This window comes from Thermobia domestica, chromosome 13 (assembly GCF_964235325.1).
Source record: "Thermobia domestica chromosome 13, izTheDome1.hap1.1, whole genome shotgun sequence".
Lineage (NCBI taxonomy): Eukaryota > Metazoa > Arthropoda > Insecta > Zygentoma > Lepismatidae > Thermobia > Thermobia domestica.
In genome coordinates this window covers 15534155-15669717 of record NC_137466.1, presented here as the reverse complement: position 1 = coordinate 15669717, position 135563 = coordinate 15534155, and the positions used below count along the sequence as shown (strand labels likewise).

The window sequence follows — 135563 nt, the reverse complement described above, 5'->3', positions numbered from 1 at the left end:
ATCTATAACTCTTTCTAAAAACTGCTGATCAGATGACAACTCACTTAGTAATTTCTTTTCAATAGCCAACGAACTAAGATTTGAGAGTCATATTATTCCTCAGGTATGATTTTATTCTTTTCAACGCACTCATGCTTCTTTCTGCACTTGCTGTAGTTACAGGAAAAGTTAACACTAAATGTAGAAGTTTTGTTACCTCACGGTAAATTGAGTCCAGACCATTCCCTACTAAAAATTTCAAAAGATTATGGGGATCTAAGTGCTTGTTTTCGTCTGCATAAATATTGTGAAGTTCATTTTCAAGTTGTTCTTTGTTAAAAAATGGGTAGATCTTTATTAACTGGTCTACATTATCTCAGGGAAATTTCTTGCTGTAGTCTGTAAATTGTTTCTGATGAACTAATTCCACGAACTGAAGTTGAGGAAAATCTTCGAATCTAAGCTTCATCTGGACAATCTGCGAATCTAAGATCTCGTATGTTAGCGCCCGTAAGTTGTTTCTTTGTGTGTTGCTATAGGTTAGGCTTGTGTTCAGCTGAGAACTTTTTTCAATGCAGTTATCAATAAAAGTACTTTCTCTTAAGTTCTCCAACATTCCGATTACAACATTTATTTCATGTTGACATGTTGTAATGCTTGCGGTTGAGGATTGCAAGAGTCTGAAGAGAGGGTCAATACGAACAAAACATGCCTCAAAAATATGCAGTAAGTACACAAATGTTGGGCATCCATGTGTCTCCTGATGCCTAATGCACAATTCACAGTTTCACTATCCCACTCCGAATCTTCATCCTTAATAATTTTATCAAAAACTTCATCCAGTTCGTTGAAATACCGTGTAATAGTTGATACCGCTCTCGAATGAAAATTCCATTTCGTGTTACTGGCTTGTGGCAACTTAAAGCCTTTTTCAGTGAGCAACGCTGTTCGTTTTGAAGACTTAGAAAAAAAACTATGAAATGCTGTTAGAGATGACACGAATAGACGAACTTGTTTTATTGACTTAGCACCGTGCAGAATCACCAAATTTAACCTGTGAGCATAACAATGAATAAAAAGAGCATATGGACAAAATTGTCTTACTAGTTTTTGCACGCCACCTTCTCGACCTGCCATTACAGATGCACCATCGTAAGTCTGGCACACCACTTTTTTTTCTACGCTCCACTCTTGCAGTACTTTATGTATTACTTCGGACAAACCAACAGCAGTTTTATTCCTTGACACGTCGAAAAAACCTATAAACCTCTCTTCTACTGTATCTTTTACGCAGTAACGAAATATTATGCTCAGTTGGCTTTTGCATAAAACGTCTAAAGTTTCATCTGCTTGAACCGATATAAAACAACAATCTTGAATTTCATGTTTAATATTTTCTTTCGATGTTTAATACTTCGATCAAATCATTTTGAACATCCGGAGACGTTCCTTTAAACACAGAGGAAGATTGCAAGTGTTCTCGCATGGAAGACTCGCTTTGAGCCAAGAGATCTAAGAGTTCTAAATAATTGCCCCTATTGCTAGAACCTTCGAATTCCCTGTGACCACGGAAAGCTAGTTCCTGTTTACTTAAGAAGACTATTGCTTGAATAAGTCTCTTTAAAATGTTCCTATTTGTACTAACTAGTTCATTATGCTTTATTGCTTGGAGACGGGCTGCTTCTGAAATCACATGTTCAATGCGTGTTCTCCCTAACAAGTGAAAAGATTCACTATGCAGCAAATGTTGTTTCGATGACTCGTGTTTTATAGCTTTCTTTATGAAATTACTCAAATCAGAAACACCGTTCAAACACCACTCAGACTCCTTAGCTCCAAACATAATGCAGACGAAACAGAACATTTTATTTCTTACAGAGCACCCAGAAAGCCAAGAAAACCTATCATACCACGAAGACTGAAATGTGCGTGAATGATTGCTTGCTGTCGTTTTTATGGACAGCTTTGGGGAAGGTCGTCTCCCTTTCAGAGAGCAGCGCTGCTCGTAGGTCAACCGAGATATGGGAATTGTTAACAAAAAGTCAATTAAATTTGCGTCTGGTACTGTTATCGCAGTCATCATTTGCTAAAAGTTTGTAATTTACTATACCTTGCTGCTGCCTAACACTTTCCACAACTTTGTCTATTACTTATAATTTTCTTCACACTACACTAAAACAATAAAACAACTATTCACTTCACAAATAGAAGTCACAACGCAAAAGAAACTGTATACCGCCAATTTTTTCTTGACCACACGACCACCCACGATCAGTGTTGCTAATTAAAAGCGTAAACCTAGTACACAATGCTACGGCGTAGCCAGGGAGAGTGAACCGAACCAAGCCCCCTTTATGGCAGTGATAGAATAAATTATTTCCCTTGCATGCTCTAGATTCCATTTATGATCCCGCTATTCCGACGTTTATCATTACTTTATCACAAAAAGTACTGTAAAGCCATTCATGAAATAATTTTCAGAAGCTTTATAGTTAGCCCGGCATAATTTGCACCCATCCCAAACGATTACAGAATACAAATAGTAAATTAATAACAAGCACTATATAGCTGAGTCTGTTCATGAAGGCCCGTGACCAGCCACTAAAGTTTGGGGGAGAGGCATAAATATGCTAGGGGGCCCAATCGTCACAATTCTAGATTTCTTTGTATCAATAACTACTCACAATATTTTTTTGGGGGGGACAAGCCTCCCTAATTGCGGACCTGGTGGGGTATACAGAAGCAAATGCATGGATTACGTTAGAAGCCAATAAGCAATTGTCTCAGCTCCTTGTGCCACTAGCAGGGCCGGATTTGGCATTTTGGCGCCCCTAGGCCCAATAATTTTTTCCGCCCCCTAGTCTGGTTAAAGTTACTTTCCTAAAAACCTTTATTAAGAAATTATATCAATCCTATATGTTAATTGCTTAAACACCACTCCACGATGCAATTTTATCATTGCAAGTTTTTTGAGGAATTTACTTGGTTGTGGGCTTAACAAAATACCGTTAAGGCGGTCTCTAACCCTTGGAGCGCGCTGAGATTCTCCCTATCTAAAAGCATGTAAAATTTGGTCATGATTATTTCAGGAACTACTGTACTTAGAACATTGTAATTTTGGATAAGTGTTTCAATGACCAATCTCAAGAAAATGACTGAGCAATTTTATAGATATCCCGTTTCATTTTGCAGTGGACTTTGATCATTTAAATTTGACAACCGCGCAATAAGACTGGCTGCTGCTCGCACGGAAAACAACAATCGACTTGTTTTTCTCTTTCCTCTTCCTCGCGTTGCCCTGTCTCCCTACACGAAATGCTTATAAGAAGTTTCATTTTCTTTACATCTTATTGGAGTACTATTATTATTGTCATTTTCTCCCTCGAATCTGAAAATAGGTTGAGGCACAGATAATGTAACTTTTCTTACAGCAGAAGCATAACAGTCAAGTGATTGGAAAAAGAACAAAACTGTCTCCGTACTAATTTTCGCATATCTTTTTAAAATGCAAAACGTAAAATATTTTTAAAATTCAGAATTATAGTGAATAAAAAAGTACTGAACCACACTCCTTTTCGAAACTTTAGAAGTGTGTGTAATAAACTTCAAGGTATTTGTTTTTTACAGTGCACTCCAGAAATCTTTTGTATAAGATGCTAATATGAAAAATTGTTTTTGTAATAAACTGTTGACATCGTTATGCTAAGAAAGTCATATTGATTATAGTTGGTTAAAATTTAATGTCCTTTTCAACATTGAGGCTATATAAGACGGGATTTGCTGTTTAAAGGATATCTGAATCTCTACTCGCATCTGTATTCAAGACAAGTACTTATATCTGGAATCATAGCCAGGACCATGCGAACAGAAACCCGCACGTTACCCACTCGACTAAGAAGGGACAAATTGACTGTTGCTTTCCTTGTTGAAGATAACCTATTGTCATGATAACTTATAAAGAAATTTTACGTACTGCATGCACTATTGTGTATGAGTTCAAAACGTTCTTCCATACACCTCCGCCTTTGAAGTAAAGGTATAGAGAAAAATCCTTATACCAATTCAGTCTACATGCATTATTATTATTATTATTATTATTATTATTATTATTATTATTATTATTATTATTATTATTATTATTATTTGCATTTACTGTAAATCTAGAAAATATACAGAAATAATTATAAAATTTACAAGTTACTGCTGAGAGAGCTGTCTTGTTCCGACTAAATTTCAATATCAGGGTTTTCAATCGTTCCTATTTTACTCATATCCCACTTATTCCGCTACTCAATTTGTGACCCGGGAAATCGATATTGATAACAAATATCTAATTCTGACACTAAACATACACAAATATTCCTGGAGTGTGGCGGTTTAGTGGTAGAGCTCTCACCTCTAGTGCTCCGGGTTCCTGGTTCGATCCCAGACCATGTGAATTTGTGGTGAGCAATATCGTATCCCTGAGCTTTCTTTAGGTTCTCCCACATTATCATTCCACTAATTCTTTCACAATCATTTTCTTTCATTAGTCATCCGTCTCCTTTAGTCTAAAGGGCATAATCGTGGAACATAAAGCTAAAAATTTGTCCAAACACTTCTGTACAACATTTAGACAATAAATTACCATTCGCAATCTTGTGAAACACTAAATCGCTTAAATTTTGATATTTTTTGCTGCCAGTTCCATGCGATAATGCTTTAATTAAGCAATTTGTTCAGTCATAAGAAATTTGAAAATGATAAACGCAACAAATTTCACATGGTTTCACTAGAAGCTCAACTAGTTTTGAAAACAAAGTTTCTGCTTACTTGTATAGAATTTTTAGGATGCACGAACAAGAAGGAACTGTTGGGTCAGTAAATAGTAAAGAGAAATATAATTTTCAAGGAGAAAAAGGAAAAAATGTAAAAGGAATTTTTCTACCGAATGGTTGTGTCGAATGGTATATTTTTTCTACCGAATGGTATATTTTAGGTGTTTTTCTCAGTCTTGAACCAAGAATGTCCTGACTTCCCACTTTCAAAAGTTGTCCTATATAATAAACAAGCTCTTATATATTTGCAGGTCACATCTACAAAGGTGCAATGACAAACAGAAGTGTAATTTTGTGTTAGAACACTAAATTTATTGCAAATATTCGATAAGTGCGATTAACATGTCCAACGTTACGTCTGGTGTCAACGTTACCCTTTATAATGAAACCAATAGATGGAACGAGGTCAGAAGTACATCACAAACTCCGTGCATGTTCAGAAAACGGGCTAGGGAGGCGAGTGAGTCAGAAGAGAAGACAACGTGATGTTGAATATGATCGTTTGAAAGTGCAACATAGAGAACACACAATTCCGAGTTATTTTCCTTTACGTGTTCATAATGGACCACTCTGCACATCTAACCTTTAAAGAAGTGCCGTTGGGTCAGACCTGGTGAATGAACTCGTATGCCGTTGATTTGTGAAATTTCGCTAATTCCAGTAGCGTAGTTAGAATATGAGGAGAAGCAGTGAGGCGACCACTGAAATTTTGAGGGGGCAGTTTATGTCACATCACCGTAATGCGTTCAGTTGCAAGGCCCTCGACCAGTAATCGAACTCGAAGCCTCGTGATTCTAAGATGCACATCGTAGAACAAGACTAGCAACGACATATATATATATATATATATATATATATATATATATATATATATATATATATATATATATATATATATATATATATATATATAATATACAAGCAGCCGCTGATTCACTGCTTGTCACTTCGTTGATTCAGCATTAGATATGTCTGGGTTTCAAACTCTTATATATGGCTTACACATATTATATTTTTCTTGTGGACGACTCAAAACTACTGATATTTTTCTAGTGGTACTTTAGGGTTATCAGAAGTTTGTATTGTATTTGAATGTTTGTTAGCAAAAAGTATTTACCCGATCTGTACAAGTTTTTCAATATTTTAGTAAGCAATAACATGGTCGCTACTGAGGAGGGAGGCCTGATCTCCCTACGTTTCCGCCAGGCAGGTAGCCAGCCCACAAATGTAGGGGGCCGGTAGAAATTAGGAGGGGCGATCCAACCATATTATAGTTCATCATCATATAGTTCATTTGCAAACATACCGTGAAAATTTTAGGAGGGTCAGAAAAATTTGGGGGGGACAGGTCCCCCAGACCCCACGTTTATACGGGCATGATTTCCGCCACTGCAGATATCAGACTTTTTCTTGATGGAATCTAATTGTTGGCAGAGAGAACGCAAAGTATGTGGATGCAACCGCAGACTAGTTTGAATAACTAATTAGTAATTATACTTTCTATTTGGTTTTATTGTCATTGAAAGTGACAATAGACATTTCAATCGAACCAATCCAATACTTGAAAGAAGCAGACATTCCTTTTGCTTACCTGTCCATTTCAGATTCTCGTCGATTTTCCCAGTACTTCTTCAGAAAATATACCTGACGGAATCGTTTTTTCGGAAGACGAGAGTAGCATCTCCTTCGTCTTCTTACTTTCGAATCTTCTGTATCGTTCATCTTGCCAAATATGGGTTAGTATTTATGTAAATATGCACAAAAGTCAATACTAGATACGTTGTTTTCTTTACTCCGAAACTCAGAGACTTTCAAAAGCAATATGGGTGTAACAATGAAAACTTGTCCACGCACTCTAAAAACAACCAGTACAATCGCTCAAAATTATACATAATAATAAAAAGAAAAAAAGAAGAAAATATCACAGCAGCACAAAAGGCGACAGAATGTCTCAAAGACCCAATGTTAGTATTTTAACTCATGCCTCCTCACAACACACAGATAAACTAAAGAAAATTCAGTTGACCTGTTTTATGAAAGAAAAACTTTTTTTTTTTTTTTTTTTTTTTTTGCAGTCGATTGTTTTAGGAACCGCATTTGTGAAACCAAAACCTACAGCTATAACTGGCTTGGGTGAATTCTACAGCATAAAAGCATGGAACAAAAGTGTTGAGAAGTATATATAGAAATAACACAAAACGAAAATGTGGCAACAATAGATCTGTTACCCTCATCAACTTTCCCTCGACCAGCCATAAATAGATCCTCATACTGAGTTTGTTGACATCCTCAACCACCTGTGGTGTGTCGGCATCGCACAGTAACTATACCAGGAAAGCGGACGTATATCGCCGAGCGTTTCTTGAGTTACAATGAACGTGACCAAAGAGAAAAAAAAGTATCTGCTCGGGCTAGCAGCGACGAGTCTCATTGCATGATTGTCAAATTTAATCGATGAAAATCAACTGCAAAACAAAACGAGATATCTATAAAATTGCTCAGTCATTTTCTTGAGATTGGTCATTAAAACACTTATCCAAAATTACAGTGTTCTAAGTACAGTAGTTCCTGAAATAATCATGACCAAATTTTACATGCTTTTAGATAGGGAGAATCTCAGCGCGCTCCAAGGGTTAGAGACCGCCTGGTGAACTTTACCAACAATTACTTGTTCCAATGAACTTCAAAATCAGAGTGCTTTATTAGCCTAATTTTTTTAAATCAATTCAAAAAATATGTTAAGTTATGGCTATTTATTTTTATTTCTAGATATTTTTTTAATTCTTTTTTCTCTCGGCCATGCGCCCCCTGGGAGCTTGCGCCCATAGGCCCGGGCCTATTGGGAAATCCGGCCCTGGCCACTAGCGTTGTACCGAGAAAACTCGGCTCCGCTGTTGTATGAACATTGTTTTCAATATAGTTTCTTTATTTCTTTCTCGTGGGCAGCTTTTCTCCACATACCATACTTCAATCTCGTTCCTTAAAACTACATATTTTCTATATATCGCTCCATGAAATTTGTCATCTTGGGGTCCGAACCTCAGACGCCCGTTCGTGAATATGGGCCTGAGTGCATACGTTATTTGAAGATGCAAACAGAAAGCACTTAAAACAACTCTGGGAACCCGTTTCTATGTGACTATTTCGTTGTCAGATAGACTATCCAGATACTGAAGGGCTTAAAGCAATCTTTGCGAGGAGCGGCAGTACTGATTTTCTTGGCCTAGCAGATCGGTGACCATGATTCTACAGAATGCTTTATATTTATGTTTGTGTGTGTGAGCCCCCTCAAAGAGTTTTTGGCTACACCTCTGGGACATACTATGTATTTATGATAAAGATTAATAATTTGCCTTTAGTTACGATTACAATTACGATGCATTTAATTACGATTTTTACATAAGTGAGACATGCTTCAAAAAGAAGTTGAACTAACAATTTCTGTTCTGTTCTATTTCCTTGCCGTTAGTGCTCGTACGTTCTGTACAGAAACTATAGTTTAGTTCAAAATAGATAGAGTTGGTAATACTTGAAAATATGCCAGCATATATCTAAACCAAATGAGGGGTTGCAAGGGGTGTGGAGGAGTAAAAAAAGTACGTAGTTGGGCATGCGCATTCGACAGAAAGCAGACGAAAACTCCGATGCTTGCAGTAGGCCTGGATGCCCAAGGAACTTGGCGTATAAGAGGAAAGACAGAATATGTGTATGTGAGTGACGCGTTTGCGTAGGTTCCGCTTGTCAAAACATTAGGCAAGAGATCGTATGCAGAAGATTGCAGTGAAAATAATTGTGATTACAAGCAAATAATTTGTATATATAATAAAATACGTACTCTTTCTTATTAACAGGGGATGCCGGGCGTACCGGCGTTCCCTTATGCTTCGCCGCTGGTAGTAACCCCTTTTAAATTTTCGTTCTTTTTTCTCATAATTAGAGCTTTATGATCATGAACTCTCTTTCACTGCTAATTTTTTTATAGTGTAAATAGATTTTCTCTGTGATTTTCTCTTTTATAGGCGAATATTTTTATACTTTTGTATGTATAATTATTGTACTGGTTTGTACTTGTTTTTGTGTTAGAGGTTCATTATTGTAGTATCGAGAACCTTTGATACTTTACGCCACTGACACTAGATGGACTCTTGCAACCGATTTGTTTCCGTGGTTATACACCGAAGATATCCGTCAATTTTCTGATTCTTTGGAAGATTACTGAGTAATCCATAATTTCAAAGATGTGAACAGTATCAGTGCTTTTTAAAAGGAGCAAAATGAGTGGATTTTAATTTCGCGTAGAACAACGATCTTATAAATTAGCTTTTGATGGTGTTATAAATTACACGTAATAATTGAAAGGATTAATGCTTTAGATCAGTGGTTCTCAACCTTTTTCGACTGATGACACACTTTTTTAAACGTCCAGGACGTCACGACACATTTGTTTGATATTTTTATTATAAATAATAATAATAACAATAATATCTATTATAATAGCGAAACCAATTAGTTTTTTTAAATAATGACTCTATATAGCACAGAGCACTATCGCAGCCGCTGGAGGTGTACATTGTTACAGTCTATCTTCACTTTAACTAATTATTATTAAATTCTTGATGATTTTTAAATTCTATAATTTGGGGGCACACGTTAGTGGCCTGTGTGACAACCAGTCTGTCGCAACACATTGGTTGAGAACCACTGCTTTAGGTGATACCTCAACCAGTCTTGGGAAGTAACGTAACGCAAGTAACGTTTCCTAGTAACGCGTTACGTTTTTTCCAAAGTTACTGTAACGGTAACACGTTACAAATTTTGAAGTAACGTACCAGTTTGCGTTACTTTTTTCGCGTTACATTTTGGATGAGTAACTACAATATATGTAATTTTATTTCTTCGGAAACAAATGTTTCTTTCCTGTAAGTGAATTTCTCAGAATGAAACAATCGAGCATAAACTACGTATGTCAGTGACCGACAGTCACCGACACACAGAGAAACAAATAAGATCATAGTGCCACTTGCTGTTTTTGGAAGGTGAGGACATATGAGGGTGTTTTTGCACCTGTACTGATTGCAAGAACCTGGAAGATTTTGTCGTAGATTTTGACAGCTCCAAATCAATACATTCAGTGAATGAACTAGGAGTGCAATGATACCGGTAGTCTATTTTACTTTGATTGGTGTTGTTTTTATAAACATGGAGAAAGAAAATATTTTACCGTTCGAACATTTGAAAGCATATATTTTTTTCTTAAGAACTGAAGATGGTGGTGGACGGAATATAAAAGTAAAGTGTCTGAAGTGCCCCGGCGGAAAATATTTATCAACAACTAGAGTGCCATAATTAGCGATATACAGTAAGGGGTTAATATGAATAAACTGTGTGCTGATGAGCAGGCCTTCTTTATTATTAGAAAATAGTTTGCTGATGGTATGTAATATTGTAGTTCTTTCAGATAATTTTGCTTATCCTAGAGTCCCGTTGGAGTTTGGAACAACTAGCTTTAAAAAGCAAGTATTGATTTTAGAGTTACTGGCAAGTTTTAATTAATCCCCAGTTCATGTGTTCTCGTTTTATTAGTTGTAGTGTAATGCTTCTCCATATTCTGTATTTTTAGCTTTACATAACAACATTGTTATTATTATATAATTAGTTTAGCAGAATAATAATTATAACAACATTGTAATTATTATATAATTAGTTTGGCAGAATAATAATAAGCAATCATTTTTTCTAACGCATAGGGATGAGCACGAACCAAGCTAAAACTTGACTAGACTCGAATTCAAGTCGAGTTTCGAGTCCAGCTGAGTTTAATAAATGGCTCTAAGCCATTACTGTAAGCTAAACAGTAATATGGAATACTTTTAGTGTTGCTCACGAGAGGGGACACTGCTCGCATCTCGTCTTGTCTCGATAGCGAGACCACAAGAGATTTTTTATAACAAGTTCGGCTCGGTTCGGCTCAACTGAGAAGATGGCTCGAGCCGGCTCGCTTGGAGTGAACCATCGGATCGGCTTGGTAGCGATGACCATCTGCTCGGTTCGGCTTAACTGAACCGAGGGCTCTAGTCGAGTCGGTTGGGTGAGCTGTTGGCTTGGGTCACTTGTCGGTTCGAGTAGATAATGAATGAGCTGTGAGCCGAGCTGCTCGAGTCCTTGACAATTCTAAACCCGGGCCGAGCAGTTTTGAAGATATTTGGCCAGTGCCCTATAACTTTTAACAGTGTTTGGCTCGAGCCCGAATACTCAACCTAGACCCTCAACCCAAATTCAGAAGCTCGCGAACAATGTCCTTGACTCCTAGACTTCACGACTACCGATGTTGGCAATCAACTGGCTTTTTAGTATTCAAATACAAACCGCCTATCTATCATGTTTATATACAGTGTTGTTATAATTAATAATATAAATAATAATAATAATAATAATAATAATAATAATAATAATAATAATAATAATAATAAATAATAATAATAATAATAATAATAATAATAATAATAATAATAATAATAAAATAAGTTGTAGTAGTAGTAGTGTCATTGATAATAATATTATCTATGTAATATAGTTGAAGAATGTACTCGAAACTACACACCGGATTTGGCTCGACTCGACTCGAAACTCGACCCCAATTTGAGACCAGTTGGAGGAAATTTTTCGAGCTGAGTTCTCGGGTCGAGCTCAAAGATGTCTGTTTCTAGTCGAATCGAGTTTCAAAGAACTCGCTCGTACCCATCCCTCTACGAGTAACTCAGAATGGCATTTTATCAATGTTAGATTATATGAAAATGTTCATATGTCAAGTAAAAATTTGTCCTTGCATTTACTTACAGCGATTCAGAACATGCAATATTATTATTATTATTATTATTATTATTATTATTATTATTATTACTATTATTATTATTAATAATAATAATAATAATAATAATAATAGCGGTAGTAATAGTAGTATCGGTACGGAAGATTGAAGTAATATTTTTTTTCAAATATTTAAAGTTTTGAACATAAAAGTAAGGCGTTAGTAACGCGCTACTTTCGCAGTAAAGTAACAGTTACTTTTTTGGGGCAAGTAACGCGTTACTAACGCGTTACATTTTAAGAGAAAGTAAAGTAACTTGTAACGCGTTACATTTTTACAAGTAACTTACCCAACACTGACAACCTCGCAAGACAGATGATGGATCTTGAATATTTCCAAGAGAAATCTGTATTTTTGTGCAGTTTTGACAATTTGGGTTTCAGTTTAAAACATGACAGTCGTACATCTGTCTTAAAGCAATTAGCTTAAATAGTAACAAGTTTGTATCTCTGTGTTTTCAACCAGAATACGATAAGAGGCTATGATTTATTCCTACCTTAGCAAAATCCTTCTAATAGAGAAAAAAATCATCTCGTACTTGCTTATAATGGAAACAAAAAGAAAAAAAAACATGCAAGAAGTAGATGTTGATAACACTCTTTCGTTGATTCAGCATGACAGAGTTCACTTGAACTTATAATCTGCTTCCTCTCCGTATAAGATGAGAGTTGACCATTCTTGATTCTGATATATTTAGCCACCTTGCAACTCTCAAACCTCAAATCGAGATAAGTGCCACAGATCGCAGTGCAAAGATCGCAGACAAATTTCACTTCTGGTAAATTACTTGGAAAGAACAACAAAATTCTACGGGTTAAAACATTGTCGAATAGTGTCACTCGTAATACGTTTACATTAATAATATTGTTTTGTTGATGGGTTAATTTAGTGGCGAAAGGTTTACTTATTCTCGAGTGTTTCAAAACAACGCCAACAACGTTTGGGAGGTGATTCCTGACACCAGGATAAGACAAAAAGTATAGACCAACATGGGTGCACAAATGCTTCCTTTCGGAGTTATGGGCTGTGGAAAACATGAACAAATGAACTTTAAAGGTCCATAACTATAATACTATGGGGAATACCCTAGTTGGGTCAAGACTTCACTGAGAAACTAATATGCCCTATCCAAACATCCAAGTTTCACAATCCCGCAGTACTTCCGCAACATTTTTTGTGGAGGTAGTTGGTGAGTACTTAAAATTATATGCCCATACCCGAACTCCCTCTATAAAAATTGTTTCGTGAGTACCTTAAGATTCTGAAACATGTATTTTTGGATAGCTCACATATTAGTTCCTAAGTGAAGTCTTGACCCTATTACGTAGGTTCCATAGGTTTGGAGCTGTGAACCTTTAAAGTTTATTTTTTCATGTTTTCGGCTGTCAATAACTCCGAAAGAAAGCATTTGTGCACCCAATATGGTCTATACTTGATGTCAGGAATCACCTCCCAAACGTTGTCGGTGTTTTGAAACCCCCTGTGTACATACATACATACACACAGATACACACACACAAACACACACACATAATATATATATATATATATATATATATATATATATATATATATATATATATATATATATATATATATATATATATATATATATATATATATACGCATATATATATACGCACAGGGTTATATTCAGCCAGGACATTTTCACAATAGAGAAAGCCAGTATCTCTCAGCTACGCAACTAGGCTAGCTGTTGCCTGGGAAAAGAATATAGCATCCTCTGTAACCAAATCAAAACGCCCCCCAACTACGCCTGATATTGGCATCACCCAGTACTTCTATGTTTTCTTCAAGTGGTAAAACTTGATTTCAAAATTGCAATCCATAATTTAATTTTTAGTACAAGATAAAACACCAGACTAAATAAAGCAGTATGTAACTGCGAAATAATCTGATAGTAGAATGCTTGACATATTCTTGTAGTTTTATCAAAATGACTGTAAATCTTAACATTGTTTGGAATTATATCGGGATGTGCGTATATGTACAATAAATCAACAGATGTTGCTTTAGAATAGAATGATTATAACAAAATTCAAATTATGACAAACAGTCAAGCTGTTGTTTCGAACATTAGGGCTATACTCTTACATCTTGTAAATCTCTTAAACAGATGTTAGCTAAATGAAAACCCAAAAAGCTGCAAGTACAATTTAAATTTGTTTGCTCTTTTGGCTGCAAAAGTCTGTACAATGTCCTCAAAAGATAGCTTTGAAGCTTACTTATGCTCTATGGATATGATCTTGAGGTTGGTGACTCGTTATCCTGTTAAGTTTGTAAGTTTTTTTTTTTTTTTTTTTTTTTAATGATTTTTAGTTTGCTAAAACTCCTCTCCCTGCCGTATAGTGAAAATATATATTAGCGCAGTTTACCGCCACCCAATCTGGCGCCCGAGGCAAAATTCCCGTTTCCCCCCTTTAGTTATGTCAAGTATCTATCAAAACGAAAACTTTTTACGTCTAGGTAGATCTGGGAAGCCCATTATTGAATTTACGTAAATGTAATTTTGTTGGTTTTATTTCGAACTAAGTTGCTACAATGGTTCAAGCAAAGTTTAAACTAGCTCTGTCAACATAACCGACACAGCTACTTTGATTTCGTTCAGGAAAACTAATGAATTAACGTGATCAGAGCCGGATTTAGGTTTGGCGGGACGGTAAGCTTCTGAGGGTAATGGGGCCCTTTGTGTGTCCAGATAAACGTAAGCATCCTATATACAGAAATGAAGGAACTATGATATTTTAGGAAGTAGGCTAGCTGAAGGCGACCCATTATTTACCTCATAGAAGACTACACAACAAGAAGCACTGTTACTATATACAGGGTGTCCCCTGACAGGGTAACTCAGTCATTATCAGAGTTACAATAAAATGTAAGAGGGGAAACCGTTTCCAAATATAATATTTTCAATCTAGAGTGAAGGATTTTTTTTAAAATCGGACGAGCCGTTTGGGCTGTACACTCTTTATGCACCCAATGTTAAATGAAAATGTGACGTTGCAATTTACCTTTGGCTGAGGGAGGGAAGGACGGGACAGGAGGTGGACAAGTTTTTTAATAATATGATGAATGGGGGCTGGCCATCGACCGTTAGCATAAGATACAGTAACTTCACTTATGTTGTGGTTCCAGGTAAATGGCAACGTTTCATTTTCATTTAACATTGGACGCATAAAGAGTGTATAGCCCAAACAGCTCGTCCGATTTAAAAATGTCCTTCACTTTAGATTGAGAACATCATATTTAGATACGGTTTTCCCTTTTGTATTTTGTTGTAGCTCTAATAATAAGAGTTACCTCATGTCAGGAGGACTTCTCAGACAACCTGTACAGATTTTGTTTTATTTTCCTTTAATTTTGGAGGGCCCTAAACTATAGTTTGTTTAGCTTATATGTAAATCCGGCACTGCACGTAATGTAAGAATGCACTTGTTCCTGACACTGAGATTAGGACAAAGGTTGAGATATCTACATCACATACTGCAGCATTGTCAATCAACACAGTTATTTCTATTCCCAACCGAGCGAAAAGAGACTATACTTACAAAAGAATGCCATGCCGGATCCGCAGATCTTAGGGACTACGTACACTTCCCGGATAGTTCAAATCTACACAAGCGTGTTGCTTAGGTAAACACAGTACACTAGTGTTATTTTCCAACATGCTTTGAAAAATTAGAGAAGATATAAAATCGCAAGTACAGACCAAAAGGAACATTTATACAGGGTTCTTACGATTTTCACTGACGTAAGACTACTAGTATCACCAACACCATTGTACGGTTTGCCACTATATTCATTACCACCACAAGTTGTGCATACCATACTGGATTAGCTCGTGTTGTATTACAAGTAATAAGTGTACCACAGACTGAGAAACCATGATGCATTTGAAGTATTTTTATTCTAAGTATAGCTCAATTATTTAAATTGTATTTCGTATTGATAGGATTTGTGTATTTAGAAACTGTGAAAGGGATTCCCTGGCTCAGTAATAAAGCGCTCACCTCTGGTGTGTGTGTGTTGGTTCGGTGCCAAGTGGGCTTTGTGGTGAACAACCATAGTATGCGTGAGTTTTTTCGGTGTTCTTCCACTTTCTTCATTGCACTCTTTCATATAATTTTACAGTATATGTCAACCTGAGTGCGTAAACGTATCATGTTAGTCAAAAAGAGAAAATGAACAAACTAAAGCATAATGTAAACTAACCCCTTCCTTCCCAAAAGCAAATCTTGTCCTCTATCTTATCGGTTTGGATACGGGTCTTCTAAACATATGAGTAATATTTTTTCTTAAGTATCAGTTTGTCCCATATCTAAATATGTATTGATATTTTCTTGGTGTCTGCCCGCTAAATGAGTATATGTTTATAATATGCCTGGAAACTGATTTGGCATGAAAGCGATTATTCTCTTGTCTAGGTTTGTATCTTTTACCTTTTTAATCATTCCGCGATATTCGTTAAGGCTAAGGGAGACGAGATAATGAGATGGATGATGTGGTAGAGTGAATAAAGTGAGATGAAACAGAAGAACAACGAGAAAACTCATACACACGGTGTTTGTCTATTACAAAGCCTAACAATGGGTTCACTTTCCGGCGGAGGCTCATGTCATCCAGATTCCACGTTAATCAATAGGTCCACTTCTCTGCAGCCTTACTGCTAGAAAGGATGTTGAACTAGGAGTCAAAGAAACAAGCAAAGCCCAATGACAGTTGAGATCGAACTAAGGACCCCACATACCAGAGGTGAGCGCTCTATTATTGAGTCACCGTGACCTTGTAGCATGAATTTGATCTTTAATTACAGATTAAAAGCCAGGCCACTCTACCTGTGAGAGTGATGGATGTACCCGTATCTTGATGTCAGCAGGTGGAGCCTATTGACTCACTAATAGGTACTGTCACCTTCCTTATGTTGTCTTGTGCAGGTTCTTCGTACAGATTTGTAATATGAATACAAATTAATGAGTTAAAAAATTATTATTTTCTCGATTAGGTTGCTAAAGGAAACAATAATATAGTCAATTGTTAATACATGGCATACATATTAGGAATACATATTAGTTCCTTCAACATTATTCCTGCTTTGTGAATTATCAGGGTTTTGTACAGAGTAGATATGCGGAAGTCACGAAATAATATTGTGAACACACGTTTTTACATTCAACTCCTATATGCTGGCACTTGACCAGGAACTGTGTACAGTTTTACATGCAAAAGTACATCCTATAATAGCACTATTCCAGTGTCTACTATTCATTCTTACTTGGTACGGCTGCACCTGCACTAGGGGATTTATTTCGTGAACCAGCAGACGTGATGGGGGAGGGGGAGCAGGCATAAGACTAACAAACAGAGTAAGCGAGTCTCATGATTTCACAAGTGTATGAAATAAAAGAAGGCATAATTTCGTATGTGCTATATCTTTAGAGAATAAAAATTATTCACGTTTTCACTAGTATTTCAACGTTGAAGAATACACTACCTTTGATTCATTTACAAAATGTAATGAAATGAAATCTTTAAGTTTTACGTCTCACTTTTATGCCTGATAGATTAAATGAGACGGTAGTGATGATATATGAATGAAATGGTAGAATGAAAAAAAAGTGGAAGGAAACGACAGAACTCCGAGAAAACCCACGTACCCAGTGTTAATCCACCACAAAGCCCACTTGGTGCGAGCTGGAATCGAACCACGAATCCCATGCACGAGAGGTGAACGCTCTACCACGGAGCCACCATGGCTCCTCATAACAAAATAATAATAATAATAATAATAATAATAATAATAATAATAATAATAATAATAATAATAATAATAATAATAATAATAATAGTTGTATTTAGTTTAAACAAAATAGTTTTGATATACAATTACTAAAATTAAAAAAATGTTATTTAAAAAGTAGTTCATAGGATACCAAAACAACACTATACGTAATCAAATGGAGTTTGCTTCTGTAGTCGCTGCCTTAACTTAGATTTTTGGGTGAAATATTATTCTGGCAAACTATAATTTCTATAGCTGTCAACACTGAAAATTCTTCACGTTCACATTTCCTGTTGTAGAATAACATTATCTGTGATTGTGGTAAGTTGCATTTCATTATCTCCTTTCACTTATGAAAAACAAGCCAAAGAAAAATGGTAAATTTTGTATTTTTAATATGGCAGGCTCCTAATTATGACAGATTGTAGATCCGGGTTCTCTCTCTACATTTTCAATATTTAGATTTTGAATATTAATTAAGTTTTTATGAAGAAAGAAATGTGTCATCCAGCTGTGAAAATCAGAGCTGGATAACATTTAAAAAAAAATAATAAAACCTAACCAATATTCAAAATAGGACCAAATACAAAAATTGTGGAGACAGAATCCTTCGATGTGCCTTAGCAGTTCTTAACTATTGCACTACCTAGATCATACCAAGATCAGCCACACACATTTTCAAGTCTTTTTTTAATCTACCAGCTTACGCCAAGTGGACATCGTTAGGACGGATGCTCACAAATACCGTGTACGTGTGTTTTCTCGAGTTCATCCCACATTCTTTATTTCACTATTTGTTTCCATTTGTCAGCACATAAGATTATCCTATGGAGATAATCATGAATAGTTACTTTTTTCCAAATCGATAGTAACATTTTTTTATGTATAATAGCTACCGTTCTTCATTTTGATTCAAGAAGAAAATGCAATCTAATTTAACGTCCCACGATTATGCTCTTTAGCAGGGCCTTCTCTATTATATGTGCAGCACGTGCATTTGCACGGGGCGGTAAGTTTCGAGGGGTGCCAAAATTTGTCATAACTATATTATTTAGAATAAGTATTTCTTGGAAACAGACTTCATGATTATGATAGTTAAATTTACTAAGCCGACCTATTTTAATACTAAATTCATAAACCATGTTTAGGTCACATGGACAGTGCTAAACCAAAGATCAATCAAATCCCAGCATGAATTCCTTGATTGTTCTCAAATACAAGATATCAATTTTCGAACAGTACTGAACATCTGTTCCATTTAGTTAGTTATCAAGTTTTGATATGAAAACTAGTCTTGTCTTTGTCACAAACAAGTTCATTATTATTGAAGGTGCAAAGAACTTTAATAAATAAATAAATAAATAAATCAAGAAACAAAGAGCTAGTTGCACTGGAATTGCAAACTGATATATTGCAATTGAAGCTCGATATTGAATTCTATAAAAAGGAATTAATCCTTCCTCTGCAGGTGTGTTTGTTATATCTTTCACTAACATAATAGGTTATTATTTAAAGAAAAAATCAGAAACAACGAGAATGTATTGGTAGTGTTTAGGCCTTTCTGAGTGCGAGCCCTTTCCCTACCCTTCGTTGTTCATGATGGAGTAGTATACTTAAAATCGTGGCTTTTAAGATTTATTCTTTCTGGAGACATGTGGTGGCGGTAAATGATGCCGTCGGATGGGGCGGCAAATTGCCTAGGACCGGTCCTGTTCTTTAGGCTAAAGTAGAAGCATGAGTAATGAAAGCGAATGGTTATGAAACAGTTGGTGGAATGAACATGTGGGCTGAAACACGAGAACTTTGTTCAGCACATTTTAATTTAGAGAATATAGTCCGGAAAAAAGTAAACGTTAATTTCAATGTTCAGAAGAGCGAAGAAGTGAGACTACAAAATAATAATTACAAATAGGCCTCAAGAATCGTTTCCTGCCAATCTTCATCTCATTATATATATTTAATATATTTGGTCTAGGAATTAATTCGTGCGGGTGGACAAGAGATGGCGCAACGAACGGAGCGTCCCACAGTTCCGTGTATCCACACATGTGTTGCAAACCCCTGTCATCGCGTATCGTTCGTAGTATAGGGCAGTGGATTAAAGCGTCAACAACACCAGTTTGTAGTTAAGTGAACATGGCGCAATTTGTGCCTGATAAAGTGTTTTTGCGGGGTGTCCTGCTGCATTACTTTAACATGCAGAAAAGTGCGACTGAAAGTCATCGTATTTTGGTGGAAGTGTATGGTGACCATGCTCGAGCTGAGCGAACGTGTCAGAAGTGGTTTGCACGGTTTAGAAGTGGTGATTTCGGCTTGGCAGACCAAGAGCGAGCTGGACAGCCAAAAAAATTTCAAGACGAAGAATTGAGAGCATTGCTCGAGCAGGATTCGTGTCAAACGCAGGAACAACTTGCAGCAGCATTAGGCGTTGATCAAACAACAGTCTCCAAACGCTTGAAAGCCATGGGAATGATTCAAAAGATGTCACATTGGGTTCCACATGAATTGAAAGACAGAGACGTTGAAAGACGAAAAACCATTTGCGAATTGCTGCTTCAACGACAGAGCAGAAAGGGGTTTCTGCATCGAATTATTACGGGTGATGAGAAGTGGATCCATTACGAGAACCCTAAACGAAAAAAGGCCTGGGTGAAACCAGGTGAACCAGGTCCATCACAACCAAAACGAGATATTCACTGTGCAAAGGTTATGCTGTGCATATGGTGGGATATGAAAGGTGTGGTGTACTATGAGCTGCTGCAACCGGGTGAAACTATGAATGGAGAACGTTATCGACGACAATTAATGCGTTTGAAGCAAGCTCTGGCCAGAACACGACCAGAATGGGAGAACAGACATGATAAACTTATTGTTCAACATGATAACGCTCGCCCACATGTCGCAAAACCGGTCAAAACCTATTTAGAAAATGTCGGATGGGAAGTTTTACCCCACCCGCCGTATTCACCAGACGTTGCTCCTTCGGACTACTACTTGTTCGATTGCATGAACAACGATTTGATTGGACAGCGGTTTACTTCTTCAGAAGATATCGAAACATGGGTCTCTGACTGGATCGCTTCCAAGGATGAGGACTTCTTTCGCCACGGAATCCGTACATTGCCTGACAGATGGGCGAAAGTGGTGGCTAGCGATGAACAATATTTTTCTTAAGGTATTTATGTATTTTGTGTTTGTACTACAGCTTCAATGTGTGCGTACCAACCGCACGAATTAATTCCTAGACCAAATATATATATATATATATATATATATATATATATATATATATATATATATATATATATATATATATATATATACATATACCTATCATCCCCCTCCCCTAGGTTCTACCGTCAAGGTGAAATTATATATAAAGCTTTCCAGTCCTAATCCTCATCTATTTTGAACATTTGATTGAGATTGGCCTTGTGGTTCAAGAGTTGTTAAGTCATAAACCTAGTCATTTTTATTTTTATTTATATGGATTTTTGTATATTTCCCCTACCTCCCTCTCCACTACGTTGTTCCGTCAAAGTTAAATGATAAAATCCACCCCAGTCCTGAACCTCATCTATGTTCTACCATCAAAGCGAATAGGTAAAAACACTTCCAGGCTAGAACCGCATCTACGTCAAAAATTTGATCGAGATTGGTGGGGCGGTTCAAGAGATTAAACCTCACAAACATAGTCACTTTTAATTTTAGAATATAGATTTTAACTGAACAATGAAATTTCAACATCGCATATCAACATCTCTGTTATCAATTCAATCATCGCGGAGTGGGGTATTTCGGTCGATAGCACTACTTAACAAATTTAAACTTTTTGTTTGTTACATGAGAAAAATCACCTGATCATAAAGGAACTTTTTGCGCTGAATTCGAATATGCACTCGGTTTCTCTCCATCACGTACAGTTTTTCCTAACAGAGGGATTTTCGGTAAATTCCCTCAAAAATTTCCCTTTTTCAGATATTTTATTCCCCTAGCTCCTGTCCCCTTACATATAGTAACATAGAAATTATACCTAAGTATACCTTGATTTATATTTAATAAACCCTAAAAGTTTCGTAAAAATCGCTTTGTTCTTTCTAGAGAAATAAATATATTTGTATGTATACTGTGTGCACTGTTTATTGCACCTGATAGTAATGCTTTCAGATCTCCTGAGTTGGGGTAAAAACGATTTGCTTTATTACTACAAAAACAGACATAAAAATGAATATTTACAATAATCAACAACACACTTGTATTGCTCTCTGTAAATTAGAAACGTGTATAAAAATAGAATGTACTTCCAACGTATATTTTTTTTAAACGTACAGTATATGTATATCTTAATACATATATATATACAATTCCCCAAGTTTTTTCGTTTTGTTCATGAAATGGTTATCAATATTTGTTATCAAATGTAACAGAATGCAAAAGAAAGAAAGAATGGAATACAGACTCATTGTTGACAACAATGAACTAATGCAGTCTGAATTTTCCACTACGGTATCGTTTCCCCACTTCCCCGCGCATTTCTTTCTTTCTTGTGTTCTTGACACCTGGTGAGGGAGTTTTGTACATTTTTATATTGACGTGTGGTTTAACACTACTTCACTTTCAAAGTTGTCTTTGCTGCTAAGAGTGCTTTCATGTTTGATCTTAACGGCATTATACCCAACTAAGACCAGAAGTTTAGTTTGTGATCAGTACAATGGCGTCAAGAGGACGGCGTTCGTGTGTTGACTCACCAAATAGTTTTTGTTATGTGTGTGGCCAGTTTGTAGTTAAAGGACAGTGTAGATCCATTACGCCATCGGTGAAACTAGCATATTATATATATTTCGGATGTCGTGTGGAAGATCAGGACAAAACTTGGGCACCCAACATAATTTGTGCGTCGTGCTACGTCACTTTACTTGCATGGGCCAAAGGGAAACGGAGGTTCATGAAATTTGCTGTACCAATGGTGTGGAGAGAACCCACCAACCATCTGGATGATTGTTATTTTTATCTCACAGTAGTTAAGGGACATTCTAAAAAAAGCAAATACACAATAAGTTATCCCAACGTTAAATCCGCAATTAGACCTATTCCTCACGGGGATGAACTTCCACTTCCCGAGCCCCCTACCAACTGGGAAGAGATATGGCCAAAAGACTCTGATGATGATCATGACCTTGATGAACCATCGACATCAACATGTACATCCAAGGATCCAACGTTCATCCCTGACTGTGTTCGCGAGCCACATTTCATCCAGCAATGTGAACTTAATGACCTAGTCCGTGATTTGCACCTGAAAAAACAAGAGGCGGAACTTCTGGGATCAAGGCTCCAGCAGTGGAATTTATTGGATGCAGAAACGAACATATCAGTGTACAGGAAAAGGCATGTTCAATTTTCAAGCTATTTCTCAATGCAAGATAATGTGTGCGTATGTACGGATATAAATGGGTTGATGGCGGAGCTAGGAATTCCTTACGTTCCAGAAGAATGGAGGTTATTTATCGACGCGTCAAAGGTCAGCCTTAAAGCTGTCCTTTTACATAATGGAAATAAAAAACCTTCTATACCACTTGCGCACTCAGTGAAGATTAAGGAATCCTATGACACCATGTCAACTTTGCTAAATCTTATAAATTACAAGGACCATTGTTGGCAAATATGTTGTGATCTCAAGGTAGTTGGTATTTTATTAGGACTGCAGTGCGGTTACACGAAGTACCAATGTTTTTTATGTTTATGGGATAGCCGAGCTGATGACAAACATTATGAAGTGAAGGAATGGGAACCTAGAGTGAATTACGTACCTGGAGAATGCAACGTCAAATACGCTCCTTTGGTAGATCCTAATAAGATATTACTACCGCCACTTCATATCAAGTTAGGACTTATGAAAAACTTTGTCAAAGCCATGGACACATCTGGTGAAGGTTTCAAGTATTTGCGAGATAAGTTCCCTAACCTGAGTGATGCTAAGATTTCAGCGGGAGCGTTTATTGGTCCCCAAATTAGGAAATTAATGCTTGATGATAGCTTTGACAGCAAGTTAAACAGTGCTGAGCTAGCTGCCTGGACAGCATTTAAGTGTGTTGTGCGCAACTTTCTGGGCAATAACAAAGCTGAGAGTTACACAGAAATCGTACAGGACATGATACAGAAATACAAAGAGTTGGGTTGTAGGATGTCTTTAAAAATCCACTTTTTGCACTCCCACCTCAGCTTCTTTCCTGCTAACCTAGGTGCTCTCAGCGACGAACAGGGGGAAAGATTCCACCAAGATATAATGGCAATGGAGAAAAGGTACCAGGGACGATGGGATCCTTCAATGATGGGGGACTATTGTTGGGGTCTTGTTAGAGAATGCAACATTTCTTACAAAAGAAGGAAGTAGTGTACGTTTTTGTAACCCAATGGAAGTTTCATATATTGTGATAGTTTTCATTGTCTTTTCATGACCTTTTGGTACATTTGTATTATTGTTTATTGTAAATTGTCACACTTGTAAATTATATTGTATTATATTTTATATATGTGTTTGTGGTAATAAAGCAAAACGTTTTACCTCAACTTTAGAGATCTGAAAGCATTACTATAAGGTGCAATAAACAGTACACACAGTATACATACAAACATATTTATTTCTCTAGAAAGAATAAAGCGATTATTACGAAACTTTTAGGGTTTGTTAAATATGAATCAAAGTATACTTAGGTATAATTTCTATGTTAGATATGCAAGGGGACAAGATCTTGGGGTGCAAAATAAACGAAAAGGGAAATTTTTGAGGGATTTTCCCGAAAATCCCTCTGTTACGGGAAAACTGTACGTGATGGAGAAAAACCGAGTGCATATTCGAATTCAGCGCAAAAAGTTCCTTTAAGAACAGGTATTTCCTTTTATGTAACAAAACCTTTGTTAACTAGTGTAATTTGCAATATTCGAAACGAAAAAGCCTGACAATAAATTAAACATTATTTTTTAGTTCAATACCCATCCCGAGTATCACATGAGAGTTATCCTTTCAACTCATGTTAGAAGTAAAGCTTTATTACTACATATTATTCTGTCATCACGTACGACAGTGGTGGCTTCGTGGTGAAGTCACACCAATAAAAATTTAAATTTTATGCTACAAACTAAGAGAAGAAAGCTGATGAAACATTTTTTTTTTTTTACGGTTTTCTAAAGTTCCTCTTTATTCGTTTGGTTGGCACAATAAAACTTAAATTTTTACCGGTTTGACTTCCCTCTAGAGCCCTTAGTAGTCTACACTAAGTTCTTACTATAAATATAGCCTCCACGTTAACAAAAGTTGAAAGGGATGACTCTCACGTGATATTACGGTTGTTGAACTAAAAGCTAACAAGATTCAATCTACAGTTATAGGCCTTAATATATTGATTCGAATTCCGAGCCTACTTTCAACTGAAAAACCCTACTGTGCGAGGTTGAGTACTGGTTGCATAAAAGTGCATAGTGTTGATATTTCGTTGGATATTTGATTTTTTCTTTTTAGCAGAAGGAAATTTACTACCTGGTGGCTTTACAGCTCAACAAGCAGGTTGACCCAAATTATTTTCTTGTACCGTTGGCAAAACATTCGAAAATGATCGGAAGATAGATGGTTGATAAATGGATGACAAATCGGACAGGGTCAATGTTAATCCAGCAGTTGCAAAACGGTTGACGTTGTCAAAATACCAACGTTGATACGCAACGTTTCTGCCAGTGCTTGGGAAGGTGCCCACTTTGGACTAACCTCACTCAAACTCACGCTCACGACATTCGTTCGACATCATACTCACTCGACCTCACGCTCACATCATCCATTCGACATCACGCTTACTCGAACTTACGCTCACAACAAAAGGTGCGAACTCTAGAGATATCTCATTCAAACTCCCGCTCACGACATTAATTTGACCTCATGCTCACTCGACCTCATACTCATAATACCTTTCGGACATCACACTCACTTGACATCACACTCACATCCTTTCGATATTGCCCTCCCTCGAATTCACGCTCAGAACATGTTTTCGACACCATGCTCACTTGACCTCACACTCACAACTTTTCGACATCATGCTCACTCGATTTCACACACACAATATCATTTCGACATCATGTTCATTTGATCTCACGCTTACATTGTTTCAACATCATGCTCACTCGATCTCACGCTCAATCGCCAATTCAACATCTTGGTGACTCAATCACACGCTCTTTTCGACATCACACTCACTCGAAGTGACGTTAGAATAATCCGATATCACACTCACTCAACTTCACATTAGCCTCATTTCGAATTCTAGTTCACTTAACATTACGGATACATATTTATTTATTTATTTAGAAAACAACACAACAGGCTTAATGCCTAATTATAGTGTCGTATAATACATACATGTACATATATACTTTTACCCGTACAATTAATCAATTCACTTCGAGTGTCAGGTACTCGGTAATAATCCTGTTTCTAAATACATATTCTGACATACTGAATATATCTAATACATCAGTTTTATGACTTAATTCATTGTAGGAGTCAAACATTCTCCACAGCGGAGAGTTACTGAGAATATTTGTTCGTGCCCTTTCACAGAAAAATATACCTGTATTCCCAGGTCTCGTTCTGCCTGTTGGAACGCTGAGATATATTTTCGTGAGTAGCTCTGAACAGTCAATTTTATTATTTAATACTTTATATAAAAATAGTGAATCAAACATCTTTCGTCGATTCGTCAACGTTAGGAAATTCAAACTCCTAAGACCACGTAAGGAATCTGTGTGGGATAGAAAGCTGTTTTCTTGTACGTAAGCATTTTTAGAAATTTAAATTGTATGTTTTCTATTGCTTGTAAGTATTTATTTACATTCGGTGTCCAAATAATGCACGCATATTCTAATCGGGACCTTATGTACAAATTATAAACTTTAATGAATGTTGACTCGTTTCTAAACTCTTTACCCATTCTATAGATAAAACCGAGGTTTCTGAATGCAGCGTTAGAAATTGCATCGATGTGATGAGAGAAGGTCAATTTTGAATCAAAAATTACTCCTAAATCTTTAACTGAATTTGCTTTACACAGAGATATGCCATTAATTATATACAGATGATTGAAGGGATTTTCTTTCCTTGAACGATGAAGACTTGCATTTAGAGATATTCAATGAAAGTTTGTTTTCGGCACACCATTGCCCGACACCCTGTAAATCCTGCTCGAGTTGTGTGCAGTCATCTATTGTGCTTATTTTAGAATATAATTTGAGACCATCGGCAAACATTCACTAGTAATTCTACCTTCTGAAGTAATTTTCCATCCTTCGAGCTTCAATGCAGAGGGTAGAATCTCCACACTAGATAGATAAATTCCTTTTGCAGGCTCATATTATCTTTGACTACACATGTATCTTTGCTTTATCGAGTGTAGGAGAAAGGAAGTTCACGTTAAAATTCAATTTCAATTTTGCATTAGTTATTAAGTAATTTTTATTTCAAGTGTTAACTGTATTTCGTGGAATTTCTGTTTAATGTCGCTGTTATTATCTAAAATGAGCTTAGAAACGAATTTGTTTCGTCATTTTTGTTTCATTTCTAATTTTAGTTTCTAAGTCTTTTATTTCCAAAAGTGTTCATTACAGTTGGCCATGAGATGAGTTGAGACGAGAAATAATTCCTCATTCCGTCTCGGAATTTTTCTAAAATTTCCGTTTCGTCTCGATTCCTGAATTCTTTTTAGCATCATCTCGATTCTCGAAACCCCCTTTTATGGTCTCGTTTTGTAAATTTATGGAATTTATTTAAATTTATTTAAAAAAAAAATTATCAGAATTCTCCCGCGTCATGGGAAGTCTAAGATGGGTGTGATATAAAAACATTTAACCCTTTATTTGGCACCGTTGCTTAGAAGCAACATCGCATTCTCTGGCGTTATCCGCACGAATCAGTGATCATTTAATTGGCATTATTGCTTTTACAATATTCATATACATGATTTGCGGGTCGCTTGCTTAGATGTTTTTAATCTTCAATAAAGGACAGTCAAATTTAGTATTATAGAAGCTTTATCTCCTACGTTCCGCGAAAGTTTTTGATTTTTATTTATTTATTTTTATTCGTGGTTTCTTGCTCTGTTGATTTCAACGAAACTGCTGCTAATTACTGAAAATATTCTTATGATATTTGACCATAATAGAGCAATGCTGCTCAGTAGCAACATGTAAGACCTATTTTATGGCAATATTGCTTTGAAATAAACATCATGTATGTTGTAACCGAAGTAGAAACATACTTTAAAATTACGAAATTATGGTTAAGAAGACATGGTTTATCCATAAAAACAAATTAAATATTTTAATGATAATTTATCAATGCTTACCAATTAAAGGGTTAAACCGTAATTATAATTAGAATTTATTGTATAATGACTTTCGTATCTTTAAACACTATTGATGAAAATCATTGCGTTTAATAAATGCTATTCATTGTGTTTAATAAATGCTATTTCATGTAGTGAAATCGCTTTATCAATTTATATTTCTTTTCTACTATAAATCATGTAACAGTAAACAGTATTTGAGATTTTAAACTTGAGTGAAACAGTGTTCCCACGAGACTCAAGAAATTTCCCCCCCCCCTCGCCTTTTTGAGGCAATTTTCATGTTTCGTGTCTCATCTGGAATTTGAAAATCACTCCTCGTCTCATGGGCTGGGCAGTGGCGGTGCCTTGTGCAGTTCGCAAGAGCACGTGAACCACCAAATATCATGCGCTGTTTGTTGCTCCTTAAGATATTTAATAATATTTCGTATATCATTATATTGTCGTTTTGTTTCTATTCTTTGCTTGTTTTAGCCCTTGCGTATATGCATTCTATCATCACACTACGTTCACAAGAGAGTAGCGAGCGTGATAGACTATTCTGAATGTACTATGGAAGGGAAGCGCGGGTAGCAGAGGGGAGGAACTGCAGTCTGAAGAGGAGGAAATGAAGGAAGTGGGAGGAAACGGGAGAACCCCGAATAAAGCCACGCACACGGTATTTGTCTACCACAAAGTTCACTTGGCGGGAGCAGGATTTGAACCCGGGATCCCATGCACCAGAGGTGTACGGTCTACCACTGAGCCACTCCGGCCCACCTTTCTTTGTATATTTTCAATTTATTATGTATTTGCTGTGTTAGCTTCGTACAAACCATCGATTTTAGTCTTAAAACACCATTATATTTCATTTTTAAGACGATCGCCTTATCAGGGGCAGTGATAAAAGGTTTACATCTAATCAAAGAATATATGCTTCGGTCGCATGTGAACTTTGTGAACTTACTATTTCTGGTGTTTTTTTTTTCTACTTGTACTACTCGTTTAAGTCTTAATTGACAAATAGTTGTACGTCTACTGGTCTCTATCACATTCCGAGACGAAGTCGTCGTTTCGATCTCGGTCTCGACTTGATAGTGTTAAGTTTTGTGTTAACTAAAAAATGTTTACAATAACTATATAGTAATTACAGTTTATTATTGTCTTCTCTTATGTTCTCACATTATTATAGAAATTGTACTTTGTATCGTCTATTTCTTCATCAAGTGGCTACCACTTGTGCTTTATGTACGGGTGATTGCAGGTTCGATCCAATGAGTAGTGTTCTACATAGGAATTCAAAAAGGGAAGTTCAAGCTCTCAAATTTATACAATTCCAGGTGTTTGTTCCTGTAGTTTCTGCGTGGTTTCGAAGTGTACCTTTTAACATCTTAAAATTCTATTTGTATCTAATGCATTGTATTTGACATAGTGAAGTTATTTGGGGAGGGCAATTTTTCCACAGAGTCTAAGAAGTCCATATTTTTTAATCGGTTGTTATGCTCCCTTGAAATTAGTAATGTCATTTTAGATTTTTTCAAGGGGGGGAGGAAGAATATCTACCGACAAAATGTTTCACGTATTTATTAGTGCCTTCATACTCTTCCCAAATTACGCCTCTCTTAAAATGACGTTAAAGTAATTAACTGGGGGCGCTCACTCTCGCAAGAGAGAAAACACTTGTGACAATTTAAGAAAAGGTCACCTGGTAACCAGGGGTGTAGCCAAGGGGGGGCCCATTAGGGCCAGGACCCCCAAATGATTTCCGCCCCCCCCAAATGACCAGCTTTTAAAACATAGTAAAATTATCTCGCTTCATTCATTTAAAAGTAACAAAGTTTATTGACAATTAATAATTTATGCTAAAATAGTATGGAGAAATATTGTTTTTCCATACCGATCGAAAAATAGTATAGTATCTCTTCCTTATACCGATCGAAAAATAGGATACTTTTTTGTGACAGCAGATTACACAATTTACTGCGATTTATATTTGACAGTTTGAAGACAAACGTTTTAACAAGGTACTACAAATACAGCCATAAAACAAAGGTACTAAACTGATTTGTAAGTACAGTATATTTTTATATGCTTTAACAAGTCTTTTAAAACACATAGAGGATGGAAAATTTGGTAAGAAACAATGCTTTTGTTCAATTTGGATTTCATTCGGTCTCTTTTATTTCTCCTCAGTGTAATAAAATAATTATGTTTTTTAGTCACGAATAATAGATATTTTTGTCAGGAAACCGTAAAGAAATTAAGTGAAATTTCAAAGAAAATCAATCTTGTGTAGATATGTTCTATATACAAGGTCTTAAATTTAAATATAAAGGTAACCAAGAAAAGTTTTGTTGCTTTTTTACCCACCACCTTCGAAGATCGATATGTCACCTAACCTGGAAGATCAAAAATAGTCCCCATCAGCATCGACGACCACGTTCTGGAAGGCCATGGAATCCATCGCGGTAGAACTTGGTGGGCCGTGAAACGAAGAACGTATCAGGTGCATTTTGGACTTTTACTAGGGATTTAAACTGGCGTCCTCTAAGGTGATTGTCCAAAGAATGGAACAGGTGATAATCGGACGGTGCAATACCCGGGGAATATAGTGGTTGCAATATTGTTTCCCATTCCAGGCAGAAAATGGTGTCCTGAGTCATCCTAGCCACGTGGGACTTAGCGTTGTCGTGTAAACGAGGACCCATTTGCAATTCAGAAGTGATGGCTCCAGAGTTTGAGTTTTTGTTGAGCATAGCTCAACTGCTGACACTACACAGTTGCATTGATACTCTGATCAACTGGTAATGGTTCCCGATGCACGATGCACCAAACACACAGAAGGACCTTGTTCTGGTACAGTGCTGGTTTCGGCTGTTTTGAAATCGACTCGTGGGATGCTAACCAATGATGATGGCCCCATGGAGCTTCGTATAGGACACACTTTTTATCACATGTCAACGCCCTGTCCAGAAATGGCTCCGAAACAGTAAATAAACACAGGCGACTGCCGCGTTGCCTTCTGGCCCGGAGTCAAAATATGTGAGACCCATCGACCAAACTTGTAGTGCTTCACAAGTTGATGGATGTGCAGCCGAATGGTTTCTCCACAGACTGAATTGTAGTCCCAGGTCCTCTCTGTACATGTGTTGGTCTTCTGGCACGTGGTGTTTTCGGGTGTTTCGTCATCGTCCTTAAACTTGTTAAATCATCGCTGCAATGTCCGCGTCGTCACAACACCCTCACCAAAGGCCTGGCATATCTTCTGTCCCGCTACAGCGGCGTTTGACTTCCATTTGAACTCGTTCAGCATACATGCTCTTATGACGCTCTGTGGATGTCCCATGTTCCCTCTGTCTTTACGTAAGTTCACGGTGTGTCTGAATTGCCACAACCAGGTAGTATGTTGGATATACCCACACCAACAACTGACGTTCGCCTTATCTCCACTCGCATTCAACTCACGGTGTGAGGTCCAATTGAACACAGACCTCCACGAAAAGGGACAGAACTTTCTTGGTTACCTTTATAGTTATGCACAAAAGTATAGCGTTTGGTCCCGGGCAGTAGTTCTTGATTAAGCATAATAAAAACTATCTTGAATATAATTTATGGATAATAATAATAATAATAATAATAATAATAATAATAATAATAATAATAATAATAATAATAATAATAATAATAATAATAATAATAATAATAATAATAATAATAATTATTATTATTATTATTATTATTATTATTATTATTATTATTATTATTATTATTATTATTATTATTATTATTATTATTATTATTATTATAAGCTAAAATAGTGTTTTTAGTTTTCCAGATAGAAACCAAAATTTTCCTTTCTTTCAGGCCTCAAAAACACTAGCAGCAACACACTTTTTTGTTTTGTACATTATAGCTGCCCCCCGTCTAAAACGACGGTCCCCCCTACACAAACCTGCTGGTAACCCTCTTGCAACCATGAGAATCACGTCTTAGTTTATAGAAATCTGGTGAAGTTTTATATTTTAGAACCGACAGTTTTGTCGGTGTGTGTGCAGGAACCCTTTTCGCTTGATACTTAACAACTCTTTTGCATCTAATTGAACTCTAGCACATTTTCCATAGCCTTGCTATTGGCACCACAGAAACAACAATAACCAGCTAAAACAGAGGAAGCAGTTCAATCCTATTGTTCTGTTATAACATAATTGAAGAATATGGTGAAAAGAGCAGATAGCTCCATATTTTGTTGAAGGGTACCATCTAATAGTAAGAAGCCTGCATATGCATTGGTGAAAGAACCAGTTGTCTCTGTAACTAACGGATTTACGAAACAAAATATTTCCAAATATCATTTTCTATTGTATTTGATTTCATTCTTCTTCCTTACAAATTATGACAAAAGAAACTACTTCGTTATCTTCAATTACTTGTAACAGAAAATACTCTATTGCACATTTTAAAAACATATAACAAGGAACATTTTCTCGTTACAAATGAAACATCTGAAATTATTAGACTCGTAAATCTGAACTGTAATTAATAAATCATTATAGATATAAATAAAATTAACATATGTATAATTATAACTTTAGCAAAGTTATATATGTATAATAATTATGTAACTGCATTGAATATAGATCCTAAAGTGGGACTTCTTTTTTCATAAATTCATTTGACAAGCGAAATATCGATCTTTGTAGCAGTCAGTGTTTGCAAATACAGGCTCAGAACCTTTGCGATCAACCACTACACAATTCCCTCTGTTTATAGGCACATTGTTCTTCCATTTTGGGAACCCGTTGGATTCTCTCAGGGCCTCGTTTTTGGGAACGTCTGTCCATGTACCTTCTACATTCCTTACTCCAATCCAGAAACGGTAGTAGTCTGAAATGAAAGGGACAACAGTCAAAGCTTACTATACTTGTATATACATATGTATTAAAATAACAACTGAATTAAATACACACTAATTATCATAACACTGCGCAACAAATAAAAGCTTTTTTTTATATATATATACTTCCGCGATTAAAGTAGGTGAATCGTAAGGACACGGTCACGCTGATTTCGAAAATTACCCTTAGAATTCCCTGTCACGTCAGATTCAAAGATATCAACAGATTTATTATTCGCATTATATAGAGTACAATCCCGATTATCCGACACAGTTTTAGGGATATTTCTCAGCCTCTATTCAACCGATTTACAGAAAATATTAAGGGTGATCTAGGGCAATCTAGTTATGTTACCCAAAATTTGAGAGATCGGTTGAATAGAGGCTGAGAAATAGACCGGAAACTTTTTCGGATAATCTAAGTCAGCCCTGTCCAACGCGGTGCCCGCGGGCGCCATGGCGCCCGCCAAGCATTTTCCTGGAGCCCTCTGAAATCGAACTCAAAATACGCAAAATTTCTTGTTTTCAACATTAGATTTTCTTCTATTTCTGTTATATCATTTCGAAAATAGTAACTTGCACTTCTGGCTGATCTGGACTCTGGGAAAAAGCATTCAGCAAAATCGAGGAAATTATTTCACAACAGTTAATTTGAACATTTGTTACTTTACACTTGGATAAGGCTACCGCTACGCTATGGCAACCGCGGTAGTTCGCGTGCCTGCTGCTGGCGGCGCTGTTTGTCTTTACCCGATCGTCTTTTGTCATATCGCGCCTTGAAAAATTTCCATTGTGGGGATAGACTCGCTCTCTCTTGGGGAATACTCTTTGTGTGAACTCGTGTGTGTTGCGAAAAGTTGCAACTGTACTCGTGACTCCTTTTATTCAGTGCTTTTTTTTTTTTTGCCATGGCCAAGAGACAAAGAACGTATAGTTTTAACTGTGAATGGGAGGAACAATATTGTTTTGTTAAATACAGAGGAAAACCGGTGTGCTTATTGTGCAATGGAAGTGTGTCTATTCCTAAGAAAAGTAATGTAGAGAGGCATTTCGCGACGAATCACAAAAACTTCGATACTGAATTTCCTATAAATTCGGAACTCAGGAAACACAAAGTGAGAAACCTAAAATCTAAATTAACGCTGCAACAAAATGTGTTTCAGAGGCCTGTTCAACAAGCTACTATAGCACGGCCAACAAGAGATGGTCTCTGACGTTTCTTACCACATGCGATGGGGCATTGCAGCCCCTACTTTGATACCACTGTTACCAACCACGATCTCTCTGTCTTACACCATTAATTAAATTTCCACTACAGTTGCACCGAAAAAACCTTGACACGCGAGTAGTGGGAATATCACTGCGAGCTGTCCGAGACGTTCTCTTATTGGACGCACTATAACGTGACAATTGCCTCTTTCAAAGTGTGTTATGTGTTAGCTAAAAAGAAAAAGCCTTTTAGTGACGGTGAAGTAGTGAAAGAAGCAATGATTAGTGCCGCTGAATCCCTGTTCGATGGATACAGAGATAAACATACAATCGTGTCTTCCATCAGTGCACTCCAGTTGTCTCACCAAACTGTTGCTAGAAGGGTGGAGCAGATTTCGAATAATCTGCAAAATCATTTGCACCAATCGTGTGATTTTTTTTTCGCTCCAGTTAGATGAAAGTACTGATATATCCGACACTGCTGAGTTGTGCGTATTTACTAGAATGATTTTTGATGATTTCACGGTGAAAGAGGAATTTCTCAAATTGCTGCCACTTCATGGGCATACTAGGGGGGAAGATATATTTAACACCTTTCAAAAGTTTGCTAAGGATAGCAATTTGCCTCTTTCTAAACTTGTTGCAATAACAACGGATGGGGCACCTTCTATGACTGGTAGGAATAACGGGTTTCTTGCTCTCTGTGCTAAGGATGAATCATTTCCAACATTTCTGTCTTACCACTGTATCATTCATCAGGAAGTTTTATGTGCAAAAGTTTTAAAATTCGACCATGTCATGAAAATAGTAACTCGTGTAGTAAATTACATTAGGTCATCTTCCACTCGTCATCGATTATTCAAAAGTATTTTGAATTTATCAGATGCTGAGCATGGTGACGTTCTTCTTCATGCAGACGTCAGGTGGCTGAGTAGGAGCAAAGACACTGGAACGATTCTGTTGTCTTTTGGATGAAATCAGGGATTTTCTTAAGTCATCTAAGGGTCAGTATTGTCATGATCTCGATGAAACATCATGTTGCTAGATTTAGCTTTCTTGGCAGATATCACTTTCAAATTAAATGAGTTAAATCTAGAATTGCAAGGGAAAGGCATCATAAGCACAGTTAATGCTTTTCAAAAGAAAATGAAGCTGTTGATTGCTCACTCAAACAGGAATTCCCTTTCTCACTTTCCAAACTTCAAATCTATGGTGGAAAAGGTAAATTGTGTTGGTTGTGATCTTTCAAAATTTTCAAAGCATTTGGAAATTCTTATTCTTGAGTTTCGGAACAGATTTGCCCAGTTTGTAGCACTTGAACCAGTGGTTCTGTTCATCAATAATCCATTTGTCTCTGTTGATGTTATTGATCTTGGTAGTAGGATATGTGAAGTGTCTGGAAATTATAATCTTTAAGATTTAGAACTTGAAATCCTAACTATTCAAGAAGATATAGTTTTGAAATATTCCTATGCAACTTGTACTAATATATGGATTCTAACGGACGGAGTAAAATACCCCCTTCTGAGCAGTGTTGCTAAAAAAATTTATTCCTGCTTTTGCTCAACTTATCTTTGCGAAGTCGCATTTTCTGCCAGGAACATGATCAAAAATAAGTACCGAACCTCCCTGACACCCTCTCACCTGGATGACGCAATAATAGCAGCCTGTTCCAGCTACACACCAGATTTCCTTCAACTGGCAGCAAACGTGCAGTGTCAGTCTTCTCACTAGGTATGTATCAATTTTCAAAATAATAATAATAATAATAATAGTGATGATGATAATATTCATCTTATATATAAAAGAGAACGCACAAATCCTTTGTTACCTCATCACGCTAATACGGCTGAACCAATTTCTTTTATTTTTGGGGGGTTATTAGGATTTGGACCCTAGATGGTTTTTATCATATCACTTTAATTTTTAATTACCAGTGTCTTGAGATAATTGACCATTCAAGTGTCCATAACGTACAAATCCTTTGTTAGTTCATCATAGGTAAAAATAAACGTATTTATATGCAACCCGCATGACCGTGTCACTCGGCGGGTTAACATAAATGACAGGCGATATAATGTTAACATTTACTGCAATCTACTATGGTTTTTATCATATCACTTGAAAGCGAAAAAGTAAAAATTATCTAAGTAACAAAGTTTATTGCGTTCCGGGGTGACCGCAGCGAAGCGGGGCGGGTTAACATAAATGACAGGCGATATAATGTTAACATTTACTGCAATCTTCTATGGTTTTTATCATATCACTTGAAAGCGAAAAAGTAAAAATTATCTAAGTAACAAAGTTTATTGCGTTCCGGGGTGACCGCAGCGAAGCGGGGTGAACGCTGCTAGTCTTATATATAAAAGAGAACGCACAAATCCTTTGTTACCTCATCACGCTAATACGGCTGAACCAATTTCTTTTATTTTTGGGGGGTTATTAGGATTTGGACCCTAGATGGTTTTTATCATATCACTTTAATTTTTAATTACCAGTGTCTTGAGATAATTGACCATTCAAGTGTCCATAACGTACAAATCCTTTGTTAGTTCATCATAGGTAAAAATAAACGTATTTATATGCAACCCGCATGACCGTGTAACTCGGCGGGTTAACATAAATGACAGGCGATATAATGTTAACATTTACTGCAATCTACTATGGTTTTTATCATATCACTTGAAAGCGAAAACTTCCGGGGTGACCGCAGCGAAGCGGGGCGGGTTAACATAAATGACAGGCGATATAATGTTAACATTTACTGCAATCTTCTATGGTTTTTATCATATCACTTGAAAGCGAAAAAGTAAAAATTATCTAAGTAACAAAGTTTATTGCGTTCCGGGGTGACCGCAGCGAAGCGGGGTGAACGCTGCTAGTAACAAATAAATAATAAGTAGTAGTTGTTGCACTAGTAGCAGTAGGCTTATTTCTATAGTAGTTTTGTATTCTTTCGAAAGGCGCCCGCACGTCGGAAAACAGGAGCCAGTTGCGCCCGATAAGGTGAAAACGTTGGACAGCGCTGATCTAAGTCCTACTGCATTAAATGTACATTAAAATGTTTCGATACAGATTGTTACATGCTCACGCCTATTTTGTTCATCAAACCAGTAACATCTGTACAGAAACACACACATTCTCCTCCATAGCAAAATAATGTGCAAAGGATTGATGTCTGTGTCGAAACTGAGTAATTTCCATTGCTTTAGTCTTGAACCTAGAAGTTCGGATGCTTCTTTTGACAAATTTAAGTCACATGCTAGATCATTTTAGTCCACCTGCTCTGTTAAATGTATATCATTGTCAGCATGTATTGATATATAGTCCGGATCTTTTGACGTAGAAGCCACTGGCTCCGAAGAAATGTCAGGTTCATTCCAGTCATCTTCCACTGTCCATGTGTCAGGGCGTACAGATATTGGTGAATCGTCACTGTGAGGCACAGGTCGTGTGGCTGAAGGAATATCCGGATACTGGATGACGTGCTTACTTTGTCTAGACATGCTGGAGATCTTAGTCATGCAGAAGTAACAGTCATTAAGGTGGTTTGTTGGTATCCTCCACACCATCGGTGCAGCAAACGGCAAGGCCTTTAGTTTCCAATGTGACCACAACGTAAGATTTGTTGTACAAGTTACGCAGCACTGATGAAGAGCCCATGACTTGTTCTGGTCACCAATTCGACAACCGAAGTACAGATAATAAGCAAGTTTTGAAAAGTTATATATTTTATCCCTTCGTGGTTTGGGTGTAAATCTAGCACATTCATAACAAAAATTATCCGAATGATTAGTACACGTTCCGCGTGAACTAGTTTCATTTTGTACCAGTAACTCACTTGATACACAGCACAACACCCGATTTCTAAAGCAATATACTTCAAACACACTTAAACAGTACAGTCGCGAAGAGATCTTGTCAACAACACCCTGCCACATGCAGGGGTGCCGGAACTGGGGGGCAAGGGGGCAGCTGCCTCCCAAAAAAAATTAGAGGGGGCTAGGTACTAGTTTTGCCCCCTCACTTTCAGACTGTAAAAACATCACACAACAGTGATTATATGAACTAAATTTTGCTTTTTATAGTAATGTGAAAAAAATATCTCTTCCAGATTCATCTTTCTCTTGGAGACATGGGACCGGGCGTTTTTTCTGACTCCATGTTAGACAGAAAGATTTAGGAGAAATAATTTAAAATTCTCTTTATTTCCATTGGTCTACATTCTCAAAACACTGTAAATTTTTTAAAAAATTGTTAAGTAATCGTAAGTCTGCAATGTGAAACGAGTCGTTGAGCGAGATTTTAAAGTTTAAAAAATATAACAGTTTAAGTAAGTAACAGGACATTTAAATACATGTTCTATAAAGTGAAATGAATGTTCTTACAAACAATATGCAGAGTGCAGTAAGTTTTATAGTGAGGAGTAAAAATGTATGAGGTAGGATTAATAATTCAAAGTACATGAAAAATGCGAAGTCCATTGTCGTTCCGTTCGTTTAAGATATAAGTGCAGAAATAGAACACCTATTTCAGCTCTACTTTCCGACCACGTTTGTAAACAACAAGAATAAGGAAGACAGTCGCTCCTTGTAATAATTAGTAGTCTTAGATATTTATCTTGCAGTGGTCAAGCAATCAGTGGACATTTGCATAGTACGGGTAATTTGATGTCGCTCCTAGATGAAAGAAAAATGGTTGTGCCTGTTCTCAGCCAATGGATTAATCGACAGGATAACTAGCTTAGTGCTGATTGAAATAATGAAATTTTGAAGATTATGGCACATGCAATACAGACAGACCTGGTAGCAGAAGTTAAAGAATCTCAATTTTATGCAATCATAGCCGACTCCACGACTGATATTTCAAATAAAGATCAGATATGTCTGTGTGCACTGTGTTGACTCTGACTCATCAAATTCAAAAAAATATTTATGGGAATGATTACCCCACATGGCACAAAATCGGAAACATTAGAATTCGCGATCAAAGATATTATAACGAGACTTAACCGAAATGCAGAAGATATCCGTGGTCAGTGTTAAGATGGTGCAGCTAATATGTCTGGACGAGTGAATGGTGCGCAGATGATGATTTTGACTCAACATCGGAAAGCTGTATACATTCATTGCAGTAATCATACATTAGATATTCCATTTCAGGAAGTAGCACGGAAATGCTAATCTTTGCGTGACGTACCGGCCATAGTGAAAGACATTTCTATCATCAACCTGGATTCTGCAAAACGAGAGAGAACAAACGCCGACATCGTTCTTGAATCCTATAAAACTAACAACGAAAGTCATCCAAGCATTTGCTGCCTCTTTTTCCTACTCGCTGCTGCATTAGACGAAAATCTCTAATCAGATTTCAATCTATTACAAACGAATTCAAATCACGTTGCAAAAAATCATCAGTAATACAAGTGGTCCAGATGATGTCAAAAGGCAATACTAAAAATGTATTTGAAAAGAATTAACAAATTCGGAATGATATTTTTTTCTGATAGTCAGTATATGCCCTTTTGTACCTTGCTAACAACTGGCAAAAGTGCTTCAAAATTCTGATGCTTCTGCTTCTAGAGCTAAAAAAAACAACAGCGATTCTAGAGGATACTATGAGAAACCTACGAACGAACAGTGCATTTGAAAACATTTATAAGGAAGCAAAGGAAAATGCAAACAGACTACTTAAAATTGCCCACTTCATCAAGATCAAAGAGAACACCAATTAGGTTGGAGCAGGCTGATAATCCTTCTATAGCAGCTACCTAGAACCTGTAGGCCTATTAGTTCTTCGAAAAAGTACATCGCAATCATTGACTATTTGTTGAATGAAGTACAGCGTCGTTTCAATCATCCAGGCCTCAAACAACTCATATAACTCGAGAAGATGCTTTGTGAAGATGCTGTATGTTGTGAGCATCTCTCAAGAGATTATTTGAGGCAGGAATTGGGACCTCATGTGTTGGATTTTAACCTGGATAGATTATGCGCTCAGCTCTCGCTGCTTCCACCTACTTCGATGACGACCACCAGCATATTAAAAACTATTAGTCCTGAAACCCGAACTGTTCGCATTTTTGTCGACCAAACTGTTCGTCTAGAGACTCTCGTTCTCACTTTGCCAACTTCTTCAGCATCTTGCAAAAGATCATTCAGCTCTTTGCGTAATCTAAATATATATTTGAGGACTTCCATGATGTAGAAAAGATTCTCATCTGCTGTTGTATGTGCATAACGACCAGATTTCAATGTGAGATTTAAACACCATTGCAAGAGAATTCACATCAAAGACAAGCGAAAGGAAAGCCACTTTTGGTCAATGTTGAAAAGAAATCAATTTAGAATCAAGTAAGTGAAAATGTTAAGCATTATATAAACAATTCTTTATATTACGAAATAACATATAAAATTCAATATACCAAATTTGAATTATACCTTAGTGTGTGGTACTTTATTAGTGTGAAGTGAAGTGAATATAATGACATCAGGAGGAGAGGTGAATGTAATAACAAACTGGATATACTGAAGTAAGTGTAGTAAAAAAATACAAGTAACTCTGGATAAATAGTGTAATTGAATTTTCTATATAAATTTCATGAAGTCTTTATTGAGCTGAGCGAAGCGAAGCTCTTATACTCGGGTTAGCCGTTTGGTTGTCCGCGAACTCCTCCTAGACCGTTTGGCCGATCTCAACCAAACTTAGCACGCTGATAGAGTATGCCGTGCTGAGTGAGAACATAGGTCGAAATCAAAAATCCGATGTACCATCGAGGAATAATCACCGAAAAACGCTTCCATAGACTTAACATAGGGAAAAAGTTTTCACGCGATTTTTTTGTCAACAATTAAAAATGGCATTTATTATTGCATAATGGCCAGGAATGATTACGTAGTTTAAGCTCGCTCAGCTCATTTCATTGCAATCGGGTACATCCATTGCATTCCTAGTTATTATTATTATTATTATTATTATTATTATTATTATTATTATTATTATTATTATTATTATTATTATCCAACTAAATCAAATTATTGTTACGTGACGAACATATATTCGTATTACCTGATCTATGTTACATTCCCGTGTCTATTTTCAAGACAGCAGTTTGCCCCCTCCCCAGGTGAAAAATACTTCCACCGCCACTAGCCACACGTTAAAGAGATCTTGTGAACAACTCTGAATTCTGACACCTCGCACAGGAATCTATTTTTGCTTTGCAAGGGAAGGAGAACATAAGACGATGGGATATAAGTTTTTTTTTTCAATTTGAATCGTCGATGGACTATAGGAACGAAAATACATAGTGACATGCAGCGCGAGTGACGAAATAAATGATTTTTTATAACCTAAAGGGCTTACAATTAGTGTTACCAATTTATGGATTTTATTGTTAAATCTAGCGACTTGCTAATATATTTTAGAGACAAGATTTGTTTCAATTACCATTGTTAAACTAGAAATTTAATGACTTTCGAAATGTACAGCGACTAAACTAGTATTATTTCCATTACAATTAAGGTTTTTAGCGACTTTTCACAGTACGTTTAGTGATATTATTGTTTACGTTGTTGGCAACACTGCTTATATTTGTTATATATTTGAAAAAGTAATAAAAAATAAGAAAAATATTTTTTTAAAAAATAATAACTATGGAAGATGATCATAACTCTTCTAATGATACCAGTAATCCTTTCATTGCTATTAGTGATGATATCAATAAAGACTGCAGGGCCATTAATGCAGATTTCTCGCATGTAAGCAACGCATCAGGATCAAAATTCAGCCAAAAAATCGAACCCAAAATGATACTGCTTTAAACAAGAGCATTGAATTTTCAAACAGGCCTAACGAGACTACCTGTAAGCTTTGTAACAAATTGTGTATTAGTTTAAAAGGCCTAGCAATTCACAATAGCAGGTGCCATTATGAAATCAATAAAACCAAACCATGCTCGCCTTCACCTAAGTCACACGGATAATGTCTATTCCCCAAGAAAGATGATCTCCAAATTCAATGAGCTTCTAGCAAGATTAAAGTCTTCTACCCCAATGTTACGCAGGGTACCTCCAGGTGCTACAGCTACAGTGGCAGACACTCTGTGCGAGGTATTGCAACATATAGTACATACAAACGACTCAGAAGCTTGGATGGATCTCTTCTTTTTTTCCCTTACGTTACACTGTGCGTTCCATCAAAAGCTGACAAAGTGAATAATTTAACATCATGGGTTAAACAAAGAGTGCAATGTTGTTCTGATTCTCGCTGCGAAGCCCTTCCTAACCACAGTAAAAAATCCTTCAAAGCTCGACGACCAGCAAATTCAACTTTTAACAGCAAGTGTCGAGAACAAATTAGTAGACGGTGATGTTCGCAGCGCAGTACGGCTTCTCATCTCAGAAGATACTATAGCTTCTCCGAATGGAACTGTATTAGAAGTATTAAAAGAGAAGCGTCCGGCTCACAGACACCCTTTCGAACCTCCCGATCTAATTGGGCCCAGTATTGTAGTACCTAGAGCATCAGCTGACGAGTTTACGAAGGCACTTAAATCATTTCCCTCCGGGTCGTCAGGAGGTATGGACAGTCTCCGTTCTTTAATAATATTGGGATTATTCTTTAATAATAATCCCAAGACTGCAGAGCTAAAGACCACCTGACTAACGCCATCTGTGATTTTCTCCACCTGATTATTTCGGGTGATGTGCCGACGGAAGAAAAGTGGCAACATTCGTCCCATCGCAGTAGGCAACGTCTGGAGGAGATTGTCAGCTAAAATCATTTACCATAGAATTAGAGAAACTCTAACACATTTTCTATCTCCACATTAACTTGGAGTTTGCGTCCGATATGGAGCAGAAGCAGCAGTCCACGCTGCTCGTATGTACTACTCTTTTCCACACCATCAGGAGAAAGTGTTTCTGAAGATAGACTTTAGAAACGCATTAACGAGTTGAATCGTGATTCTATGCTCATACAGGTAAGAAACAGTTTTCCATCAATTTATCGATACCTCCATCAGTGTTACTCGCAATCGACCAACTTAGGAGACGAAATAATTCTCTCTCAGCGTGACGTACAACAAGGCGACCGTCTTCGCCCTGGTTTGTTCGCACTAACTTTACAATCCATCGTTAACAGTATCAATACGTAACTAAACATATGGAATGTGGATGACGGGACTGTACCTGGAGACAAGGATACAGTACTAGAGACACTAGAAATGATCCGTAGACGGGCTAAGGAGATGGGATTGCAAATGAATTTCTCCAAATGTGAGGCCAACTTTCTCCGGAGTCTCCAATGAGCAGTCTAATAACTTCTTCAAGCTGTTTGACGAACCCGCTCCTGGGATTCAAAGAATGTCGACAGATGACGCCAGTTTATTAGGAGCAACATTATCTAATGAGGCAAGACGAACAATATTAAAAGACAAAATTTCTAAATTAGAATTCTTCTTTACATGTGTTTCCTTGATTTCAGCTCACTCTACCTTTTACCTACCTCTCTCATTGTCCATGCCAAGGCTGCTATACTTTCTTCGCTGTGCTCCATCTTGGCGGGATGCTAATCTTCTGGAATGCTATGACAACACCTTAAAAACCGGTCTAGAATCTATCCTGAATTGCTCACTCAACAATAACTCTTGGTTGCAGGCGTCCCTCCCTGTTAACTACGGAGGTCTCGGCATTTGCCGCGCCATGGGCCTGGCTATTTCATCCTTTCTGTCTTCGTTCTAAGGCGCTAAGCCATTGATCAAGACCATTCTCCAACAAGATCTTAGCCTTGTAACGGATTCGAATGTCAATGACAGCATTTCTAAGTGGTCATTTATCTTGGGATCAGATCCCCCTGATATTGATAAGAGAGGATTACAATCCTCTTGGGACGATACTCTTATAAATCATCACTGTTCAGTTCTACTTCAGTCATCCGATAACCCAGAAGATAAGGCCAGACTCCTAGCTACATCATCTCCTGAAGTAGGCGCTTGGCTCAATGCTATCCCATCACCTTCTTCAGGACTGCATCTTCCCAATGACAGTTTTCGAATTGCCAGTGAACTGCGTTTGGGAGCAGATGTTTGCGAGCAACACAAATGTCCTGCCTGCAGAAGTGTCGTAAACAAGAAGAGCCTTCACGGACTCTCCTGTGCCAATAGTGCGGGCAGACATTCACGCTACTCCAGTGTGAACGATATTATCATGAGGGCATTAATTTCAGCAGGCGTTCCTTCTATACGCGAACCGTTGGGATGCAGTCGTGCAGACGGTAAGAGGCCAGATAGTATGACCCTAATACCGTGCAAGAAAGGAAAAGCACTTCTATGGGATTATACTTGTTCCGATACCTTCGCCCAATCAAACCTATATTCTTCTTCAGCACAAGCTGGCAAAGTGGCTGAAACAGAAAAACGCAAAAAGTACAGCAATTTACTTGCCAAATAACATTTTGTCACTATAGCTATCGAATTAAATGGTTGCTGGGGTCCCGAAGGTCTTAACTTTATAAAAGAAGTCGGACACCGCATTTATTTATCGTCAAGAGACGCTAGAGCAACCTCTTTTCTACTGCAACGCATCAGTATGGCAGTACAAGGAGGGAATGTTGCATCAGTTTTGGGAACGCTACAATCTGGTAAGGAACTGGACATCTTTTTTCTGTAATCATCTCGTAAAGTTTGAAAGTGATGTTGTTTTAAAGTTTCTCGACAATTATTAATCATTTGAAATTAACATATATATGTTTTCTTGTAATTATGTTCATTTGCTTATTCTTTTATATATCACAACAATTGTTCCGTAGGTGTTGTCAATTTCTAATATTATTGTTCTCATAGTCTGTTTCTACACATTTATTGTTGTCTTGCATTGTTAAATTTGTCTACATGTTTGTGTTGAGTTCCTTTTTCTAGTATAAACAATTCTGTAAACTCTTGAAAAAAAATATTTCTACTTTGGAAAAAAATATGTAAAATATATAATTATTTAAAATTCTTACTGGAAAAAAATATGGTTGTAATAACAATTACCTAAACAATAAAATTTGATGAAAAATTTTTAAAAATTGGAAAAAGATATGAGGGCTTCGTGAGGCTCAGTGTCCTTATGACAAAGCCTTTTAAACTTCCACTCTTCGATTTTTGACGATTAATTGGGCTTACTTTACGTTCTTCATTTCAATAAATTACATGTATGAGCGAAATACATCTCATGCAATGTCTCAGAACTGTGAGGCGATGTACAAAATTGTTATCATTTTCGTTTTCTAGGCACCACAAACATTCAGAATCACCTTTTATTTTCCCGGAGGTAAAAATCATGTTTGGCAGTGGCTGAGCAAAACCATATATTTTCGATAAAAATTAAATACGGGTACGTGTTAGTTTCACCAACACGTATTTAAGTTAATGAATTGTTAGTTTAAATTAATTTAGTTAAGATCGTCATTTTGTGTTATTGGCAACAATAGAAAGCATCTATATAGGAATTTTCAGATAAGTATACTTGAAGGGGATTTGCTGCTGCCAGGAGCCAATCAGAAGAAAGATGTCTCAGCTGTTGTATGTGTATAAGATGGTACAGTATAAGACGGTACAATATATGGTTTTGCTCAGCAAATAATTAGTGTGTATTTAATTATACACAAAGCAAAGCTTCTACTTATGGGAAATAACTAAAGTGTTCTTTTTCGCTCTGTAGCTGATAAATTAATGGAAAAATCTTGGAACATATAGACTCCTCATCTTTTCGTCTTTTCGACGCAGGATTGGAATTTAGTACTTCTTCTGCTGCCAAATTTAGTACGTTCTTCTGCTAGAAAGCCTGATTTTTACGAAGTCACGACTAGAAAAATTGCATTTTAGTACCGAAAAACGCTATGTAAGTAACATTTGAAGAAATCCTACTAGGTGGTCCGAGTACCTCTGGGGATTGTGGAATAATGTGGGTCCGTGGCATTGTTTACATTTATTAGTTTATAGCGTACTCAATTTTATAAAAGCAGCTTTTACAGGTTATTTTATACTACAAGTGACTATATAGTTATTTTATATATGCAGTTATATACTATGCAGTTATTTTATATACAGTGACTACCCATCTATCGGTAAAAACAGAAACAAACTGTAACTGGAAGTCTACATTGTTACCCAGTCGGTATAAATATACATCTATAGGTCTGTGATATATAACTACGTACATTTCGAGAAGTTTTCTTCTATACTAAGCCCTGTTGATGAGTATTCAAGTGTCAACTTTCACGGCAATATGGCAAACTTAGTAGTTTATACTATATTTTTTTAAATTAAATCTTGACCTTTGAGTTTTACAATGTTTCCAAAGTTGTATGAATAAATTGGAGACTTTTGCATGCAGAAATGTGTTGGTTATCCAGAGGAAAACTTTTTCAGCGATTCTTTGAGATATGATGAAGTAGCACTATTCCTGAGAGATACAAAATTTCCATGTGATTACTTGAGTAACTTCTCTTGCCTTGGTTTCACAGACCATTTATCAGATATTTATGTATACCTGAACATACTCAAGACTAAAGTAGTGGTATACATATTTTGACATTGAAGAACACAATGTTCAAGAAGAAATAAGAAATAAGGCTGTGGATAAGCCGAGCTGAAGGTAGTAGTCTCAGCACCTCCCTAAAATCAAGTCATTTCTAGAGTTCAGTGATGAAAAGTTCCCACATGAAGTTCTACATGTCTTCATTCAGCATCTGAATGATCTCTGAGCGACCAGCTTCAGAGATTATTTTCCTCCACCAGAAAACTCATGGATTAAACATTTCTAGGAGTACTTTGCGGTAAATAAAGAAAACTTGTCTCTGGGGGATTAAAATCAACTTTACGTTAAGTATAAAGCTTCATTTAAAAACAGATTTCGAAGAATGCGCACTTGTTCAGTTTTGGATGAAGGTATTTTTTCTATAATTTCAATTCTTTGAGAGCTCTACACCGAAGTAGAAATGAGAGGATATTTTACTATCGGCCACGTTTCGTTTCAACTACGGGATTTAAACAGGTGTAGGGAATACCACAGTTACCTCTTAGATCAAGTAACACTTCGTTCCATTGAATCCGCAACGGCGGAATGCGACACATCCTGGAAGAGCCAGTTCTAATTGAGATGCCCACTAAGAAATACCCATTAATCTGCTATCTATGCTTTTGCTATCTCCATGGTTTGACTGGCTCCATGGTTTGTATGGCTTCTACCGTAAATCAAAGTATCAATAGACTATCAAAATATACTGGTTCTCTCGCATTTTCATCAGTTCACATACATTGTGGTGTCGGTTGTCGTTCAGGATGTGAATGGAAACACTTTATTCTCGTTATGTCCCGTAACAGTGCTGCTGCGTTTTTAATGGGCAGTTATGTTAGGCCGAACAACAACATACTGATGAATGAAGGCTTCGGGTGGATCTCCAGATGGCAATTAACCTGTGTCATCGGATTTGGAAGGGTACATGCGATCTCGTCACAGCCTTATCGAGATAAGTGGAACAATTAGGTGAAATGCTGCCATACCGGCGGCTCGAAATAAGCAATTAGCCCGTGCTCTTTGGTCCAGGAGACAACATGAATTGGTGAGTCACCTGTTGAAATGATAGTTGGAGATATAAATATGGTTACGGTCCTTCTCCTAATAATAAACAATAAAGCACGTCACCGTTCAATATCATTACTATCCGTTTTACAATTATCTAATTAGAACAATACATTTTGAGTTGGCGTCCAATCGTCACATTATATTGCTAAAGAAATAATAAACACTTCTGACCAGAGTATATACACTTGTTTATTAAAAACTAAATTACAGTGTAACGGTTTCGACAACTTAACGTTGTCTTCATCTGTCAGTTAGTGTCTGACGAAGATAACGTTGTTGTCGAAACCGTTATACTGTAATTTAGTTTTTAATAAACAAGTGTATATACTCGGGTCAGAAATGTTTATTATTTCTTTAGTGAGTTCCAGAGTCGTGATGGATAGAATTATATTGCTATAGAAATACACAAATATTAATGGTCAGATCTAATTATGACTACAGCCCTTGTCCATTTTTGTAATAATTAAGTTAGAACAATTAAATTGAAATAATTAGTTTTCAAGTTGCAGTTAAATCATTACAACAGCTTTACGAAAATCGGCAAACTGGCCGCACGCTAGTGACATCTATTAGCGTCAGATACGCAAGAGATAGTGCAGTTAGCCACATTATTGACGTAACTGACGCGACATTAGTGACATTATTGTTCATTAGAAATTAGCGCGATGCACTGAGACATTGGTATTTGATAAATAGGACAATATTCGTTATTAGATTGTATGCACATGATATTTGAATGAAAGATTTCTAAAAGAATATTACAAATATTATTGAATATCTTACCTCCGCTATGTTGATTAATAAATTCAAGCTCCTCCTTATCTTCAACGGAGAGCAGCGTTCCTTTATGAGTGTAGCAAATGTTCCAAGCTTCCTTCCATGACACTTTAGAATTGTGAATGATCACTCTTTTGTTTTTGTATGAGAAGTCAAGCTGCTTCGGACCTTCTCCTTCTGCGTTCAGAAAAAAATCATTTGAATGATATACTTCACTCATCGAGATGGATGTATATATTACAACTTTTTGGAAAATAATAGGTTTTCAAGACGAATTATGTCCTAATTTTGAGTTTATATATATATATATATATATATATATATATATATATATATATATATATATATATATATAATCATTAACAACCGTATAGAATGCATAAGACATTTTCTCATAAAATGTGTACAAGAGATAGTTTACTATTGGGGTGAGCTTTTGAATCAAAAGATCCAATATATTCCAATCAAAAATTTTCATCTACGCCTTATATCTGGAGAACTATATATAGTGTAGCCAAACCCACACTATCACTTAACTCAGTATGATATGCCAATTCCACTAAAAAAGAAAAAAATTGCGAAAAGTCGATTTAAGGACTGGAATAAGTTTTTCGACAATGCCTATTATAATGTTTCTATTTCATAAATTAATGCATATTATTTCATACTGTAGCATGAAATAAATTAATTTAAGAAATGGAAACGAAAAAGGTTTATTTAATTTAGTTTTTATTTAAAATTGAATCATGAGTCATACCCTATCTTGAAAGTATTGAAATTTATGAAGTATAAATAAACTGTTTCCAGTAACTTAAGATTCATCCGATCAGAAAACTATCGTCTGTATTGTTTTAGGAAAATATTTTTTACGGAATATAAGTAAAAAAACAATTCTCTTCGATTTCGAAAAACTTGACGGAATTAAACTGAATTCATCAGTTAATTATGTATTTGTTCTTTAAAAAAGTATATTACTCAATTAATTTAATATTATTTCTCAGCTCTAGTAACCATGCAATATAATATTAATTAAATATACAGATGTTTAGAAACTCTATTGTGGCGCTGCGCTAGTCTAAAACTTTGTAGAAAGAAATCATTCCAACCAGTAAGCAAAACGTCCTGATTTTGTGAGATACTTGATTTATACGATATTGTGAACTTATTGAAATATTGATTGAACAAATGTAAGAAAACATTTGTACCAAAGATGTAATAAAAAAAAAAGGATCTGCCCATATTGGATAAAAATGTTGCGATCTTATTGGCGCGGAGGGGACAGAATGGGAGTTGTGGAACCGTGACGCATGGCTTCACGACTTTGGGCAGATCTTCTACTTTGTAACATCCTTGATTTGTAGCTAATTTTGAGAGAATCGTCCTAACATTAATCTTTACCTACAAATTACTCATTATAAATATTATCAAGAGAAATTATTTATGCAATATTGTAGAGCTATTGGCAAAATATTTATTCAAATTTAACAAATGATAGTTCATTTTTCTTTTTAAAAAATTCCAATATTCCAATCTTACTTTACTGTAAACCACCACCGGCGGGAATTCAATACGCTCGCATCTTTGATCTCATAACTCCAACAAATATCATGGATTGTCATCTTGTATACCCCAAATTCCAGAAGAATGTTGACTTTTATTATATATATCATACAATACAGATTCGTTTAACTGAATTTCCGGATTAACGGGATCACTAAAAAATGTCTACTCGTAAGCATCTTTTATTTAAAATCATTAATAGCAAGTACAGTGTTTCTTTCGGCCTAACCGTTATTCATGAAAAAGTAAGTTGATTGTTATGATGCAGTAGCTACTCACCCACTTCACCATCCGTGTCTGCATTTAGCACATGTATTGTACTGTATTGTAAAGATCAAGAGACACCTGCCAGTTGTGGTTTGTATCCAAACATTCAGTACTATATAACCAGAAACCTTTCTTCCGGTTTAACCGAATTTCGTTTAACCGGAAGCACCATCCGTCCCACTAAATTCGGTTAAACAGGACTCTAGTGTATTTAAAAAGTAAATTTTGAAATCACTTGATTTTTTAATACATATATGGTTTAAATATATATCGTGCTATTTAAATATCGTAATCATATATATTTCCTACATTATTCAACATCATTTGAATACATAGTGCATTCTAAATATTTAATTTTTTCTTGTATAAAGATTACATGCGAAATAATGACGGTCTGAAATTGAAACCTCGCTACATGTTATTACGTAATTTAGTGACTTAGGCTTAAACTGTTTATACAATACTATTTAACTATTTAAATTTCCTTTTTATGAAATATAGGAGATGCTTACTAGCAAATTCAATTTGAAAATAAACAAAAGTTATTAGATACGCTAGAAAAGATACATCAGAAATGAAGATCAAAATAACGGTATCATCTGGTGAAAGAAGAACATGACTTCTGTTATTTAGGGATTATAATACAAAGCGATAATAATAATTACAAAGAAGATGTGAGATCCAGAAAAACTCTGATGAGGAAGACGTTAAAAGGAATGCTAAAGCTTCTGACGGGAAATGTTGACATAGAACTGACGAACAGGCTGCTGAAAGCATATGTGCGTAGTGTATCGTTATATGCATACGCTATAGACTCTAGGATAAGAAAAATGGAAAACGAAAACCGAAAATGTGGTGGTCGGAAAATGTTGAAAATTAGATGGTTAGATAAGATATCAAATAAAAAGAAGTTATAGATGGTAGTGAATAGTTATAGATGCTGAAGACAATTTCGGAGAAAAGAGATAAAACGATTGGAAACATTACGAATCATGAAGGCATTGCGCCGTTAAGTTGTAGAGAAAATGTCAGAAAGGAAAATATTGAGATGAAAAGAGCGATTGGATTATGCGGATGAAATAACAAAACCTACAGCGAAGAAGACCTACAGGGAAATAAAAGCTCTGTTTCGGATGATGAAGAATGGATAGCTGCCTCAAAGCAATTGAGAGATTGCTGATAGAAGAGAAAGTTAAAGAAAAAGGTAATTTTGATTACGAAAATTATTTCCGCACTGAAAATTAAAACAGTCACTTTCTACACGAATTTAATTTTTAACGGAACGTTTTGTCTAACGTTAGACTAATTGTCTACTACCTTTATTACTTCTGTTACGTTACTTATGTTTCAAAGAAGTATCTTTGCATATCCTATAAAGCATACAACGAAACTGTCTTGTTCAAATCAGTTACTAGTAGTTTAGTGTAATGACCAAGTTTTATGTTTGCTTGATTACGGTTTATGAAAGGGATCACACTGATACGTATATTTTTACCTGATACTAATTATTCGACAGTTATTCCTGTATAGCATTTGAATTTCACATTACGAAGTGAACTATTCGCAAAAATCAAGTAGATAAATTTACAGAACGAGACAGAGAGAGCTCATCAAGGGAAGAGGAAAAGAATTCTTCGAAAACCGAGAAGAGATTATGCTTCTATTAACGTTACGAGGTTCAGATCAATCAGTCAATTACTTACTTCAATAATATTTAAAAGTTTTCTAAGAGATTTAGTAGCATATTAAGAAGGTTCCTCAGTAAAAGAATTCCAGGTCTCCTAGTTTCTACTTGGGATCCCGGGTTTGATTCTCGGTATGAGCTTCTCTACACACGTCAGTACACTGTCCATTCCTTCAGTAACCTCCGTAATATACTACAGAAACAACGAAATCAGGATCATTTTCTGAACTGTACAAGCTAAAATTTCAATTACTTTCAAGCTTTTAATGAAATTACTTATTATGAGAGTGTGTAAACACAGTCTTTTTTATGTGTGCAAACTGAAGCCCGTTTTCCCTTGAGAGCTGTACAAATTAAGTATATTGATTTTCCTAATATTAAAACGTTGTCTAAACGATAAGAGCTCTGGTTTCTAATCTGTTAAAATATTTGTTAGGTTAAAATTTGTGGTTTGCCATTCGGTTGGTGATGTGCTAACGTTGTTTCGTATTTCCATCCTCCGCGACAAATGGAAACCAAGATTTTTTTCTCGTAACGGAAAAATACTATTTCTATATTCCTTCTGTCTCAAGATTCCTAATTTTTTCTGGCAAACACCTGTCCTCCTCTTACGTGTACCATACTCTATCCTCTCATTCCAATACAAACCGTATGTCGCACTAGCTGTTTCGATAAATGAGTTTTTTTTCACAATTACCTCGTTACAAGTTGTTCATAAAGATTTAGTTCCTTTCTCAAATATGCAATTCAATAAACCATATTTCCATATTTCAAAACCCATATTTTTCACATATTCCAATATAAGAAGAAACAATTATATTAAAAACGCTATAAACACAATAATCGCCATGTAATAAATTAAAGGTGTAGTAGAAATACAATCTACCTTGTTTTTTTAAAGAAGACATAAAACTGTCATCATTAAACTCAAAGTGGAAATTCAGTTATGCTGTTCTTTTATCTACTCGTTCACCATTGACACAATTTGTAATAAATCTGGTAAGCACGATATATTTCTTGCAACGCTAAGATATAATTCGTAAAATCAAATTTTGCGTTGTGTTCACCCGAACTTGATAATTTAAATAATAATAATAATAAGAAGAAGAAGAAGAAGAAGAACAAGAAGAAGAAGGAGAAGAAGAAGTAGAACGTTCAAGTACCGCATAATATTGTCATAGTAATAATATTAATCAACTTATTATGCTAATCATAAAAGGGGTTGATAAAAGATTTGAATGACAGCAGTGTCTCTTTCATCAAGCTTTATTTGTTCTCATATAGGTAAGTTTGACGTCAATCTTAATACGTCTTAATGAAACATCGGAAATCGCCGTAAGTGGCACCACTACACTGTTACATTTCAACATACGATAACATTGTAAAATGTAGACTGACAATAACGAGAGTGGACATAGGCAGTAATTCTGATGTTGATTTTGGGTCTTAACAACGAATGTAATGAGGCGTATACCTACTCATAGTTCAGCGTATATCACTTTAAGTGAAGGATGTAATGGAGGGTATGCGCTATATTTCTGAGAACGGGCGCGCGTATATCTACCAAAATTTCAGCAATACATCAGTCGGCTTCTCCTATTCTGGAATAAATCATCCATAACTAAACTTCAGTGAATATGGCAATAGGTGCCCTAAATTTCATTTGTTTGATTGATTTTAACTCTTCACATATAGAACGGCATATTACATAAGCTTAACATAAGACAAAGTTCCAACTTCTTGTAACAATTTTCGAAAAGACTTATTTATTCTTTCGTACAACGCACATGTTACCATAGCAGTTGTCTCACCTCTTTCGCAAACAAATCTTTGTTCAACATCACAGTATTCTCCATAAAGAGCTGGAACATCGTATTCCCATCTGTCAAGGTTCAGGCACTGCATTTTGTCTGGTGTTTCATCATCTGCCCAAGGAGGAAAATTGTTTTCGTCTGCTTTCGGTGGAATCTGTTTTCTATTCGAAGTCCAATACCATTTCCTTTCCTTACCTATGTGTCCTCCTATCCAAATGTGTTTAATTTCTGAAATAGTATAATAAAGAAAGGAATGTTTTTTATATCAAAATTTAAAGAATTAAAGATTCTACGATGATTACTATTTTACTTGTAAATTACTATACAATACATATTATTCACAGTATTATTCGCCATCGGAACGAAACAGGGATCTCTAAATAGTATTATTAAAAATGTGCAATTCGAGTTTTCATTTTATTTTCCGAGTACAAGCATAATTGAACCTTTTAGTACGTTTGGTTCAAACAAAATTGATATTTTCCTATGTTTCCATTTTCTAAAAACATCGGCGCTTTGCAGTTTCTTTTATTTATTTATTTATCTTACGCTAATTTCAATTACTTTGTGTCAGGTCGTCAAATTACCAGAAATTTGCTTTTTTCTCTCTAAATCTAGGAGATATATGTTTGTAACTTTAAGAAGTTTCTTAATTTTTAGTTACAGTTTTTAAACAAAATAATATAAAATGATAGTTCCATTAATTAACAATGTTACAGAATTTCAAATTATAAATGATATTGTAACATGGCACGCTTTCCATTATATTCTCTCAACAGTTATAACGTAATCCAATGGAGTATTCGGCCAACTTAAATTTTACAACAGAACGTAAGAGAAACAGATGAATATAAGAACTTAGGGAACATGTTTGGAATCCATGTCGTGATTCCAAACATGAAATTTACTTGGCTAATCCTTAGCAGTTTGTTGCTTGAAAACAGACAAATATAAGACCGCCTATGGATGAAAATTGGCAATACTCACAAAAGTGTGCTCCGTAGAAATATAGTTGGATGAGCAGTATCTTTACTTGTTTCTTAGTATCTTTAAGGCCATATGGAAGATGGAAATCAAGTAGATTTAAATTTAGTGGCTACTATTTATGGACAATTACATTGTACAGTAAATAAGTATATGAAATGAGGTTAAAGATTAAAAATATATATATCATTTATGCGAAGAGGACCGAACTTTTTAAAGTATATTAGAAATTAACTCATTCCGCATTAATTTATATGGAACTTGAAGTTAGACATACTGTATTATATTATCATTGAATGCAATAAATATAAAATTCATAGATTAGGTTGACATTTTACTCCCTATGCTTATATATATATATATATATATATATATATATATATATATATATATATATATATATATATATATATATATATATTATATATAAAAGTGTGTGTGTGTGTATTTCACATACCATTTTGTAATTCACTTATATGTTTGAACGAATCCTTATTGACTTATATAGATATCGCTCACGAATAATGTAGAACATCTTATTTTACATATTAGAATGCTAAAATATTGAAAATATTTTAAGAAAATAGTAAAGGTTTCTTTAAAGTTTCTTAATGATGAATTAGTAATAAAACTCTAAATTGTACGTCAAGAAAAAAATCTTATTAATATGTTTTTCTATAAATACAATACTAAATCTGATTCAATGGTTGTAAACATTTCTATAATCCTTTAAATTGTTAATTATTTGTTCTAATGTTTTCTCATTTTCCAGTTGCTTACATGTAAAATACCAAATTCTGAAGTATAAGACAAGGTGCAGGATGAAAAATGTACTGTATATTTCTGAATACATTTTATAGAATTTCATCAAGAATTTCTGAATCTAACATATTTAACAGAAGATAAAAGTGTATCAGTTGCTACAATTGTCTCGTACCTGGTGTAGAGTTTCCCATGAGAGCCATGATGAACTGGGTTTCCATGTTGTTGTCCAGTCGCAGAAGATAGGTATGAGCAGCATCTTCACATTCTTCATTGGCTTCCTCCCATGGCGCAGGGTTAAAGTAGAAGGCGTATGTATGGTTGTCATTCATATAAGTACTCCTTTTCTCTCCTGTTGGATGTTCTTCTTTTGCTGTAAAATAGGATTTGGAAATCAAAGCAACATTTAGGAAATAAATATGGCTAACTGTTAGATGAGGATGTGATGGGAAATTATCAGAAATGTGTCAAAATTAGAACTAAAAGCAGAATCGACAGGGGTATTTCCTCAGTTCAACTGCTCATGTCTGAAGACAGAAGATTACCTTGATTAAGAATGAAACGATTCACATAGTTAAATAACATAAATTACAGACGAATAAAATTCGACACTTTGGTATTCGTCTATGTACTATATACAGCACACTTAGTAATACAAGAGAATTAAAAGTAGTCAAATTATACAATAAGTGAAAAGGTATAAAGTTCAGTTAAGTAGATCACAAGTAGGCAAAATATAACCGTTGAGGTTTAGTCTTCCTTGTAGCTAACTTATTAGCATCCGCATCTTCAGCATGGGAGATCCAGATCTGATTCCAAGCTCATGCTGTTTGGATTCAAATTTAAGCTCCAGGTTTAAGTTTCATGTGGCCTCTGATGTTGAAAGGAACAATAAACTTAAAAAAATTAAACGATACTATTGAGTGTTTATTAAAGATGATGATAAAACAGTGAATACAGTGTGAAGCTGGTGTTCCAAAAGTCTATGACAGCCATTTCTTGGACCAGAGAATACTCCCTCTGGACAGTACATGTCTGCCTTCATAGTTAAGACAATGGGATGAATACTATTTGTATTAATGTTTCAGGTTAATTGAAGTATTAGTGTTTTAAGAGATTTAATTTCAAAATTATTTAATTATTAACTACATGTTGTATATGACGGCTTTTAAATAATAAAATAGGGATTTTGTAGTACGTTAGACGCATTATATTCATGTAAATGTCTTTATTAATGTAATTCTCTAGTGTCAGTATATAACACCATCTGCATTGTTTACTAGATAGTGTATAGTATAACGGGATTTAATACGAATAAATTACTAAAAATGTCCGTTCTTCGACAAGGAAGAATAAGGTTTAAAAATATAAAACCGGAAGTTTAAATGTTAGAGAAATTGTGCCCCTCCTTTAGGAGGGGAAATCCCGAAAACACTTAAACATATTTTTCTCTTCCATTCTTTTAAATGAAGAGTTTGCCTATACTAAATTTCATACAGTCAACTTAAGCAAATATTCACATCTGCATTTTATGAATATCAATTTGGAAAGTAGAATAACACGAAATTGTCTTTCTCTATAACGGAATTTTAGAAATATTGGATGAGTAATTTATATGCCCAGTTTGTCTCTATAGTTTCAGGAATTTTGTTGGGAAAACCAACTTACTGTCATGCATTCCTATAACTTAGTGAGATAAGAACGCGCTGCTTCTATCAAAAGCAAGCTACTCTTTTAGCTATAAATATTGTACAGTAGACTCACGAGTATCCGGCTCGCGACTTTCTGGCCTGCGTACTATCCAACCTAGTTTTCTTTTATCGTCATAAAATCAGGAAGGCAAGGTGTTGCATTGGAAGCGGACGTCTGCTACGCTCCTCCTACGTGTCGTGTGCAAAATACAAGTTGGGACAGGAAAAGAGCAGAGTTCTGCCCCTTTTTCATTGTTTCGTCAGTGTGTAAGGGACCGCAATACAGTACGCTTGCCGCTGTTCCTGATTATAACTGTACAATATATACAGTACTGTATCCGTAAATTGTTCTTGGGGTATGTTTAATATTTTTAAGTGTGCTACAGTGACAATTAGAAAATGGGTGATAAACGAAAGAAGTTGTAGTGAGTAGAAATTACGCGCTATAATTCGACCAGACTCTGGTGTAATAGTAAAAAAATATAGCTTCGGAGTAACGAGTTGGAAAAAGTACAGTGAGGGTCTGGAAAATATCGAGCAGATATTGAAAAGTACTGTACTTCATAAGCTAGTGGGTGTGGAATAAAAGTAAGAAAAACTATGCTGAAAGGTGAGTATAAAGGAATTAAGCATAAGTTAGGCATAAAGGTAATCATAAGCATAGAACTCCGGCCTATCCCGCTTTGTTGTTATCCGGCCTGCCCTTCCGCACATTAGGCCGGATACTTGAGAGTCTACTGTACTTTAAAATCATTTAGAAAAAAATGATCCTACATGGTGTTACACAGCCAATCTCGTGAAATAATCAATAACGTGTACTGTTCTATGAAGAGTGAAGCAGATAATGGTTGTTTGTCGATTCCCATTGCCCAGGCACTGAATCGCGCAGGATCGGCAACAGGAGTGTCGACTAGAACTGTGTCACAAATTTTGAAGGAAAGTTCAGCAATGAAAGAGGGACAAACATCAATTAACACACCAAATAAGAAGCGCAAGCGACAACATCTATTGACTGCCGTGGTAGACTTTGATGAATGTATTATTCGTAGAACAGTCCATGACATTTATGTTTTTGAAAAGTGCTACCGACAATGCGTTGCCTCAAAGAAAAGTTACAGAAGTCTGTACAAGTCTAGGGAAGTGAAAGAAGCCTTCGCAGAATCGTGAAACGTTTGGAATTTCACTGGAGACGGACTGCAGACAATAGATCTGCTTTAATTGAAAAACATGACATTATGTTGGAAAGAGCTTGTTACCTGAGAAACATTGCTAAATGCCGTCAAGAGGGTTGGAATGTTGTGTATGTTGATGAAACGTATATTCATTCTACACATGTTAGTGGTAAGAGTTGGAGTGACTCGTCATCACGTGGCTTGTTTAAACCAATCAGTAAGGGACAAAGACTAATAATTGTTCATGCTGGAGGGGAAATGGGATTCATCCCACATGACTTGCTCATGTGGAAGTCTGGAAAGGTTTCAGGTGATTACCACCACGACATGAATTCCGAGAATTTCCTAAAATGGCTTAAAACACAACTAATTTCACATTTACCAGAAAAATCAGTTGTAGTCCTAGACAATGCATCTTATCATAATGTGGAACAGGAAAAGCGCTCCAATACAAATTCTAGGAAGGGCTATATGAAGCAGTGGTTGATATCGAAGAACATCCAGTATGATGAAAAAATGCTGAAGGTAGAACTGCTAGAACTAATCAGACGACACAAACCTATGAGAGAAACGTTCGTCATCGACGAAGTATTGGGAGGATATAGTCATATCGCTCCTCGCCTTTTTCCGTATCACCCAAACCTTAACCCCATTGAGCTTATCTGGGCGGATGTCAAAAGATGGGTCGCTGAACGAAACACGACATTTAATATAAATAATGTGGAACAGTTGCGTCGTCAAAAAATGGAATCCATGTCACCTGCAGAATGGATTTCGAAGTGCGCTCATGTGAAGAAAGTGGAGGCCGAATATCATGAACGGGATGGACTAATGGAAACACAAGTGGAGCAGTTAATTATTGCGTTTCATCTGAGAGTGAAATTAGTGACAGTGACAGCAATCTGGACATCAGCGGCATCAGTGACTTGGAATAACTGTATCTATTTTCTTGTGTGTGACTGTGTGGTGTGTAGTGTGTCTTTGTGTAAAACTTCTTGTGAAAGATTGAGATAAATAGCTACATTTAATTTCTACATTTTCTAAGATAAGAGTGTTCAATATTATTTAGTAATTATAAGTTTTCATTTTGTACTCTGTTTATTTAATATTGTTCATAGTAATAATTAAAGGCGTAAACTTTTCGTTTTAACTATAATATCGAAAAGTTGAGGAAGGAAAAGTAAATGTTAAAACATTCAATTAGATCTATAATATGTATATCTTTCATATAACCATCCGGGAAAATGCGTCATATTCTTAAATTTGATACAATTATCCGGAAACGTAACAGGATTTGAAATAAATAACACTATACGTCTTTAGTTTAACACGAACAATAGCACCAATTTGTCGCAAAGAACATCTCCTTTGGGCAGAAAATAACGAAAATTTCACGTCCCGACATTAATTAGCAATGTGTAACATGAACATAATTCCAGTAAGCGGGGTACAATATTTTCGTGTATTTTCTAAAATATTGTGGTTGTTTTATGCAAATAGACACACCTCTTAACCCTGAGAAACTGCAAGGTACATTCTGCAGTATAAAGTAGCTATCTACCCTGCCAACTCTGCAACAGAATAATGTGGCAGCTCGCTTCGGCCAGCACATTCTGACCTTGAGCAGCCACGCTATGTGCCAGTTACTATATATATATATATATATATATATATATATATATATATATATATTTTATCTTTCCACTGTTATATTTATTATCAGACACCTTTTCGATATCATTGAGGATCTATTTTCTTTAAACTTACTAAATAATCTAAGAAATAAATAACAGATGACAAAGTAAATCCTTCTGATGAAGACTTTGTTTATTTCTTCAACATCCTTCCTAAAGTACCAAAAAACATTATTTCTCCTTGTCCTTCTTAACCTTCACCAGATAGAGCACCATTTCTTTCATTGTTCGTATATTCTTTAAGAGTATTTCCAACAAGTCTTCTCTGCAACTGAACTCTTCTTCTACCGGCTTCTAACAATAAAATTCTTTACTGCTGAAGCAACCCCTTTCCTTACAAGTATTTTTTGTGCTAATAATCTCGCTTTTATTCTGTCTCTCTAACCTAGTTTTATTAGTTCTTCTGTTCCAGTCCGTAGCTCACGCTATATTATTAGGTCGTACAGCTTGCTCCTGCTTAACATGCTTTCCCTCATCTTCTTTGTTATTATTTGAATTATTCATTTCTTGTAGACAGACTTCTTTTTTGCACTTGACTCTACCACATTTTTTCTTTCCCCTAACTTTTATTTCTTTCTTTACGTCTGATCAATGTATACCTACAGACTTTCCTAATAAGTTAAGTTTTACAGAAGTTTCCTACGAATTTTCCTTGGAGACTGAAGAAAACTCAGTCGTATCTAATCTTAATAATCGACTAGTTCTTGCATTACTATATCCTCAATGCTATTAATAAGCACCTCTTGTGTATTCCCTCAGTACCATAAGTTTAAATACATATAAAATTTTGATTTTGTCGACAAGTATACGTAGGTGCAAAAATGGTCCCATGCCATAGATTTAAAACATTGTTTCCTTCTTGCTGGACATTGATCCCTAGCATGTATGTTGCACTTTCTACGCGTTTCTACAAGCATCCTCTGTTTATAATTCCTGCATGTGAACGGCGAGGAAGCTGCAGCCTCAGAACCTGAAGGCCTACACTAAGACCTGTCTACGCTGTTTTGACCGATCTATTTTATCTATTTTTAATCCACTAAAAAAATTCATTATCTTCAGGATTTATACGACCCTTCATAAAGTAAATGCTTTCATAACATCCCCATAGATATTACTGATATTTTGCAACGGAATATTTTATGACATCCACATGGATGTGGCTGGAACGCAAGGGATTAACTTATTGGATAACCTTAAAGACACTCTTAACTATGAACTTAACTATTAACTTTCAAATCTTTAAAGGTAAACCCAATATCAAATAAATAACATATGATAAATTAAATCATGCTTTCGAATTCTTGTCCTATTATTTCTTCAACAGATGCTTGATATGCTCTACGAGTATTCTTGGCCAAAAAAAAGAAAAAAAAAATTAATGAAAGAAATGTACTCGCCATTATGCATGTTAGGATACGACTTTCTAATCCTTCTTATCCCTTCTTTCCATGACAAAAAGGTTGTCCTGTTAAAATTACTGGTGGGCACAAAAATCGGTTTTTCGGTTTTCGGTTTTTAGAAATACCGGTTTTTGAAACTTTTCAAAAATACGGTTTAGTTTTCTCCAAAAACCGGTCCAGAAAATTTTAGAGATGACAGGGACTGTATCAGGGAAAATTTGAAATTTACTTTCAAGGAATTTTATACATTTATTAAGAGTGGAAAAGGACTTCTTAAAGCAATTTCCTATAGTTGAAGTAGAGACTATATGTTTAACGAGTGAATTTCAGTTTCCAAATCCAAAATTGCCACGTAAAGATTATTATACTTTTGTTCATCTGTTTCGATAATTTTAAAGTAATTGTAGTTGCTTGTAAATACAATAAATTGATCAATGCCGATTGATCAATTTCAGTTTCTCATTTATAGCACAATGTATCTATTAAGCTTATTAGTGAATGTTCTAAGGACATACAGAATATATGTGTTAATGCACTTTCGTTCACAACAGTACATTTCCTTTCCATGGATAAGTCGGAACAGAGATACTTCACGCTGAGACCTATATCACAGAGAATTTTGAGGAAGTGTCGTTGTTTTTTTTTTTTATTTTTCAGAGTTGGCAACCCTATTCATATATCAACACACACACACTTGTGCGTAAAAGAAAAAAAAGAACTACATTCCAAATCACCCGTCTTGGTTGTTACGCAATGCACGATGAACACAATATAGTTCCACATGAGGCGAAACAATGTTTATCAACGTTCTGGAAAGCAACCTTGAAACCCGCCAGATATAGGAACAACATGTTAGCTGGGAGGGGTCCAAAGTATTTGAGGAAGGTCCAATACGTCTACGTAATAACGAACCTGTCTTATACTGTACCCGAAAAGATAAGCAATTCTTAATTACTGTCACCTATATTTTTAGAAAAAATGATAGAACGATTGTTTCTATAAGAAGAGAAAGAGTACATGATGAGGCGTAAAATAAAATATTTAGCTTACATCAATCATTTCTCTGTTAAACAAGTATAGTTCGTTAAGAAAGTCTACAAATGCTAGTCGAGTTTCGATATTTTGGGAAGGTCCGGACCCGGTGGATCCCCCTCGTGGCTACGCCTCTGAGCATTGCTAACTAGTCTCAAATTCAATGTGGCATTCCTCACCATACAGTTCTATCAAGAGTATAAAATATACTTATAAAAGAAATATGTATATGCTAAAATACTATCCACAGAGGGGATTCTGCATATTGACTTATTAATATTTGGTTCACAAATTACTGTCGAAGAAATTTTCATTATCTATATAAGCTAAGAATTAACTTGTAAATGCGGATCTACTTTCATTTGATTTCTGCTCTACTATATATTTTCTTTTTTATTTTGTAATTCTGCAATTACTTTTTTTTAATTGTCATTATATTGATTTGCTTCAGTACAAGTACCGTAATATAAAAATATGAATGCATAAAAACAAATTCCATTTGTTAACTGCTAGTGAAATAAATTTAGAAGTCTTATTTAGCGCGAAAAACCTTCTCGTTCACTGGAAACCGTGCTGTGTTGCAGAAGCACTGCAACGACCAGACTCTTTAACTTCTGAGATAGGGGAAAGGAGACTTAACATTTGCTCCAATTCCCGCGCTGAAGGAATCTGGTCGTTGCATGCTCGCTGCAACACAATATAAATTAGAGACTCTGTGACGGATTATTTTTCGCTTTTTAAAACGGATTAACGAAACGGACAGTTAGAGAAGTAAAAAAATATGTTATTTAAAGTATATATGGGAGTATTACAAAGTATTTTTCTGTTCTTTACTACTATTGCTAATAATATTTTTTTCCTGAAATAATTTGGTCGTTGCGCAACGCTGCAACACTAACATTAGCCGCCAATGTGTGATTACAAAACAAATCACACATCATACAGTTCTTGAGGAACTCAAATAAATAATGATAAAGCTTTTGTAATCTATCTATGTATGTATGTATGTATGTATGTATGTATGTATGTATGTATGTATATCAGCGTTTCCCAACCGGTGTGCCGCGGCACACTGGTGTGCCGCGAGGAAATTGAAACAAAATTATTAATTCTATAGCAACCAAATTGCAAGAAATAGGAAAAATATATATTTATATTTCACATTACTATGATCATCTACAATGGAAAAAAATACTGTAATTGTAATATATTATTGTGTATACATTACTCTGTAGCAGGTAGTATTTCGAAAACAGAATTTTATTTGCCGCAGCCTCTTACACATTTCTACAGCTATTTCCACAAAGGCTGTGAAAGTTGTCATTCCGTTTTCTACATCCTACCTAAGTGAAGCAGGATTTTCTGCAATGAACACAATCAAGGGTAAGAACAGGTCACAACTGTTAACTCTGGAACACGATATGAAGGTGTGTTTATCAACTATCCATCCACAATTGAAGAAGATTATGAAAGAATATTGTACTCAAGTTGCACATTAATTTTGCTTCGAGCACCAACCTGTTTTCCTTATTTTTGAAAAATTGTAATCTTCATCTATTAGAAAATATTATTGAGCAATTCTAACCTTTGTGTAATATTTAAAAATTGTAGCGTATATTAACCATGTAAATAAATTATAAGTTTCATACTGTGTTACTTTTCTGTACATTTTTAATGGCGAAAAAGGTACTTATCATTGTTATAACCATTATTGTTTTTTTATTGTTTCAAACTATTTCGTAACTTGAAATTTTAAAATATCATTCAATCCTTTCGACAAAGCAAACATGCATACAAATTACCTTAAAGTATAAGAGATTTGTTTGCCCCTTCGTTATTTAGTGATCTTCCTTCTTAGTGAAAGGTTGGATCTAGTTTTCGAAAAAGAAAATGTATTTTTAAAAACCTGAGACCTATATTTCATTGCAATTATTTTCTATTTTTAAATTACAATGAAATAATAAGCATGATATTTTACCACGGGAAAAACCAGTGATCGAGATTTCTTCTTTGTGAGAAGGAGATCAGTAATCAGAGAAAAAAACGGTATTTTATATTTACATATGAGTGTGCCGTAAGAATTAAAATTACACCCCTAGTGTGCCGCGAGTTGAAAAAGGTTGGGAAACGCTGATATAGATGGAGATCAGAAAAATGGAAACACCTGAACGAAATTGCAGGTGTCAGGCCACCTTTCGCCTTCAGAACAGCCTTGATGCGACGTGGGATGGAGGCATAGAGGTCGTGAACGGTAGCAAGTGGAATTTTACACCATTTCTCGTGCAGTGCATCGACCAGTTCTGTGAGAGAGGATGGAGGTGGAAATCGTCGCCGGAGTCGTGTTTCCAAGACGGACCACAGATGTTCAATTATGTTGAGATCTGGGGATTGGGCGGGCCAGGGGAGGTGTTGAACTTCATCCCGATGTTTCTCAAACCACGCTGCAACAACGCCAGCTGTGTGAATGGGCGCATTATCATCCTGGAAGATGTTGTCATTGTCCGGGAACAACATCCGGACCATAGGATGCAAGTGGTCTCCTAAAATTGTGACATAATCGTTGGCAGTGATTCGTCAGCTAAGTGTGACCATAGAACCCAATGAAAACCATGATATGGCGGCCCACAGCATCACCGAGCCGCCGCTATGTTTCACAGTTGGGCGGAGACACTGCAGATCATAAGATTCTTTGGGAGTTCTCCACACATAAACAAGGCCCGTGGTTGGGAATAGGGTGAAGGTTGACTCACCATATTACACGTTTCCAGTCCTCAACGGTCCAAGTTGCATGGTCGCGGCACCATTTGCGGCGTGCGAAATCGTTATGGTCCCTGATGAGCGATTCGGCTCCTAAGTTCATGTCATGTAATTCGCGGCGGATTGTTATCGAAACAGGGTGGGGGAGGTACTGATTGAGTTCCTCCGTCACTTGCTCCGCAGTGGCACGACGGTTCTGCGTGAGAATGCGCTTTAATACCCGGCGTGATCTGTCACTCATGATTTTCTTCCGCCCACTGATCCGCTTCTCCGATGTGGTTTTCCCATGTGTTGTGTAGGCCACCATCCCCTTCGACACTGTCCCATGCGACACACCTAACACAGTAGCCACCGCCGTTACACTCACTCCACATAACCGCTCACCAACAATTTGCCTCTTTGTAAATCTGAGAGTTCTCCCATTTTACACTACCTCCGTCTGTTGCAGCCACTGGACACTGCTGTTCCACTGCGCCTGACGTAGTATGGAGTCTGACCTAACACACCACCACCAGCGTTCCGGCGCTGCGGGCGCCACGACACCACTGCCAACCCATACATCTGACGTGTTGCCAACTACAGGTGTTCTCATTTTTCTGATCACCATCTGTATATATAGATAGGGTGTTAATGAACTATACCGACAAACTTTAAGAGGAGATTCCTCACATCAAAATAAGAGAAAAAGTTCATATGGGCCTATGTCAAGAAGTGCATAGTTTCAGAGCTAGGGCTGTCCAAAATCGCGAAAAAGACAAATTTCAAGAGACCCTATTTTGAATTCGAGAGACTGTGGTGGTCCCTATCAGCGTAAAGGAAGTCACGCATACGCAATTCAAAGATGCCTATTTCATTAATGTCCAATGGGTGTACAAATTATTCTCTGTACGGTAAAGTTCCCAGACATGCCATCAACCGAATTTTGAGATATCTTCTGATTTTATGATTGGTCCAAAGTAGGTAAACGATAAGCCTTGATAGCAGTGAACACAGAATTCTTTTACGCGATGTCGGAAGTGTTAAGGATCGTTAGCAGCACGGTTTCTCGTATTCGGGGAAACGCATGGTGCGATGTTTTTTTTCACGCTTATAAGTGAAGAAAACGTGAAATATACAGTAACGAAATATACATCGTCACACGCTATTCCAAACACAAAGAAACGTGGAGCTGCCGGTTCCTAACACTTCCAACTTCCCTCCGAAGCACTGGATGTCCATTGTTGTCAAGGTTTAGCTTTTGCCTCCTTTGGACCCTTCTTGAAATCAGGGTATATCTGAAAACTCTATTGAAAATGTATCTGAGAATTACACCCTGTAGGAAATAACCTCCACATTTATTGACAATCGATGAAATATGCACTTTTGAATTCCGTATGCGTGGCTTCGTTTACGCTAATAAGAACCATCATCAACAGGCTCTGGAATTCGAAATAGGGCCTTTGAAGTTTAGCTTTTTCGCGATTTTGGACAGCTCTAAGTCTGAAACTATGCACTTTTCGCCATAGGTCCATATGAACTTTTTCTCTTATTTTGATGTGAGAATCACCTCTTAAAGTTTCTCGGTATAGTTCATTAACACCCTGTAAATATATATATATATATATATATATATATATATATATATATATATATATATATATATATATATATATATATATATATATATATATATTATTATCATTGTTCATATGTAATTTTAAACATACACCAAATTTATTTACACATACGATCAACTTAAACTAATTCATAATGATCATAAGCTCTTAACAGAATTAATAGAAAAAGAAATACTATCAAGATAAGACGAAATGCTAAAAGAACAAGAAATTATGGTAAAAGACTATACATTACAATATACATACATATATACATTAGAATCAAATTGGGATATTAAACGTGAAAATGAAAATGTGTCTTTCAGTGACGATGACAGTTACGATGAAATTCAAGTGCATATTGTTTAAAATATCTTTCCGTCGTTGGTACTCAGAAACCAAGTCGTTATTTTCTTCCTTATATAAGAGAGATCTCCTCTAATTCTTTACCTGTGAGTAACGTACCCAAAATGGCTGACACGTTCCCACGTTGAACTGCGACACTGATCCGTTGAATAAGGAAAAAATAGATCATTTATCTCCCGATATAAGTGAAAGGCGATGGCCAATTTCCTTGATAAAATTAGCTCCTTCTTGACCCCAAGTACCACTTGACTCAATGGCAATTGGAACAAACCAATATTTTTCAACGATATTAATATATTGATTCCTCTTGTCGGTCTCCTTACGAGCAGCTATGAGACCTGCGCGTGCTGATGAATGTGGAAGATTGGAGGGAGCAAAAGTATCTGTGCAGGTATAGTCCCAAACTAGAGCTTTCCCTTTTTTCAAGGGCACTGAAGTCATTCCATCTAGTCTTTTTTCGGCTGAACGACTGCATCCGTTTGGTTCTTGTACTGATGGGACACCTGCAGATGTGAGAGCTCTCAAAATGACATCGTTCACACTTTAGTGCCATGATTGTCTACCTGCGCTGCTCTTGCATGATAAGCCATGTAAGCCTCTCTTATCGACGAGAGCATTACAAGCATGACAACGGTGTGGTTCGCAAATATCTGCTCCTAATCGCACAACTGTAGCTATGCCAAAACTTTCGTTGCTGAGATGTAGACCAACAGAAGATGACGGTAGAGCTTGAAGCTATGCACCGTTTTCAGGGGACGAAACAGCAAGGAATCTGGCATTCTCTTCGATCTTATGAGTTGATTGTATTAATGAGGAAAGATGATGTTTTACTATGGGTTCGTCCCAGGCTGATTAAAGATTTCTTTTCTCTTTAGCCGGAGGAGCAGATCCCACTAAATTAGACCAATTGTCGATGCAGCTTTGTACCTCTGAATCGGTGTCCAATTCGACTTTTCTCTGTAGCAGAGTTCCAGTTAATTGACTTGAGCCATAGAAAGAAGCAAGATATGACGGCTTAGGAACATCTGTGGCCCGACGGATTCCGAGACCTCCATTTCGGACTGGTAATGATGCTTGTTACCATGATTCATTGCTTAGGGTGCAGTTGAGAATAGATTCCAATCCTGTTGTCATCGTATCGTTGAATTTCTCAAGGAAATCCACTTTACGCCAGAATGGAGAACATCGGAGGAAATACTGTAATCTTGGTATTGACAATGAGGCTTTGCAATACATAAAACGCTGAATGAGCTGAGATGTTTGATAAGCGTGATAAGAATAACTTTAATTTCTAAATCTTCTCTACCAACATTTTCCTCCGGGCTTCTGGTGATAGAGCTGCGCCTAGGAGTTCAGCATTAATTGATAGTAGTAGTTGTATACCAGGTGCAGATTCATTAAATTTATTATAAAGACCCTGAATTTCCTCTTCCTTAGCACCTAAAAAACTCACTTCGCATTTTGAGTGGTTGAGATGTAAACCGATGGAAATTGCCTGTGAGCGAATGTTGTCTAAACTATGTGGTACTGCATCAGTATTTCCGGCTATGGTCCCGTCGTTGAGATACCACACATTCAACTCTGTGTTTATATTATTGACAATTGGTTAGAGGTTCAAGGCGAATAGTGCTGCACCTAGGGGGTCGCCCTGCTGAACGCCTCGTTGAGAAAAGATAATATTGTCTCCTACAAAAAGATTGCTAGTTTCAGAATAGCACTGAAAAACGTAGGATAGAAATTTGGAAAGTGATTTTTACTGCCACCAGCATGGAATCTCGATTGACTTCATTGAATGCATTTCGGAAATCGATTTTCAAAAATGCCTTCACTTGTGAGTGTGGAAATGAGTCAAACATTCTAGCAGCATGCACGGCAGCTTCAGCTCCAGAAGGTGTGCATACGCCTACTTGGTGTGGGGACAATATATCTATTAATTATTCGAGTATTCGGAAACAAATGATCTTAACTGCCAAACGCTTCCAACCGCTGCTGGGCGTAGCCCTCTACTTTTCTTCCTGAGTGCTATCAATGATGCGCCGAAAAAGATAGGTTTTAAAAAGATTAGTACATTTCCAGATACTATTATGTGTATTAATTCACAAATAGCGTTGACTAGACGATCCTTTGATTCACATTTCTGACTAAGAATAAGGTATTTGAATATCGATGGCCTGAGATTATCCATTCTTTCAGCTGATCCGGACGGGAAAGATTTTAGTGCGTTAATGAATTCATCAGTCGAGAATCTGGTTACTGGAGTATTGGTCTCTGGGGACTCCGGTGTAGCTAATGAATGTGAATGAGCAGGATGCTTCTCTTTGAGAGCTTCCAACACTGATGCATCTGGAATTGTCATGCCGTCTTCCGAAGTTAATAGCCACACTGCCCCACGAATATCTCCATTCGATAATTTGTACTCAATACTCTTGAAGTTGAAAGATTTATTTGTTGGTAATTGGCGAGGTTTGTATGTTTTTGTGTGAAGGTCTAGTAGAGCTTCTCGGTGATATTCCGACCAATTTCTAACACTTTGCTTAACCCATGTTCTCAAATTAGTAACTTTTTCGGAATGTTGAGGGACACAGAAGTCGGTAGGGAAAAAGCACAAGGTCTATCCAAGAATCCAAGTCATTACTAACTGTTATCTTATGAACCAGTTCATAAAAGGAATCTGCCACCGACAATCTTGCTCCTCTCAGAACTCGACGAAGGATTGGAATTTTGGTTTTCAAATGTACTAGCAGATCACATATTTTAGTCTGATCCTGGAAATTTATATCGTTATAATTATGTAATAAGTAATTAACACCATTGTGTTTGAATTTAGCGGCCGACTGTTTGCTCTTGGATACTTCATGGTGACTCTTTGTACTATGAATGGCTAAACCCTTTGGCTGAGGAAGTATTTATTGCAGTGAAGGCATTGTATGTTGTTGTATTGATTGGTACCAGCAGATCTGAGGTCTTGAGTTTTAATACATTTTGATACATTCTTCTTACTAGCAGTAACATTAGTGTCGTCATTCTTTTTTCTCTCAATCATATTAGGTGTCGCTTCAACTGGCAATACTTCACTAGACTTGTCTATATTCATATTCAATTTGTTTAAAATTGTTGAAACTTGAAGAAATATATATATATATATACATACATACATATATATATATGTATATATCTAGCGTTTTATTTCTAAAACTAAAGGTGCCGGTACGCTGGAGTTCTGTTTTATAATGGTTGAAAAGTTGCATACCTTTCAGGGTATTACTAATAATAACAATAATACCCAGTACCATACCACTACAGTCTCGTAACTAAAACTCTTATGTACATATATATAAAGATGCTTTCAAAATGTCTGATTCTTACATCTTAATTTTATAATACAATAACGCTTCGGAACAAATTTTTGCAGACCTTGAGAAACCTCTCTCTCTCTTTTTTTTTTCTTGGAGGGGTTGGAGAATTGCAGCATCGAAGTGCCAAGTGTGTTGACCTTCGAGGGGAGTATTTTCAATAGCCTCACACTTTCATGCCTGCCGCTCAAGTCCTTCTGGGTCGGGCCGAGAACTTATCAGCCCACCCTCGTAAGTGTATCATCTTATACATTTTATATTTGTGGATATAATTCGTTTCTTTATTGATTATACAACATGGTGTAGAATACATAAGTTCTACGTTGCAACAATTTTAATTGTTTTCATGGGTTGGTTTAATTATTTGAATCTTTGAATTCTACCCATAAATCACTTTTCGTTATAACAAGTTTGCAACATCATTATTAGCATCATCGTCAAATTCATCTTCTTGTTCATCGTTTCTCATCCTTATTTTCACTTAATAGTTCATCAACATTGGACATATCCTCATCTGATTCATTTAAAATGAGTGCAATATCTTCCTGAGAAGAATACTTTCGTGGTTTCGCCATTTCTAAAGAAATTTGCTCACTAGAATTTGGATCCCGTTGCTTGATAGAAAAAAATGTTTCGTTAATCACAACGTGGGGTCATATATGATCTCAGCACTCCAAAAGCACATAAGTTACAGCACTAACACAATAATGCAACGTGCAATTTCAAGAGCATGTTCTGAACTGAAGCTAGACGAAATATCATGTTTCACTCTGACAATGGCGAAGGCGCAGAACGCAGTTTATATGGACTAGGGTCGCCGGGGATCCCACGTTGTGATTGTAGGGTTAAAATAGGAAGTGAGCAAAGGCTCCTCTGTGGAGATAGACAAAGGTGGAGCCCCAACAAAATGTTTGTACTGGATTTCAATTTAGTTGAACTTCAGCGACAAACAATTTTTTTGGGATTATGTCGTTGTGGGAGATCAGTCTTTTCAGAAAAAATAACCTGGTAGTTTCAGAGCCTTTATGATTTTTAACCGTGCGGATAAGGAATGAAAAAAGGGAGGCACAAGGAACTGCCAGCGACTGAAAGACAGAAGGGTCCAAATATTTCTAGTTCCTGAATACAATTAACTGACTTCGAGAAGGAACAAAGATTCGCAATTCTTTCTCTACAAAGAAAAAGAAATGAAAAAATAATAAAAACCTTGATTTTCAATAAAACTATATACATAATTATTTTCTATTCGGTATTTTCGAAGTTTCTCGTCAACCTTTTTTTAAGAGAGAAGAGGAATCTCATTCAAAAGATGCCGTTGCGTACCACCAGAAATGAAACTATATATATATATATAGTGTTTTATTTCTGGCGGTGCGGAACGGTACGGCATACCAACACCTTTTTATTGAGAATGGAATATTTACTCTCCTGTCCTTAAAAAGGGATTCGGGAAAGTTCGAAAATACCAAATAGCGAATATACAGTTCTATTAAAAATCAGAGTTTTCATTGATTTCCTTTCTCCTTTCTAGAGGAAAAGTTGTGAATTTTTGTTCCTTCTTGAAGTCAGTTAATTGCATTCAGGAACTAGAAATATTTGGACTCTTCTGTCTCTTGCTCGCTGGCACATCCTTGCGCTTCCTTTTTAAAAATTCCTATAAATTAATAGTTTTCATTATTAGAAAGAAAATTAAATGAAAACGTCCCCTAGTATTTTTTCTCAAAGTTTATCCATTAATTTAGTAGAGGTTTGTAGAACATTTTGGTAGCATGATTAGTATTCTGAAGAACAGTTATGTGAGCAATGTACTGTATGTGTTTTGTTATTAAAATTCAGTATTTGTGGAACTTTTGATGCCTTTTGTAACCAAACAGCAGCAGCTTACTTTCTGCCCTTTACGAAAAGAGGAAATATCAAGAAGCAAATCACTATGAAATATTGATCATTACGTTTATTGTATCATAAAATCAAGACGTAAGAATCAGACATTTTTAAAGCATCTTTATATACCTAACTGTACGTAAGAGCTCTCAGTTACAAGACTGCAGTGATATGCTACTGAACATTAATAATAATAATAATAATAATAATATAATAATAATAATAATATAATACCCTGAAAAGTATGCAATTTTTTCAACCATTATGAACCTGAGGTCCAGCGTACCGGCACCTTTATTTTTAGAAATAAAATACTGTATATATATATAATATATATATATATATATATAAGGGCGGATCTAAGGGGGGCTGCGGGGCTATAGCCCCCCCCTTGACGCTCAGGTTTACACTGGATAAAATGGACTTCAATTCTGCTTTACACTGGATAAAACGGCAAATTATGGTTTAGCCCCTCCCTTGATCATATCCTGGATCCGCCACTGATATATATATATATATATATATATATATATATATATATATATGTGTGTGTGTGTGTGTGTGTGTGTGTGTGTGTGTGTGTTTGAGAATGAATTTAATTACTCGAATAAAATAGTTAACAAATTCACTGGAAGTACTGGACAATTCTCTGACAAGATAGTATTAGTACTTCTGAAACAACAGTGAGAAGAGTTTTGGCAATACAGCCACAAGCGAAGGAAATATAGTGCTACTAAGTAAATAAAGATTAACTTTCAATTATACTAACCTGAAATTCCGACTTACATAAAAGCATTAACATCCTCTGTGATAACAAAACACAATAGTTACAAACAATAGACTGTGAGGTTCAAAATGGAATTTAAATTTATATAAAAATACTGTATAAGTAGGAAAGGGACTTTGTAATTTTCGGTGCTTGAGCCTAAAAAATGATATCCACTAAAACAGGCGACTATAATTTAGCTTTGAATTTCTATGATACATAATGCAGGAGTTTGCATTATATGATCAGTTTTTCCATAAATTAGGAACGCGTGTAAGGATAAGTGGCAATAAACGCATTTTACTTTAGGCTGTCATGCTTTCTTTCATGGCAATTAGCAATCACTAATGTAGCCCCAAAGTAAGTTTAGATATTGTAAAATATGGTTATTGCCAAGAAATTTCTTTCTTTCTAATATCGAATTACGGACTTTGTTAATTACTCAGAAATTATTATCCAGCGGACACTGAGACAACGATTGTACAACATTAGAAATCTTCTATTACGAGACCAATGATTTTGTGAACATTTTTCTCCTAAGATTTTAAATTACCTAGTATAGAATTTTAAAAGTGTTAAAAATTAAAATCATACCTTCTTCGCAAATAAAGTACCTCTTCTCATCACATGCTGCATCAATGAACAGAGGCACTGAATTAAATTCGAGTTGCATACATTCCTTCCCAGGTCTAGATCGACTTCGCTTCCATGGAGGGTACTCTGACTTCCTATCATGCTGTGCTTCCTCAGGGCCAGGTAGTTTCTCCATCGTTTCCATCCACAGCCACTGATTTTGTGCATAGTGGCCTCCAAGCCATACTCTATCATAATCTGCAAGTCAAGGAAGGAGCGTAAGATTGTGGAAACAATGTACCAGTACTTAAATGTCGAAACCAAATATTCCAATATACTTTTATGGTTTATTTTTAGAAAACTATTCTAGCAGAATTTTTGAAAAATGACATTTATCGTTGTACGATAAAAAATCATTTTTTTCAATAATATTATGACTGTGTTTACACACTAAATTGAATGAATAATTTTTAAACAGATAAAAAAACTTACACAATTAAAATCTTCATCATTATCGAGTTATAATCAGAACTCAATCTCAAAAATTCATTTTTAACAGAGAAGTCTACAATGTTTTTCTTCGATCTAAAATATAAGAATAAAATTATTTTTCTTACCGGTGTAGTGGTTATAAAGCACTAACGGACCTATCCAGTGGTCGAAGTGAGACGGCATTCGGTGGTATGCCATACCGTTTCTGGTTTTTAAGTGATCAAGGCATACTGTCACGGGAGAGTAGATGCTAAATACCATTAATAAATCCATTTTTATAATAGTAATTGACGAATTGCTTTGCACGTAAAGAGTTTATTTCTTATGTAGAAATAATTTCTAAGCTGACAACACTGACCTCTTTTTCCTACCTTTTGGTTTTAAAATGCAGTCTTCAAAGAAGTTCATCTAGTTTATATTTGATGTGCCATATTGAATTGTTTCTTTCGTATGTATGTATGTGTGTGTGTCTTCTTCTCTTAATTCATATAAATGTCATGCTTTGATCACGAGCAGATTTAGGAGTTGTCTGATGTGGGAGTGATTCTCACCCTCAGTCGAGTGGGGGGAGTCCGGCAGCTTTCCCGCAGAAAACTGTTAATAGAAAAACTAGATTTTCGAGCATTTTCGTGTATAATTCTCTATAATACAACATAAGGGGATTTTTTTTTTAGCAAGTTGTTGGCGAGATATCAAAGTCTCTCCACATTCCCCCCCCCCGTAACTAACAGAGGCTCTTCAGTGGTTTACATTCATTATGCAAATAGAAATGCAATTTTTTAGGCAACATACCCTCATTGTATTTCAACATTTAGATAGCCGGTATGTCGAGTCAAAATCGTAATAAAACATACCGCTTGTGCTTTTTTTCCACTCCGAACACTGGACCTATCAATCTCAATAACATTGTGTTTTCCGAAAGAAAATTTCCAAGTGATAATAGTACGAGTTACTTCAGGTAATAGTAGGTAGACTGGCTAAGAACTCATAAGGTTTCGTCATTGTTTCTTTACATTACATTCTCCTTAAATTATGAGTTCAATCTTAGTGGTGCATATTTCATTTGCAGTTGAAAAAGGACATAAGAATAATTGAATTTCAATTTCCGCAGGAAGTTCTATAGTTTAGAAGAAACGATACGAGATTCAAATGGAAGGGAAAAAAGATTCATACCTCTATGATAAATTTTAAATTTATTTACGTTACATATTTATTAAGGAAAGGATACTTAAAATATTAAATCTATAATTTTATAATTAGTGATATACACACATCAGACGTCATATTACTATTACAGATGGTTATCAAAATAATGGAAAGATCTGTGAGATGGTCCCACTGAGGGTGCGTGTGCATTGCCTGGCCGTTATTAGTGATGTAGTAGGGGATCGGCTACTAGTACTAATCAGACGGGTAGAACTGAGGCGATGCAGAATTCGAGAGCTCTCTGAGTTTGACAGCCTGCAAAACTCATAGCGAAACAACAGAACAAAATCCTCAGTGACAGTGACAATCTTCAATGCTTTGTGATTATTCTTCTGCTAAGGATTTTAGGACTAATGAAGTAAAAATGATGGTAAGGCATTGTAACTCAGTGAGCACCAGGAATAGCATATTATGATAGTCATAGTAGATTGGGGTTGCATAACTTCAATATCCACTGTACGGTTGCTATTCCTGGTTCAATATCCAAGCAGTTCGTTACCACCAACAAATATACAACAACAACAACAACAAAAGACACTAAGAATATGCAAGGTGGCCCATGGTCCAGCAATGATTAGAAACATATTATTCGATAAGTCCTCTTTTAGCCTCATTTCCAATAATGCATGCAGTATGCAGGGTGTATGGCGGACACCCAAGAAAACTTATGCTGGAACTGTCTTCTACTTACCGTGAATCATGTTGGGGGCTCTGTAATAGTATGGACCAGAATTTTCTGGTTTTCTGTGAGTCCTATGACTATGCTACCCGTCACTGCCAATGATTATGTAGATACTTAAAGTGTTCATGTGTATTGTATGGTCCAGATCATGTTTCCGCCAATGACGGTATTTTCCACGATAACTGTTGAAGCATAGTTTCATAGATATCAAGATGAACTACAAAATCTCCCTGGCCTGACTAACCCCCAGATCTCAATATTACTGAACACATTATATTGTCAGTTAAGGAGCTTAGACTCCGAAGCAGATATCCTTCTCCATTCTCCTGACAGAATTGAGTGCTGCACTACATGAAGAAGGTAAAATACTAATCTGAAATTTATTCTTGACTTACAAACCTTCGTTCCACGATGAATCAGAGCTGTTCAGCAAGCTAACGGTGCTCCAGACTGTAGTAAGCAACTTACATTTTTCAGGTGTCTCCATTATTATTATTATTATGACCATGTGTACATGAACTACAAACTAAGATTGATTATTCACAGGGTAGTAGTCATTAAAAATATTTAAAATGTCGTTTCTTACCAAACCGAGATGTGAACATGTACTTGTAGACTGCCCTCACATTTCTCATGTCATCAAGAACAGCAAGGCGTAGATTCTGTGTTGTACAAATTGCGTCTGCTTCTTGCCATGTAGCCAAGTGTTTCACAAAAAAATATTTCTTTCTGCCTGCCATGAACCTCACAGGTGCCACAGGAAGCTTAGGTGCTTTTGTTGAAGCTAGATATAGAAAAGTAAAATTAAATTTTATTGCTATGATTGGGTGTAAAGAATATTATCTCCAATACCCGTACCTTAGTTCACTAAGGGCGGTGCTCCACTTTTGACGCTTTTTACTTTTTTTAGTAAGAACAGATGGCTTATTAGTGTATCTAACTCTAACAGCGCTAAGCTTGCTAGTTTCAGAGTTGCTCTTGTGAAACGATAGTGTCCATTAAGAAATTTACGCTTTGCTTTCGTCTTTTGCTTCTCCTGAAGAACTAGATTTTGTAACAAATGTATTTAGTGAACTAATGTATGGGTATATAGAACTAGTTTGTTCCGAGTTTCTTTTTAAGTAACACGCTTTCAAGGAATACTTCTCCACTATAAAGTAAATTTGTGAGACCTGGAAAGCAGATTTAATAAGTAACCTGAGGATACGACTTCTCGTAAAGTTTGGCCAAAGCAAATTCATGAGTAACTATTTGCGGCTAATGAATCCGGTTGTTTGGATCATTGGGAGTTTAGCTTCCCGTTCAGCACCGAGATTATATGAAAAGTAGGCCTACACTTTAGCATGGGATCCGAACTGCATGAACTCCCACTCAGAATCTAATCCAGGTCTTACACGCCGAAGACTCGTATGCTGACCATATAGCCACAAAGGAGTCCATCGTGAATTCGTGTAACGGTAACATATTAAATATTAATATTTTCAAGTGAGGAATCAATGAGAGGCTGATTACTTACTATATTACATACAGGTATTCTCAAGCATTTGTATTTATGTAGATAACTGAGATTCAATTATGTTTGCTGTTACTTACACAATTTGATTCTATTATATTTAATCTAAAGCCGTTTAGGAAGCAATTCGATACTGGCTTGGTAACATTGAATTACTTATTAATATTGGCTACGATACTAGTCGAGAGCCAGTATAGCATTTTTATACTGGAATTAATTATAAAGAATTTATATGTATGACATCTAACAGCTAAGTTTGAAACTAGGTGATTATATGATTGTATGTACCTATTAAAATGCCACAAAACCAATATAAACGTGATTTAGGCGGTGTTTTATTGTTTTTCTATTTTATTTGTATCATTTATCTGAAACAGAAGGAAATGAAAAGATGAAAATGAGAAACATGAAGTTCACTGTAACAACATAACACACAGGTGAGCGTTGGTGAGACAAGTGACAGTTATCTTCTGTCCAGGGGCGACTCTGGACGTAATGAAAACAAAACGGGTGCCCTGTTAAGACATGAGGCTCTCACTGTGCAGCAAATCATGGTGCTATGTATGGAGGAACTATGGATGTTGAAAATGCTGTAACTGCGTCCAAATCCGGATGATCAGGAGGAAGTGTATATCGGTAAAGTGCAAACAGAAGTGATAAAGGCGTTTCCAATAGCTTGCGAGGTGATTGTATGGAATGTCTGCTTGCATGGTAGCGAGGAGTAATGGATGTCGGGACTCAAATCTGCTAGTAATATACTTCGATCGTAAAGTTTCAAGATGAAATAGGTGTGGAAAAGGCAGTACTTCATAAAGCTCTTGAGTAGGACTCGGGAGTTTTATTCTATAGGCTAGTCGTATGGCATGGCATTCAAGTATTTTCAGTTTTTCATAATGAGTTTGGAGGGCGGATATCCATGCTGTAAAGCCGTATGTCAGGACTGGTCGTGGGAATACTTTGTAGGTGTTAAGAGCAGTATTAGCTCGTGGTCCCCATGTAGTACCTGTGAGACGTTTGAGAAGATTAAGCCTATTATATGCTTTCTGTAATACATTCTGAAGGAGAGGGCGCCAAGTGAGGTGTTGATCGAAAAGAATTCCCAGATATGAGACATGTTTAGTTGGATGAACCCGCGTGTTATGTACTTGGATGTTAAGTAGCGAAGGATTTTGATGTACACGAGATCTGCGTTTTGGCGGGAGAAAGACTATGGCTTGGGTTTTATCTGGGTTGAGTTTCAAACGCCATTTCGTACACCAGATGAGAAAGCTTTGAACTGCTGCATTAATTTCAGTACTGATGCGATGGATTGTTCGTCCCAATGTAAAAATGCAGTATCATCTGCATATTGAAAAATGTGTGTTAGGTGGCAACAGTGACATATCTGCTACATATAGAAGATTAAGCGAAGGTGATAAGGCAGACCCTTGTGATCAGAAAATAAATATCAGATGTGAAAAAGTGTCATTAAGAGCGACACATGCAAGACAGTTATGAAGAAAATTATAGATGAATCTGAGATATGGGATTGAAAGTGTCAGCCGAATAAGTTTATATATGAGAGCTCTATGCCATACTTTATTGGATGCCTTTTCCAGATCGAAGATCACTAAACAAGATGGAAATTGTGTATTAAACTGATTGGTAATAATATTAGATAGACGAAGTAACTGGTCGTTGATACTAAAACCGGGGCGGAAACCAGCCTGATGTAGAGGGATGATATTACGTTCTGAGAGATAAGAATGGAGGCGTCGGATAAAAATCTTTCAAGAATTTTGCAACACACAGAAGTAACTTGAATAGGCCTATAAGAGGAAACCGTATATGGTGGTTTGTGAGGTTTGAGGAACATGAGAGTTTTTGAAGTCTTTCACTCACAAGGAATAAAGCCTGTACGAAGGATGAACGTATATATGAGAGCAAGAAGGTAAAACAACTGGTGGGGAGCTTCTTTAATATGACGATAAGTAATCCCATCGAAACTAGATGTTGTATTTATGCTGTTCTGGACGTTACGAGTGATATCAGTTACTGTAATTGGTTTAGTAAATTCAGTATTGAGAGAGATAGTATGATGGATATCAGGTTGGAGACGGATGATGTCGAAATTAAGTGTCCCAACCGGATGATGACGCTGGGAAAAAGCCTGCGGAAGCGGAGTGAAGATTCCCTGCAGGTATGCTCCAAATGCATCGGCTTTATCCTTGTCGTTTTGTAGTGGAGAGTCGTTATCTATTAACGGGTATGAAGTACAAGTTCTTTTCCCTGTAAGCTGATGAAACCGCTTCCAGTATTGTGTAGGATGAGCTGTTTCAGCAAGTGGATTACAGGCCTTTACCCAGTTTCGTAGTTTATATGCTGTAAGGTAATTAGAGACTGTGGGATGCATCTGCTGTGATGTCGAAGAGCTTCCTCGTTTCTGGTATGTATATATTCTTTATAAAGGTCTCTCAGACGTCGTATGAGAGGTACGTATTGCGGAGGTAACGGAGGATGGCATGGAGAGGTAATCTTGGTAGTAGGGATGTGTTTGTCTTCGGCGTTTTTAATTGTCGTGCTGATGCCATTTAATGTATTATACAATTCCTATTCAATTTCAGGACTAGGAGTTCCTGCCAACGCAGTAGTAATGTCATTTCTAGATTCAACCCAGTTTGCTTTATCGAAACGAAGAATGCGTCGAGCAGTATGATTGAATAGGATTTGAGAAGATTTCAGACATGTGATTTTGAACTTTATTGGTAAATGATCACTTTCCTGATTCTACAGAACTGTAATATTACAGCGATTATGAAGGGAGGCAGAGGTAATCACAATATCTGGGGTATTTTGTGAGATGGGTTGTGTGTGCGACGGGAGTGGAATGATGCCTGTCATGTTTGTTTCAATGAAGTTAATGAACTGTTGTTTCTCTCTCGCAGTTCTACCATAATGCGGTAGAATATCCACCATAGTTAATATCTACCATAATGATATAATTACGAAAGCTATTGAAGATGTGTTAGAAGAAATTAAATGAAATATGGTGACATGGCCGTATATAGATGGTTGCAAGAGTGACACACAGTTGGCGAAAATACGTCGTAACTATAAGATATTCCGGAAGATAAAATGTTGTCGGATGGCAAGAGTAACAGGATAGAAAATAGCTACGCCACCATTTGCACATTGTGCTGGAACAGTGTTATCATGACGTAGAAGTTGATAATATGATATTTTACAGCTTTCCTGATGTAAGATATGTTTCATTCAACAGAAATGCGTTAACTTTTCCTTCAGGAAGAAGATGCTCGAAGGAAAGCTTATGCGTTAGTAGTGATCGGATATTGAGAAATATAAGCACAAGTTCCATGATCACTTTATGCTTAGACTGCTGTTTCGAGTGGGGCAGCATTGAAATAGACAGATTGTCCTGAATATGTAGCATTGAGGTTAATATGAAAAACATTTCGGGCAGCATATTGGATTTGTTGAAGAATATGTGGCCTATCAAACGGATGTATGTTTTGAAGAGCGGTGGTTATGAAATAGAGTCGCTGAGCCACAGTTACAGTTTGTTCCGTTTGTGTAGGAGGCATTTGAATTTGCTGTGTGGTATGAAGCCGAACTGGAACGACTAGACTTGGTTTTGTGGTGTCAGGTGCTGGGCGTGATTTACATTTAGAGCTGTATGTGGGGTGACTCTCGGGACAGGCAGAATAAACAGGTGGCGTTTCCAAATTTGCACACTGATTAGTAGCATGAGGACCGGAGCAATAACCACATTTCGAGGCGCTGTTACAATTAACTGTAGTATGGTCGTTATATTTTTGACACCTCGCGCCGAATCGGTAAGGGTTGTGCAGTTTGAGATGATTCTACACGTTGGCGTTTCTTAAAGATGTATACGCCGTTGGAAAGTAGTATCAATCGCATCTTAAGAATTTGTTAGGACTCTCACCATGTAGGTCGGGGGTTGGTTATCGCTAATACGCATGCATTTATGGATGTCAATGCCTTCTAGCTTTAGTTCTTCCTCTATTTCGACGTCTTGGATGAAGAGTCAACGTCACGGATAACTACAGACAAGACGGGTGCTTTCCTAGGCGGCGGAGGTTGTTTAGCAGTTGGTGGTTGTAGTTTTTCGAGTTTGGCTAGCTTACCAAAAATCTCGTAAGAGAATTTATTGTGAATGGTAGTTGCAAGTCGAGGATCGGTAGATCGAATAATAATGCCATTCCGAGTTTTGATAATTTCCCATACAACTTCCCTTCGAAGATATTTAGTGATCTGCTGGAGCAGAAGTTTTGGATTTTCGAATTTAGTATCGTAATTTGTTAGTTTGAATGGACACCACTTTGGTTTCAGAGTTGACTCAAGTGTTGGGAAGTCCTAATCGTTATTAATAGTTACGTCATCGGCGTCACGATTGGTGTGATGGCGCTTTGATGGAGGTGTACCAGGTTCTACGAAGTTATGGCACACAAGTGGTGATTGAGAACGCGAGCGTTCAGAACAAGATTCGGTGTTGCATGAAGAATTAGCTGCAGTAGAATTTCTTCTAAGAGTTTTGCGTTTTTCACTAGCGGGTGGATGGGGAACCTGAGCAGGTAACCCTGTGTGGAATCCCGTTGCCATGATGTTAAAGCGCCTATTGCCCTTGATGCTTTATGGAAACAGTAGTGTGAGAATGAAGTAACGAGATGAAATGAAAACAAAAATATAGGTTATAACCCTCCAAAAGGCGTATAATCCTTTTGTCCACCCTGTAAAAAGCGTACTTGCACCGATCTCAGAAGTACGTATATCAATACTTCTTCATCGCAAGTTGCAATAATTGCTTCAAGACATGATAGGCAAACCCAGACAAAGTATGAATATAAATGCCTTAGCTCCAACTTCTAACTTATAATTTCAAGCTTTTGATTTACAGTTATTTGTGATTTCACGTTTAAGAAAGACAAATATTTAAAGTATGTATACTTTAAATAAATTATTTAAATAAATCTTTTTCATAAAGTTTATTTTTTAAAATTATTATTCCTTTGTATTTTAAAAAGCCTTCTCCAAAATCAATGCAAGTGAATTGTGCTACCATCTTTGGAGTTCTTTTAAATTATATTTTGCGGACGTTTATATGTTTGTAGCCAATTCTTTCGATAATGAGATCTCGGGAACTACAGTCTCAAGAAAAATGACGTTTTCGCTGATCCATTGCAAGTTTTGCGTAGATTGTCCAGTTCTAATTGAACATTTAAAAGACATGGCCGTTATTTCTTTTTGACAGTTTCACGGGTACACTGGAAGTGTTGAAATTAAAAAAAAAACCTAAAGCATCATATATTCTACGAGTTATACATTCCAACACTGCATAGTTGTATATAGGGGTTTTGTTTCATGGCCAAATGATAATGAAAAACGAAGGATAAGCATTTCTCCAGTCTAAGATGAAACTTTAATGTTTGGAGTGTTTTACTTAATAAAGACCGTAAATCACTGGCATTATAATTAATTGATTGTATAATGTATTTGCTTATTGCATACTGCATGCAAGAAGAAAGTAAACACTAGTCGTACATGAATTACAAACTCCAACCGGAAGTATTCTCAAATCTTGGAAACGGTGGAAAATATTGAAAAAATAATCGAAAAAGTTTCCCCTTTATGATACCCTTACCGATTTTTATCAGGACATCCTTCACTTGTGTGTGTAAAGGGATATGTACAGATGCTGTGAGGAATGACAAATAAATTCATGCTCATATATGAATGATGCGCTGTGTATAGAGCGCAGGTTCAGCTAGTCTATATGTTAAAATGCTAGGTTTATATGTTTGTCCGCAATCCCTTCGACAATAAGATCTTGAAAACCACAAGTGGTAGAAATGTGCCGTTTTCACTGATCGATTCCAAATTTTGTGTAGATGGTCCAGTTATCATTCAAATATTCAAAAACCGTGTCGTTATTGTTCTATTCAACATTTTAGGAGCCGTTTTCAGTATATAAGATTAACATTGTTGCAGGTCGAAACTACAGTGTTAGGGAGACATGCACAGTGGGAAAGAGATTCATGGTCACAACAGAACGATGCGCTGAGTATACAGCGCAGGTTCAGCTAGTCTAGTTTAATAATTATTAATGCTGTAACGCCTTTTGAAAGTTGTCTGTTTTTAAGGTGTATTCCATATAAGGTAATGTATAATTTTTCGGGCTAAACTACCGCAGAAGGCGGCCCCGAATAAGACTCACATTAACCTGTTTTTAACGTTGTATTGCTACTTATATATTGTTCATAATCCTTAAGAAACTAAACTTTCGTGTGAATCTTCGTGAACAAACGATCGGCATGGATACAGAGATAGTTTCCATTGTATGATGATGATTTCAAACTCCACCATCGAGAGTGCCGTAGTTCGTTACCCTGCATCTGGGCAATAGCCCCACAGCTAAGTTTTCACTGTAGAAGACTGGCACGCAGTGTAGTCATGTCCAGCCGCAACCACTCCTACTGACAGGCTTTCCATAGTCCTTCAACGGTGAGGGGGTCTCCTATGAGACAAGGCTCGTTTCAGCAGGCCGAAGACACAAAAGTATATCAGTAATGCATCAAGGTACTTCACTGGAATTCGTGTCTTACCATTCACAGACATTCCAGTGTCTGCTACCATTCGTTGGAGGAAGAGGCGACTTGAGCGAGATATGTGATTTGACGCCTTGCCTTGATACACCCTCACACGATTCTTGTCCTTCGCGTAGAAATGGAGAATGTCATAGCAATAAATAGGTGTCAGGACGTTAGCCTGATAATATTCCGAATTCTCCTTCGTATTTTTAACTATAAGATGTATGGCCAGCTTGCCCTGGTACGAGTATCCAGCAATGATGATGAAAGTTGTGCCAAAACTTTCCTTGCATTCAGTGAACAATCTTTGGAAATCCCTAGCACCTGTCAATAGATAAAAACTGCACATGTCTTCTGACAGTCATCCAGTTAGATATATGCCTCGTCCAGTGTTACAACAAATTTCAAATTTTCACCGACCAGGATCTGGTCGTACAGCTTTTGACATTTGGTGGAACGTTCCTTTATGTGCTTTGGCAAGAGCTTACGAACACACCACTTCTGTCGCTTTACCAACCTCAAATCGTGGTGAATGAGGTGTGCAATGTCTTCAGTGATGTCTGTAGCCGGTTCGCGATACTCCTCTGTGCGGGTGGATTTTCCCTGCTGACCAGAGCCCTGACTTTTCGCATTCTAGCTCGTATGCGGCTAGTGGCAGGCCGGGGGTTGGTTTGTTTCTGCCCCATAGGAATCCTCCCACCCGCCTTATCTGTCCCTTTCAACATCCGTGATATGACATTTTGGAAACAGTGAAACACGCTTGTTGTACACTTTGATAATGGCACTATAACTGAAGTTTACGTCGGAAAGGGCAGTTGTGTAGCCTTCTCAATAAGCCCTTATTTTCGGCGGCATTTTTCTCGATATGGTCTTACCACACCTGTCACACAGTCAGAGGTCGAAGGCGCCACACTTGGCAGATTCCTTCTCTTCCAACTTGGTGGTATGCCACAAGGTGTGTAATTTCGTCACTATAGATTGGAAACAATCTCTGTATTTTGGATTTTCGAAAATGGTTTCTGCCACTCTCACGCACATATATTATGGATATTTTGTAATTATTACTATTGTTACGATCTTGTATCCGTATTTAAACATTAAGATATATGTTCTAAGTGTAATTCATGCAGAAGTTACATACTGTAATTAAATTAGAATTAAGTGTTTATTTGAACTGAGGGATTTGTAGTTTTACATTCGTTCAAGGATTAGATCCAATAGGCAATGATGCGAACAGTAAATAATTATGGGGCCAGAAGGCGTAAGGCATAAGAAATTAAAATAGCATTTACACATTCATAACTAATTTAGTAAATATTGTGATATGTTCTTTCTGTTTGACTTGATTTCATTTTAATGCCCCTCTCAGCAGCGAGGCTATAGTTTAACGTGAGATCCAAACCACATGATCTTCCACCGGAATCGAACGCGGAGCTTCCACGCCAAACGCGCGTAAGCTAGCTGTTTAGTCACGAGGGAGTTCTGTGTTGTTCTAGTATGACCGTTTGAATTAGCTTTCATTCTGGGCTTTGTTACATATTTTATCATTTCCATTACAGATAAAGATCAATTTAGAGTGCTGGGATATGCAACGTAAAATTAAAAATATCACGAAATATTGACTTTTAATTGAGAATTTTTGTTATTCTGAATAAAGTTGCTGTAGATGATTTCTAACTGTGTTGATTATGATTCTCATTCTTGAAACTAATTGGGAAGAGACGTTTTGTTTATTCGACTTTTACAACAAATCAGTAAGTAAAAGTCATCAAAGTTTTCACACCTTTTCTCAAAATCGAACACTTGTATAAAGTAAATTCCATTTTAGATTTGCGGTAGGTAAGATTGGAAATAGTTATGGCTATATTGGCAAAAAGACAGTTTTTTTTACACCAATTCATCTTTATTTTCGATGACAAATAAATTGTTTCTTTTGAATTTCATGTTCGAAAATCTTTGTTTTTGATGATTTCATGCTGACATTGTTATTGATGGTTCTTGCTCTTTTCTTCCGCAGATTATTTCATTTAAACACTACAGAAGTGATGAAGGAAATGATTATCTTTCTTCGACAATCAGTAAGTTTCCAGCTATTGAAGTATACTGTGCTAACAACGGAAAACAATCCTTTTTATAACACGGCCCAATCAAATATTCTGTACTCCATCTCTCCTGCAGGCAAGAAATTGTTGTGGGGAGCGACCTATAATTTGACGGTTGATCTTTCGTAAAGATCTGCACACTCGCCAACTGCACGGGCTTCAGCCCTTGTCATGATTCGGAACCACGTTAAGTTAGCGTTTGTCGTTCATAATCTAGGTTTTTCATAAGCAAGAAAAACTCAATTCGATATCTTTTAAATTCATTTAGTAGTGAGTAGTAACTAAGAAAGTACTAAGTAACAACTTACCGCCCTCACATACATATGGTCTTCTGGCTAAACAGTTTTCGTCAATGAAGACTGGAACATTGTGGGTCTGGTGATTTACGCTGAGACATTCTTTGCCTTCTCTTGTTGGTTCAAACATCCAGGGAGGAAAGAAATCTTTGTTTGGTGATTTGTTTATAGTTGTGTTTGTACCATCCCATTCCCATACAAACCCAGCTGGCGTCGTTTTACGATGGCCACCAATCCATACTTCTTGGAATTCTGTGAAGTAGGAGTAGTCGTATAAAAATTCAGCAATTAGTATTGCTTCACACTAGATCCTGTGAGCCGCTCAAGTAAGCTGCAGCTACTACCTTTACATTGTCTTAAATGTACGCATTCACACACGCGCTTCGATGCTACTGAGCCGTGGCTCTGAGCTCCTATGAAGATCATCCCGCCAGTAGCCGGTGTAGCAGGAAAATCAGACCCCAGGAAAATTGTCACCCCGGGGTGCTATTTTTCCCAGGAAAATAAGACCCCAGGAATCACCTTTACATGGGGTGATACTTTTCCTAGGAAAATTATCACCCCGGGGTGCTAATTTTCCCAGGAAAATTGTCACCCCGGGGGCATAAATTTCCCGAATATCAATTAAAAATGTACATATGGGGGTATAATTTTCCTGGCCAGGAAAAATGGACCCCCACCTAACGAACAGAAAAATACTACCAAAAAATTCAATCCTTTGTCATTTCATTAGTCTTTAGAAAGCCGATGTGTCCACACAGTAGGGTGGGGGTATAATTTTCCTGGCCAGGAAAAATGGACCTCACCTAAAAAAACGCTGAAAATAAGCACCAAAAAATTAAAACTTTTGTCATTTCATGTGTCTTTAGAAACGAGATTTGTCCACACAGTAGGGTGGGGGTATAATTTTCCTGGCCAGGAAAAATGGACCCCACCTAAAAAAACGCTGAAAATAAGCACCAAAAAAATAAAACTTTTGTCATTTCATGTGTCTTTAGAAAGCCGATTTGTCCACACAGTAGGGTGGGGGTATAATTTTCCTGGCCAGGAAAAATGGACCCCACCTAAAAAAACGCTGAAAATAAGCACCAAAAAATTAAAACTTTTGTCATTTCATGTGTTTTTAGAAACCAGATTTGTCCACACAGTAGGGTGGGGGTATAATTTTCCTGGCCAGGAAAAATGGACCCCACCTAAAAAAACGCTGAAAATAAGAATAAAAAAATTAAAAATTTTGTCATTTCATGTGTCTTTAGAAACGAGATTTGTCCATACAGTAGGGTGGGGGTATAATTTTCCTGGCCAGGAAAAATGGACCCCACCTAAAAAAACGCTGAAAATAAGCACCAAAAAATTAAAACTTTTGTCATTTCATGTGTCTTTAGAAACGAGATTTGTCCACACAGTAGGGTGGGGGTATAATTTTCCTGGCCAGGAAAAATGGACCCCACCTAAAAAAACGCTGAAACTAAGCAACAAAAAATTAAAACTTTTGTCATTTCATGTGTCTTTAGAAACGAGATTTGTCCACACAGTAGGGTGGGGGTATTATTTTCCTGGCCAGGAAAAATGGACCCCACTTAAAAAACGCTAAAAATAAGCACCAAAAAATTAAAACTTTTGTCATTTCGTGTGTCTTTAGAAACGAGATTTGTCCACACAGTATGGTGGGGGTATAATTTTCCTGGCCAGGAAAAATGGACCCCACCTAAAAAAACGCTGAAAATAAGCAACAAAAATTAAAACTTTTGTCATTTCATGTGTCTTTAGAAACGAGATTTGTCCACACAATAGGGTGGGGGTATAATTTTCCTGGCCAGGAAAAATGGACCCCACCTAAAAAAAACGCTGAAAATAAGCACCAAAAAATTAAAACTTTTGTCATTTCATGTGTCTTTAGAAAGCCGATTTGTCCACACAGTAGGGTGGGGGTATAATTTTCCTGGCCAGGAAAAATGGACCCCCACGTAAAAATCGCAATAAATAACCACCAAAAAATTCAATCTTTGGTCATTTCATTAATCTTTAGAAAGGAAATTTGTCCATGCAGTACGATGGGGGTATAATTTTCCTGACCAGGAAAAATGGACCCCCACGTAAAAATCGCAGTAGATAACCACCAAACAAATCAATCTTTTGTCATTTCATTAGTCTTTAGAAAGCATATTAGTCCACACAGTAGGATGGGGGTATAATTTCCCTGGCCAGGAAATATGGACCCCACCTAAAAAGCGCTGAAAAAAAACACCAAAAATTCTATGTCTTGTCCTTTCATTAGTCTTTAGAAAGGAGATTTATCAACTCTGTAGGGTGGGGGTAAAATTTTCCTGTCCAGGAAAAATGGACCTCCAGCTAAGAAACGCAGTAAAGAACCACCAAAAAAACAAAAAAAAATATCATTTCATTAGTCCTTAGAAAAGGAGATTGGTCCACACTCTATTGTGGGGGTATAATTTTTCTGGCCAGGAAAAATAGACCCCCAGCTAAAAAACGTTGAAAATAACCACCAAAAAATAAAATCTTTTGTCATTTCATTAGTCTTTAGAAAGGATATTTGTCCATACAGTAGGGTGGGGGTATAATTTTCCTGGACAGAAAAAATGGACCCCCAACAAAAAAACGCAGTAAATAAGCACCAAAAAATTAAAGCTTTTGTCATTTCATTAGTCTTTAGTAAAGAGATTTGTCCACACACTAGGGTGGGGGAACAATATTCTTGGCCAGGAAAAACGGAGCCCCACTTAAAAAACATTGAAAATAACCAATTCAAAATTCAATTTTTTGTTATTTCATTAGTGTTTATAAAGGAGATTTGTCCATACAGTTGGGTGGGGGTATAATTTTCTGGCCAGGAAAAATTGACCCCACCTAACAAACCTTAAATAACCACCAAAAAATTCACTTTTCTCATTTTGTTAGTCTTTGCAAAAAAGATTTGTTCATGCAGTAGGGTGGGGGTATAATTTTCTTTGCCAGGAAAAAATGGATCCCCGCCTATAAACGCAGTAAATAACAACAAAAAATTCAATCTTTCGTTATTTCATTAGTCTTTACAAGGGCGATTTGTCCATGCAGTAGAATGTGGGTATAATTTTCCTGCCCAGGAAAAATGGGCTCAACACGAAAAAACACTGAAAATAACCATCAAAAATTCGATCACTTGTCATTTCATTAGTCTTTAGAAAGAAAATTTGTCTATACGCTAGTGTCGGGGTATAATTGTCCTGGCCAGGAAAAATGGACCCCAAATAACAAACAGTAAAAAACCACCAAAAAATCAGACTTTGTCATTTTGTTAGTGTTTAGAAAAAAGATTTGTCCATACAGTAGGGTGGGGGCAATTTTTCCTGGCCAGAAAAACTATACCCTCATCGTAGTGTGTGAACAAATCTCCTTTCAAAAGATCTACGAAATGACAAAAATTGAATTTTTTGGTCTTTATTTACTATGTTATTTAGATTTGGTCCTTTTTTCCTTGCAAGGAATATACCCGCACCGTACTGTGTGAACAAATCTCCTTTCAAAAGACCAATGGAATAACAAAAGTCTGAATTATTTGGTGGTTATTTACTGTGTTTATTAGGTTGGGGTCCATTTTTCCTGGCCTGAAAAATTATACCCACACCCTAGTATGTAATTAATCTTCTTTAAGAAGACCAATGAAATGATGAAATATTTAATTTTTCGATGGTTATTTATTGTGTTTGTTACGTGGGGTCCATTTCTCCAGGCAAGGAGAATTATACGCCATTCTACTGTATGGACAAATTTCCTTTCTAAAGACTAATGAAGTGACAAAAGATTGTATTTTCGATTGTTATTTACTGCGATTGTTAGGTAGGGGTCCATTTTTCCTGGCTACGAAAATTATACCCCCACTACTGTGTGGACAAACCTCGTTTCCAAAGACTAATGAAATGACAAAACTTTAAATTTTTTGTGCTTATTTTCAGCGTTTTTTACGTGTCGGTCCATTTTTCCTAGCCAGGAAAATTATACCCAAAACCTAGTGTGTGAACCCATCTCGTCTCTAAAGACTCACGAAATGACAAAGTTTTAATTTTTTGGTGGTTATTTACTGCGTTTTTTAGGTGAGGGTCCATTTTTCCTGGCCAAAAAAATTATACCCCCACTATACTGTATGAACAAATCTCCTTTGTAAAGACTGACAAAATGACAAATGATTTAATTTTTTGTTGCTTATTTACTGTTTGTTAGATGGGGTGAATTTTTCCTCGCCAAAACAATTATATCCCTATCCTACTGCATGGAAACATCTGCTTTCTAAACACTACTGAAATGACAAATGATTGAATTTTTCGTTTTATTTTAGCGTTGTTTTGGCGGGGGTCCATTTTTTCTCGCCAGGAATATTATACCCCACCCCACTGTATGGACAAATCTCTTTTCTAAAGACTAATAAAATGACAAATGATTTAAATTTTTGGTGATTATTTTCAGTGTTTTTGTAGGTGGGGGTCCATTTTTCCTGTCCTGGAAAATTATACCCCCACCCTAGTATGTGAACAAATCTCAATTAAGAAGACCAATGAAATGACAAAAGATTAAATTTTTTGGTGCTTATTTTGAGCGTTTTTTTAGGTGGGGTCCATTTTTCCTGGCCAGGAAAATTATACGCCATCCTACTGTATGGACAAATCTCCTTGCCAAAGACTAAAGAAGTGACAAAAGTTATATTTTTTGGTGGTTATTTTCAGTGTTTTTGTAGGTGGGGGTCCATTTTTCCTGGCCAGGAAAATTATACCCCCACCCTACTGTGTGGACAAATCTCGTTTCTAAAGACACATGAAATGACAAAAGTTTTAATTTTTGGTGCTTATTTTCAGCGTTTTTTTAGGTGGGGTCCATTTTTCCTGGCCAGGAAAATTATACCCCCACCCTACTGTGTGGACAAATCTCGTTTCTAAAGACACATGAAATGACAAAAGTTTTAATTTTTTGGTGCTTATTTTCAGCGTTTTTTTAGGTGGGGTCCATTTTTCCTGGCCAGGAAAATTATACCCCCACCCTACTGTGTGGACAAATCTCGTTTCTAAAGACACATGAAATGACAAAAGTTTTAATTTTTTGGTGCTTACTGTCAGCGTTTTTTTTAGGTGGGGGTCCATTTTTCCTGGCCAGGAAAATAATACCCCCACCCTACTGTGTAGACAAATCTCGTTTCTAAAGACACATGAAATGACAAAAGTTTTAATTTTTTGGTGCTTATTTTCAGCGTTTTTTTTAGGTGGGGTCCATTTTTCCTGGCCAGGAAAATTATACCCCCACCCTACTGTGTGGGCAAATCTCGTTTCTAAAGACACATGAAATGACAAAAGTTTTAATTTTTTGGTGCTTATTTTCAGCGTTTTTTTTAGGTGAGGTCCATTTTTCCTGGCCAGGAAAATTATACCCCCACCCTACTGTGTGGAAAAATCTCGTTTCTAAAGACACATGAAATGACAAAAGTTTTAATTTCTTGGTGCTTACTGTCAGCGTTTTTTTTAGGTGGGGTCCATTTTTCCTGGCCAGGAAAATAATACCCCCACTCTACTGTGTGGACAAATCTCGTTTCTAAAGACACATGAAATGACAAAAGTTTTAATTTTTTGGTGCTTACATTCAGCGTTTTTTTTTAGGTGGGGTCCATTTTTCCTGGCCAGGAAAATTATACCCCCACCCTACTGTGTGGGCAAATCTCGTTTCTAAAGACACATGAAATGACAAAAGTTTTAATTTTTTGGTGCTTATTTTCAGCGTTTTTTTAGGTGGGGTCCATTTTTCCTGGCCAGGAAAATTATACCCCCACCCTACTGTGTGGAGAAATCGGCTTTCTAAAGACACATGAAATGACAAAAGTTTTAATTTTTTGGTGCTTATTTTCAGCGTTTTTTTAGGTGGGGGTCCATTTTTCCTGGCCAGGAAAATTATACCCCCACCCTACTGTGTGGACAAATCTCGTTTCTAAAGACACATGAAATGACAAAAGTTTTAATTTTTGGTGCTTATTTTCAGCGTTTTTTAGGTGGGGTCCATTTTTCCTGGCCAGGAAAATTATACCCCCACCCTACGGTGTGGACAAATCTCGTTTCTAAAGACACATGAAATGACAAAAGTTTTAATTTTTTGGTGATTTTCAGCGTTTTTTTAGGTGGGGGTCCATTTTTCCTGGCCAGGAAAATTATACCCCCACCCTACTGTGTGGAAAAATCTCGTTTCTAAAGACACATGAAATGACAAAAGTTTTAATTTTTTGGTGCTTATTTTCAGCGTTTTTTTAGGTGGGGTCCATTTTTCCTGGCCAGGAAAATTATACCCCCACCCTACTGTGTGGACAAATCTCGTTTCTAAAGACACACGAAATGACAAAAGTTTTAATTTTTTGGTGCTTACTGTCAGCGTTTTTTATAGGTGGGGGTCCATTTTTCATGGCCAGGAAAATAATACCCCCACCCTACTGTGTGGACAAATCTCGTTTCTAAAGACACTTGTAATGACAAAAGTTTTAATTTTTTGGTGCTTATTTTCAGCGTTCTTTTTAGGTGGGGTCCATTTTTCCTGGCCAGGAAAATTATACCCCCACCCTACTGTGTGGACAAATCTCGTTTCTAAAGACACATGAAATGACAAAAGTTTTAATTTTTTGGTGCTTACTGTCAGCGTTTTTTTTAGGTGGGGGTCCATTTTTCCTGGCCAGGAAAATAATACCCCACCCTACTGTGTGGACAAATCTCGTTTCTAAAAACACATGAAATGACAAAAGTTTTAATTTTTGGTGCTTATTTTCAGCGTTTTTTTAGGTGGGGTCCATTTTTCCTGGCCAGGAAAATTATACCCCCACCCTACTGTGTGGACAAATCTCGTTTCTAAAGACACATGAAATGACAAAAGTTTTAATTTTTTGGTGCTTATTTTCAGCGTTTTTTTAGGTGGGGTCCATTTTTCCTGGCCAGGAAAATTATACCCCCACCCTACTGTGTGGACAAATCTCGTTTCTAAAGACACATGAAATGACAAAAGTTTTAATTTTTTGGTGCTTACTGTCAGCGTTTTTTTTAGGTGGGGGTCCATTTTTCCTGGCCAGGAAAATAATACCCCCACCCTACTGTGTAGACAAATCTCGTTTCTAAAGACACATGAAATGACAAAAGTTTTAATTTTTTGGTGCTTATTTTCAGCGTTTTTTTTAGGTGGGGTCCATTTTTCCTGGCCAGGAAAATTATACCCCCACCCTACTGTGTGCGCAAATCTCGTTTCTAAAGACACATGAAATGACAAAAGTTTTAATTTTTTGGTGCTTATTTTCAGCGTTTTTTTTAGGTGGGGGTCCATTTTTCCTGGCCAGGAAAATTATACCCCCACCCTACTGTGTGGAAAAATCTCGTTTCTAAAGACACATGAAATGACAAAAGTTTTAATTTCTTGGTGCTTACTGTCAGGGTTTTTTTTAGGTGGGGTCCATTTTTCCTGGCCAGGAAAATAATACCCCCACCCTACTGTGTGGACAAATCTCGTTTCTAAAGACACATGAAATGACAAAAGTTTTAATTTTTTGGTGCTTACTTTCAGCGTTTTTTTTTAGGTGGGGTCCATTTTTCCTGGCCAGGAAAATTATACCCCCACCCTACTGTGTGGGCAAATCTCGTTTCTAAAGACACATGAAATGACAAAAGTTTTAATTTTTTGGTGCTTATTTTCAGCGTTTTTTTAGGTGGGGTCCATTTTTCCTGGCCAGGAAAATTATACCCCCACCCTACTGTGTGGAGAAATCGGCTTTCTAAAGACACATGAAATGACAAAAGTTTTAATTTTTTGGTGCTTATTTTCAGCGTTTTTTTAGGTGGGGGTACATTTTTCCTGGCCAGGAAAATTATACCCCCACCCTACTGTGTGGACAAATCTCGTTTCTAAAGACACATGAAATGACAAAAGTTTTAATTTTTGGTGCTTATTTTCAGCGTTTTTTTAGGTGGGGTCCATTTTTCCTGGCCAGGAAAATTATACCCCCACCCTACGGTGTGGACAAATCTCGTTTCTAAAGACACATGAAATGACAAAAGTTTTAATTTTTTGGTGATTTTCAGCTTTTTTTTAGGTGGGGGTCCATTTTTCCGGGCCAGGAAAATTATACCCGCACCCTACTGTGTGGAAAAATCTCGTTTCTAAAGACACATGAAATGACAAAAGTTTTAATTTTTTGGTGCTTATTTTCAGCGTTTTTTAGGTGGGGTCCATTTTTCCTGGCCAGGAAAATTATACCCCCACCCTACTGTGTGGACAAATCTCGTTTCTAAAGACACACGAAATGACAAAAGTTTTAATTTTTTGGTGCTTATTTTCAGCGTTTTTTATAGGTGGGGGTCCATTTTTCATGGCCAGGAAAATAATACCCCCACCCTACTGTGTGGACAAATCTCGTTTCTAAAGACACTTGAAATGACAAAAGTTTTAATTTTTTGGTGCTTATTTTCAGCGTTCTTTTTAGGTGGGGTCCATTTTTCCTGGCCAGGAAAATTATACCCCCACCCTACTGTGTGGACAAATCTCGTTTCTAAAGACACATGAAATGACAAAAGTTTTAATTTTTTGGTGCTTACTGTCAGCGTTTTTTTTAGGTGGGGGTCCATTTTTCCTGGCCAGGAAAATAATACCCCACCCTACTGTGTGGACAAATCTCGTTTCTAAAAACACATGAAATGACAAAAGTTTTAATTTTTTGGTGCTTACTGTCAGCGCTTTTCTAGGTGGGGTCCATTTTTCCTGGCCAGGAAAATTATACCCCCACCATACTGTGTGGACAAATCTCGTTTCTAAAGACACATGAAATGACAAAAGTTTTAATTTTTTTGGTGCTTACTGTCAGCGTTTTTCTAGGTGGGGGTCCATTTTTCCTGGCCTGGAAAATAATACCCCCACGCTACTGCGTGGACAAATCTCGTTTCTAAAGACACATGAAATGACAAATGTTTTAATTTTTTGGTGCTTATTTTCAGCGTTTTTTTAGGTGGGGTCCATTTTTCCTGGCCAGGAAAATTATACCCCCACCCTACTGTGTGGGCAAATCTCGTTTCTAAAGACACATGAAATGACAAAAGTTTTAATTTTTTGGTGCTTATTTTCAGCGTTTTTTTTAGGTGGGGTCCATTTTTCCTGGCCAGGAAAATTATACCCCCACCCTACTGTGTGGAGAAATCGGCTTTCTAAAGACACATGAAATGACAAAAATTTTAATTTTTTTGGTGCTTATTTTCAGCGTTTTTTTAGGTGGGGTCCATTTTTCCTGGCCAGGAAAATTATACCCCCACCCTACTGTGTGGACAAATCGGCTTTCTAAAGACACATGAAATGACAAAAGTTTTAATTTTTTGGTGCTTATTTTCAGCGTTCTTTTAGGTGGGGTCCATTTTTTTGGCCAGGAAAGTTATACCCCCACCCTACTGTGTTGACAAATATCGTTTCTGAAGACACACGAAATGATAAAAGTTTTAATTTTTTGGTGCTTATTTTCAGCGTTTTTTTTAGGTGGGGTCCATTTTTCCTGGCCAGGAAAATTATACCTTCACCGTACTGTGTGGACAAATCTCGTTTCTAAAAACACATGAAATGACAAAAGTTTTAATTTTTTGGTGCTTATTTTCAGCGTTTTTTTAGGTGGGGTCCATTTTTCCTGGCCAGGAAAATTATACCCCCACCCTACTGTGTGGACAAATCTCGTTTCTAAAGACACGTGAAATGACAAAAGTTTTAATTTTTTGGTGCTTATTTTCAGCGTTTTTTTAGGTGGGGTCCATTTTTCCTGGCCAGGAAAATTATACCCCCACCCTACTGTGTGGACAAATCGGCTTTCTAAAGACTAATGAAATGACAAAGGATTGAATTTTTTGGTAGTATTTTTCTGTGTTTGTTAGGTGGGGTCCATTTTTCCTGGCCAGGAAAATTATACCCCCATATGTGCATTTTTAATTGATATTCGGGAAATTTATGCCCCCGGGGTGACAATTTTCCTGGGAAAATTAACACCCCGGGGTGATAATTTTCCTAGGAAAAGTATCACCCCGTGTAAAGGTGATTCCTGGGGTCTTATTTTCCTGGGAAAAATAGCACCCGGGGTGACAATTTTCCTGGGGTCTGATTTTCCTGCTACACCGGCTCGAGCGGGCTGCCGGCGGGGAAGAAAATAACATGATGTCTTATGAGAGCCCTTCACACGTGAGCGGTTCACAAAATCTAGTGTGAAGACGCACCACATATATATATATTATATTGAAAATTTTCTTATTTTGGTGTTACTCTGATGAAATGCACATTTTGTACTATTATACACTTCGTTTAACGAAGATATAGACATTCTGAAGTAATTGAAAAATTTTCTTATCTTTCTCAGTTTAGGAAACAGACTGTTATAACCATAACGTGTATTTACGTTGTTTATTTCATTTAATATGTAGGTCGAAAGTTCTTTAACGTATGTACTCGCTATACGATAGAAAAAGAAGAAAATAATATAATGTCATGAATAATCTTATTTTGTAGATGTTATATTGTCAGTCGATAGACATCAATGTTCGTTGATTCGTTGTTAAGGACAATAGTACTCTTACTGTGATAAGAGTTCCGTTGGCAGACTTGTTTATTATGCTTGTTAAACATACAACGCAGGAGGACGCCATGTTATTATGCAGAAGTGCACGGGCGTCAATCCCACCGGGGACGTATCCCCCCCAATATTTGTAAAACGGTTTTCGGTATCCTCAGTATTTCAAGCATCTGAGGTCAACTATGACCCAAAAGAGGCTCCACCATGGCTAAACAATTGGCTGTTGGCTACGTTCACAAAACAATGTTAGATAAAGTGGGTATTTAAAAAGTAGCACAAAAGCTTGCAGTAGCAATTGTGAAAAACTGCAGTCAGTTTTTGGTCCTATGAAGATGAAGATGGAGTAAACTGTAAAGTAATAAACTGTTTTTATTTAGATAGCAAGCAACACACAATTTAGTTTAGCTAATAATAATAATTTTCAACTAATTTTTTAACACACATTGTTGATTCTCTTTTACATTAGTTGTAGGCTTATAGGCCTAAAACCTGTTGTTAAAACTATTCTATTTGATTATTCACTTTATCATTATTTTATTTTTGACATATTAGTCTCGTTTAACTAAAATTGTAAAACAAGGTTGAATTTTACTCTTTGAATAAACAAACAAACTGTAAAGTGTTTTCTTTAGTACCACATGAAAAAAATATCAAAGGTAAAAATAAAACAGATGTTTTTAAAAAAGGTTTTGTTTGCTTTTGAAGTCAAAAATGCTTTAGGATGCAATGCACGATACTATTTTGAAAACATTTTCCGGGGAGGACTCCTGGACCCTGCTTTCCTGAGGCTATTCCATATAGCCCGGTAGTCTATTCCCCTAAAGTTTGTGCTGACGCCAATGCAGAACTGTACTAAATCGATGTGAAAAAGATAAGTGTTCTGAAATATAGTGCATTTAAATGATTGCAATAGTATGTAATCAGTATTGTGAAGTTTTCTCCCATATAGGTATAGGTAGAGCGTTAACAAAAAGAGTATCCCGAATCGATCTCCCACTACCAATTTTATTATATAATTTCTCTATAAAAGTATTTTCACAAAATACTGTACAAATTAATCCCTCTAATATCAAAGGTTATTTATAGGTGGTCCCTGACCGTCAGGTCGCAGACAGGATCTCTGCAGATCCCAGTGCAGGCTAAGCAGAGTGGAATTAGGTTCCAAAGCTCCGATGCAAGCAGTGGGTAGGTTAGTTGGAAAAGAGAGCCCCGAAGCAGACTAAGCGGCTGAGATTGGAATTCACAGTCAGACCTCCGAGAAGGCTAAGCCAGGAGAAAGGATATGCGTAGTTCCGAATCAGACTAGAGGCCCTGGAGTAAGGTTACTTCTAAAGTCCCGAAGCAGACAGTAGGAGGGTCACCAGAAAACTGGCACTGAATTGCCTTTGCCCATCCAATTTATAGGGTTCCTTGGGTGGCGGTGGCGCTGCTGCTCCGATGTCGTCTTTGGGAGGGGCTAGAAGCCGTCGTCTGCAAGTGATTATAGATCCATCTGGTGTGCTGAACCACGTGGTGGTGTTTGTAAACACTGACATGTGGAATTGTTTGTTTACAGCATCACATGGGATATTACAATATATACTATACTTATCGTAGTAAGTATCAGTCATATATTTCTGTATGAGTTATACTACAAAATAAAACTGGACTCTGGCAAAATAAAACGTTCGTTATATTGTAAAATGAACATTCTTTCAGTCTTGATCGATTTATAAGATGAATCTACATTGTTCTATATCTTCTCTTCCTTTTCTTTTGCAATTAATCTATCATGTTCTGCGAGAAGGTTGCTGTGAGGACGAAATATATCGATACATTCGCCGTGTTTTGAATGACATGGGGGATTAAAATACTAGGACCTGAGTTGCAAAGAACCCGATGTGCCTACAGAATGTTCTGTTAAATCATAGGAGTGAGTAGGCGTAACGAGAAGATAAAGAAATCACGTGAAAAAATTAACGTATCTTTCGACATGTTATATCTGCATCGTTCTGTCTTTAGAACAACAAGGGCATACGACGCGTTTGTCCATTCTCTCCTGCCTTAGAAAGGAATGAATAACGCAAGAACTTGTAATTCATAGTCCTTATTCCGGTCTAGAGAGCGCTAAACAAAACAAAGGACATTGGTTTAATTAGAATGGCCCTCAGGATTAGAATGAACCACAAATCAATAGCTTGCTCGAAGGTAATTTACCGAGGTGATTTGTGAATTTAAAAATTACCCACTTCTCATTGAATTGACGGTGTAGGGGATGAATGGTCGCATGTAAGATTAGTCTTAAAAGACACTACTAATAGAAATTGGTTGTGGCTTCGTAGAGGTTTCATCAAAACTCCATAACCGAAGTTTTGTGGGATATACATATATTACAGTCCATAGAAGCTATTCTGACTGATTAATGTTTTTCTAGGGGCCCAAGAAATAGGGCTTGATGGAAATTTGGAAGATGCTCCTCCAATAAGTCCTGAAGACGGCGATAATTATTCCCTAATTTTATTGCAGGTAAATTGAGTGTATATCTTGACTGATGTCTTTCACCTCACAATCAGTTTGGAAACAGAAACATGTATAATTGCGAATTACAATTTAGGATATTATAAAAGCAATCTTTCTCTTGTAAAATCGTCTCTCCTCAAACGTGTTTTTTGTCTGACAGTTGAATTGCAAAGAGCCAAGATTAAATGTCCAAATCACTTTTATAACTTCGTATCGTTTTCGATGGCTCAAATCGAACTGACGTCGAAAGTTGGACAACAAGAAACAGCTTGTTAGGCACTGAGAAACAGATACTTGGTTTCTCAACGCATATTACGTGATTGCGTTTTCCTGGCATTTTTCGACTTTGAAATAATAATAATAATAATAATAATAATAATAATAATAATAATAATAATAATAATAATAAACAGCAGAGAATAACTACATTGAGCAAAATCCTTGCGATATTAGATTTAAGGCATCAGCCTGATTCTAGTTCTTATGTACTGTACCTGCCTTACTTACGTCAAAATTGAAAGGGAACAAACGTACATACACTTACAATAAATGAAATAATGAATGACATACAATATAAATTCTTGTTTCATCTTTATCGCCTTGTTATTAAACTCTGGAAATATGTTGTTTTTAACAATATAGCCTATATGAAAATATCTATAGTACAGTGTTATAGTGTTGAGTTAGAAGCAGCAGTCGTTGTTTTGGAAAAGCTGAAATCAATGTTCATGCAGTCAAATTAATACAAAGTAGATATTATCCAGTAACTATTACAGTTTTCAAGCAATGTACCACAAAGTACGTACCGTGTCTTCTATCAACAACAGTAGAAACTATGGCGGTTGTTTTGTTGCTTGTGTCCAATGTCGCCAGTTTCCCTCCATATGATCTACAGAGCGCAGCCGCCTTCTCCCAGTACGTTTCTTGCGAAAACAAAGTATATGGAGTTTCATATATTTGGAATACAAGATCTTGGATTCCCCTGCTTCCTGAAATAAACCAGTAAGTCAAGTATAAATTCTGTTGAACAGAACACTACACTCATATCAAATCAAACCAAAAAATTCAAATGTTCTTCTATAACCCATTGTAGTTAGTTGTGCGTGATCTTATAACTAGTTAGTTAGTCCCTGTGTCTACTTCCTTTCAGCTGATATATTTTTCTTGGAAATTTAAAACAAATCTATTTTTACTGTCCCATCTTAAAACTTTCTAGTATCTAACTTGTCTCCTACTTTTCTTCCTGGCTATATTTCTCAGTGAATTTCCACTTCAGACAACACAAGATTGTAACCCGACAAGTTCTGCTGGGTTTTCCTCATTGTTCTTATTTTTATTTTCTGTCACCCTAGTAGTGCTTTTACTACAAATTTAGAGGTTTCTCATTATAACACGGTATTCAGAAAAGTTGCACTTAACAACAAATATAACGTTAATTTCTTCTTTCAATTCCTTTACTTCTTCCATACAATTTCTTTCAGTTTCATCCATTTTCTCTGCTACAAAAATTTTGGCGGGACGCCTGCGGATTTTATTACTTGCTATTAAAAATTATATATTAATATATTAGCTTAAAGAAAATTATAGCTACATCATTGGTATGGTCCTTCGCATTATATTTTGAAGTAACATCCTTCCTTTTAGTGTTTATATTAGTAGCGCCTCATGACTAAATATAACATGACTCGCGCAGCGGAAAATAAAGTGATACTTTCCTTGGAGTCTTCCAGCCATTTGATTTTGTTATGGATTTCATAACTAACAGGATATTGACATGTATTGAGTTTATGAAAAACATATGTATAATTTCAGATACATTCACTTTAATATATGGTTGAGTTTACGTATACTATTATATCAATATCATTCGAGAGATTGTTCTGCACTCCCTGAATATATGGACCATAAAAATATCCCTATACTTTCATCTATTTTCAGACTGAGAAAATAGGATGCCAAAACACAATTTGCGAAAAAAAACAAACGCTTAAACAGCTCGAAACATTAATGTGTTTGGACGGTATGAGCGAATATACTGTGCAAAGTTAACTTCGAAAATTCTGTTGTGGTGACATATGTTTGAAAAATAAGAAGATGGCGGATGTCATTCTGCAGTTGGTGAAGATGAATTAATGACAGACCATCACGTAAGCGGAAACGAGAGGAGAGTTTGAAGAGTAACTCGGCGTTGTTTATTCGACCATACGACTGCATTTAAAGAAACTATGGACGAATTTCGCAAAATAGATAAATGGATGCTACGCGAATCAAAAATGTTTTAAATTCTAATCTAAGCTAATTCTGTTCTTGAACTACGAAAATGATCCATTTCTTGGCCAGATCCGAACGCTTAGGGAAAGATGAATCTTGTTTTACCAATGGTTAAATCGCATTTCCACTCCTAAAAGTTTTCCAGAGCCGACGTTGTACTCAGAAAAGTTTTTGGTGACCGTGAGATGTTTTGTATCTACCTGACCCAAAAGCTTACTCAATCCACGTAAATCCATCACGTACGAGAATTCATAACATTGACAAAATGCACCAAGAACTGAATCGTCTATTTTGGCCATTAGCAAAACAGGAATACTCTAATCATGTTACACGATATGAATAAATATTGTAATACTAAACGCTGTCCTATCTATAATGCGTGCCCACCGACTTCCACTTTTCAGCATCTGGAGATCCTATTGAACGGACACTTCTTTAACAACCAAGAGAACGGCCAGGATGCCTTCGAAGAATGTATTCGACCAGAATCACTAATTTTTATATGGCTGGGATTCCCATAAACTAAAATATATAAATAATGAATTATTTTATTTCGATTAATTCGTTCGGCTCCAGGAAAGTTCAGGTTGTTTGAGCCTGCGATTGAACTAAAACCCTTTATTAATTTCAGAACCCAATATCTATCCCAATTACCTAACCTTTTCCAGTCTTTTTCGAACTCGAACTTCAACCAAGAAGTACAACGAAAATACTCTTTAAATATAGGCACAAAATGATCAAACATCTCTATACACACAAAATAAATTACTCATGGGCTTTATTTATAGAACACCTTTAAGCTAGAAATTAGTCATATTTCACTTACAATTAGATCTAAAAGCTTCTTGTTTCACCAAGTCGTATAGTAAGAACGACGTGAGATACTAAAAGTTCTATTCGAAATGTCGGAAAATTCATTCTTTACTACTCAAATTGTTAATCCTTATTAGATAATTTAGTCTGAGACAACTATTTCGTGACCCACCAAAAATGGCTTCAAGACTCACCAGTGGGTCGCGGCCCATACGTTGAGATTTGCTGCAATATATATATAGCTAATATTGCATGCATTATTTTATTATTATTATTGCATTATTGCATGTATTATATATTAATATGTATTATTTTCAAATGAAAGTATTACAAGACTACACCCAATGGAAAGTAATATGTGTCTGTCAACGAGCCCGTAAATCAACTTTAGAATGTATACACACTTGCCTTCCACTCATATAATATAATTTCACTGACACGTACGTAACTAATTGAACCAACGTTTTGAACATTCTCTCAGGAATGTTGACATATAGGTAGGCCTATACTGTATGTGTGCGAGGAGTATTAAATTCGAAGCGTTCTATAAGTAGGCCCAAAATTCACTTAAGAAGTCATTTTAATTTAATTAGGAAGTATTTTCGAATTAAGAGTAAATAATTTAAAAGTACTTTTGAAGTAATTACACAGATTTGTAATTAAAAATTGTAATTCTTTTGTCGATTCATACAATATACAGTATAGTGTTATGTATGGATTAGCATTTCTCTTAAATGGCCTCCACGGCTTTGCAGACACATATGCACTCTTTTGTTGAAACTTTTCATGAGCATTTTGCATAAATGTGGCTGAATTTCGTTGATACAACACTCAATTTTCTTCTTTAAGACGTGGGTGGCCGTGGGCTTGTTGGCATAAGCCTTCGACTTCAAAAAGCCCCAAAGAAAAACCTCCAACAATGTTAAATCGCATTATTTGTGTGGCCAATCAAGATTAAAATGAGGGTAATCTCAAAAGATTATTTTGTTCGAAATATCAACATGTACTTGTTGTTCCAAAATCCATTCAACGAACTGTCTTCGCTGTACGTGGTCAGTAGAGTTCATTTCTTGAGTCAATTGAACTTTGTAAGCATGAAGATGCAGATCTTTTGAGAGAATATGTTATAGAAAGCTTCTTGAAATGTCTAATTCTTGATCACGGTGCCGAACTGATTTTCTTGGGTTCTAGGGCAGTGCTATTCAACCTTTTCTTCCCGCTTACCCCTAGACACAGTTCGCCATCCAATTGTGTACCCCTGAAGCTGTTTAAAAGAAATTAAATCGAAATGAACTTACTATACTTAATACATATGTTCTGAGGATTAAAAAGGAAACTAGAGACCCGACAAAAGGACAATTAGTGGGTCAGTCTATTTACAGGGGAGATAAAGTGTACATCCAAAAGAACTAAAATGGGAAATTTCAAGACATATGATAGATATCCAGATCTACTGAGGAGGATCGTCCCGTCATTTTTCCTAATAATACGTACACTGAGAACAATGTTAAAAATTCCAAAACTAAAAGTAACTTTAGAATTAACCTAGTAATGAGATGACTGATTTTGTTTCCGGGACGCCAACTCATCAATTCTTGGTCGAATCTTCGAGACTGCGAGAATCAGAACTAATTCTGTATTCAAGCAATTTCTGTGCTTCATTATTATTAATGTTAATGCAGAGAAATCCTGTTCACACAAATACGTTGATGGTAATGGAAGAATTTGTGAAGTAGCACTGTCACTAATTTCATTATACTGTTTTCGAGCATAAATACAAAAGTCACAAATTGCCAAGTTATCGAATTTCATTTGCAGCGAACTGTCAACAGACATTTCCAACAGATCCCCAGAAGCAGCATTACGTACCCCGAAAAACACCTTCGCGTACCACCAGGGGTATCCGTACCCCCGGTTGAATAGCACTGCTCTAGGCAATACTCTTCTCGAACTTTTTCCATGTTGAAATGAAATCTTCGAGTTTTACGTCCCACGGTTATGCCGGTTAGGCTAAAGGAGACGGTGATGATGAGTGATGAATGAAATGGTGGAATGAAGAAAGTGAAGGAAACGGGAGAATCCCGAGAAAACTCACGCACACGGTGTTTGTCCACCACAATGTACATTTGGCGAGGGCTAGGATCGAACCCGGGACCCCAAGCACCAGAGGTGAACGCTCTACCACTTTTTTTTATTTTCTTTATTGAGAATCAACAAACAAAATACATGAACATATTAAGAATTTTTTTTGAAAAAGAAATATATATATATATATATATATATATATATATATATATATATATATATATATATATATATAATATAATATAATATAATCAATACATTTTTTAAAAAAAGTATATGGTAAAATTAAACAAAACAAAACAAAAAAAACAAAAATAACATAATGAACAAAAACAATGTACATGTACAGAGATGTCTGCACGGGGCAGACAAGTTACATTATCAGTAGTAGTTTTACCAGGAGTTATTCCTACATTATCAGGAGCTGATGTGACAAAGGTGTATTACAGTTTTCATCTTTCTTTTTTTTAATATTACGTTTTCTTTGTTTTATTTTTGCTTCATCTGTGTTTTATTTTATGCGTGGACAAAAACTCTGTAAGAACAGTTAAATAGTTAGCAAAAAGTTTTGTTTTTCGTGCAGGTGAGAGAAGGCTGGTTTGATATTTCAAATATTGGTTGTATAATTCTATATGATACGGCCTATTAGTATGCACAAGAAACATAATTGTCTGTATAGTAATCCAGATAATAGCATTATTTTTAAATGTCGGAAAATAATTTAAATCAGGCCACAAGATAAGTTTTGTTACAGTAAAGCTATGAGGGGAAAGACGACAAATTTTACTAATTAAAATACAAAAATACGTCCAGATGATTGGTACGTTGGAACAGGCATGAAACTTATGTTCTAGTGTATCGAGATTGTTGCAGTATGGGCATATATTACTATTTACAATACCTATATTGTGAAGTTTTTCCAATGTTTCGTATACATTATTGACTACGAAATACCAGGTTGTACGTTGGTTGTGGGTGAGAAATGAAGCGTTGATGTTTTTCCACATAGTATTCCAATTTTTGTGTGGGTGCTTTAACACGACATTAGGTATACTAGGAACCCACAAGCGAACATAGCGCCAGTAAAGGTTGTTGACCGAACCAGTTTCAATGGGATCTTTTGCTAGCAAGGCATATATAATATCAAGTATGACATCACGTAAATGAGGAAATTTGTAGCTCCAAGGAAACACGTGTACTGGCGCCTGAAGGTCTAAACAGTGGAAGCAGACATTGATAATAGCAGCCGTAATCGAAGTCTCGTGTTCACAGACAAGCTTACAACTTCTGTGCATAAGAAGGGCACGTGCCTGTGCTTCTATGTGCAAAAAGCCTATGCCTCCTTCACGTGAGGGGAGGTAGAGTTGATTCTTAGCCACGCGTAAGATTTTGGAATGCCATAAGAAAAACAAAGCTTGACTGGTTAACTGGTTAGATATTTTAACTGGCATTGGTAAAACCTGTGCAATGTGGCTGAAAATACTAAAAACAGATGTTTTGAGAAATAAGTTTCTACTAAAAATGTTCATGTTTCGCTGTCTATGAATAATAAGACGACTTCGTATTTTATTTGCTGTAAGATGATATGACTGTTCTACGGTTTGTTTGATATTATTGTACCACCATACATACACCAAGTATTTTGACACTTTGAACCGTATCATAGTAGTTGCTATATGGAGCATTGTATTCTGGATGAATACATAATATTTTTGTTTTTCTGTGATTGAGTTGCGCTCCAGAAGCCTGTTGATACAATGTTAATAAACGTTGTAGGCAAGTCATGTCGGCCGGATTTTGTAAACAATAGTGGGAATCATCTATGTAACTTTGTACAGTCAGTTTGGTATTGTAGACAGAGACACCAGGGAGTAAACGTTCAGTCGCGTACATAAGTGGTGCAAGGGACAAACTGAATAATAAACTTGACATTGGGTCACCTTGCAAAATACCATTATTAATGTTTATTGGGTTACTTAAGCCACCATTAACTTTAATTTTTGACAATCTATTCGTATAAATTCCTCGTACAAGAGAAATAAAGGAGGACCCAAAACCATATTTCTCAAGGACTTTGAATAAGTAGTCATGGTTAATCCTATCAAAAGCTTGAGAATAATCCGTGGCTAAAACAGCAACGGGTGAAGGAGCAGTGGGTTCGTGGTAGGAAATGAAATCTCTAAGATTTGATAAAGCCTTATAGATCGGGTTCTTTTGGCCGATTCCATATTGATGTGAACTTAGCAGTTTGTCACTAAACACTTTTATTCGTGCAGTAAGACAGCGTGTTAAATTTTTTAAATCCGTACACAGAAGGGAAATAGGTCTTAAATCATGAACACTGTAAGTGCGAGAATGTTTAGGTACTAAAACTGTAACACCTGTGCGGAGAGATTCACCTAGGACAAGAGTCTGCCTATATTCATTGAAAAGCTTTGTAAGAAAGGGTGCTAATATATCGATAAAAGTTATATAGAATTCTAGAGGTAGGGAATCAATCCCCGTAGATTTTCCTCGACGGCCGGAAGCAATGGCTGATTTAACCTCGTCGACTGTAAATGGACTAGATAGATATTCTTGATCCTGTTCCTGCAAGACTGTAGGAAGATAGTTGAGAATTTCAGGACTGTCACAGAAGGAAGTAGGCTTGGCATATAGCTGTTTATAATGATTTGTGACACAATGTATTACTTCCTCACCGACATACACGTGACCTGTGGCATCTTTAAGCTGAGATATAAATTTCTGCTTTCCGCGCATGAGTTCTTTGCTGATTTGTACAATTCCGGGAGTTTCTAAGTCGTCATATTGATGTATTTTACTGCGAGTCGTGAAACCTTGGATGCGGCGTTTGTGCATGGCTAATAAGTGGGCTTTGATTTCTTGAATTTGAGGTCGAAAATTGCTACCTTGAAGTTGTTCTTTCATGTAGTCTCTTAAGAGATTGGTGTAATATTGATACTGAGTACAATATGAAGCATTCCAATCCCGACAATATTGTTGGGTAACCACACGAAACTTCGGTTTGACTCTCTCTTCCCAGAAATGCATAAGGGATCCTTTGTAATATTGATGACGGTGTAAAAGGGCTGCCCATTCTTCGTGAATAAGATGGATGTAGTCAGGCTCCTGGAGGATGGATGTATTAAAATACCACAAACCACTTCGTTTTAAAAATTTTGAGTCGGGTAGATCGATGGTCATTGTAACTGTCAGGTGGTCACTAAAGCAGATGGGGTAATTTGTACATCTCGAACCCCTTGAAGAAGAGATTTACTGATATAGAATCTGTCCAATCGAGAGGAAGACGGTCCAGACGTGAAGAATGTATGTCCTGGTTCATTAGGATGAAAATGGCGCCACACATCCACTAAGTCATAGGTTGTTATAAGTTGACGTAGAGCAGACGAATCACTGAAATGAGGATAAGCATCGAGGGGAGAAAGGGTGCAATTATAATCCCCGGCAAGAATGCATGGGGAGCGACCATTATACAAAGCCGGTGGGAGTTCAGTAGCAAAGAAATTATTTCGTTCTCGTTTATACGAAGATCCAGATTTAGCATAGACACTGCACAAACGAATATTTTGTAAATCTCCGGTGGTAATACGTTCACTGGGATGTTGTAAAGGTGCCAAGAAATTGAGATCGCTGCGATAAATAATGGCGGTTCCTGAAACTGTTTCACTAACACTGGTAACATGAGAATGATTGGGTAGGTAATGGAATTCCGTGACTGCGACTTCCTGAGCGAATAAAACATCGATTTCTTCTTGATGAATAAAATCACTCAGGGCATGTTGTTTAACTAGAGAAGTTAACTTATTGAGATTAACAGTCGCTAAACGGAACGTAAACATAAAAACGAGGAGAGATCAGTAATATATGCAAGCGCAACACCACATGAGAAATAGGATGTAATATTACTGCGAAAAGAATAAAGAAAAATAAAACAATATAGTATTATGATGCCACTACAATTTTAGGGACCCCCTCCTTCGGAATTAACCACTGATTTCAACTTTTTTGTTAAAACTCGCGTTTGGCGTGCATGATTGAGAGGAAGATCGTGTGGGACGTAAGTCCTTACCACACACACTACTGAGTACTTTTTGCTTACTGAGTTTATCACTATGAATCATTTCTGTATCTGAGTCACTTGTGGAGTCACTACCGCGAGAGCGTGATTGTAAGTTTAGAGTTAATTCTGGTGGAACAGCTAAAGGTACAGTCTGAGAGACGGGACAAGTTTCTTCGACTAAACCAGAATCACTTACCGTAGAAACTGATGTTAGACTGTTGAAACAGCTGGTGCGGTGCTGGGTGTTATGGGTGCTGGAATAATTTTAGTATCCTGAGTTTCTTCCACTTCCATGGTATTAGAAGGTGCAGCTTCTGCAGGAGCCGATTCGGAGTGAATGTCGGGATCTGTTAGCTTGTTGTCTGCGTTATTCGGTGGATTTGAAGAAGTTGATTCCAGAACATTCTTTTGAAACACGGGAAAAACACTGTAACTACCGGTGTCAGGAGCTGATGGATCCACTGGTAAATTATGAGGTACTCGCACAATGGGAGAAATGGAACTGGTTGATGAAGATGGCACAGTAAGACGTGAATTCCTCTTCTTGGAACACCCCTGAACAAAATGGTCGGGGGAGTTGCAGATGGCGCAAGTTTGAATTTGACCAGGAAAGCTGGTAAACAAACGTAAACCACAGACCGTGATAAACGAAGGAATGTTTCGTTTAATAGTCATTTTAACAGGCTTACGACCCGTTCTGATAGCATAGACATGTTCCTTTGAATATTGTTCGTCGACAATACTAGTGACATCGCCATATTGGGAGAGCACACGGGATAATTGCATGTCACTAAGTTCCATGGGGCATAAGGACACCTTGACTATTACCACAGAATTATCCGCCAAATCAATAGGCAACACATGGTCCCCATTATTATCTGAGTAGGTCACTACTCCATTAGTATTAGCTAGGATTTGTTCACATAACACTTTGTTAATTAATTTCAGATATAAATTCTTACGTATAAAGTCCATTTCAATGGACAACACCTGATCAACAGTTAACTTAAATACCTTACGTATCCATTCATGAACGGCAATAGACGTGGGCTTTTGACTCACCGTGACAAAGTTGATGCGCAATGTATTTGCTCGTATGCAACTCATGGCACTAATTCGACGATAAACGTCACCAAACTATGAACAATAATAAATATGCACTAAAAATGCTTATAAAGTTATAACTTCAAACTGAAAGTAAGTCACACTGAAACTTTAACTTCGCATAAAAAGGTATCGATGTAAAGAAACACGCGCAACTGGAGCGACGGCAGAGACGATGTTACTCGCCTCGTTGCGAGCGCTGAACTGACCACTGAGCCACCGCGGCCCCATTGTATTGACGGACTTGTTGAAGGGTGGCTAAAGTATTTAAGATCACAAATTGATCCAGTCTCCCTGATTTGTTTAATTAATCTCTTCACAGGTGATGTTAAATCACGATTCCGACCATATTTTGTATGAAAATTGTGTATTTTAGCTGCCAAACCTTCATTAATTTTAAAATACTGCTTAACAATCAAAACGCGTAACAATCACGCTGTTTTTCCCCTTTGGAATACCTTACCGGACAAATGGCGCAAAATTCAAATTTTGCGTGAATTTTGTGACACCCATCATATTTAAGGGAATCAGATGTACACTTCTATTCGTTCACAAAACACATAATAGGCTACAATGATTACTATGGCTAATATGAAACAGATGTTCGGCAATGTAAGAACAAGGAAGCTGGTCTTGGGAATGGAGAATCGAGCACTAAGTTAAAGAACACCATTCGGAACTGTGGCAATATGACTCCATGTGGAGTTGTCAAATGATTGTCAATTGTTTGGAATACATGTACACACTTATTAACAATTAACATTTCATTCTAATGCCTCTCCAACTATTTTACACTGGCTAACTCTCTGATAGCTCTTCATTTTCCGGGTATGTGCTAACTTCCAACTCCCACACTCAGATCTACCCCCAACAGAGTGAGTTTCACTTCACATTGTGAAACTCAGGTACGCTTCCAAACTATGCGATTTCTTTTGACAGCGATCGTCATCAAAAAGGCAACACCAAGAAAGAGACAAGATAGCAGAGCCAAAGTCAGCAGGCTACTTCCTAATGCTACAGGTAGCAAATGATAAAACATACTGTTCTGTGCGACGTGTGGTAAAGACAAGCAAGGTTCGCAGGTGAGAGAAGGTTGTGCAACATCGACCAGATGTATTCGAGCGAAGAGAGAACGGATAAACACTCCGACCCTGAGACCAGAAGAATATTGTGCCCAGCCTGGAAGTGTAGGACAGTACGTACAGCGTGAAGGCGTGCATTATCCTGCTGGAAATCAGTCCCTGACAAGACCTGCACTAAAAGGGCCACAATCGGGTCCAACACCTTGTCAATGTGCTATTAGCTAGTCAAAAGTCTCTTAATGTGTAGGAGAATAATAATAATAATAATAATAATAATAATAATAATAATAATAATAAGCTAAAATAGTTTTTAGTTTTCCAGAAGAAAACCAAAATTTTCCTTTCTTTCAGACCTCAAAAACACTAGCAGCAACACTTTTTTTTGGCTTTGTACATTGTAGCTGGCCCCCCTCAAAAACGACGGGTTCCCCCTACACAAACCTGCTGGCTACACCCCTGTCCTCTGTTAACTCTCTATTCAGACCGGAAGTGAATCAGATTAGTCATTTTCAGTTTCAACTTTATTGCCATATAACATAAATGGTAAAAGGTACCGATAAGTTTTTGTTTTTAACGATTCAGCGTCTCAAGGCAACGTTTCATGATTTTTTTCAAACACTGTACTAAAACCAAAAGTAATTGAAATTTACTTCTACTTGGGTTTCAATATTGAATTTTGTAGATCAAAAAATGTTAAGAGATATTGAGATGGTGTTTTTTGCAGTTGATTCAACGTCCCAAAATTAGGTTCTGTCCCCACTGAACCTTTTCTGAAACCGGCAGTGCTTAAAATAAACAGTTTCCGGTTTCAACATTTACCACCAAAAGAACAAAATTGTATTAGATAGCGCCTAGCGGTTTTCTGCGAACGATTCAATTTCAAGAGAGCATATCATCACAACTCGAAATACTCAACCTAAACTAGAATGGTTTAAATTTACTACTACTTCCAGTTTCAACATTGATTCCCTAGAGCAAAACGATAATACATATCGAGATGGGCTTTTATGCAATTGATTCAGCTACCCATAATAAGCTCTAACTTTTCCATTAATCTTCTATTCAAACAGGAAGTAGTTCAAATTAACTATTTCTTGTTTCAACATTTATCGCCATTGAACCAGGAGCGTCATTTCAGACTTCGCTTGGGGGGGGGGGGGAGCAAGAGCACCACCACATAAGACTTTCATGTTTTGTACCAGTATATTAGTATACAATTAAAGTATATATGTTCCTCAAAACTCTTGGGGCGGGGGCAATTGCTCCCTCCTGCCACCCCTAAATAACTCCCCTACATTGAACAAAATTAGTATTAGCGTAGATCAAGAATGGTAAAAGAGAGATTAAGATATTTTCTTTTTCTTTTCTTTTCTTTTCTTTTTTCAATTGATTCAGCTTTTCAAGGATAAGTTCTATCTCCTCCTTTAACCAGTTATTCAAACCGAAAGTGTTTCTCATTAATGATTTCCGGTTTTAACCTTTGTCGCATAGAACAAAAACAGTAAAGCAAAACGGAAATGGGTTTCTGATATGGCTTTCTAATGGAGCATATGGCCAGTGTCCGAGTAACAGATTTTACTTGTATTTTTAATCTTACGAATCTATTGCAACCAGTATAAGATTAACTACTTCAAATTTGAGTGTTGAGTCCACATAATTTTAAACTCTATCATAGTTTTACACTGATAAACGAAACTCACTTGAAATTGAGGAATTTGATGTAGTAAGAGAGTTTACGCTTTTTCTTTTTCTTTTTTTCTTTCTTTTTTCTTTTTTTTGCATCAAACGCATTTGTCGCTTTTGCCATGCTTGATAGTCTCCTGGTAGCATTTCAATTGAGTATCGGAAAAAAAACCCTGCATATTACATTGTTTTATGTAAAAAAAAAAAACAACTAAAATTTTCAACAGCGTTTTTCTCCAACTGCAAGTTTCAGACTTAAGCCCTTATTGAACAACTCCTTGTAAAAACGTTTAATTAACAACTGTGGGTAGATGTTTATGATTTCTTTTAAAGATATTTCTTATTAACATAATTGTATCAGTAGTAGTAGTAGAAAATGGATCGATCTGGAACAGTATTGGCCAACATAGAACAACTCAGGAGCACCTGGGGAAATTGAGCACCTTACACCGTGAACCCACGGTCTTTTACGACCTCCATTTTAGGGGTGAATTAGTTCCCTTTTATGAGCACTTTTCTGGGGGTATACTCGTTCCCTTTTATGAGCATATTTTTAGGGGTGAACTCGTTCCCTTTTATGAGCATATTTTCCAACCCCTATTTTAACATAGCAGATAACACATAAGATTACGAACACATATAAGAGCAAAGAACACATAGCAGATAATGCATAAATCAAGGGTGTATTCGTTCTCTTTTATGATCACTTTTTCAACCCCTATTTGAACATAGCAGACAATACATAAGACTACGTAAAATAGCAGGGGTATACTCGTTCCCTTTTATGAGCACTTTTTTCAACCCCTATTTTAACATAGCAGATAACACATAAGATTACGAACACATATAAGAGCATAAGACAACGTAACATAGCAGGGACGTGCTCGTTCTCTTTTATGAGCACTTTTTCAACCACTATTTTAACATAACAGAAATGACATATGAATACGTAACATAGCAGAGCTAATAAAAGACTATGGCTTATTTTTCAACCCTTATAAGACTATGTACCATAGCAGGGGTGTACTCATTCCAACCCTTATTTTAACATAACAGAAATAGCAGACAATGAGCAAAGATTACAATCGAACACCAACGGTCTACAGATAGTCATTTTAGAGGGTGTATTCATTCATTCTCTTTGATGGCCATTTTTTCCACCCCTAATTGAAATTACACAGCAGAGCAGATAATACATAAGATTCGTTTCCTTTTATGAACACTTTTAGGGGTGTTTTCGTTCTCTTTTATGATTACTTTTTCAACCCCTATTTGAACATTTTAACATAGCAGAAATGACACAAGCATGTCCTCAAACTACTAACCATCGTGAACAAAGGTCAAACTCAAAAACGAAACAACATATCGAGGTGCTGTTTCCACATTTAGCAATTGGTCATCAGCTAGTACATGTTAAAAAAGTACTTGACCATCGAGGTCAAAGGTCAAAACTCCGAAACAGATCCACATATTGAGATGGTTTTATCACATTTAGTAATTGGCTATCAACTACTACAAGTTCCAAAAATAGTGGCCATCGAGGTCAAAGGTCAACATACATAAAACTAAGTAACTCTTAAATGGATCGACATACTGAGGTGCTGTTTCCACTGGTCATCAACTACTACAAGTTCCAAAAATAGTGGCCATCGAGGTCAAAGGTCAAAATACTTAAAACCAAATAACTCTTAAATGGATCAACATACTGAGGTGCTGTTTCCACATTTAGCAAGAGGTCATCAACTACTACATGCCTCAGAATTAGTGGCCATCAAGGTCAAACGTCAAAATACTTAAAACCTAATAACTCGAAAACGGAGCCAAATATTGAGGTGCTGTTTTCACATTTAGTAATTGGTCATCAACTACTACAAGTTCCAAAAATAATAACCATCGAGGTCAAAGGTCAAAATATTTAAAACCTAATAACTCGAAAATGGATTCATATATTGAGGTGCTGTTTCCAAATCTAGTAATTGGTCATCAACTACTACAAGTTCAAAAATAATGACCATCGAGGTCAAAGGTCAAAATACTTAAAACCCAATAACTCGAAAACGGAGTCACATATTGAGGTGGTGTTTCCACACTTAATAATTGCTCATCAACTACTACAAGTTCCAAAAATAATTACCATCGAGGTCAAAGGTCAAAATACTTAAAACCTAATAACTCGAAAACAAAGCACCGTATTGAGGTGCTGTTTCCAAATCTAGTAATATGTCATCAACTACTACAAGTTTAAAAAATAATGGTCATCGAGGTCAAAGGTCCATCTCGTAAACGAAACCACATATTGAGATAACGTTTACTCATTTAGTAAATTTGTGTGTTCTATTCAGTTTTGTACAAAGCAGAAAAAAGTGAAGGAATAAATTTGAGTTGCTTATTTACTTTTGTATTAATGAGAAAGAAATCAATAAAACACAATTATAACTAGCGCAGAATTTCTGTAACGCAAAAATTAATTTGGATGGAGTATTTATTTTTCGACTAACAAGAAAGAAAGCAAAGATATGCCATATTAACTAGCTGAGAATTTTATATCATCTTGTACTATTTAAACAAACGAAGAGATAAATTTAAGTGATCTATTCCATTTTGTACCAAGGAGAAATGCCCTTTTAACAAGCTCAGAATTTATAAAAAAAGCGAAGAAGGTCCATTTTATCTATTTAAATAAACGAAGGGATAAATTTAAGTGATCTATTCCATTTTGTACCAAGGAGAAATGCCATTTTTATCTAGCTCAGAATTTCTACTGCACGTTGTATTATTTAAACAAAACGAAGGGCTAAATTTGAGAAAGCGAACATGGATCATTTTACTCAAATTTGGATGGAGTATTTAGCTTTTATGAACCAGAAAAAAGTGAGGAAGGTACATTTTTACTAGTTCAATATTTCTGTACATTTTGTACTACCCAAATAAACGAAAGAATAAATTTGGATAATCTATTTTTATTTTTGTACTAATCAGAAGAAAATCAAAGAAGGGTCATTTTAACTAGCCAAGCAGAAAAACGAAAGAATTAACACTTTGTACTAGTTAAGTTATCAAAGGTATAAATTTGTACTGATCAGAAAAGAAGAAGGTTCAGCATTCTATACTTTTTGTGTCATTTATTGGAGTGTCCTATTTCCTTTTGTATTAACGAGAACCATTTTTAACAGGCTTAGAATTTTATACCGTTTTGTAAAATTTGTTCCAAACCGTAAAAAGCAAGGAAATACCATTTTTAAGCTAACCAGAAAAAGCGAAGAAATGCCTTTTTAACTATCTCAGAATTTCTTGACCATGTTGTACTATTTAAAGAAGCGAAGGGATAATTCAATTTTTTACCAACGAGAAATGCCATTTTAACTTGGCTCATAATTTGAGTGGTGTATTTATTTTTGTACCAAGCAGAAAAAGTAAACAAAGGTATAAATTTGTACTGACCGGAAAAGCGAAGACATTTAAAAAACAATAAAATTATTGGAGGTGTTCTATTTCCTTTTGTACCAACGAGAACCATTTTCAACTGGCTTAGAATTTGATATCTTTTCGTAATATTTGTACTATACAAAAAGCAAGGAAATACCATTTTAAATAGCTCAGAATTTCTTGACCATGTTGCACTATTTAAAGAAGCGAAGGGATAAATTCAATTTTTCATCAACGAGAAATGCCAGTTTAAATAACTCAGCATTTTATACCATTTTGATTTTTTTAATAAACAAAGGAATATACTTGTACTAACCAGAAAAAAGCAAAAAAAGAACTTTTGTACCACTCCAATTAACGAAATAATAAATTTAGGCGTTCTACGTTTTATACCCACGAGAAAAAATTAACATCCATTTTATTTAAATAAACAAAAGAATAAATTTGTACTAACTAGAAAAAGCGAAAAAGGATCATTTTAGCTGACTCAGAAGTTGTATACCATTTTGTACTAATTACGAAAGGATAACTTTTGAATGAGCATTTTAACTAACTCAGAATTTTATAACATTTTATAATATTCAAATAAACGAAGAAATAAATTCGTATGGATTATTTAGTTTTGTACCAAGTAGAAAACGGAATCCAGCAAGGTATATTTTAACTAACTCAGCATTTTATACCTTTTTTGTAAAATTTGTACCAAACCGAAAAAGCAAGAAAATACCATTTTAACTAGCTCAGAGTGTTATAACTTTTTGTGCTTTTGGTCTACCCAATTTCTTGACCATGTTGTACTTTTTAAACAAACAAAGGAATAAATTTGTGTGACCTATTCACTTTTGTAGCAAGTAGAAAAATGAAAGAATAAATTTGAATGGTTTAAGCAAAGAAGGCAATCTATACCTTTTTGTGCTATTAAATTTGAGTGACCTATTCAATTTTGTACCAAGTAGAAAAAATTTTATTTGCAATTAAAAAAGCGGAGAAGGTCCATTTTTAAATAGTTCAGTATTTATGTACTTTCTGTACCAACCAGAGAATAAACAAAGAAAGACCATATTCTGCTACTCAAACAAACGAAGGAATAAATTTGTGTGACCTATTCACTTTTATAGCAAGCAGAAAAAGCCCCTTTTAGTTTTGTACCAACAACGAAGGCCCATTTTGTATTACTCTAATAAATTTGCTGGTCTATTTAATTTTTTGGTAACAATCAGAAGAAAAGCTCAGAATTTTATACCTTTGTGGTGCTACATTTTGTATTATTTTTGTGTCATCCAGAGAACAATTTAAATTGCCTCTCCCGTCACTATATGGCTATGGCGTGTGTTTAGCGAATTAGGTTGACAAAATTCTAACGGCGATGCTAAAGTCCAAAGTTTCCCGGTCACTAACTAAATTGCGTCATAATTCAATTATAACTTAATCCATAGCAATTAGCGTACTAAAAAAACTGATGAAGAACGACAAATCATGACAGCATGCATGACCATTTTTGATCACAGCGCTGATAGAGGAAAAGGCAGAAGGAAAGCCAGAAGAAGAAGAGATCATGTCAAAGTATGAATCATCTCATCAAGGAAAAGAAAAGTTTTCAAAGTTCCATGTTCCATACCATCTATAAAGAGTGCTGCAGATGTTTAAGCAACGTTACGAATGCGTTACCTAACAGTTGTATTGCTAGTATAGTGAGGGTCCTAAGGTACTGCCTATTGCTCAACGATTCAATTATTATTTAAACTTTCTTTCCCGAAATTTCAAATATATATTTTTGCATTTATGTATTTTATTATAATGGAATATAAGTTTACGAAGTATATTTGGAAAATAATAGAACATACATCATTATGTTATATTAACGAATTGTTTCTTTGCATTCCTTGAAAGATATTATTAAACACGGAGAATGCATAGAATGCTTGTATTGTAGATATAAAAAAATATATATTTGATTTGTTTTTGCTGAAGTGCAGAAAAATGCCTACCATGGAGATTGTTTATGTTTCACCTAGAGAAAAAGAAATTCAGCGTGAAAACGAAAAACCTATACTGTTAATTCGCCCGTCTGACCCTGATTTGCCAGATGAATTACGTGGTAAAATGAGAATCATATATCCAACACAAGAAATAGAAGAAGTGGATTATTTTAGACGCTATAATAGATATAATGATGAAATACTAACGGAAAGTGATGAAGACATATTTCAAATATTACTTGTTTTGGAGTGGAAGCTAATAAGTGCGATTGTACTAGTGAAAATATTTGTGATACTTGTGTTATACAATTATTTAATGAGTACACATCAAATTCAGTATTATTATGTGAAGCATGTTCTGAACATAATGAAAATGAAAAAGATCACAACTGTTTGCTGCAGTATGATTACGAATTATTACAAAAAGTGTGGACGATCTTAATTAAACGTGAAATGAGAGAGAAAATCTATAAACTTTATTTAAAGAAGCATTTTAAAGGTTGTAATATTAAGAACACTTATACTTTGGAAAAAAATTAATCTGGTATATGAATACATTACAGAGTGTGATTATTATATCAAAGAAATAGTAGAAATGAAATAGTAGAAATAGTAGAGAAAGATAAACAATTAATTAATTCTGTAAATGAACACTGAGACACTCTAGAATATGCATTTGATTGTGTATGAATAGAAGAACATATTAGGGCTAAAATTACAAAGGGTTACAGAGAATTGAACTGTTAAATGGATCAATTTGTAGTATTGTAATATTTAGAATTTAATAGATTACAAGCATTGGACTCTGGCAACTGAATTGTCAGGGAGAGGCAATTTAAATTGCTCTCTGGATGACACAAAAATAATACACCACAAAGGTATAAATTCTGAGCTTTTCTTCTGATTGTTACCAAAAAAATGAAATAGACCAGCAAATTTATTAGTAATACAAAATGGGCCTTCGTTGTTGGTACAAAACTAAAAGGGGCTTTTTCTGCTTGCTATAAAAGTGAATAGGTCACACAAATTTATTCCTTCGTTTGTTTGAGTAGCAGAATATGGTCTTTCTTTGTTTATTCTCTGGTTGGTACAGAAAGTACATAAATACTGAACTATTTAAAAATGGACCTTCTCCGCTTTTTTAATTGCAAACAAAATTTTTTCTACTTGGTACAAAATTGAATAGGTCACTCAAATTTAATAGCACAAAAAGGTATAGATTGCCTTCTTTGCTTAAACCATTCAAATTTATTCTTTCATTTTTCTACTTGCTACAAAAGTGAATAGGTCACACAAATTTATTCCTTTGTTTGTTTAAAAAGTACAACATGGTCAAGAAATTGGGTAGACCAAAAGCACAAAAAGTTATAACACTCTGAGCTAGTTAAAATGGTATTTTCTTGCTTTTTCGGTTTGGTACAAATTTTACAAAAAAGGTAAAAAATGCTGAGTTAGTTAAAATATACCTTGCTGGATTCCGTTTTCTACTTGGTACAAAACTAAATAATCCATACGAATTTATTTCTTCGTTTATTTGAATATTATAAAATGTTATAAAATTCTAGTTAGTTAAAATGCTCATTCAAAAGTTATCCTTTCGTAATTAGTACAAATGGTATAGAATTTCTGAGTCAGTTAAAATGATCCTTTTTCGCTTTTTCTAGTTAGTACAAATTTATTCTTTTGTTTATTTAAATAAAATGGATGTTAATTTTTTCTCGTGGGTATAAAACGTAGAACGCCTAAATTTATTATTTCGTTAATTGGAGTGGTACAAAAGTTCTTTTTTTGCTTTTTTCTGGTTAGTGCAAGAATACTCCCTTGTTTATTAAAAAATTCAAAATGGTATAAAATGCTGAGTTAGTTAAACTGGCATTTCTCGTTGATGAAAAATTGAATTTATCCCTTCGCTTCTTTAAATAGTGCAACATGGTCAAGAAATTCTGAGCTATTTAAAATGGTATTTCCTTGCTTTTTGTATAGTACAAATATTACGAAAAGATATCAAATTCTAAGCCAGTTGAAAATGGTTCTCGTTGGTACAAAAGGAAATAGAACACCTCCAATAATTTTATTGTTTTTTAAATGTCTTCGCTTTTCCGGTCAGTATAAATTTATACCTTTGTTTACTTTTTCTGCTTGGTACAAAAATAAATACACCACTCAAAGTATGAGCCAAGTTAAAATGGCATTTCTCGTTGGTAAAAAATTGAATTATCCCTTCGCTTCTTTAAATAGTACAACATGGTCAAGAAATTCTGAGATAGTTAAAAAGGCATTTCTTCGCTTTTTCTGGTTAGCTTAAAAATGGTATTTCCTTGCTTTTTACGGTTTGGAACAAATTTTACAAAACGGTATAAAATTCTAAGCCTGTTAAAAATGGTTCTCGTTAATACAAAAGGAAATAGGACACTCCAATAAATGACACAAAAAGTATAGAATGCTGAACCTTCTTCTTTTCTTATCAGTACAAATTTATACCTTTGATAACTTAACTAGTACAAAGTGTTAATTCTTTCGTTTTTCTGCTTGGCTAGTTAAAATGACCCTTCTTTGATTTTCTTCTGATTAGTACAAAAATAAAAATAGATTATCCAAATTTATTCTTTCGTTTATTTGGGTAGTACAAAATGTACAGAAATATTGAACTAGTAAAAATGTACCTTCCTCACTTTTTTCTGGTTCATAAAAGCTAAATACTCCATCCAAATTTGAGTAAAATGGTCCATGTTCGCTTTCTCAAATTTAGCCCTTCGTTTTGTTTAAATAATACAACGTGCAGTAGAAATTCTGAGCTAGATAAAAATGGCATTTCTCCTTGGTACAAAATGGAATAGATAACTTAAATTTATCCCTTCGTTTATTTAAATAGATAAAATGGACCTTCTTCGCTTTTTTTATAAATTCTGAGCTTGTTAAAAGGGCATTTCTCCTTGGTACAAAATGGAATAGATCACTTAAATTTATCTCTTCGTTTGTTTAAATAGTACAAGATGATATAAAATTCTCAGCTAGTTAATATGGCATATCTTTGCTTTCTTTCTTGTTAGTCGAAAAATAAATACTCCATCCAAATTAATTTTTGCGTTACAGAAATTCTGCGCTAGTTATAATTGTGTTTTATTAATTTCTTTCTCATTAATACAAAAGTAAATAAGCAACTCAAATTTATTCCTTCACTTTTTTCTGCTTTGTACAAAACTGAATAGAACACACAAATTTACTAAATGAGTAAACGTTATCTCAATATGTGGTTTCGTTTACGAGATGGACCTTTGACCTCGATGACCATTATTTTTTAAACTTGTAGTAGTTGATGACATATTACTAGATTTGGAAACAGCACCTCAATACGGTGCTTTGTTTTCGAGTTATTAGGTTTTAAGTATTTTGACCTTTGACCTCGATGGTAATTATTTTTGGAACTTGTAGTAGTTGATGAGCAATTACTAAGTGTGGAAACACCACCTCAATATGTGACTCCGTTTTCGAGTTATTGGGTTTTAAGTATTTTGACCTTTGACCTCGATGGTCATTATTTTTGAACTTGTAGTAGTTGATGACCAATTACTAGATTTGGAAACAGCACCTCAATATATGAATCCATTTTCGAGTTATTAGGTTTTAAATATTTTGACCTTTGACCTCGATGGTTATTATTTTTGGAACTTGTAGTAGTTGATGACCAATTACTAAATGTGAAAACAGCACCTCAATATTTGGCTCCGTTTTCGAGTTATTAGGTTTTAAGTATTTTGACGTTTGACCTTGATGGCCACTAATTCTGAGGCATGTAGTAGTTGATGACCTCTTGCTAAATGTGGAAACAGCACCTCAGTATGTTGATCCATTTAAGAGTTATTTGGTTTTAAGTATTTTGACCTTTGACCTCGATGGCCACTATTTTTGGAACTTGTAGTAGTTGATGACCAGTGGAAACAGCACCTCAGTATGTCGATCCATTTAAGAGTTATTTGATTTTATGTATTTTGACCTTTGACCTCGATGGCCACTATTTTTGGAACTTGTAGTAGTTGATAGCCAATTACTAAATGTGATAAAACCATCTCAATATGTGGATCTGTTTCGGAGTTTTGACCTTTGACCTCGATGGTCAGTACTTTTTTAACATGTACTAGCTGATGACCAATTGCTAAATGTGGAAACAGCACCTCGATATGTTGTTTCGTTTTTGAGTTTGACCTTTGTTCACGATGGTTAGTAGTTTGAGGACATGCTTGTGTCATTTCTGCTATGTTAAAATGTTCAAATAGGGGTTGAAAAAGTAATCATAAAAGAGAACGAAAACACCCCTAAAAGTGTTCATAAAAGGAAACGAATCTTATGTATTATCTGCTCTGCTGTGTAATTTCAATTAGGGGTGGAAAAAATGGTCATCAAAGAGAATGAATGAATACACCCTCTAAAATGACTATCTGTAGACCGTTGGTGTTCGATTGTAATCTTTGCTCATTGTCTGCTATTTCTGTTATGTTAAAATAAGGGTTGGAATGAGTACACCCCTGCTATGTTACATAGTCTTATAAGGGTTGAAAAATAAGCCATAGTCTTTTATTAGCTCTGCTATGTTACGTATTCATATGTCATTTCTGTTATGTTAAAATTGTGGTTGAAAAAGTGCTCATAAAAGAGAACGAGTACACCCCTGCTATGTTACGTTGTCTTATGCTCTTATATGTGTTCGTAATCTTATGTGTTATCTGCTATGTTAAAATAGGGGTTGAAAAAAGTGCTCTTAAAAGGGAACGAGTACACCCCTGCTATGTTACGTAGTCTTATGTATTGTCTGCTATGTTCAAATAGGGGTTGAAAAAGTGATCATAAAAGGGAATGAATACACCTTTGCTATGTTACGTAGTCTTATGTATTGTCTGCTATGTTCAAATAGGGGTTGAAAAAGTGATCATAAAAGGGAATGAATACACCCTTGCTATGTTATGTGTTATCTGCTCTTCTATGTGTTCGTAATCTTATGTGTTATCTGCCATGTTCAAATAGGGGTTGAAAAAGTGATCATAAAAGAGAACGAATACACCCTTGCTTTATGCATTATCTGCTATGTGTTATCTGCTCTTATATATGTTCGTAATCTTATGTGTTATCTGCTATGTTAAAATAGGGGTTGGAAAATATGCTCATAAAAGGGAACGAGTTCACCCCTAAAAATATGTTCATAAAAGGGAACGAGTACACCCCCTAAAAAGTGCTCATAAAAGGGAACAAATTCACCCCTAAAATGGAGGTCGTAAAAGACCGTGGGTTCACGGTGTAAGGTGCTCAATTTCCCAGTGGCTCCTGAGTTGTTCTATGTTGAGTGATGTTGAGCCAGATCGATCCAGTTTCTACTACTTGTATTTCTAAATACAGCGGCTCAATAAAGAAGTCGGACACATACTTACTTACACATTCTAAGAGAGAATAAACATTTCAAGAGTATGCTTCAGAGAAAAATAAATATATTTTAATTATTATATAGTATTTACTTATGGAGAATAGAAACAGCAATAACAAAACTCAATTCGATGACTAAAAAAAATACAAAAAGTAAAAACATAGCTTAAATCCATTTCAAAAAAGAACTCGGACACTTAATTTGTAGCAAAATTTTAGGAAGTTATTACATATGTTTAATATTTTGTTGGCAATCCCTTATTTTTCACGATGGCTTTCAATTTTTCGGGCATGGATTTTACAAGTTTTTTTGCAGAAAGAAGGATCAATTTTTGCCCATCCAGTCTGAAGTGCTGATTCCAAGTCTTCCTTTGTCCTAATAGTATGTTTTTTTTAACTGGTTTTCCAAATGAGCCCATAAGTGCTCAATAACATTAATATCAGGAGATAGAGGAGGTGTCTCGAGCACATGCGGACAATTGTACAGGAGCCACAAACGCACATTGAGTGCTTTGTGCTTGAGATCGTTATCCTGGTAGTACTGGAAATTCTGATTTATTCGCAATAATTCAGCACTTTGAACCAAATTTTGCTTCAGAATGTTTAAATACTTTGTGTGATCCATAATTCCATCGATTACACAAAGTTTACCTGGACCAGCAGCGGACATACAAACTCAAACCATTACCGAGCCACCTCCGTGTTTCACAGTAGACCGTAGATTACGCTCTTGGAGTTCTTCATTAGGTTTCCGCCAGATATAACATTGACCATCTGAGCGGAACAAATTAAATTTGCTTTCGTCCGCGAATAACACAGTGCTCCAAAACGAAAAATCTTTATTTTTGTAAATTTTTGCAAAACTGAGTCTCTTTTTTCTATTGCACTTGTTCACGAAGGGTTTTTTACGGGCTACTCTTCGTTGTAAATTGTTTCTTCTTAAACCCAATTTTATGTTTCGGGATGGACACTTTTATTGAGATGTTTTGATACTTCTTTGGCAAGTTTAGGAGCACTTATCTTGGGGTTTTTACTAACCTGTAGTACAATCCATCGCTCGTCTGATTTTGAAAACACTCTAGGTCTACCATTTTTTGGTTTCTTTTCCACAGCTTTTGTTGATTTAAAACGTCTAATAATGTCATGAACTGTAGAATGTGACCTATTTACTATTTCCCAATATCACGAACTGATTTTCCCTCTTTATAATACTTTAAAATAAGTTATCTTACTTCTAGAGAAGTTTGCCCACGTTGCCTTACCATTTTAACTTTTAAACACACAGTTTCACCTACATACACACAGTACGGCTTCCACTCGATTCACTTGGACACCTAAAACTGTCAAGTAGACAAACTCTTAGAAATTCCTCTATTAAGCCCAGAAAGAAAGATAATGCTGCCACCTGTCCGAGTTCTTTTTTGACATGGATTTTAGCTATATATACACTTTTTTTTTTTTTTTTTAGTCTTGAAAGTGAGTTTTGTTGTTGCTGTTTCTATTTTCTATAAGTAAATACTATAGAGTAACTAAAACATATTTATTTTTCTCTTAAGCATACTCTTGAAATATTTATAATCTCTTAGAATGTGTAAGTAGGTACAGTATGTGTCCGACTTCTTTATTGAGCCACTGTATTTATTTTGTTCCATGCATAATAAGAAAAAAAAATAAGTTTGCTAGGAAGGCAGTTTTTTGATTCTGCTATACATTTAATGCAATACAACATGAAAGTATTACTTTTGAAATAAAAGTCTATTTCCGTTCTTTTTTACATACTTCCGTTATTTATTTTTATCATCAAATTCTTTTGGCCGAATAAACAATTAACTCTTTGGATGAGACTAACAAGTATGTTAATTTGTAAGTTTCCAGCTCAATTTTTACAAACGGTATTTAGTTTTGAACAGTTTTTTTTCTTCGTTTCTGCGCCATTGTACGATATCAGTGCCGTTGTTAGACGACAACGTTGAAGAACAATTTGATATCAATACCTTATTGCAGCTAATTCAGGCATAAGGTGATAAGTTGAAGAACCAGATCGCTACCAGGTGCCAGTAAAGTGTCATGTCTTGTAAATTGGTTAAGAATGGATGGGTCATACTTAGTGTTTTCCTATATGTTGTAGAAAAAATGATTTTTTTGTTTTAGTTTTCTTATTTTACCAAGAATTCATCAAATATAATAAAGCTTCACTAGCACTCAAAAACGTATTTTTCTTTAAATATGGAAATTTCCTATTTAAATGCAATATTAAAAATATGAAATAAAGAAATCCTACGTTGAGTTTGCGAATTGTGAAACGAGACAATAACTTCTTTACTTTTCGTCTTGCATGCTCTCACGTCAAGAGCAGAGATGTTCATTCTTCCGAGGGTGGCACTCTCGAGGGCATCTTCACCCTCAATAACGCGACGACGAGGTTGCGCGAGGGCGAGGACAAGCTTCGACGGCGAGGGCGATGGACAACTTCCTTCACGAGAACTAGGGCACTACAAGTTTCGTTAACAACAAATATTTTGGAATTTGCTGTTTGACCATTTTTGGAGGGAGGTAACGTTTAAAATAACATCTGCCATGTCCCGTAGATAAAAAGTTATTGTCATAGCAAGAATATAGATGGTCATATTCTTCCTTTCATTTAATTGCAGTAGAGAATTTCTCTTGTGTATTTCTACATAAGTATTAAAAATAATAATGCAAATGTATATAATATGTACGTGTTTCCCATGAAAGTTTCCAGATAGAAATAGTGCTACGTTTAGAAGCGTGGTTGCCTCATTGTTGCTCTGCCTATGCTGGAGATATTTTAGTTTAAAAAAAAAAAAAAAAAAAAAGGTCTACACGGTCATGTTTAAAGAATGCTGGTAGACAGTCACTCTCGTCATTCAGCAGTAAATGACATGGTCTTAAGATCGCTGATATCTGCACAATCAATGAGAACCAACAGAATGCAGTAAATCAGATAAAAAAAACTTCATTGAATGACTTCGGTTCAATGGAAGAGGGATAGAGCACTAGTATGGGATTTCACACCAGAGGCGGATCTAGGTCAGGTCAGGGCCGGGGAGCCTAAGCCCGCAGTTTTTTGAGTGACAAAAATAACTGAAGCTATTATTTATATATTTTTGAAAGTGATATACCTATTATAGTCAGAGTTCTAGTTAGCCCCCCCCCCCGCCCTGTTTTTACCTTGTAAATCGCCTCTGTTTTACACTACAGCATTTATCACTTTTAGTTGTTAATGCAGAGTCACGAAGAGAGATTAAAAAATTAATAAATAGGCGATAGTAATTTTCTAAATTTTTTGTTTCTACCTATCGCCATCGAAACTAGTAGATCATGGGGAAAAGAAGGCCTTACTTTCATCAAGGAAACAAGTTAAAATATATCACAGAAATCTGGCGATACTTGTGCTATTTTCTTCCTAATATAACATATTATAATCCGCGTCACCCGAATTGGCGTGTGGCATCAGCCAATAAGCTCACAGTTCCCTGTTGCCGCAGTTACCTTCAGGGACGAATCTAATCATTTATAATTGTCCACACATACAAACAAAATCAATTACGAATGATTAGAATCCTCCCTGAAGGTTTAGTAACAGGGCACTGCTAGCTTATTGGCTGATGCCACACCCAATTCGGGTGACGCGGACTATAGTATGACAGTACATCATTGAATGTTGTACTCACTCTAAAATTTTCCCGCCCACAATAACATGAGGGCTAGGGAGCACGAGTGCGAGAACAAATTCCCAACAATTTCCAGCATGAGGACGAGAGCGAGCACGAGGGTGAACGTGGGCGAGGGCCAACTTCCACTACGAAGGTGAGGGTGAGAGAGGTCGAAGTAAAATGAACATGTATAGTCAAGAATAATGCCTCACTTGTCAGTTGGCCCTCGCGCACCCTCCAGTTAAACGTCCCACGATTAAACCTCTCATCTAACGGAGACGAAAGATTAAGGCAGGTAAATGATAATGCAAGAATTGGTGGATTGAAAATGTGGAAGGAAGCATAACTCCGAAAAAAACAACTGACACGATGTTGTTCACCACAAACTTATTTGACCGGGGATCGAACCGATGACTCCACACACCACATGTAAGCTCTCTACTACTGAGCCACCAAGCATCTTTACTTCAGTTCAGAAAGGGCTTTGCGAGATCAGACGACGCAAGGTCAGCTGAGAAACTCTCATTCAATACACGTACTTTGACGCCGTTATTTTTCGCTTTCTATGGAGTGCAGTTTCTTAACTAACTTAGCTCACTATTGGCCTTAGGACGTTAGATGAACATCAGAAATCTGTATATTTAGCGAAATCAAAGCCAGGACCAGCACGAACCGAAAACAGCCACGAGAACACGAGAGTACGACACAAGCTAATAGGCCTATACATGATTTTGTCTTTCAAAATCTGTACATTATATTAACATTTTGGAAAACTCTTTTTTTTTTTTTGGGGGGGGGAGTTGTGTACACAGTTTGGTGGGAGAGCGTCGAACGCACTACACTGGTTAAGATCCCACTTTAAACTGCAAATATTGTCACACACAGCGTGCTGGCGGAGGAAGTAAATACAAATCAACCTATGTACCAAATTTCACAAAATTAAATCCCCACGTTAAGCGGGTTTGCATATCCAGGCTCCTAACTATGAAAACATTTACGCTCACTCCAACCTCAATCATTTCACGAATTCAACCTGTTTTACGTATGTTATTAGGACATAATATCGATTGTGATTTATTCTAGAAACACTTTTATACATTGCAAGAGCTGTAACGTCCAAATATTTACTGAGAACTCATAGTCGTATCGGAATAAACAAAAGCGAGTATGGAACAGTAAACTGCTTTCACAAAAGGCAAAAGAACATATGCAAAGGCATACAAAACGGTCGAGTGGTTTGGGTCGATACACTATCAATCACATGTTTGTGTGTTCAAACCCGGTAGTAAGTTGTTTCTTTTTTAAGTGTCTCCCTATTTTCATCCGGAGGTTGAAAATATTTCTTTGAGTAACTCATTCAAAACTTCTTTTGTTTCAAATTCGATTAGAACGGAACATTGTATGAATTGCGAATCTTAAATCCATAGCTAAAAAAAAAAAAAAAAAAAATAGAAAAGTATACTCACTACTCCATTATCCTCTGATTTGTAACGAAAAACTATTTATAAACAGTGGTGACTTCAGAAAATTATCCTCGGGGGGAATTTCAATATGCGGGTGGAGGGCAAACATTGGTAGTCCACATTGAGCACGATCGAATATATGGTCCTGAAGGCGGAAATTTCTTAGCTCGAAAGGGGTCTCAAATTCTCCGTCAAATCACGTCCTGAAAGTATCATTGCTTAAAACCTTTTCGTAGCAAATATAATATTACACTTGTTTCTCGTTTTACATTTGGAATGGGTAAAATCATAACTTACAGAGGATTATAATAAAAGCATAAAAATTACAATACCAATCATGTATAAATTATCCTGTAAGTTACCAACTTCGGGTCAGATTAAAACTCAAATATTTGTTTTCGGATTGCACTTAGAAGTAAGTCCTCTCTATATAATCCTGATTGGAAAGCCATGTATAACTCTAATTAATTAATCAATATTTATACAAATATTATTTTATTTTACTATTTTTACTATTCAATATTATATACACTTCATTTCCAAAATCAAAATCTCGAAAATGTATATTGTACGAGTGCAGATTCGGAAATAAATGATTATTTATCATATATATTGGTCTCTATTCGAAATTCTATTTAATCGAATCCGACAAGAACACAGACAGAAACATTGAGAACAGGTGAAAAAAAAGAGAGAAAACGGTGCTGTACCCGGCGGAGACTCGAACTTAGTTCTTTAATAGTGCTTTATAAGCCGAACGCCTTAGACCACTCGGCTATGGTAACAACTACTGATTGTAGCAAAGGCTTCGAGTAGTAGTTCTTATTACAGGTATTTTCTAGGTAATAGGTAATAGGTATTTTCTATTGCCTAAAATTTAAACCGAATTTACTTTGATATAATATATCTATTAATTTATTTCTTGAACCCGTTTTCGTTACTTTGATGAATGATGTATGTTGTTGATATAGATTCTATTACACGTTCTTTCGTAAATATTATAGAAAGTATCAGGGTTATTTATGATCTTTCATGGAAATTGACTGGCGCATGCGCAGTACACAGACAGTTCAATTGGAAGGCGAGGAAGGAAACGCTAACACACTGTTAGAATGTTTCATCGCTGTGAAGTATAAAGAACAGCTAAAATGAATTTTACTCTTGTCATTGTGTAAAGAATCACCAGGTTAATGTTTGTCCAAGTTCTCACTGATCAACTGGACTCATGAAAAATAATTAATATTGTCATTACTGCACAATATGAAGAATAAACAACGTAAATTACACCACATTGTTCTCGAATTCGATTCAGCTAAGGAAGGGACAATAAACAAAATGTGATTTATTCATTCGAATTGAGATAAATCAATGAAACTAGAAATTACACAATCAAAAGGAAAAATATCGTTAAAAAGACAATAATACTTTTATCCCAGATGTAAAATAAAGTTATTAATTAACTGAAATGAAAGTAATATTGGGCATGATATAGAGTAAGGAAAAAAAAGTAAATGTATTCTTAGAAACGTTCAAAGTAAATTCACAAATACTTTTTGAAGATATACTACTCTTCCTTAACGTTTTAACGAACTAATAAGTAAACAAGCAAAGGAAAAGGATGAAGAACGAAAGTATTGCTCTTGAAAAAATATAATAAATAAATGAAACTTAAATAAATGTTTACACAAAAAATAACACACTAGTACTTCGTGTAATCACCTCCAGAGTCAATAACTTCTTGAAGTCTGGAGGGGATACTAGATACAAGTCTCGAGCAATACGACGGTGTGTCACGAAAATGTTGCCACAGTTCCATAACATGATTTTGAAGAAACATTTGGTCTCTGTCTTCACGTCTCTCTTCCCATGCTTGCACCATGTAGGCCCAGAGATGTTCAATTGGGTTCAAATCTGGGGATAGAGGGGTCCACTCAATACAAATTAACTCTGGATGTTCACTTAGCCACTCTCGTGTTTGCCGGGAAGTGTGAACAGCACTGTTGTCATGCATAAATATATATTCTTCCTGTTCGGGGAAGTTTCTTTTTAAGGACGGTAACAACGTATTTTCGAGGATATTAATGTAAACACTGCTGTTCATTCTCTCAGGCACCGCAACCAAATCTCCAGGACCAGCAGCCGTCATGTATCCCCAAAAGTGTGCTGATATTCGTCCTGAACAAGAAGTTCTGATAATATTTTGTTCAACATACCTGGTTCCGCGCGGTCTATACAATATAAATCTGCCTTGTTGGTTAGACTTGAAAACCTTCTCGTCGGTCCAGATGACTAAGTCCCAATATGACTGAGGTTGGGTTATGTTATTCTGTGCCCATTCCATTCGTCTGGCCTTGTGAGTTTCAGTCAGGAGAGTCTTTCTAGCGGGTCTTGAACAGTGTAGACCAGCCCCCAATAATCTTCTTCTTATTGTTTCGTGAGAACAATTATATTCTCTGGCTTTGTCCAAAAGGATTGACGTGTGGCGTAGAGGTCTGTTGATTACTTCTGTAACTAAAGCTTGATCTTGAGCTGCAGTTGTCACTTTTGGCCTTCCACTTCTTGACCGAGACCTGAACCATTCACCACCTTCTTCATGTCGCTGAACCCATTTCTTGACCGTTTTCTTGTCACATCCCAGATCTCTAGCAATCTGAGGCACAGTTTGTCCCATTTTTGCTCGGCCTATGATTTCTCCTCTCAGAGCAACAGACAGTTCTCCACAACCTTTAGAGCGAGGCATTTTCAGAACCTGTTAGAAATGTGCGTTCTCGCGTGTATGACAAATGTCGGTAAAGTGCATCTTTCTGTTTCTACTGCGCATGCACCAGTCAGTTTTCATGAAAGATCATAAATAATCCTGACAATTGTTGTAATATTTATGAACGAATACGTAATAGAACCTATATTAACAACATCATTCGTCAAAGTAAAGAATACCGTAAACATAAAACAATTTCAACAGACTATTACATCAGGTCAAAATAGGCTTAAACTTCAGAGAATGCAAAATAAATTTCATACTGTAACAAAAGATTGAACACGAAACACGCTTATTATATTTTCAACTTGTGACATTAGCCGAGTGGACTAAGGCATTCAGCTAGAGATTCTGAGGCACCATTCAAGAGTAGTTCGAATCCCACCCCAGTACAATTTGGTTTTACCTCTTCTTGACGTTTCTGTTTGTGATCCTGCCGAATTCTATTAATTGTAATTTCGTAATACGCTAAAATATACGTAATATTTGAAATTCTTAACCTCCCATTTTTACATTTTTCAAGCTCAGTTGAGAAGAAAGAAGGAAAATGAAAGTACAAACATTTGCAATAATTACTTAGCATTTACTGTCATTGTAATTGTGGATATTTTATTTATGAAAATGTATAATGAACTAAAAATATATTTAGTAGGTCACATGTCTCCATTTTTCGATTCTAACTTGAAAGTTACAGTTTAGGCGGTGACATATCAAACACCCAGGGGGTTGTAACCCCTCCCATGGAAGCTTTTCTATTCTATTGAAATAAAGTGTTCCAGTTTATAATCTTGGAAAAGCAACAATAACTGTGTGTGGAGGACGATTTATTTATACTACGATTTATCACTTCCAAATGTGTCCAAGATGTGACTGTATATTGTGGATAATCATTCAAGAAATATAACACAACGAAGGGACTTCGTAAACCCTTCACGCCACCCCAGGAGGAGGAAGTGCGTCCCGCCGTCCCTCGGTTGGGAACTACTGCTTGTGAGGGAAACATTCTAACAGTGTGTTAGCGTTTCCTTCCTCGCCTTCCAATTGAACTGTCTGTGTACTGCGCATGCGCCAGTCAATTTCCATGAAAGATCATAAATAACCCTGATACTTTCTATAATATTTACGAAAGAACGTGTAATAGAATCTATATCAACAACATACATCATTCATCAAAGTAACGAAAACGGGTTCATGAAATAAATTAATAGATATATTATATCAAAGTAAATTAGGTTTAAATTTTAGGCAATAGAAAATGTTATTCTGTAATAAGAACTACTACTCGAAGCCTTTGCTACAATCAGTAGTTGTTACCATAGCCGAGTGGTCTAAGGCGTTCGGCTTATAAAGCACTATTAAAGAACTAAGTTCGAGTCTCCGCCGGGTACAGCACCGTTTTCTCTCTTTTTTTTCACCTGTTCTCAATGTTTCTGTCTGTGTTCTTGTCGGATTCGATTAAATAGAATTTCGAATAGAGACCAATATATATGATAAATAATCATTTATTTCCGAATCTGCACTCGTACAATATACATTTTCGAGATTTTGATTTTGGAAATGAAGTGTATATAATATTGAATAGTAAAAATAGTAAAATAAAATAATATTTGTATAAATATTGATTAATTAATTAGAGTTATACATGGCTTTCCAATCAGGATTATATAGAGAGGACTTACTTCTAAGTGCAATCCGAAAACAAATATTTGAGTTTTAATCTGACCCGAAGTTGGTAACTTACAGGATAATTTATACATGATTGGTATTGTAATTTTTATGCTTTTATTATAATCCTCTGTAAGTTATGATTTTACCCATTCCAAATGTAAAACGAGAAACAAGTGTAATATTATATTTGCTACGAAAAGGTTTTAAGCAATGATACTTTCAGGACGTGATTTGACGGAGAATTTGAGACCCCTTTCGAGCTAAGAAATTTCCGCCTTCAGGACCATATATTCGATCGTGCTCAATGTGGACTACCAATGTTTGCCCTCCACCCGCATATTGAAATTCCCCCCGAGGATAATTTTCTGAAGTCACCACTGTTTATAAATAGTTTTTCGTTACAAATCAGAGGATAATGGAGTAGTGAGTATACTTTTCTATTTTTTTTTTTTTTTTTTTTAGCTATGGATTTAAGATTCGCAATTCATACAATGTTCCGTTCTAATCGAATTTGAAACAAAAGAAGTTTTGAATGAGTTACTCAAAGAAATATTTTCAACCTCCGGATGAAAATAGGGAGACACTTAAAAAAGAAACAACTTACTACCGGGTTTGAACACACAAACATGTGATTGATAGTGTATCGACCCAAACCACTCGACCGTTTTGTATGCCTTTGCATATGTTCTTTTGCCTTTTGTGAAAGCAGTTTACTGTTCCATACTCGCTTTTGTTTATTCCGATACGACTATGAGTTCTCAGTAAATATTTGGACGTTACAGCTCTTGCAATGTATAAAAGTGTTTTTAGAATAAATCACAATCTATATTATATCCTAATAACATATGTAAAACAGGTTGAATTCGTGAAATGATTGAGGTTGGAGTGAACGTAAATGTTTTCATAGTTAGGAGCCTGGATATGCAAACCCGCTTAACGTGGGGATTTAATTTTGTGAAATTTATTACCTAGGTATATACAGTATTAGACAAACATGGAAATGAAATATTTCAGTTTTACGTCCCACCCTTAGCTTTGTAGGGTAAAGAAGACGATGATGATGACAATGAGTGAAACGGAAAATGAAGATAATGGGAGGAAACGGGAGAATCCAGTGGAAACCCACGCACAATGTTTGCCCACGACAAGATCAACTTGGCGCGACCTGGGGTTGAACCAGGCACCCCGCATAACAGAGTAGAACGCTCTAATACTGAACCACCGCGGACAATTTAAGCAAACATGGCTAACACACGTAAGGAGCGAGGAATGACTTAATCTTGGACACAATGATTTGGGTTGCACATTAGCATTAGCTTAGTCTCGCATACCAGCTTGCTAAAAATGAAAAACTAAAATCAATAAATCAAAATGCTTCGATTTTAAACGTCAATAAGTTCAAGAAATTGGTCGTTATTAACTAGTGATTGATAAGTTAACTAAAAGTACACGACTGTATTTAACCAAAGTTTATGACGTCATTGGTAACTATCAAACGTTAACGGAAACAAACTGCAAAGGTCATAGCAGTTTTGTATTGGAAATATTTCGTGTAAAACCTCAATGTTATTTAAGTACTATTTCTTTTTCTTTTTTTTAAATATGAGAACATGCTACTGTAGATATACTATTCAAGCATCATCCTTGACTACAATAACATTAGCAATATACATATACGTCTTAGCACCTTGCTAAAAATTCTAAACTGTAAAAAAAAAAAAAATTAAAAAAAGTATAAAGTACTCACTGTGAGCAATGGAATAGGAGAGAAGAGACAAGGCGATGAAGCACCCAACTGAACCCATTCTGAAACTGAGCTAAAAGTCAACTGCGAAATTCATATAAGGGTATTTTTTTTCCCTCATGTTCTCCTAAACGACTCAAATCAACCGGATATTTTTTTTGTAAATTTGTTTAAGCAAAACAGAATTTTATAGCGTGTTAAGTTCTACGGAACAATAAGTTGATTAGCAGCATTTATGTAGAACTCCACAAAACGAAGAAAAAAAAGATTATAAAAGCTCCATTAATGTTGTATTCGAAGCGCGTTCCTTCAGGATCACGTTCTCACTCATTGTTTTTCTTGATATTGCACTTAACGAATAAGTGTGTCGCATTCCAGTCGAGTGAACTGGTGCTTAATCTCAAAACTTTGCTCTGTGATTAAATAGCTTAAGGATGTAAAATGCAATACTAAAAGAGCGTTTGGCCTTGGAACATGGTTCCGAATGGTACCAAGTTGATCATACGAGTGTACAATTATATCCTATATCTTCCTATCGTCATTAAAGATTACCGCTTCTATAAATTTTAATAGAACAAAGATTTTTCGAATTGAAGTTAAAAATGTATATTAAAGTGACTAAAAAAAGG

At 36.1% G+C, this 135563-nt stretch overlaps 1 protein-coding gene across 1 annotated transcript; it reads right to left on the bottom strand.

The window, feature by feature from the left end:
* Nucleotides 1–32172: 32172 nt before the first annotated feature.
* On the bottom strand, nt 32173–135087 carry LOC145668024 (C-type mannose receptor 2-like). The gene is made up of 9 exons (XM_081735489.1): nt 134938–135087; nt 100495–100677; nt 86605–86844; nt 76663–76860; nt 73718–73954; nt 55592–55789; nt 53668–53898; nt 48352–48522; nt 32173–32718 (listed from the first exon to the last, which is right to left on the bottom strand). Exons 1-9 carry the CDS (start codon nt 134993–134995, stop codon nt 32495–32497), a joined length of 1740 nt encoding a protein of 579 aa, XP_081591615.1. The 5' UTR covers nt 134996–135087; the 3' UTR covers nt 32173–32494.
* Nucleotides 135088–135563: the final 476 nt, after the last annotated feature.

What these genes read in the sequence shown, in the direction of transcription:
- LOC145668024 (XM_081735489.1), bottom strand. Translation starts at nt 134,995, where the DNA reads ATGGGTTCAGTTGGGTGCTTCATCGCCTTGTCTCTTCTCTCCTATTCC. An exon ending in TGTTGTTGATAGAAGACACG is followed by an intron (nt 86,845 to 100,494) that starts GTACGTACTTTG and finishes CCTACTTCACAG; the next exon opens with AATTCCAAGAAGTATGGATT. An exon ending in TATTAATCAACATAGCGGAG is followed by an intron (nt 32,719 to 48,351) that starts GTAAGATATTCA and finishes CTTTCATTTCAG; the next exon opens with ACTACTACCGTTTCTGGATT.